The 126,685-nt window shown below is 39.8% G+C and overlaps 2 protein-coding genes across 5 annotated transcripts; both read right to left on the reverse strand.

The window, feature by feature from the left end:
• Positions 1 to 624: 624 nt before the first annotated feature.
• Positions 625 to 95,389, reverse strand: MID2 (midline 2). 4 transcript variants are annotated; one of them, XM_010346371.3, is made up of 10 exons: positions 95,311 to 95,389; positions 80,001 to 80,716; positions 68,077 to 68,172; positions 27,898 to 28,005; positions 26,338 to 26,486; positions 15,446 to 15,573; positions 14,483 to 14,626; positions 7,387 to 7,548; positions 5,940 to 6,147; positions 625 to 5,578 (listed from the first exon to the last, which is right to left on the reverse strand). In XM_010346371.3, exons 2-10 carry the CDS (start codon positions 80,658 to 80,660, stop codon positions 5,176 to 5,178), a joined length of 2,058 nt encoding a protein of 685 aa, XP_010344673.1. In that variant the 5' UTR covers positions 80,661 to 80,716; positions 95,311 to 95,389; the 3' UTR covers positions 625 to 5,175. The 4 variants fall into 4 exon arrangements, with proteins under 4 accessions (XP_010344673.1, XP_074248233.1, XP_003935920.1 ...); XM_074392132.1 differs by having other exon boundaries at positions 14,393 to 14,626; XM_003935871.3 differs by lacking the exon at positions 95,311 to 95,389 and adding an exon at positions 94,672 to 95,249.
• Positions 95,390 to 124,327: 28,938 nt separating this feature from the next.
• Positions 124,328 to 124,838, reverse strand: NCBP2L (nuclear cap binding protein subunit 2 like). Its single transcript, XM_039464183.2, has one exon. The coding sequence runs from the start codon at positions 124,836 to 124,838 to the stop codon at positions 124,374 to 124,376; it is 465 nt and encodes a 154-aa protein (XP_039320117.1). The 3' UTR covers positions 124,328 to 124,373.
• Positions 124,839 to 126,685: the final 1,847 nt, after the last annotated feature.

The raw sequence follows: 126,685 nt of genomic DNA on the forward strand, positions 1-126,685 counted from the left end.
AAACACACAATATTCCAAATTCTTTTCTCCTTTATATTTTACTCCTCTTGCCTTTGGGCTGTAGTTCTTATAGGCCCCTGGTCTGATGACCTGTTTCAAGTCACTTCTCTAGCTGCTGCCCTTGACTGCCCTGCTTTATTCACTTCACATCGCATGATCCCTTTAGTCTTAGTGCCACTACAAATATGATTAAAATATGCCCAATTCCAGCCCTGAGGGACCTCCTAACCATCCCAGTCTCCTCCTGCAGGCCACATGTTTTAACAGTAAATCAGCTCATTTGCTTCCAGTCCTATCCTGATCTTAATCAATGGGTTCCAGCCTTGGATTTTATTTGGTCTTTATTTTTCACCTTCTTCCCCAATCTCTAAAACTGAATCTGTCATGTTTCTTTGAATCTTATTCCTTCATTTCTTTGGTCTTCTTGACTATACCATGCTCCAGAAATCAAAGTCTTTTTGACTGGAGTTTGAGCTCCAGACTTCCTGGGTCCTTTCTCTCCAAATCACTACCTATTATATGATCCTTGGTTTCCCCTAGTCACTTACCCAATTGCAGGAGAATTTATGGCCATCTTCCTTTTAGTCATACCCCAATTAAACTCCAGCAAGAGACAACCAAGAATTCATGAATACATATATATTTATTTAATTCATAATATAGCATTTCGGATGGGCTGGGATATTGTAGAGAGGGATGAGGCTGTGTAATCCACAGATGCTCATATTTCTGTCACTAGGAGAGACACTATTGGTCCAGAGCTCCCAATACAAACAGGCGTGGGGTAAAGCATTTGATAAAAAATAGTCCAACAATAGTCTAATAAATAGTCTAGCCAATAACAACAACACAGCATATTTCTGAAGCTGGCAGACTACACCATAAAAGGCAGTTTTGCCTGACCTGATGGCAGTCAGTCTGGCCAACCCGTAATATATAGTCAAATACAGCCAATGGCTCCAAGGCTGCAGTTGGCTTCAGGAGCTAGAAATAAATGTAGGAGTGGTTCTTACCTACCTGCCTGACATTCTTCATTCCTTGAAGGAAGTGGTATCAAATATTTGATTTTATTCAAAAGTCCATCCATGGATTGCTCCATCTTGGTAGTCATATATTAATATGTAAACCATGGAAGTTTAGAAAATTCACCTAGTGTGTTTTAGCTGAAAAGAATGTATAAGTGATTTTGCTGCAATCTGAATTTCACTGCATCCAAAGATTCACATAGAATTGTATAATAAAAACACATCCAGATGCAGTTACCCTTACTTACAAGTAGCCACAACCTCAATGTGGCATTAAAATTTCTTTCATATTCTCAAAACAGGCTTAACTTTAGTTTGATTTTTTGTGCTTTCTTCAATAAGACAATATAAAAAGTGGAAATAAGCATAAATTCCAGACATAAAATAATCTTCTGGCAGGAAAGGTTGTGGAGAACAGATTAAGTAGAGGAACAACAACAAAAGTTTATGGAGTCGTCTTCTTTGAAATGGTTAAATACAGGTCCTATTCTCTTTGTCAAACTGGGTTTAGCTAGAGGTAGCCAATTACTTCTCTTAAGGTCCATGGCATTGCCAGGATTCTATAAAAGCCAAGTTATCTAAAATATCTGGGCTCCATCACACCCCCACTGAATACTTTGTCACTGTGTTGTATCTTAGAAGCTATTTTTCACTGTTTGGCTCAGAAGTTGGGACTTCAGCGTCAAACTTCATTGCTTACTCCAAACCCAGTTTAATTCTCTACTTTACTCAATAGACTTAGCTCTGAGTGGTTTTTGGCTATAATCAAAATTTAAATCCACCTTCAAAGAACAAAGTTTGACAAGACTGAAATGTTACTGAAAAGAATGGTGCTATGTGCTCCAAAGACAATTCCCCAAGATAACTGCCAAAGAGTTTTTGAGGAGGACAATGCTCATTTATTATGTAGGAGCCTTAATACCTTTGCAAAATAGTATCAATACAACTCAAATGGAGTAGTAACCAAGCTTTTCTGCCCAGGAAGTAACAAACATCACTATGGGGATCAGAGTACAAGAGGGAAGCTTTCATAATTCATTTTTTCATTCATACATTCATTCAATAAACATTAGCCAAGCTAATGTTTCAGACACTGTGCCAGGTATTAAAAATATAGCAATAATAAAAGATACAGTCCTTCCCCTCAAAGTGTTCAGTCTAGTGGGGAAGAAGACTATACATTAAAATTTTATGTGCATCAGAATCATGAGGAGCTTGCCAAAAATGTAAATTCCTGCCTATGTTCTCAGGCATTAGGTCAGGAGTGGGGTTCAAAAATCAATTGTTTTAATAAACATGAAAAGTGATTCTAACATAGGTGGTGTGAGGACCATGTTGAAAAACACACTGCCATATAACGTGATTATTGCTGAGAGAGGGGGATGTTTGGGGTGTCATGGGAGCTCCAAAGAGGGATGCATCATCCAGTCTAGGGAATAAAGAGTTAGTTTGGTTGAGAGAGATAGAGGTGAGGAAAGGTAGTCCAGGATAAAGTCAAAAGTAGGAAGGGGAAATTAGAGCTTTGTCCCCAGGCACTAAAATCTAAAAGACACCAAATTAAATGAACAGTTTTGGAAAGCCAAGGACAAGGTAAAGGAAATTGTACTACTGGGATGGAGGTTGCATTTTCTGTACTTACAGCATTTTCACACTATTCCTTTAATTTAAGAGAAACTTCTGTTGTTTACTCTGGGCATTAAAATTTTTAATCATGTTTCTGCTGGAGGACCAGAGAATAACTTGTGTAGTTAAACTTGGCTAGCTTAATCAATGTGAGGGGGAAAGTGGTAAAAGATGAAGCTGTGTAAGCAAACAGGGACATGAAAAGCCAAACTAAGGGGCTGGGACCTTCTACTGGGTGCTAAGGAGCTAGTGAAAAGTTTTATGAAGGGGAAAAAATCATTATTTTTTGTTAAGAATTTGAGGATAGGCCCTAGGGAAGAGACAAAAGTAACTGAGAAATGAAGGACACACATTTTACAGCACTGCTATGCTGTATTGGAGCTGGAGGTAGCGAAAGAGATTAGTATTTATGGCACACTTAGCAAATGCCAGGCGCTTAGCTACACAGTTTACACATCCTATCTTTTTTAACCTTTGAAACAGCTGTGTGAAGTAGACATTATTTTACAGAGGAGGAAACAGAGACCCCAAGAAGTGAAGTACTTGTCCTAGGTCACGCTGCTAATAAACGGTAGAGAAACTAGGATCATTTCAATCCAAAGGTTATGAGCTTTCCCCTACAGCAAGATACTTGCCAGCACTGATGAATTTTACTGAGGTAGCTCATTTCTTGATTAACAGTAAGTACATATGGTCTTTAAAACAAAAAAAGATAATGTTGCCACTAGATATGTATTTTTGAGCCTTCCTTCTGTGCATCAGTCTTGCCTTCCACATTTAGTGGACAAACAATACATAATTGTTATTGGGGAGGATTATATACTTTGTTTCTTCCACAGAATAGTAAGCCATTTGGCAGCAGGTAGGGTATTTTATCAATATGTACCCTCCCATGGCAGTAGTTTCGTACCTGGCATCCAGCATTTTATTGAATGAATTAGTAAATGAGCATCTACCAAGCTAGGGGAAAGGAAGAGGGGAAAAGTTTTGACATTTCAAACCTCCAATCTGGGGAAGTTGTTACAGCTACCACTTTGTAATCGTACAACAGTAATATTTTCACAAATCCCAGGAGAAGACTTTTTGAAGCCAACTTAACTCCTGTAAAGGAGAAAGCTCTGGTTCTCTGACATCCCCAATCCCTTCAATGGAAATTTAAAAAAATCATAGACCATAAGGCTCCATTCCCTTCAACTGTACTGGTTAGGACTGGGATGAGGTTTATGCCTGCATTTGTGTGGAGGGATTGGCTGAGCAAATGAGTACTCCAAACAAGATTGCAAAAGGAATGGTTATTTATCCTATTTAACAAAACAAACTGTTTTCAGGAAGAGCTTAAGTACTTCAGAAGTGTTTGATCTGAAAATGTAAGTATATTTACGTGCGAATAGTTGGTGCATCAATAACACTCCGTTTTTACTGATTAAGTAAAGCAGGTTCCTAAAGAGCCTTCACTGTGCAACTTTTAAAAGCTGAATTATCAGAACTGTATGTATTTGGGAATAGTGAAACTTTTCATTTAAAACAGTCTATGACAGAATTTTTTTTTTCTATGACAGAATTTTTAACAATTCAGATGGCCATCTTCTCGTAGGTAGCATCACTTCTACCTGGATCAATTTTCTATCCAGCAACAGCATCTTTTGTGCAATCTTATATCCAAATCTCTCCTAATCCAGTAGAGCTCTTCCCATTATCTGTGTCATGGTTGCATGTCTACGTGTGCGTGACAAGAGGGAGGAGGGCAATGATGGATAGAGGGAGGAAAGAAATGTTGATTGATTTTGATGTTTCCTTTAGGGGATAAAAATGGATCGTGTAGCTTATTTTCCCTTCCAGTATATTTCTCACTCAAATAAGCAAATTAAAAAGTTTTTTGTTCTAGTTCAAGTTAGTGTTTGGAAAACAATTTTTTTTGTGTGTGTATACATTATATATAAAGTGAATATACATATACATATATACACAAGTGAATATATATAAGATGTATATATATATATTCACGTTGTATATTACATATACATATTCAGGGTTTCCTAATAAACCCTTGAAGATAGGTTTTCATGAAAAGTAAAATACAATATGTGATAATTTGACACTGTTCAAAATTCTACATGGCCAAACTGTCCAGTACTAGAAAGGCTGACCACCCCCACTTCTAGCTGGCTAGCCCCTTATTCAGGACATCTCCTCACATTATTTAACTAGAATTACCCTAATTGCTTCCAATATAATTTATATCCCTAAATCATTGGGAATTTTTAATTCTCCAATGACAACAGAGGCATTTTCTAAAATTTTCTCCAATGGCTTGAACCCAGACTACTCAGATAATTTGTTCTGAGAAACTCAATATATTAATTCAAATACAAGCTTTAATGCACAAAAATTAAATCTACAATATCTAGTTATTTTGGATGCTTCAAACAAACTTTATTTGTATCTCATATATTGAGCGCTAACTTAGGTGTTGGAGGGGAAGGACTGCTGAACTAGAGAGCCAGTGAATTACATGCTCTCCAGAAACTTAATGACAGGTTTTCATCCCAGAAACATAAGGGGATTCTTGGGGCCTGCAGTTGCATTCCTGCCGCTCAGGGTAATCAATAAAATCTGGGGCAGGTAAGCCAGACAGGATCATTAGGGATTTGTTCCAGATTGTAAATGTTGGACAAACTGGAAGAATGAAGGTCACATCAAAAGTATGAAGATGAAGAGAGTTAGCTGGGTCATAGAAAGACAGCATGTTGTTGTCATAATCCAGGAGGACACCCAGACGCTTCAACTGTGGGGGCACATCCACCAGCATTTCCTTGTTGTTATGTCTCACCACGAAGTTACTATTGCAGCGAGAGAAGACCCATGAGGAGGCATTCTTGCCAATCCATTCATTCTTTGGAGCTGATTTGTAGGCAATGCCAATTGCATACCTATGAGACAGTGGGAAGGAGAGAGAAATAAACATTTATGAATGATCTGAGTTGTCTAAGACACCATATATGATAATAAATAGAATATATGTTTATTCCTTAAATAGTTTACATTTAGATTAATAATGCTGATATCACCAGAGCTTTAAAAAGTTAGCAATTAGAATGATGTGACAATTTCCATCTCCTAGCCCAGTATATTTTTTCCATGATTAAAAGCTGGCAAATTTTTCTAGGAGTGGTTTTCATCACACACCTTTTAACCTTGACTTACTGGTATTATGGCTGTGCTATAGAACTGAATATCCTAGGAACCTAATGATGGAGGACAGAAGACAAACAGAAAATGGGATCCACTTACCATGTTGAGGAACCCATGACCACCTCCCAGTAATGGCAGCCACTGTCAATGAATATATTTCCTGCTGCCCCATAGCACCCTGTGCCACTAAACCTCTCCGGGGTATGGCTCTTTTTTAGAGAGCTTTCATCCTTTTCCATCTGCAGTCCATCATTGGAGATCTTCAACTTCTTATGAGTCATTTTGGGATCTAATTTAAAGGGTTGGCCTGAAAAAAAAAAAAGTAGAAAAAAAGAAAAAGCACAATAAAGTATCTTAAAATTTTACCTTTTCCCCCAGCATCATCACTGCCAGGGTATCCTCGATATGATGATCATTCTTGGTTCAGTGCAAGTTGGCTGCTGTTTAAATTTTATTAAGAAAACAGGCCAGAAGCCACAGTTTTCAATAAAATAAGAATAAAGGTCAATCTCCCATAAAATGACCTAATTAGGCAATTTTGTCAGAGTGACTGTTCCATCATCAATGATCAGATAAAACACTTACTGTGTGAGATCATTGACAACAGATAATTATTTATAACCGTATGACAAAAGCATTGTTACTCAGGGACCAGTTGTTAGTTGCTAGGTATGGCAAGAGATTTCTCATACAGAATGCTTCTGTGACAGACACTGTTGGCTAACACATTACCCATTCCCAACTTTTTCTCTCTTACTCACTTACGCTATAGGGGCTGGAAAAGCTAAATACTCAATTTCCCAGCCTCCCTTGCTGCTAGGGGTGGCTAATAACATGGAAGCAGATGGAAGTAGAAGTCAGACAGAGCAGGGGAAACTTCCAGAAAAGTTTCTGTTTTCCAGAAAAAAAATGGACAACCATTATGTGTACTGACTCTTTCCTCCTGAGAGGAAATATGACATCTGGAAGTTGCAGTGGGCATCTTGCAGCCATGTGGCAAGAAGCCAATGCACAAAGGGAAAAGGAGCCTGCATCTTTTATGACATCTCAGAGTGGCTGCACTAGCCCTGAACTGCCTACCTTCAAACTTCTTCCTATGTGTGTGTGTGAGAGAGAGAAAATATATATTACTCATGTAAACAACTAACAAATGCTATTTGTTAAGCTAAATTAGTTGCACCTTTTGTTATTTGCTGTCAAAAGCATTCCTAATGGATATGGCTTCTCGGCAGTAGGATTTTAGTAGATTATCACAAATAACGCTCTTTTATGAAATTGTCCCCTAAACATAAGGAGTGGAGTTCAGAGAAAACTCTTCACTAACATCCTCCCAAGCTACCAATCATTTTGTGCATATCTCTGTATCCACAGATATTCCATGGGCACCAACAAACTCCTTGCCCAAAGTACAAACTACAGCAGTATAGCTGCTCTACCGAGTGCCACTGCTTTTCATGCCCTGCTGTGGGTGCCTTCTCAGCCTAAGTGTATTCTTCTGGCATGGAGAAGAAAATCAATCTTTCCTTCTGAAATCACCACAACGTACTGTTGGTTTTTAGTCGAGTAGGTTCACTGTTCCGACTGCCTGCTTGGTTTATGGCTTTAACGATGAAGATGTAGCGAGTCCCGCTCTGGAGTCCATGCACTGTGTAATGGTTCTGTTTAATGTTGGGTACAATCATCCAGCTATCTACTGAATTATACAGGCCTGTAAAATGGGGAAACACAAGGACATTAACCGGCAGGTAAGAGAGACAGAATGAAAAACACACTGAAAATGCCTCATAAGCCACTCCCTCAAATGTGAATTTATTTTGTTTCCTTTGGAGTCTTAGAAGACAAAATGAGATGAACCAGGGCTTATGATTCACATTATTTCATTACTCCCACAGAACTAGGCTTAGGCCAGTCTCCTTGCTTCTGGAAATTGAATGCAACTGCTAGCATAAGTTAGGTTATTTCAATTTTTTTGCCAGATAACACAGGAATGGCCACTCTACAGATTCACAGAATCATCACTCTTATGGAGTCTCTGGATATTTACTCCAAACGTCCACTCCTCTGAGAGCTGAGTCTGGTCTTACATGGATGGAGCAATTCTGTGCAGAACACGGAAACATGGAAACTCAGCCAAAGGGACACCTAGATATTATATTTCCCTTATTTTACAAATGTGAAACTAGGACTGAGAGAAGAAAAGTAACTTGTCCAAGGCCACAGATAGTCAGTGATGGTGCTGAGAGTAGAACCCTGGTATTTTTTTAAATGCTAGCCCAGAGTTCTCTCTACTACGTCACAGTTCATGGGGCAAACAAAAATGTTCCTTTGTCTTGGCAAGGTAGTGAGGCTCTCAGGGCTTATGATTCCACTCTCCTACTCCAACCTCAACCTTACTTCCAAAATTAGCTGGGCTCCACAGTGCCATAGGGAAGCCAAAGAGACGACATGATAACCAAAACATGCTATCATCTCCCCACTTTTATACAACACACTCTGTTGCATGATTCCCATTTTCATTTTAGGATGGGTGGTCCAGGAACACTTTGGGTTTTTTGTTTGTTTGTTTTTGAGATCTCATCTTGCTCTGTTGCCCAGGCTGGAGTGCAGTGTTGCAATCTCAGCTCACTGCAATCTCCACCTCCCGGGTTCAAGTGATTCGCCTGCCTCAGCCTCCCGAGTAGCAGGGACCACAGGCATGCACGACCACATCTAACTAATTTTTGTATTTTTAGTAGAGACGGGGTTTCACCATGTTGGCCAGGATGGTCTCGATCTCTTGACCTCGTGATCTGCCCATCTTGGCCTCTCAAAGTGCTCGGATTACAGGCGTGAGCCACTGCACCCAGCCAAAAACATATCGTTATCTGGAATCTTCCTCCCTTCCAAGTAGAGGAAGGGATAAAAGAACTAGGCTTCTGCTTTTGATAGTTTTTAGACTGCAAACATGTTCTTAAATGGGAGAAATGTACATAATTAAAACATATATTTGGCAAGCTTTCAGTAAAAGGAAAACCAACATTCTAGTTTGTGGATTATCTAGACTTTTCTCTACTGTTATCTTCTTTTCAGTTAGTTTACCACTTTTTAGTCACGGTTCTACCACAGGGTAGAAAGGGAAGGGCAAGGAAAATAAACAGTGAATTCAGTCATTTCTATGCAACTCTAGTACAAGATTTAGTGAGGTTGAAAACTGAAAGTAGTAAGTCATGAGTGTTTTGCAAGAGGGCTGATCAAAAGGGGGTTTATAATTAATCTGAGGGGAAATTGAAGAGCCTAAATTAAAACTAGAAAAAGAAACATAATGGAGGGCAAACAGATATGCTGGAGAAAGAAGAAGAAGAATTGGTGGAGGCACCCAGTGATGATAATGAAAAGACAGTATGGATTAAAAGGCTAGGAGCAATGGTTGAGGCCTTGCCTATGTTACCAATACACAGTATGAATCATAAGCTGCACACAAGACCTTAATGCAAAGAGGAAAATATATGATCTTCCACATACACACCCAACAATACAAAGACAAACTTCACAATGAAGTACTATGCAGTTGTGAAAAAAGAATGAGGGAAAGATCTCTATGAACTGACAGAGTGATTTCAAGGAAATATTGTCAATTAAAAAAAATTCCAATTCCAAAAGTATATATGTATATGTAGTATATATGCAGTACACCATTTTTTTGAGAGAAAGAAAAATAAGAAAACATGCATATATTTGTTTGGATTTACAAAGCAACAACAATAAAAACAGGAAAGATAAATCAAAAATTCATGAAGTTGGTTACCTACAAGGGGTAGGGGTGGAGGAACAGGATTAAAAGGATATGGGAGGAAATGACATTTCTCTGAATGTACCTTTTTGTATAGCATTCTCTTTGGGAAACACATTGTTTTATAAATTCAAAAAATTAACGTTAAATCAATACAGATGGGAAAGTTGGGGACTGAAACTGAAGGCAAACTGAAACAAACCCAACTACATTTCAGATGAACAGCACAACTACACCAACGTGGTGGGGGTGGGAGGAGAAACTCAAACAAATCCGGAAGTATTGTTAACCAGTTTGTTTTTGCAGTGGCATGACAAAGCAATTCAGAAACTATTTTTGATCTATTACGGGATTGAGCAAATGAGCACATGTGTTGATGTTGGGAGCCAGGGTTCATACTGTGGAAGAAGGAGCATACAAATACAGAATGGAGAAAGGCAGGAGAGGACCTGTGGGGATGGGCTGGAATTGAAGGTATTGATGTAAACTCATGATTCCCAAAATATACATATATGAAGGCTATATGCAGGTATATTACATGTGTGTGCATATGCTTACATATATGGATGGCTGTGTGTATATCTAGCATATCTAGCACTCAGGTCTTGGTCTCTAATATTGTCCCACTAAGAGAAACCAGGGTACCTTGGCAAAAAACGGCTGATTTCAAGGCTGGGACAGAATAAGGTCAAAATGAGCCTAGAATATTTTGTTAGGCCAAAAAGGAGGTGCTCAAGAATATGATGTGGTAATATTATAAGGACCCAGGAATCACCTTGAAAGGTTCCCAGTGGCTAAATCTGGACAATTTGAACACCAACTCAAGTAAGGGCAGTAAAGAATTATAAACAATTGAAAAACGAGAATTCGTCAGTCCATACTGATAAATAAACAAGTGAGAGGAAATGGAGAGTGGGGCTCTTGCTTATAGTGGAACGCCAAGTGCTAACTTGAAAATGTGGGAGGGAGTACTCAACTCGAAAATCATCATTTTGCAATCATCATATTAATGATCGACTCAGGCAATAATCATCAACTGATATTAAACAAGGGTGGGGCTAGATGAGATGGTTTGATGAAGAAGCAGGATATTTTTATGGTTTTAAAGTATACCACACAGATTGATTATTAGTGGCAAAAGAAAAAGTAGTTACGACAGTGAATAAATCAGACAACATCTTGACTAAGTGATCAAAATTAGCATCACCAATGAAGGCAAGTGGACATCTAAGAAAGAGCTGCACTCCTGAATATAATCATGAGAAAACTTCAGAAAAATAATCAAAATAAGGAAGAATAAAATGAAGTATAATAAAGACTTAAAGGAACACTTTTTGTAAAATGTCAATGTTATTAAAGACAAAGAAAAGCTGAGGAAATGTTCCAGATTAAAAGAGGCTAAAGAGATATGACAATTAAATGTAATACCTGACCCTAAACTATAAAGGACAATTGGGTTCTTTATATGTCATAAAGAATATTATTTTGTCAAATGTCAAAAACTGGAATATGAATGGTAGTTTAGATAAAGTATTGCATCAATGTTAAATTTCTTAAAGTTGGTAATTGTACTGTGATTATGTAAGAGAATTTTCTTATTCTTAGAAAATATACACTGAAGAATTCTGAGGTGAAAGATCATGATACATGCAATTTGCTCTAAAATGCTTCCAAAAAACAGGGCATGTCAGCAAATGCTAAAGGAAATAGGATAAATATTAACAGTAGGTGAATTTGGGTAAAGAGTAAATGGGTGTTCTTTGTGCTAGACTTGCAAATTTTCTGTAATTTTGGAATCATTTCTAAATTTAAAAAGATAAATATATGATCCTGTAGGTATTAATGAGATTTAGTAAGATGGGACTTACGATTGAATTATGGCAGTGGAAGTATACTTCTTGTTCAAAACAGAAAAATTACAATATGGAAGTCCCTGATCCTGAGTGTAAATGTGTGGTGGAGAGTATTTGCATGAGAGTGAAAAGGTGGGGAAAGAGAATTTATGTCTTTCTGGTAGTATGTTATAGACTGCCTGGCTAGACAGAGTTTATGGCTAATGGTTTTGTAATGCAAAACACAAAATTCAAACAGAGGAGAGATAATACAGTAATCAGAAGACAAACACACTCAAATATCTGTTGGAATTCTCATTCACCTAACAGCATAATCTGAAACTTTATTGGTTGTGATCATTTCAAATCTTAGAAGAGGTGGAAAGAAAGTTAAAAATCAAGAAAGTTGAAAGAAAAGGTGAGGAGGCAATAATCCTCACCAACATGAATGAAATTTCTGGATAAAGAAAATGTGAAAAAAAAACGTCAAAGGAAAGTAGCTCCCCAAACTGAGGCTCAGTCAACTGTGGCAGGCCAGACTGGCAGGTAAGATTGGGATACTGAATCTTCAAAAACACTTATTCCTAGTAAAATAGTTTCTCATTGCCATCCAAAATTTTGCTTCAGGTCTCTGCCCTTGTCCTTGTTTTAACAAACTTTTCTATCAATAACTAGAGGAAGAAATAGAAGGCCAGCTGTGAGGGAAAGCAAGAATATTTGAAGTTAGAATCTGGATCCCAAAGGATTTTAGCACGCTGAAATGAAGCGTCAGAACTAACCAGATAAAATGTACGAGACAGAGATAAATTCAAGGCTTTGTGTTTCTGTATTAGACATTCAATTGTATGAGAATAGGATTTGGAATACATAGAAAATTCAGTTGACCATATGCTCAGTAAATAGTCAGTCGTTAAAGTGGCTGCTGAAAAAAAAGGTACAGGGCAAGGGAGCATCAGTTAATACACAAGAAAAATAATCCAGCTATCCTCTGTGGTGGTCAGACCACTTTTGGAGTACTGCATTCACTTCATTGACAGAACATTTTATAAAGCACAGTGATAAACAAGAGTGTGTCTACAAAAATGATACCAGGATGACAAAAGATCTGAAACCATGCCATATGAGGAGCAACTGAAAGAAAGGAGGATGCCTAGCCTGGAAAAGATAAAATTTAGAAGGACATAGGAACTAACTAAAATTATCTGAAGAAATGTTATGTGAAAGATGGATTAGGTTTGTTAATGAGGCACAAAAGGTCAGAACTTGGACTAACTTGTTGCTGTGGTTTACCTCAAGGAGCATTAAACTTTGAAGTTTGACAGGCTCAAGCTGCAACCTTGACTCCATCATTTTGTAGTTCTGTGACCTTGGGCAACTCACTCAACTTGAGCCCCAGTTTCTTTATCCATAAAATAGAGTTAATATCACCTATTTCATAAAGCTAAGTAAGCACCCATAAGGACCAAATGAGATAATGTATGGGAGCATTTGTAAATGGCAAAGCATAATACACATGCAAATTATTATTGTCGTTATTATTTACTCAAAGCAAGAGTTACGCCTCTTATAAGGAAGCACTGGCCATTATTTATAAGTGTACAACAATCAAATGGGCTGTTTTGTTAGAATTGAGCTGTACATCACTGGAAATGTTCAAGCAGAGACAGGATGATTATCTACTGGATGTCTGGCAGGAGGAAAGAAGACTAGATGACTCCTAAGGTCCATTCCAATTGTAAGATGCTATGATCCTATCACTGTTAAGAATTATCCTTTAAGCTTTTCTTTACAAAGGACTGCATAACCTTGACAACAGAGGTGACAACCTTTAGATCTTTGTCACTTCTTAGACTTCTTAATTCCTGGGAGATGACTGCTTTCCCCATATCAGAAAAAAGCAGCACAGCTGTTGGCGCTAAGACTTTCCAGAGTAGGAAAGACAAGTAAATTGGTGAAGCATTAGAATTTGTGTCTTTACAACCTGAAGAAATAACCAGGAACATAGCTACATGGGTCAAGTGGCTTAGGTTGGAGCTGCACGAGGCAAGTGTTTTTTAGAGTTTGATCCCCAAATGTCCTCTCATCTCCCCACCCCAACTTGTTACAAAACAGAATTCTGCCCCAGATTTGTCACAAAACAGGAAGAGGAAGCCTACTGGAAGGGTTTACTTGAAAAAACTACTCTCATGTCGGCCTGTAAAGTCAGACACAAAAGCAGGAACAAAAAGATAAAAGAAAATACTAATTTGCAGCTATGGCAATGGTATTTTAGGTTGGAAATCTGTTCCAGTCTTGAATCCAGCTTTAATTTTGCTTTTGTTTCCATTTCCACCCACCCACAAGCCAGGGCATTGAGGGGAACTTTCAGCTCATCCCCTCTTGACTGCATTGAGTGAAGTTCCTGCTCTGCTTTGTCTTGCTCCACTTCACCAGAAGATGAAACTATAACATGTGAGCTAAACGACAGCTTTGTTAACTTCTTTTATTTTGCGGCCCACTGACATGTTTTCATATTTAGCATAATTCTTGGTGGAAAAGAAGAAGTAAAGGGAAGAGTGACAGAGGCAGGAGGCTTGTCACCATATTCACTGATATAGGTACGTTTGGTAAAGGAGAAGTCTTTGAAAGTAATGTATTTTACCATGATAATGAAGTGGTAGAAGAGCCAAGGAGAGAGATGTACACACACACAGAACCAGCAATGAAGGTGGCTTAGCTACCCTGGAACAAGTACCACGTGGTACTCTCCTTGGGAAAGTAGAATGACATGGATTAATTGAGGAAAGGCTAAGGGCTACATAAATGAATGGGAATGGCCCCAGTAACTGCCCAGCAAGGAAATATACAACTTGCTCGTTACCGATCAGTAAGGTCTTTGTAATGCCCTGGGAAGCTTACACTGTCTATGAAACACTATACTAAACAACCTAACATGTCTTACAAACACTTGCCTCGTGGCGCCCCGGCCAATCTTGAGCAGCTTACTGCTTCCTTACATTTCCTTATCTCTGGCCACAGGCCCCAACTACACCATGACTTACTGATGAAGTTAGCCTGGCCAGTGAATATGGTGTACTGAAGCTCATAGGAGCTGATGCTGAACTCATCATCTGAGATCCAGTGGACTGTAATGGTGTCATGGGAGGCAGTACAGAGTTCTTCTCGGATAGATGGTGGGTTTGGGGCTGTAAGGAAAGGTAGAAAAGAAAGTAAGGAAAGCACAGTCTCTTCTGGAATTTTACAATTGTTACTCTTCCTGTCTAACCCAACATCTCTTGAAGAGGTGGTTTTCTTAATAGAGAAGCTTTGGATTGCATGAACCATGCAACATGAAGCAAAATGCTGAGACCTCAAGCTCTCTAAAACCACTTTTGCTACAACAACGAAAATATTTTAGGCAAAGCTATAACCCTAAACCTAAATTTTTGTGATGATTGCCCCAGCTGTCTAATCACCTGTATAAACACTTACGTAGACATTCAAGTGATTATATGATTTTCTTAACATATGGTCTTCAACTTACTGTTATTTTTAATTTCAGAATGAGTTTTATTATATATATATTAGACATAAATCTATATATATATAGATTTAGATTATATATATATATATATATATATATACACACACACACATATTTCTTACATTTTTCTTCCTGATCTGCTAATTCCCAACCTTCCCTAAAACCATTTGGGTTTACTCTCATAACAACAAACAATACATTTCTTTTAGATTCATAAGGACAAATCTATCAGCAATTTCTTGTGTTTTACTCTTAAGTATAGATGGTATACCCATTCTGACCCTAGAAATAGTTAACAAATCATAAATCATCTTTCTTTTCTGTTACATGAACTGAAATATGTTTTGTCTGAAAATTTACATGCATCATTTAAAAAATTATAAAACATTTTCATTATATTGTCCTTTTCAAATTATTTTTAAGTAAAAGCATACCACAAGAAAAAAAAATAAATGGGAAGGAAAGCACAGTATTTTCACACCTGTTAAATAATCTAGCCCCTCTAGCAGTTTCTTTTCTCTGGAAAAATCTAAAGCAAAGTTTTCAAAGGCATCATTAAAATTGATGTCTGGAATCAGAACTTGAGAAGATGCAGTTGCCATAGCGACCCTGAAAAAGAGAAAAGCACATCAATATACATCAAAATAGGTTGCGACCTTCACCCAGCGTTTGACTTCTGGTTTAACAAGGTGAAAATAAATGACTTGTAAGGCTTGATTTATTAAGTGAAAATATCATATCTGTGCCTTTCCAATGGAAACCATTTAAATTTTAATCATCAGGAACCAATGAAGAGTTATACCATATTTATTCACATATGTTCACCCCTCCAACACACTCCCCAATCCGGTCTTAATTTTGAGAAGTAAATACAGGATTTTTTTCTCCTCTGCATCATTTTCCGTCTAGCAGGCAGCATCAAAACTTGACCTTTAAAGGCTTGGTTGGTAAGAACAGTTTGAAAGATATTTTTCTTTTTTGTTTTTGCTAGTCAGCAAGCCAGCATGCTAGGTTAACAACTTCCCTAAACATATCTTTTATGTGATTTTTTTTTTTTTTGAGACAGAGTCTTGCTCTGTCACCCAGGCTGGAGTGCAGTGGTGCCATCTCAGCTCACTGCAGTCTCCACCTCCCCGACTCCCTTCCAGGTTCAAGCGATTCTCATATCTCAGCCTCCCTAGCTGGGATTACAGGTGCCTGCCAGCAAGCCCAGTAAATTTTTGTATTTTCAGTAGAGGCGGGATTTCGCCATGCTGGTCAGGCTGGTCTCAAACTCCTGACCTCACATGATCCATCCACCTCAGCCTCCCAAAGTGCTGGGATTAAAGGCATGAGCCACTGTGCCCAGCCTATGTGATCTTTTATAATATTTACATTTCACTTTATTATCCTCCAGTTGTATAGTGCTATGATAGTTTTATCTTCCCAACTAATTCTAAGAGTCTCAAGAGCAGGGTTCATATGCTGTACCCCTTAATATCTTCCATAGCCCCAACACAGTGTTTAACACATACTGAAAGAATAATTGATGAATGAACAATTGAATGACTAACAACAAAATAACTGCTAACATTGGTTGAGTGCTTAGTATATACAATGCACTGTGCATTCACTTTACATACATTATCTAATTTATTCTTTACCATAATCCTATGTAGTAGACGTTATTTTCATTTTGCAAATGAGAAAGTTGACACATTGAAATGCTAAGTAACTTGTGCAAGATCACACAACTAGTAAGAGTCAGAAATATAATTGAGCCCATGTCCATTTAGACTGTTCTTTTCTTCAGAAAACTGAGGTATATTTTACATTTTTCAGTAATTCTTAGCCATCGTTACACATCAGAATTATCTGGAGGAATTTTGCAGAACTCTACATGTTTTAGTTCTGTGCCAGATCTTCTAAATTAGAACCAATGAAGATCCTTGAACATGTAAACGATGGTGTGGAAAGAAAAAATTACTTGGCAACAATATGTAGGTTAGAGGAGAGAGAAAAGGCGTTGGATGTAGGAAGACCAGAGAGGAAACTTTTATAGTGAACTAGTTGTAAAGGGAATGAGGAACTGAAAAATACATATCCTCATGTACATATACCCTGCTACACATCTACCAACTACATCTCTTGTTTCTGAAAATAGAGATGTTTCAGGGATAAACTACAGGCCAAATGAAAGACTAGCTCAATACAATCATTAGGTCTCACACTGAATAGCCAGTCTTCCAGGATTTGGTGAGTAAGGAGACAATAACCTGTAACAGTTAATCTAGAAAATTAGCTCATGGAATTTCTTTCTGGCCTTTCCAGTCTTCTTTATTTCCTCCGTCCATCTATTCAATATTTGCTAAGCAAAACTAATGTGCCAGACACTGTACTGGGCACTGGAGATACACAAGGTGAACAAGTTCGTTGTGATTCTTGCCCTCAAGAGCTCAGACACCATGGAGGAGAAAGATATTACATGGGCAATAGAACTGCTGCTACAAAGGGAGTAGAGTGTACACAGGAGTTATCTGCAGAGACTTGGGATCTAAGGGAAATCTCCCCCAAGGAAGTCGATTTTAACCAATGACTACATAATGATTAAGAATTAACTAAGCAAAGACTATGTGGATGTGTGTGTGCTCTCTCTTGCTTGAAGCCTGCGGAATGAGATAGTCAGGCAGGACCTTGTAGGCCATGTTACAAACACTGGATTTTATCCTAAGAATGATGGGAGTCACGAAGCATTTTAGGTGGGGAAGTAATATGCTGAAATTCATGTTTCAAGACGAGTACTATGGTTTCAGTGGAGGGATTGGAAAGGGGCCAAATTGGAGGCAAAGAGACCAGATTTTAAAGCTTCTTGGAATGAGCATGAATATAGGCAAATAAAACAAAAAAGGTTAATTCTCAAAGCATGAAAACAAATGGCCAAGAAATATATTAAAAAGTCTAACTATATGAGAAATCAAAGAAATATAAATTAAAATGAGATAGCATTTAAATTACAAACAAATGACAGCATAGGAGCTTTTATACTTATATTCAATAATGCCTACATATTTGTATTAGGATTGAAATTGATACATATTTAGAAGGCCAATTTAGCATTAAATTTCAAAATAGTTTAAAATACAAATCTTTGACACCACAGTTCTATTTCATAAAATTTTTTTATTATGGAAATAATTGAGATGTATACTAAGATACAACTACAAGGGCACTCAACACACCATATGTAGCCTAACTGTCTAACACTGGAGACTGAGTTAAGTAATATACTACATATCAAAAGACAAAATAACATGAATCCATTGGAAATCAGGTTTTATAATAATATCCAATGCTATAGAGAAAAGTTTGTGGTATATTGTCTCAAATGTAGAGTATGATACAGTTTATGTAGCATGATATCATGTTTGTGAAATACATCTAAATAGAAATGTTGGAATACTATATTCCTAAATGTTAACGGTGGCTGAAAGGTTAAGAATGGGTTACAAGTGACATGGTGGGATGTGTGTATGTGTGTATCTGATTGTCTGTGTTTTTTCATTTAAGCAAAAGACACCATTAGCTATCTTGTGGCAGTCTCTCAAGGCCCTGGTCTTTATTACAAATATTATAAGGTGTCATTTGTAAGGAGAAAGGCATACCTTTCCCAGCTAAAATTTCATTTTAACTGAAGTCATGGTGCCTTAACACAATACAATGCATAATGGTGGAGGAGAATTTCAGACCCTGTGGGAGACCAGTACTGAAGTTGGGTAGATGATTCTCAAGTCATACTACAGAGATAGCCATCTATTCCACTTACACCTCAGGTTATACTTGAGCCTGTGAAAAGAAGATTCAGATAGAGAGTTGGGAATCATAACCATCTAGATGGTAATTGAAGCCCTAGGAACTAATATGTTTGCAATAAGGAGACTCTATAATGAGAGAAGAGAATAACCTAAGACAGAACCACAAAGAACAACAACATTAAAAGAATAGGTCAAGGAAAAATTGCTCACAAAGGCAAAACAAAACAAAAACAACCAGATAGAAAGAAAACCAGGAGTGTTCATGGAAGCTAAAGGCAGAGAAATTTCAAGTAAAAATGATCAGGAGGACAAATGCTATTAAGAGACCACATGCTGCCGGGCGCGGTGGCTCAAGCCTGTAATCCCAGCACTTTGGGAGGCTGAGGCGGGTGGATCACGAGGTCAAGAGATCGAGACCATCCTGGTCAACATGGTGAAACCCCGTCTCTACTAAAAATACAAAAAATTAGCTGGACATGGTGGTGCGTGCCTGTAATCCCAGCTACTCAGGAGGCTGAGACAGGAGAATTGCTTGAATCCAGGAGGCGGAGGTTGCGGTGAGCCGAGATTGTGCCATTGCACTCCAGCCTGGGTAACAAGAGCGAAACTCCGTCGCAAAAAAAAAAGACCACGTAAGAGGAAACAAAGGGGTGTCTATCATATTTAGTGACCTTAAAAAGAACACCGTCAACGGTGTGGTAGTGGAAGAAAACATTTCAGAGGGTTGAAGAGTAGAGATTATTAAATATAGTGGTTTGAATATGTGTTTTATTTTTGCTTTCATGAAATCTCACTGAAATAACAGTCAAAGAATGAAATGTCATAAACCCACAAAGACAAAGAGAATGGAAAAGAGATGCCAACAAGTAAAGACTGTCAACAAATGTTTGGAAGCTAGAAAGGGATGAATGTGTGGTAATCAACAACAGACCAGAGAAAGCTAGATCAGGAAGCCAACAACATCAAGTTGATTTAGTAACACAGAAAGTTGAAAGTTTGCATGAGGAACAACTAGATCCCCAGATCCATGCACACTAAACCAGAGACCACCCTTCCCTCATTCTGGCAGGATATGTGAGGTTTACTTTCTGCTGAGCTTTGATATTATACTAAAGGCAGTCTTAAAACTCTCAGCTCCTTTCCCTCCTTGGCTCCCAGAATGCTGGCAGCCAGGCTTATACCCTCCACACCGCCACCCCACCAACCAAAAGCAGGAGATTGGAGGTTTCCATCCAAGGGAAACTGACCCGAGAGAAAAGACCTACAAAACTGACACTTGATAGTCCGTCCCTCAATAAAAAGTTGGCATTCGCCTTATAATCCTACAGCAAAGTTCACTAAGCAATAAATTATTCCCATCCATTAAGAGTTTCCAGTCATCTTTTAGTGCTTAAATTCAAATACACAGCCAGAAGTTTACCATATATTTAGGAAAAGACAGCAATTTAAACTAACGTAGTAAAGGCACTGGGAAACCCAGACAATGCAGGGTTCGGAAGCAAACTTTTTAAAATGATAATTCTCTCAGGAAAAAAAAAAAACAAATAGTTTGTATCCACAAAGCAAAAACAGAATTCTAAAAAAGAAACAAGGATCAAGGATGAGCTCTTGTGAATAAAAATAGGAATGCTGAAATTAAAATTTCAATAAAAGGATTTAATGAAAAATTGAGGAAATAATCTTAGTAAAACCAGAAGACAAAGTCACAGAAAATGGAAAAGATAAAATTAGACAAAAATGTCTAGGATGCCCAACAATTCACTAATTAGAGTCCATAAACAAAGAAAAGAAAGAATAAAGGGGAAGAAATTATTAGCAAATAATACAAGAACACTTCTCAGAACTAGAGGTCACCAGTCTTTAGATTAGAAAGACTCACAGAGTGCCCAGCAAAAATGAATGATAAAAAGTCCACAACCTGCCAGGCACGGTGGCTCACACCTGTAATCCCAGCACTTTGGGAGGCCAAGGTGAGCAGATCACTTGAGTTTAGGAGTTTGAGACCAGCCTGGCCAACATGGTGAAACCTCACCTCTACTAAAAATACCAAAATTAGCTGGGCGTAGTGGCACGCACCTGTAGTCCCAGCTACTTGGGAGGCTGAGGCAGGAGAATCACTTGAATCTGGGAGGCAGAGGTTGCACTGAGCTGACATTGTGCTGTTGCACTCTGGCCTGGGTGACAGAGCAAGACTCCATAAAAGAAAGAAAGAGAGGAGGAGTGGGAGAGGGAGCGGGAGGTCCATAACCAAGGCAAATCTCGGTGAAATTTCAGAAAAACTGGGTTAAAGATAAGATCTTTAACGCTTCTAGATTGTAATGGCTATTACTAAGAAGAGGAAGGCCGGGCGCGGTGGCTCAAGCCTGTAATCCCAGCACTTTGGGAGGCCGAGGCGGGTGGATCACGAGGTCAAGAGATCGAGACCATCCTGGTCAACATGGTGAAACCTGTCTCTACTAAAAATACAAAAAAATTAGCTGGGCATGGTGGTGCGTGCCTGTAATCCCAGCTACTCAGGAGGCTGAGGCAGGAGAATTGCCTGAACCCAGGAGGCGGAGGTTGCGGTGAGACGAGATCATGCCATTGCACTCCAGCCTGGGTAACAAGAGCGAAAACTCCGTCTCAAAAAAAAAAAAAAAAAAAAAAAGAAGAGGAAAGACAAGTGTTGGTGAGGATGTACAGAAAAGGGAACCCTTATACACTGTTAGTGGGAATGTAAATTCGTCAGCCATTATGACAAACGGTATGGAGCTTCCTCAAAAAACTAAAAATACAACTACTGTAGGATCCAGCAATCCCACTATTGAGTATATATCCAAAGAAGTTCAAATCAATATCTCAAAGAAATACTCGCATTCCCATGTTCACTGAAGCATTATTCAGAATAGCCAAGATACAGAATCTACCTAAGTTTCTATCAATGGATGAATGGATAAAGAAAACATGGTATAGATACATAGTGAAATACTATTCAGTCACTAAAAAGAGAAGAAATACTGTTATCTGCAACAGCATAAATGAACCTGGAGGACATATTCTAAGTAAAATAAACCAGGCACAGAAAGACAAATATCATACAATCTCACACATAGGTGGAATCTGAGAAAGTCAAACTCACAAAAGTAGAGAGTAGAATGGTGTTGCCAGAGGCTGATAGGAGCAGGAGGGAATGCGGAGTTGTTGGTCAAATAGTATAAAGTTTCAGTTAGGAGGAATACGCTTCTGAGATCTATTGTACAGCAGTGTGACTATAACCAATAATAATATATTGTATGTTTCAAAATAGCTAAAAGAGTAAATCTCAATGGCTGATCACAAAAAAATGGTAAGTGAGGTAATGGATATGTTAATTGGCTTCAATTAGTCATTCCACATTGTATGCATATATCAAAACATCATATTGCACCCCATTAATGTATACAACTATTATTTGTCAATTAGAAGTAATATTAACTTTTTTCAAGTTTCTGGATTTTAAAATTTGTTTCCAACCTATCAAGTGTGAAAATGAACTTAAAGTATTTTTAGGCAAAAAGTTCTTGAAAATTTACTTCCCATGTACTCTTTCTTAAGAAACTATAAGAGAGGTTGTTTGAAAAACTTAAGGGAATAAAGTGGTACAGGAAGGGAAAATCCAAGCAGAGCCCCATGAATTCCCTAAAATTAAGGAAACAGAGCTGAGGATCCAAGTGGATGAATTTGGCTGGCGTTCACAGGACATAGTATCAGAGAGGAAAAAGCTGCAGAGAGAATTCTAGAGACTTTCAGAGACTTTCCCTCTAGTATTCAACAGAATACTGGTCAACAAATGCATGCGAGGAACCTACACAATGCTAGGGAAAGAGCCACCCAGGAAGATAAGAGGGAAAAATCCCTGGTGCTCACATAGGGCTAGCAATAGTGTCTGTTCCTACCGGCTAAACTGGAAAATCTCATGACTCACAGGACGTTGGATAGAGTTCTCAGAAGGGTTTTGCCTCAGTAGTGGGGAAAAAATTGTCTGTAGACTAAACATTGCTCTGCTCTCACCTAACAAATCTGAAAATCAAGACTTGAAAGGATCAAGCTGTTTTCAAGTAACTTAACTGTGTCTCAAAACAAAGTTTGAGAATATTCATAGGAATAAAAAAAATACAGCATTCCGAAAGAGAAAATTAACAAAGTCTGACATCCAGTAAAAAATTACCTGATAGGCAAAAAAATTAAGAAAATAGAATCCATAATAAGAAGAAAAGGCAACCAATCGAAATTGACGCAGATATGACACAGGTATTAGAATTAGAAAGCGAGGACATAAAATCAGTTATTATAGCTGTATTCCATATGTTCAGAAAGCTAGAGGAAAGGCTAAATATCTTTTTTTGTTTTTAGAGTCCAGGGCTTGTCCTGTTGTCCAGGCTGGAGTGCAGTGGCACCGTCATGGCTCACTGTACCCTTGAACTCTTGGGCTCAGAAGATCATCTTGCCTCAGCCTCCCCAGTAGCTAGGACTACAGGTATATGTCACCACATACAGCTATTTTTTCGTTTTTAGTGGAGATGGAATCTCACTATGTTGTCCAGGCTAGTCTCAAGCAATCCTCCCACCTCAGCCTCCCAGAGTGCTGGGATTAAAGGTGTGAGCCACCACATCCAACCTGAGTATCTTGAGATATGGAATACATTTTTTTAAAGACCCAAATCAAACTTCTAGAGATGAAAGCTTTAATATACAAGATGAAAAATACACTGGAGGTGTTAACAGCCAATTACGTATCACAGAAGAAAAGGCTAGTGAACTTGAAGATATATCAATAGAAGCTATCCAAAATGAAACACACTTTCATGTGTTTTCACAACGGCAAAAAAAAAAAAAAGACTGAAAAACAAAAATAGAGCATCCGTGAACTATAGTACAATTTCAGGCAGCCAAATATACATGTAGTGGAATCCCCAATAGAGAGGAAATAAGTGGCATAAAAAATATTTGTAGAAGTAATGGCAGAAAAAAAAAACCTCCAAATTTGCAGAAGTTAATTGATAATGTCTAAAGTTGAAAAAAAATTAATACTACTAATGTAAAGATGTTATTTAGAAATGTAAGGTCATGCTGATAAAAACACCTGATAGAGTTGAAATTGCTTGGCTTTGCTGTAAAAATATAGACTGTGGCACTAGACTCCCTAAATTTGAATCTTGCCTCCGCCCTTTACTACTTGGACAATTGTAAGCAAGTCGTTTAACCTCTCTGAACATTATTCTCTTATTTATAAAATGGGGATAAAAGTAGTATCTACCTCATAAAGTTGTAAGGATTAAGTGAGTTAATACTTATAAAGGCTTAAAATAATGCCCAGTACAAAGTAAGCACTCTATTGATAACAGTGTTATCAGACAGCAGACATTGAGAATGAGGAGGAGATTGCTATTTCTTGCAATATGACTTATAGCAATATTTTACTTTCCTACTTTGTGCAAGGTATTACTTTGATATAAATATATTTTAAATATTTCAGAAGAGTAAATTAGTGGCGAGGAAATGTAAAGTCTTTTAAGAAGTTTGCCGTGCAGGAAGGAGAGGGACAGGGTAATGACTGGAGGGGATATGAAGTAGAGGAAAATCATGGGGTTTTTTTTGTTGTTTGTTTGTTTGGTTGGTTGGTTGGTTTTAGGCAGGAGAGACATGAGTGGGTTGAAAATGGATGTGAATTCAACTGTAGAGAGGGATAAATTGAAGTTATGGAAAAAAGAGGGCATTTGGCCAAAGCACAAATGAAGAGATTTCTCTTCCATTTTATCCAGAAGGAAGGCAGAAGTAATGGATGTGGACCCAAATGTGTTCAGCAGTTTGATGTGAGAAGTTGAATTCATTATTTCCCACTTACTATTCTTTGTAAAATAAGAAGGCACTTACTGAGCACAAGCAGAAAATTGGCAGAGTTGGAATTTTGAGATAAGTACAAAAGATTTGAAATAGCCATTATGATGACAAGTTAAAAAGAAAGCTAACCAAAGCAGTGCAGAAGGATTTCAGGTCAGCACTGAAGGCACAGGTGAGGTTTAGAAGCCATAAATTTGTGATGCAGTAGTACCGACCTCTTTGGTTATGTGATTTTCTCCAGTAGGATGCTGCAATTCAAATATAGGAATGGAAAAGGTGGGACTGATTCAGGGTTGGGATTTTAACAGGTTAGTATGTTAAAAGGACAATGGGGCAAGGGGATTGAGAATACTGAAAAGAGAGTACCTGAAGTGAGAAATCACAGATCCTAAATAGGCTAAAGAAAGAAGTGAAGGCAGAAAATAGCTGGTAGGTAGGAAGAAACTATAGGAGTCAGGGCTTAGCCAACTCAATGAAGTTGAAGTATATGTGTATTTGAAGAAAAAAGAGTTGTTGGCTGGGGGCGTTGGCTCACGCCTATAATCCCAACACTTCAGGAGGCTGAGGCAGGCATATTACTTGAGACCAGGAGTTCGAGACCAGCCTGGCCAACATGGTGAAACCCTATCCCTACTAAAAATACAAAAATTAGCCAGGCATGGTGGCGCTTGCCTATAATCCGAGCTACTTGGGAGGCTGAGTCAGGAGAATTGCTTGAATCGGAGAGGGAGTTTGCAGTGAGCCAAGATTGCACCACTGCACTGTAGCCTGGGCAACAGAATGAGGCTGTCTCAAACAAAACAAAAATAAGAAACAAACAGTTGTTAAGTAGAGGTTATAGTTAGGAAATGAGGTGTTTTAAGTTATGATTTCAGTGCAATTCTGAGTAATGGTGAGGATCAGCATGTGGTCCATGAAAATGGGTAGATGAGATGGAGCTCTGAGGTGAGAGTCACTGTTGGAGGGGGTGTTAAGGAGGCTAGATGGCTAAAGCATTAGATGAGTCAGCCATGTGGTTGTTGCTGAAGTCACCTGAAATGATGGCAGAGGCAATGGGAGGAAGACTGTGAGCCTGGAGCCCAGGTCTTCAGTGAATGAGAAGGAGATATATGGAGGTCAAATCTGGCCTAATGAGCCTCTGTAGCCCCTTGAAGCCTCGGTGACTATAGTGAATAATGTTTCACTTTCGACCATGGATTTCTGCCAGTGGTCTATGGATCTGTGGGTCCTCTGAAATTGTATAGAAAATTCTGTATATATATATTAAATGCATTGCTTTTCCTCTGGAAGAAGGTTCATGACACTCAACTAATTTAGAAAGAGGTGAGTGATTAAATAAAAGCCTAAAAATTACTGCCATAAAGGATTTATGTACAGAATAATTAAATGAAAGCAATAGAAACTGCATGAAGACTAAGAAGAGCACATACCTATCAATATAGCTAAAAGTTTCTCTGCCCTTATACCAACACCATCATAGAAAGCACATGTGCTGAGTGAGTACTAGGGATAGTACTTAACTGTGCCTTAAAAGATCTGATAGGCTACAAAGACAGAGACAAGGGTCCAGAAATCCACAGGGTAATTTACCACTGAGGCTCAATAACTACTTAACTGGTAAAATCTTCAGGTGGCAGCTGTTACATACACCTGAACTTTAAATGACTTTAAACTGGCCTTTTTTCACAAGAGCAGGCATTTCAAAAGAAGATAAGGAACTGACCTCTCAGCAATATTTTTTGCAGACTGTAGAAACCGTGCCTGGTCATTTTCTTTCAGGATATGCTCAGCTTGGTTGATGAGAACTGTTGACCGTTCAAGACACTGGCGGCAATTAGCAACCTGCTGTGCCAACTTTCTCAGTTTCATAACCTTTAAGGAATTAGTAAAAGAAAAAAAGTAAGATAAAACATTCATTGCTTAATTAAAAACAATAAAAAAAAAATATGAAGGAGATATGCTGCAGTGATTCTAAAAATAAGGCTTATTAATATTCCATGGTCCCTGTACTAACCACTCACCTTCTCACCCTACCCACTGTGTCTCTTGTGCCAGCCCCTCCTTCTCTTGTCTACAGCTTGCATACTTAGGCTGTAACACAGTCATACATTCTCGGTTATCTACCTCCTCTTTGTATTAATAACATTAATTTTTCTGGTTATAAAAACAAGGCATGCCCATTATGGGAAATTCAGAAAATAAAAAGAATAAAATAAACACTACCACCTAGAGATTATCTTTGTTTACATTTTTGTTTGTTTACATTTTGTTGTCAATATACTTTCACATACATGTTTACTAAAAAGTACCATCTTTTTCTTTATGAGTATCTACATTTCTACGTATATATTTCTCTAAGCATCTTTATGCATACCTGTGTGTTCACCAATCTGTATTCGTGAAAACTTTAGTTCCGGGATAAGCGGGAACCACCCAGCATGGCATAAAGTATTAGTGATCACTCTAGGCTCTCAAAACATCTCACATTATACACACAGCATGAACTTATAACCACTAACACCGACCAGCAGGCCAACAAGCCTAAAACCATATAGCTGTATGGAGGCTCACACCTGACCCTTATGACCATGATTCTTCAGTTCCCAGGCTAGAAAGCTGAATATCTTACAAGTCTTCACTCTCTCCCCTTCATCTTCTATATTTAAAAGTTCAATAATTCCTATCATTTCCTTTCTAGCAACGCCTGTTGTCGTCTTTCCTCCCATTTGTGATGCCACTACTCTGGTTTAGGTCTTTATCAACTCTTACAAAGCATCATTCCTTAAGTCTCATAACTTGCTAACCTAACTTTGTTATCATCCCATTCTGACCTACCCCACATACCTCTGCTATATCAATAAGCCTTTCTCCCTTCGTAAGAAACTAGAATGGCTGCCCAACACTTTTCAGATTAAGCCCAAAGTCTTCATCCTGTCATTTGCGGTCCATAATGCTGGCTGACATTTCTACTATTACTTTTTTCTTTTGCACTGAGTTATAACATGCAACAGTAAAGCACCCAAATCCTAAGTGTACAACTCAGTGAACTTTTGCATACACATACACCCACGTAAACCAGGCCAAGATATAGAAAATTTCTAACACCCCACCATGGCCATCATTTTCACTGGATTCAGAGCAGTAGGCCAAACATCACTTCTTTGCCTCTCCCTCGATAATCTCATTTCTTCTTGCTTTCATGATCAAACTGGAATCATCTGGATCAAACTTTGATATTTGTAAAGTCACTCTTCCTTGGCTTCACTGAAGTGCTGTGCTTTACCTTTGTCTCTTTGATTTTGACAGCAATCATTTGCTTCCTCTGCTGGATGATCTCTACCAACTCATCACATTCTTCCATAAGTTTTGCCTCATGCATAGCAGTATTTACCTGCCAAGAAAGTTCAGAGTATTACACAGTGATTGTTGCCTTTGTCTCCTGCTGGCTCTAAAAGGTTCGGACTGACAGCTAAGCATGCACAACTTCTTCCATACCTCCCTCATAAGATCCACTCCTAGAAGAAGGGTAGAGATGATGATATTAATGATGCAAGGGCATTGAAGCACCACAGATAGGAAGCTCTCCAGGCCTCTGGTAGATCATGATGGTTAATGGAAGGCTGGGCAGAAGGACAGATGAGATGGGGGCATGTTATTCCCGCTGAACAATTCCCTTTACTCCAGTACCCTGTCCTCCTGCTGTTCTTTTGGAAAGAGGGTAAGGAGATTTATGTATGTCAAGAAAAGAGTATCCTCCTCACAAGCACAATATTAAGATAACATTACAACAATATATTGTGCTAACAGAAATGTTTTCAGTTTTCCTTGTTCCCTTCTAATTTTCACATTAAATATATTATTAAATATATTCATATGTATATACTTTTCACGTAGTTGTCATGTTTTAGTGGATATTTCTTACCTTGGGCTGTCCAGTATCTGAATACCTTTCCTATTTTGGGATACTGGCTACATCAAAACATCTTTACTGCAAAGTCAGGGTTGGAAAAAAAAAAAAAGCCATTCTTCATTGTCTTTTTATGGATTGGTTTCTCCTTCTCCTCATCTTTATTATTATTGACCCTAGATGGCTAAAATGAGAGCAGGGGATTTGAGGGCTGCCCAAGTATAATGGGGAAATAGGGAGAAAGGAACTAACATCTTTTTAGTACTTAACTTACCAAGCACTTAATAGGTAAATTATTTCATGTAATTACCATAACAATTTTACAATATAGGAACCATTTTTATTCCCATTTCGCAGACGGGGAAACTGAGATTTAGAATTTTAGTGACTTGCTCAAAAATCACACAACTAGTAAGTGGTAAAACCAGAATTCAAACCGAGTTCTGTCAAGTGAAACCCCTGGGCTGGCTGGGTGGGCGGGCGCGGTTCAGTTCCATTTCAGCAGCACACAGAGCAGTCACACAGGGAAGCACAAGCATTCCAAGAGAATATTCAAGGATCACTCGAGCAGAGCTCTAGAAGGCTGAGGAATAGACAATGGGTTACTTGAGAGCATCAAAACTCAAGGGGCTAGATGTGCTTCATTAGCAAGGTAGGGCTGCATTTCCCATTGCTATCCCTCTTCAGATGGTTCCTCCATATTCTACAACCTGAGCAAAATACCTGTCACTGGACCAAATTGCCTTCTCCCTCATCCTGGAAGCTCCCTGATGGCTAATTTTCTGTTTCCTACCTAGCTGAAATAAAATGTTTGTTGATGAGTGACAATCTTATGTTGCTTTTTTCTATTTTCTAAGGCAGTGCCACAGTGGGAGCTTCTACTTATTCTGAATGGCACTTTGGCCATTCTACTTTTTCTTTCCTCAGACTCTTTACCCTTTCCCTAAATTGGATCTATCTTTCCAAGGAACGTTCCTACCAGCTCACAGAACTCCTTTATTTGAGCCTAAGAGATTCATTTAATTTTCCCTGTGTCCTTGCTTACAGCATCTAGAAATTTAGACACTTGTCATTTATAATTTCTTTTTTAGGTGGCTACCGGTGCAGGACACAATGATGTAGTACCTTGTTTCTTATAATGTAATCCTCGGACTAGTCTTTACATAACACTTACTAGATGCTGGGCATTGCTCTAATTATTTTAAATACATTGGCTCTCTCAATCCTCAAAATAGTCCTGAACTAGGTACCTTCGTTTTGCATTTGACAGATGAGGAAAACTAAGCACAGAGAGATTAAGTGACTTACTTAAGGTTACACAGTAAGTAGCAGAGATGAGATTTGGGCTCAGAGAGTTCAACACTAGAAATGACACCTTTAACCTTACACATATGCTGCTCTCCAGTTGAGTGTAACAACACCCTTTTCTTCAGTTTCTGAGAATCATAATCTCTTTCAAATCATCCATCTTTATTCTGTGATCCCTTTCTCATTAGTCATTTCAGACCCCTTGTTGTTCCCCGAGAATGCCATGCACTTTCATGTCCTGTGCCTTTGCCTGAGACTATCATTTTACTTGGAAAGTCATTTCCCTGTCTGTTTATCGAACACATTTCTTCTTATCTTTTAAGGCCCTTCTCAAAGATCATCACTTCCGTAATTTTTCTCACTTGCTTGGACACATGCAATTGATCCCCTATTTATATCTCAAAGTACTCTATATATAGTTCAATTATACCATTTCCTATATTTTATCATATTAGTCTGTCTTCCTCACTCTATCATGAGTTCTGGAGGGCAGGAATTGTGTCTTATGTGATTATACGTATCTCCAGTATCATGACTGGCACATAGTGGATGTTTTGTAATTATTTGTTGGATTGAATTAAATGTGAAAAAAAGGTATATTTTACTGTTTATTAGACATGTCGACTTTGTTACTCAAGTTACCCTAAACTCAGTACATCTAAAAACAAACTTATCACCTTCTCTCCAGATCTGGCGTCCACCTCTGATTTCCTATTTTTGGGTCAATGCGACTATCATTATGGCAGTTACTCAGGTTCAGGAAACTCTGACTGCTACTTCTCCTTTGTCCCCCACATAAATTCAAAGCAGTCCCAAAGTCCTTCTCTCCTTTCCTTCTTAATCTTGCTAAATTTCCTCGGTGGCTGGTCCAAATGCAGTAGTGTTTACAACTAATTGATCACAGTTACAGGTTTCTTTGTTCCTTCTCCACTCACACTGCTTCACTTGATTACCCTTAAACAAAGTTCTTTGGTAATATAGTGAAAATCTGAACCAACGAACCAATAGGTTGAAGCCCTTAGCACCTATTGTGATAGAACTCTTGCTGCAAAAACCTCCTTAACTAATCTCCCTACCTCCAACATGTTTCCTTTGCCACCCATCCTCATGATCCTTCCTCTACTCTGAACCCAGGAAAAATCATCTGTCTTCATTACCAAACATATACCAAGCATCTTTTCTGTGCAAGGTATTATCTTAAGGCCCTGCCCTAAAAAAATTTGCAGTCCAGATGGGGAAGAAATATACATATGAAAGAAACCACTCAAGGTAGCGTAAGTTAAATACTGAATGGGTGGTGTAAACTATAATCTATAGAAAGTAAAAGGAAAGATTACTTTTGGTGGGTAGTTGTAGGAAAGATGCATGGATGAAATCGAACTTGAATTAAACCTTAAAGATGGAATAACACTCAGATTTAAAAGGTGTGAAGGAGAGAAATTTCCAGCCAAGCAAATCAGATTGAACTTTATTTTTAGGCAATATGGTATCTTTAAGAGTATTTTTGAGGGGAGGAAAGGTAAGGCGGGGTGAGAAGTGGCACAGTGAACTTATTTAAGAAGATGAACAGGGATTGATTTAATGGAGGGTAATAGCAAACCTGAGGATGATTTAGGAGACTATTGTGATGTGGACAGGGCCTAGCCAAGGAGAATACCAAAAATAGAAAGGAAATATCAAATATGAGAAGCACTCCTTTGCTTACATATCTTCAATTAGACAGCAAGTTCCTTGAGGAAGATTTTAAATTACTTTGTCTCTCCCATTATAACTGGTACAAAGCCTTACAACAAACATTTACTGACTGATTTAGTACAGTAATAAAATCAAAATAAGAATGCCAAACATTAGAAAATATGTTCCAGTAAGTGTATTTTGTAGCGAAAATGTAATGTGAAGTGAGGGAGCTAGGGTGGGAATGTTTTTTGGACAGTCTCATCAGGAGAGGTAAAACCAGGCACAATTAGTGGAGTGAAAAGTTGGCTGAAGAGGGAAAATCCCAAATTAAAAGTAAAGCAAATGACATTCAGATCTACTCATGTCAAGAAGCAGCCTAGAAGAGCAGAGTCCTTAAGTGTTTTCTGAAAGAAAATACTTCAGGGAAAACTGGTCTTCCTGATGTGACTAAAACAACTCAAATTGCTTGGAAGGCATTTGAAAGCCCCTGGTATTTGCTTTGTTTGAAAATATAATACATTGAGGTATTTCACTTGCTTATTAACGCTTAATTGAAAATAACTGAGTTAATTTGATAAGCATACTTGTCTGGTTGATTGGTTTGTGGAAGACCCTAGCTCTTTATTTGACATTTACTCTTTGTGTTAGGTTAGTGGGTTTGTCTAAATGGCTTTGTGTTTGTGAAAAAAAAAAAAATCTATCCTCCTTGAAAATCCCATTAGGTCAATCTTGGCAACCTACTTGTGTAAATCCAACCACCCCAAAAAGACTTTTGGGAGGCAGTTTGTGATGTTTATGACTAAGAATCTCAGCCTCAATCTTCCAAGTCTTAAGCACTAGGCAACACAGGCCCCCTGGTAAGTTTCCAGGTCCTCCTCTCTGCTCTTTGCTCTCTTTACTTTCTTCCCAAAGGCAGCAAAAATTTGACTTGCATATTTCTTTCCAACTGTCCATCCTGCCCTATTACCTCCCAGCCCAAAGACTGACTGTAGAATACGTCCCAGCCTTCCCCAATTTCCACCTATCCTTAACACACACACGCAAGGCCCCTTTTGGAAGGATTTGACCACTGTTCGATACGAGAAAATAAATAGGTGAGAGTTCGCAAAAGCTGTAAGTTGCAAAGATTTAAGAAACTGCAAGAAGTTATTTTGGCAGTTGTTTCTCTTCTGTATTGAAATGTAAATGTGCTAGACCTTTTTACCCTATCTTCTTTCAGAGAGCTTATTTGATAGTTAGGAATTTTTTTTTTGAGGAATTTTTTTGAGGAATTCCTTGCCATATAATAATAATAATATATTAATAATAATAAATATAATAATATAATATAATAATAATAATTATTATTATTATTATATGGCAAGGAATTCCTCACTAGCTTCTCTATCTCAGTGCTCTCCACTCTACACAGTAAATGCCCACCTAGTTTATTCCCTGAAATCTTCTTCCCAAATAGATTTCCCTTCTGCCAGAATGTTGTGAAATTCTGGCATTAAAGATCGTTTGGAGAACTTTTTATTTCAACAAACATTTACTGAGTGTCTCCCACATACCACATTATATCCCACATTTACCCAACATAGTGCTGGGTTCCCTGAGTGGGATATAAAGATGAAAAAGACTGGCTTCTGCCCTCAAGGCATTTACAGTCTAGTAGAGACTATGAGTGTGAATGCAACTAATTACAATTTAAGGACCAGCAAAACAAGTAATATGATAGAATGCAATTAAAGGTGATGAGATCATTGGAAAAGAGAAAATATGGAAAAGGACAATCAGAGGATTAGATAAAATTTCACGTAGCTGAGCTGGTCTTCAAGGATGAGCAAGACTTGGGGAGGTAGAGATGGATCTTAAGCGGAGACAAGGTTAGGCAGAGAGAATGACATGAATAGCATGAACAAAAGCATAGGCAGGAAAATAGAAAATGTGTTTGGTTTAAAGCAGATCAGCCTGACAGATGCAATGGAGGGAAATAAGGCTAGAAACAGGGGTTGGAGATATATTATGGAGAGCTGTGCTGTCCTTTTGAGTCTCTGAATGTGCTTGGATAAAATGTCAGGATCTTAGCACTATAGTAACACCTTAAGAATTGTTAATTGACATCTTAGTTGAGAACGAGGTGAAGAGGGAAGGCAGACACAGTACATGAAGAACTGGAAGAGGGGCACAACAAACTTCCCACTTCCCATTATTGCCCAGGACCACTCAGGTGATCATTATCCCACCTTCTCAGACTCGATAACAGAAAAAAGAGGCTGACATGGGCTTTATTTAATAAGCAGTCACTTTCTGTGCAAAGGAGATGAGAAGGAAAAGTGAGAGGTAAATGGTACATCTGATGAATTCTCAAGAAATTATTATGAACAGCCTTGTCACCTTACTGAGCTGCAAAGAATTCATTACTTTCTTAAAATAATACATTCAAGAAAACACAATGTTCATGAAACAGACGTAGCATTTGCTGTGTCAGCATCAAAGCTAAGATATTAACCCAGTTCACACTTTAAGGATCTATCTCTCTCTCTCTCTCTCTCTCTCTCTCTCTCTCTCTCTCTCTCTCTCCCCCCCCCATACACACACACACACATACACGCTCAAACACCGCTACCACCAGCACTAGCATCATCTTCACCACCAGCACTACAGCCCTGTTGTATCAGGAAGTTTCAAATGTATATAAAGTGAGGAGGAGGAAGAAGAGACAATCTTCTTTTTTGTTTTCTAAAGGTAAACACTGCAACATTTCAAAGATGGTCCTTCCAGGTTTATATAAATATGACTAAATGAAGCAGGGATTTTAAAAAATGGGTTATATCTGTTTCTTTACATTGGAGGGATGGTGGTCATTTAAAGGAGCGAGGAATATATGAAGCTATTAATAGAATTTTTAGTCCCCTTACTGGAGTAACTACAGTTTAGGAGGCAAAAAATTACTGAGACATAGTTAAGCAATCTACAGATTCAATGTGTAATTTTTTTGGCCGGGGAGGGGGTGAGGGATTAGGAGGGTAGAGGTAGGTGGGAGATTGACTGTTAAAGTCAGAAAAGTAGTGTGGATGGGGAGGTGGCAGCCAAGCCATTTCTAGAAGTGTAAGTATCCTAGGGAACTGGGCTCAGTGACTCATGCTGTGGGAGGCCTCCAGATAGACAATGACTGAGAGAAAAGTTTTCTATCAGCTCATGGGAAAAATACTTAAGAGTTAATACTTTTATAGTGCTTACCACATGTTAGGCACTATTCTGATTGCCTCATGTATTTTCACTTTTTTATTTTTCCCATTAACCCCATGAGGTAGGCACTATTATTACCATTCCCATTCTACAGAAGAAACCAAGAAAACGGAGGTTATGTAACTTGTCCAAGGTCATACAGTTAATAAATGTCAGAGCCAGAGCCAGGATTCGCGCCCAGGTGGTTTGGCGTTTGGCTTGTATCTATGATTTTAACCACTGCGCGTGCGCATTTGTGTGTGTGTGTGTGTGTGTGTGTGTGTGAGAGAGAGAGAGAGAGAGAGAGAGGTTGTGCTTACAAACATATACTTCTTTTTCCTTTAGAGTTGCCTGTCACGACAATCACAATCTCTAGAGTTAACCATTGCAAATATTTTGTGTATTTCCTTACTGACTTTTGAAAAAAAAATAGTACCTGTATAGACATACATGATATAACATATTTTTAAAACATAGACCATACACACACACACACACACACACACACACACACACATATTCTGTGTTTACTTTATCCTAAGTCTAACTAATAAAAATAATGGATACAGAGGGTGAGGACGATCTGCTCCATATACATGTCTTAGGAATGGCATTATGTGGCAATTCTGTGTTGATTTTGGAGTCCTTTCTCCTCAGGGATCAGACAACCAAACCTTTATAACCCGAGACTTAGCTACTGTCTTCCCCATATTCTCTTTTATGCAAGGTAACTGTTTATTTATTTATTTATTTATTTTTGTGATGGAGTGATCCAGGCTAGAGTGCAGTGGCACGATCTCAGCTCACTGCAACCTCCACCTCCCAGGTTCAAGCAATTCTCCTGCCTCAGCGGCCCCCACCCCAACCCAGTAGCTGAGACTGTAAACACGCACCTCCACTCCCGGCTAATTTTTGTATTTTTAACAGGTTTGGCCAGGCTGGTCTCAAACACCTGACCTCAGGTGGTCCACCCGCCTACAGGCATGAGCCACCACACCCAACCAAGGTAACTGTTTAGAACATGGAAGAAAAAGGTATTCTAACTGTTTAGAACATGGAAGAAACAGGTTTTGCATGTGGTATTTTATGTACATAGCTATAAATTTTGTGTGAAATGAGGCAGAAACCGCCTTTCTATCTCATTGGAACCATGTAATTAGATCTGAAAAAGACTGAAGAAATACATCCTACTCCATCACTTAAGAGACTTAACACGGGGCCTAGAGAGAGGAGAGACTCATCCAACATCATATTGCTACTAACTGACAAGGCTAGGCTTGAGCCAGATTTTCTGAGTCCTCTCCAGTGTTTTTTGCGATCTACTGCTTGTTTTGTGAAGCATGGTACTTGCTTATAAATCCTTCTGAAGAAATAAAACTCTCGAGCTCTCATCCTTGTATATGTACCCTAGAAATACGAACATTTATGTCCACAAAAAAACCTTACATGAATGGTCATAATAGTTTTGTTTCTATTAGCAAAAAAACTGAAAAGAACTGAAATGCTAACCACTGTGGGCACATATAAACAAACTGCAAAACATCCACATAGTAGAATACTATTTAGCAGTAAAAAATCAAAAACTATTGATATACACAACAAATTGAATGGCTCTCAGGGGCATTATGATGAGTGACATAAGCAAATCACAGTATTTTACATACTATATGATTCCATTTACATGGCATTCTAGAAAAGAGAAAATTATAGTACTGATGAACGTATCAGTGGTTGCTGGGGGACAGATGTGCCTATAAAGAAGTAGCACAAATGAGTTTGGGGGGATGATAAAACAATACTGTCCTAATTTCAGTGGTGATTACAACAATCTATTAATGTAATAAGATTAACAGAACTATCCACCCCCCAAAAAACAAATTTGAGTGCCTGCAAAACCTGGCGAAAATCAAATAAGTTTGCTGGATAGAATTATTGTACCAATGACAGTTTCCTAGTTCTGATAATTACGTGGTTATGTAAGATGTTAACATTAGGGAAGGTTAGTTAAATAATATGTGGGAACTCTCTGTCTTACTTTAGCATCTTTTATGTAAGATTAAACTTATTTTAAAAAAGAAAGAAAACTCTAAAAGTCCCATAATGTTTTAGGCAGGCCTGGTCAACCAACATTTCTGTTGTTTTCTGAAGTTCTAATACATCTTCGGGCCTTTGCTCAAATGGCATCCTCTCTCTCTCTCTCTCTCTCTGTCTCTCTGTCTCTCTCTCTCTCTCTCTCTCTCTCTCTCTCTCTCACACACACACACACACTCACCCCCCTGTGTAACCTAGTTTATTTTTATCCGTAACACTTAAGTCCCTAATAAAAATATGTTTGTTTATTGTGTGTCTCCTCCCGTTAGAATGTAAGCTCCTTACATTTCAGCACTTTGTTTTGTTCACTACTATATCCCTAACACCTAGAATGGTGCTTGTCACATAGTAGATGCTCAGTAAATATTTGTTGAATGAATAAATGTGTGTAGGCTCTGAAATAAAGGTATTATAAAGAATTGTATAGTATACTATGTTACATTGCTTTATTACATGAGACAAAGTTCTCTTTCATTTTCTTTTTGTACACTCAAAATAGTTTTATTTGTTGTGTCATTTAAATATTGTTTTCTGAATTATGAAATATTTGGAGAGATGTTTGAATAACAACATCTCTAGGAGACCTAGGATATCCTAGGAGACCACATATTCTGAAATATTTCCTTTCCCTGCGTTAAAAGAAAGAAAAAATTGCCTTTCCCAGGTGCTCTATTCACATGGGCTTTACTGATCCTTCTGATGCATAAAAGAGTGTACTTACAACATCTGGCCACCAGAGGGCACTGTTTATCTAAATATCCTTTCTCAGTGCCTATTAGCGTACCAAGCCATGTGCTGGGTATAAAAAGAGGAAAAGGCACCGTACTGGACCCGAGAGCTTAGTCTGGTGGGGAGATAAATAGGTATATAGAAGTGCTATGATGAAAGTATGCACACGTTACTCTGAGGACACACAGGAGGAACACTTGAACCAGATGAGGGAGTCAGGGAGAAAGGCTTAAAGCATGGGTGATGGCTTCCTGAAGAAGGTGAAGCCTGAGCCGAGCAGTACTCCTACAATGGAAAATAGAAGGAGTGTAAGTTCTGTGAGGGCAGGTGCCATCTCCATCATAACGTTCCCAGTTTCTGGCCCAAGGCAAAAATACACTTAAATATTTGTGGAATGAACAGCATATAAAGTACAGATAGCAAAAGGGCATCACTAGATGTGCTAGTCTTTTAAATATATTATTTTCAACTTTCAGAACAACTCTTCAAAGTACATACTATCATCCTATTTTTTTAGATGAATAAAATGAGGTTCAGTAATAAAACAGAGCCAGACAGACTCAAGTCTACCACTTCTCTTTCTACTTGCTGTCTCCAAGTGAGCATATTACTACCGGTAAGTCAACTCATATTCTGCTTAAAGGGATTTGGAACAGTGCTTCACAATATTGACATTCCTCCAAAAACAAGATAAAATATATCTACTCAATTGTTCTTTTTAAAAAGTTTTAAATTGATTTATTTTCACATTAAAAATAAAATCAACTAAAAAGTTAAAATATTGGTATATTCTCAAATTAAATACCCAATTTCTTTAAATAATAATGAGACATATATATGCCTTTTCAAGACATGTTAAAGGATCAAATAGCAGATTGTTAACTTGAGACATTAAGGAAACAAAAACATTCTAGCAATATTTCAGCTAATATACAAAATTCATAGCTTCATATTCTAGCAGTAAAAAGAGGCACTGACAAGGATCATGTTTTTTACATGACATGAGAAGATCTGTGTAATACTATATTACAAGATAAAAAGGATATTAACTGTTTTACTGTTCTATAATGTTTACGGGAGATGTTTCAATGATAGCACTACTTTTCAGAAATCCGTAAGAACATCAAAGATTATAGACAGACCAAAGATTGTAGATTACCATGAAAGATTCGTCCAATTCTTGACGCAGTCAACACTCATTTATATGGATACCATACAGGTTATTGCATACTACCATTGAAAAAATTTTACCGTTATTATGTGTTAGGCATTCTCGTAAGCACTTAGCAATACACAAGATAGATAAGGCCTCTGTCATAATCTTGTGAATCTTATAATGAGCAGGGAAGCAAATACTGAGCAGTTACTTGTTTGAAGAGTGCTACAAAAGAAGTTTATCACATAAGAATAATCTCTGGGTGCTTATAAGATGGGGACTTTAGATGGTCAAGGAAAACTTCTTAAGGATGTGATACTTTTAAGAAATGAGTCAGCTAGAGAAAGGGGAGATTCACAGCAGAGAAGACCAATACAGCAAAAAGGGCTGGGAGACCATGCTAGAGAGATAGGTAGGGTCCAGATCATAATGGGTCTTAAAGGCAATGGGGAACCATTAAAGGGTTTGCGGTAGGGAATGACATGACAGATTTTGCATTTCACAAAGTTCATTCCTACAGCAATGTGGAAAATGGACAGGAGGGGAACAGGATGGTGCAGAGAGACCAGTTAGAACCTGCAGTTTCCAAAATGATTGTGGCATGGCCATGGCTGCTACCTTCAGGAAGCCTCTAATCCAACCAAGGAAACAACCTGTAACCAAGACATTCTTTCATGGAAGAGCAGGCAATCTAATAGAGGTCTGCACAGGCTGCTCTGCTCAAGTTCATGTGACTAGTGGGTGATGGAGCCAGCACCAGAAACCAGGTTTCCTGATTCCTAGTCCAGGGCTTTTTCCAAAGTTGAGCTTTTCACTGTCTTCACCCATGGAATGATGGAAGGGGAGGAGAACGAGACAAGCCAGTGAAAGTTTCTGCCTTCTTAGGCCTCAGATTAGATTGTGGGGAGCATTTAGCCATTCTCTGTACTCAAGTCTGACATAAGCACTCCTCCCAAGACATTTCTTTCTGAGAGATGGATTCACCATCCTGATACTCCCTGTACATATACAGAGCAAGGAATCTCTACTGGGAGGTCCAGGGAAATTTAAACTCTTATAGCTAAGGTCAAAAAGGGCATTTTTCAGAAAAAGAAGTAATTCTTTTTGAGACAGGGAGCTTTGGATGACCAAAGGGAAAAAGTCTGATTCCAGGCAGACAGAAAACAATCTGATTCCAGGCCACTAGAAGAGGCAAGGGCCCAAGAGGAAGAGTGAAAACAGATGAAGAAGAGCCTATATTGCTTCCAAGCTAAGGGAATAGGGAAGAAAGACGGAGAAGTACCAGGAAACAACCTCAAGGACAAGAACCAGAGAAATTTTGTATGCAAGCATCAGAGGGAAGGGAATCCTCAGAATAATACCCAACGCTGAAATCCGTGACTGGGCAACAAAGAGGTTTTGAGAACATATTTCCAGGGGTCTTAACTACCTCATGAGTCAAGAAATAAATGAAGGGATTTCTATGTGGAAAAACCCAAGGGGGTCGGAGGTCCTGAATAGGATGGGTCGGGCGCAGTGGCTCATGCCTGTAATCCCAGCACTTTAGGAGGCCAAGGTGGACAGATCACTTGAGGTCAGGAGTTTTAGACCAGCCTGGCCAATGTTGTGAAACCCCATCTCTACCAAAAATACAAAAATTAGCCAGGCGTGGTGGCTCATGCCTGTAATCTCAGATACTCAGGTGTCTGAAGTAGGAGAATCGCTTGAACGTGAGAGGCAGAGGTTGCAGCGAGCCAAGATCGTGCCACTGCATTTCAGCCTGGGTGACAAAGTGAGACAAGAAAGAAAAGAGAGAGAGAGAGAGAGAGAGAGAGAGAGAGGAAGGAAGGAAGGAAGGAAGGAATGAAGGAAGGAAGGAAGGGAGGGAGGGAAAGAAAGAGAGAAAGGAATGAATAATTATAAAACAAACAGGAAGGAATCTCAACCTGCTGGGAAATTCCAAAAATCTGACCATCTTAATACATTGTTAGTGCTAATAAGATAAATAATTAATTACATTGTATAGTTATTATACCTGTATATTTGTTACAGCTTGGCCTATAAAGTGCTTTCAGATATATTTGATCTCTATATTTGATCTTCACAACAATCTTATTAGATAAGGTAGACACTACTGTCTGCATTTTATGGATGAGGAAACTGAATTCTGGAGAGGTAAAGTAAATTATCAAAGTCATATAAGCCAACAAGTGACAGGGCCATGTTCCATTCTCATCTACCCTGTTTTTTTGTTCTCTTCGTAGCTAAAACTTTTTTATTTTTGAGGAAAACCACCTTCCCCTTTTTTTGAGGATTTTCCTGTGCTAAGTTCCCATTTCTACTCAGGCAACAGAGTAGAGTGGGAAAAACTCTGGATTTTAAGCCAAGCTGGCCTGAATCGGAATTCCTGCTTTGACACTTACAAGCCAAATGACTTCAGAGAAGTCACTTAACATCTCTGAGTTATCTTTCTGACTGGTAAAATAGAAACAGTGTTACCTACCTCACCAGCAGTTGTGAGAATCAAATGAGATACCAGAGACAAAGGTCTTAGCGCTCTACCTGGAACATGGTAGGAATTAAATAAATACTGATTTCCATTCCCACTCCTCTCCAACTTCAAGCTGCTACCCTGGTCTGGCACTTCTTTCCCAAAAAGCCGAAATTCAGGTTTTGATTTATGTCTCTACTTATTCATCTTACTATAAGATGGCTGGCATTTCAATTCTTGAGAGTTTATCATTTACAACTGTTACTTGCTCGATATTGTCTTGGTTATTTGTGGTAGATTTCGAATTTATCGCTTGTGTATATGTATGTACATAAAAATGCTTCTAAATAATTTAAAGACTTAAGTTTTACCAGAAGTGACTTCATTCTGCAAAATCTGGATAGATCATTCTTCTTAATATCATCTAGAACCTAAAAGGCTAGGTTGTCCTTATTTGGATAGTGAGCTAACTTATTCAGTTACTTTATTCTGAATATATTGTAGCAATTCAGGTCTATGAGCTCTTACTGAGTTCAGATCTCACATCCTCAGCACCAGATTCCAAATGTATTTTCTAATAAAGAATGCCTCTCCTTAGCAGCCACTTTCCCATAGGCTGTCTTTAGACAGTAATATGGTTGAGCTCTTACACCTGGATCTTTCTCTGTTGTCACATTCTCCTCACTGAGGAGCTTCAAACAATGTAACGAAAAGGAAGATAAATTGGGCATGGAAGAAAACTAGGCTAGTCCTAAGAATGGGGATATAGGACTTTGATAAAAATGGATTTGGTATAAAAATAAGCTATGCCGTAGATTGACTGAAAAGAGAACAGGGAAAAGTTTAAAAGTATTGCTTTATGCATTTTGGCTTTTTAAAAAACTGGATGCAGTGAAAATATGTTACTATTGCAATTTTAGACATTTTTGTTATGAAATTGAGCATATTTAAAACTAGAGAATATGATGAAACCCCGTGTGTCCATCCCCCTTCAAAAGCCATCAACATTTTTCTATATTTATCTGGTCTACTCCCTCCTTTTTCTGCTGAGGCATTTTAAAGCAAATCTAAGACATTATGTTATTTCACTCCTAATACCTTGGTTTGCATATCAAAAACAAAACAATATCTTACTGCAGAATCACAATGAATTAAATAATTCCTTAATATCATTCATCTAATGCTTGTTCTATATTTAAATTGTCCTGAGTATATAAAAAGGTATATTTTTACAGTTAATTTGTTTGAATCAGGTACTTTATGAAGATGAACTTAATGCTGATTTTTCAAACACCATGTATATTTCTTTTTTTTTACTCTTAGATTTATGTTTCACTTTTTTTAAAATTATACTTTGAGTTCTGGGGTACATGTGCAGATCTCGTAGGATTGTTGCGTAGGTACGTGCCATGGTGGTTTGCTGCCTCCATCCCCCGTCACCTACATCAGGCATTTCTCCCAATGTTATCCGTCCCCACCCCCTGCTGTCCCTCCCCTAGCCCCCTACCCCACAACAGACCCCAGTGTGTGATGTTCCACTCCCTGTGTCCATGTGTTCTCATTGTTCAACACCCGCCTATGGGTGAGAACATGCGGTGTTTGAAGACCATGTTTTCAAACCATATTTCTAATGAATAAGTAATGAGTGCTGTTTCCTATCCAAGAAATAGAAGACCCCATTGGTACTATACACCCCATCCATGCTTAAAATTCTACTTTCAGGAATGTATGCCCTTTATGAAAAGAAAGATACCTGTACAGTGGTTTCTGTTCATTCATACAGCATTGTGAATTTCAGTATCTCAGAAAACAAGTTTGAAAGGAGATACCAGAGAGAAAAGGTCACCACTGGGCAGAACAAAGAGAGTGAGAAATCTAGAGGATGGAGGGATAGCAGAAATTGTGGAGAGAATTACTTAAATCGAACATGGGGACATTTAACTGCTAAATCAAAACTGCTTATGATTTCTGTAACCTCTTTCTGTATTGAAGTAACCCAAATTCCAAAAGTTCAACAGTCTTATTTGTAACAGGGTACTATGCCCACTGGATGATATCCATCAATTTTGTCAGCCCTAACACTAACCCAGTGGGAGCTCCTGCTCTCAAGTACTGCCCAGCATCCAACAATCTTTTTCCAAGAGATGACCAAAAAGGCTAAGTGTAGGTGACTGAATTCAGTAGCACTCTAACAGCATGGTAAAGAAAATCTGTCCCCTTGTACATTTCTGGTTGGGAGTATAAATTGCCTTGGCAAATAGAGACTGTTGACAATATGTGTCAATACATTGAAAAATGTGGCTTTAAACTGTCAATTTTACTTCTAGGAAACAAATATCCTTAAAAATAGAAAGGGAAAAGATAGAAAAAAGACACAATTTTGAAATCGCCTTTGCAAAACTTGCAACAGTGAGAAAACGATGGGAGTGATGGAGATCTGATCTGGCCAACCCCCATCTTGCCTCTGGCCTTCAAGCTGCCCTTAACTATTCCTGGGCTTAGGCCAGGCTAACTTTAGGAGACATTTAGTTTATAGTTTAAATGATAATAGTCCTTCTCCAAAACTCTACCTTTGTAAAGCTAATGAGAGACCACCATGCTTGGAGGATAGAGGAGCCTGAATTCTGCTAAGGTGTAGACATAAATGATTACCTGCCATTATTCCAGAGTTCACAAGATATGCAATTTCCCAAATTACTCCTGCAGATAACATCACTATTGTAGAACCTAAAATTGGCCTTTTGAGATATTTCTTCAGGTTTTTTGCAGATCTGACCATGGATAGTTCCACCTGTACCTGCCAACCACTCATATGCTTCCACCCAGAAGTAACTCAGCATGCAAGAAGACCACTTCCCAATGGCAATGACTAGCCATTCCCACTCCTTCCTTCAAACTACCTTTGGAAAACCCTAAGCTGGCCACAGTGGCTCACTCTAGTAATCTCAGCACTTTGGGAGGTTGAGGTGAGTAGATCACTTGAGTCTAGGAATTTGAGACCAGCCTTGGCAATATGGTGAAATCCTATTTCTACAAAAAAATTAAAAATTAGCCAGACATGGCAACATGTGTTTATAGTCCCAGGCTGACCTGAGCTGGGGAGGTCAAGGTTGCAGTGAAGTGGGTCATGTCACTGCACTCCAACCTGGGCGAAACAGCCAGAACTTGTCTCAAAATAAATAAATAAATAAATAAAAACCCAGCCTACAAATTCTGAGAGGCATGGCCCGCCTCGTGTCAATTAAATTCCCTCTGTTGCTAATTCCTCTGCCTTGATAAGTCATATCTATCTGGGCAGCAGACAAGAGGAAACCACTGGATGGTTACAGTTTTAGTGTGAAACTAACAAAACAAGTGTAAAACAAAAATAAGCAAGGCTATAGAAAAAAAAAACTATCAATATATGAATATAATAGTTACATGTAAACATTGCATCCTACAGAATAATACATTCTTCCCTTGTATTCATGGAACATTTAAAATTGATCATAAACAAAAAGTTTATAGTTTACCATCTCTGATCATTATCTTGTAAAATAAGAATAAAATAACATAAAGATGAACTCCCAAATCCTTAACCAGTTGAAAATTAAGAAACATATTGCTAGTGACAGGAGGCAGGGAAATTTTGGGCAGAAGAGAGTGGAGTCCCAGCAAGCATCGCACCCTGAAGCCTGGAACTGGAACCCAAAGTGGGAACATCCATTCCTATTTTCCTGCTTGAATGCTGCCTTTTCCAAAACCATCCATGGCCCACCCCGCCCCCGATCCTGTGCACATAAAAAATCCAGGCTCCTCTAGCAGAGAGAAGAGAAAAGGAGCAGCAGCTGGACATCTGAGACTATGGTTGGATGTTGGAGAGAACCAGCTTGACTTCAGAAGGACGGCTTCATAGCATAGCTTCAGAGAGGAGTCTGGCCAGGGATGGCTGGGGGAAGACGATCTTCCTGCTCTGTCTTCTTTTAAGCTCCCCTTCTTGCTTAGAGCAACTTTCATTGGCAATAAAATCCCCCACATTTACCATCACCAATTTGTACATGTGACCTCATTTCTCCTGGACGCTAGACAAGAATTCGGGTGCAGGTACAAAGGGCTGTCACACTGACCCTCCACTGACCTGTTAACACTTAAGCAATCTGTGGATGGCAAAGCTAAAAGAGCGCTGACTGTCACACTCTTTATGGGGCTTCAGGATCATGGCACCTCCATAGGCACTGCTGCAGAGCCTCACGAAGTTTTGCTCCTGCCAGTGCCCGAAAGCATTAACTCCAACTCCTGCACCTGCTCACCTGCACTCCTCTTCCTGTGATAGGTGGAAAGCAGTGGGACCAAGCAAGTGGACTCCATCCCTGCTAGCACTGAAACAGCTGGCTAGTTCTAGTAGCCTTGTACTCGAGTTCTTGCCTGCAAAGGGGTCAGGGAAATTTCCTGCTTCATTTTAGGGTCTTGTCTGGGATATGCCAGGATGAGTAGATGCAAAAATGCAGATCTGTCTCTTGTCCTCAGACTTTTCTCCAAGCTATGCCACTTGCAGGGAATAAGATGCAACCCTGCCATCTCTCTCTTTTGGATAAAAGGCTCTGTTTCCCTTCACGGAGGCCTAGCCATGGTGTGGGACCAGAATAAAGTTCTGGGGCACTGAAGGTATCTGGCCAATGCCACTCCACAGTGTTGCTGGAAGACCCCTGAATTGGACCCTGTCCCTGGTCCGCCAACATGCCCAGGTTTTTCTGTGGTATCTTTCCTTTCTTCTTTCGTGGTTTGAAATGGCTCCTATTGCTTCTTTTATAATGTTAAGAGTTTTGCTGCAAACTGCAGAAATGTTATTAAGTAGAAGGAACATTTGGCCCATGCGATTCAGAACAATGTGATTTCCATTTGTTCTTAGAGGTGCCATCCCCACTCCCACCCCAACAGCTGCAGACACGGGTGGCACACAGCAGGTTCTCTCCCCACCCACTCCCCTCCTGGCTTGGGCACTTGGGCATGTCCAAAGCACGTGCCACATCCAACAGCCACGGGAGGCAGGAGAAAACCACAGCTGCCGCCAGGGCCCCAGGGCAGTCTTGGGAACTAGGGACCCCACACGGCCAGCTGGCCAGCATTTCCCACTCACCATCCCCTCCACAGAGCCTTTCCTCCTCTGGCTGAGGAACTCAGTTCAGTCCAAAGTGGGGAAGGAATACAGTGATTAAAGGAACCCATTTGCATAGAGCAAGGGGTTCTTCTACCTCTCTTCAGCTGTTTTTCTCTTTCTTTTTCTACGTAAGAGGGTTCTTTTACTACCTCAGCACTCTACTTATGATAGAGTAGAAACAGAGGAGCAGCCCCACTGGCTGATAACTGCAAGTTTGGCAGGGCCCATCATGGACTTAACCTAAATGAATCCATGTACCCCCTAATACACCTTCTTGCCCCAAACTCAATTTTAAACTTTGAGTTAAAGCCCTAGAAAGGAAAACCAGATCTGAGGAATCCTAAGTGAGGCAACAGGCACAGTATAAATGGGTAGGACCAATTCCTGCTGATTAAGCTTCTGTTTCATGGAAGGAGGCCATGCTCCGTGGCATAGATAAGGCCCTGGAAACTCAAAGGTTGCTGACAGTAGGGGTGATGGAGGCATAGGTGAGTTTAGACAATTCCTATTCTCTAGGCCCTCTTTGTTTCTTGAGTGCAGGCTGCAGTGGCACCTGTGGGTGGCGTCCATCTAAGGTTGCCAGGTCTTGGGGATAAAAAGACAGAAGAGAAAAAGAGGCTTGCTTTCTCTCTCCCTCATACCTCAAGCTCCTGATGTTAGGAGGAAACTGCAGAAACAGGCCCTGGGAACAGATATTACTTTAGGAAATCTCCCAAAAGTGGCCACCTTGGTCTTTTGTAATAGAGATGGGAAGGCCCAGGAGAGAGTGAAAAATCCAGGACAGGGGCAGAGGCTTTAATGGCCACCATGCAAGCCCACAAACCCCAGAATTCCTGAGGTTCACCTGTTAACTGCCATAGATCTAGTATACCAGGGCATTTTAGAAAGGATTGCCAAGGGCTGGGCATGGTGGCTCATACCTGTAATCCTAGCACTTTGGGAGGCCAAGGCAGGTGGATCTCGAGGTCAAGAAATTGAGACCATCCTGGCCAACATGGTGAAACCCTGTCTCTACTAAAAAAAAAAAAAAAGTACAAAAATTAGCTGGACATGGTGGCACGTACCTGTAGTCCAAACTACTTGGGAGCCTGAGGCAGGAGAATTGCTTGAACCCATGAGGCGGAGGTTGCAGTGAGCCAAGATCACACCACTGCACTCTAGCCTGGTGACAGAGTGAGACTCTGTCTCAAAAAAAAAAAAAAAAAAAAAAAAAAAGGATTGCTAAGGCAGCATGAAAAAGCCACCTCAACCTTGTCCAATCTGCAGTGGGGACCACTGGAAGGCAGACTGTCCCCAGGGAAGCTGGTCACCAGGTCCAGAGCTAATCTCCCAAATGGTCCAGCAGAACTGATGGGTTCCTGGGCTCTTCTCCCCAGCTCCAGACCACCATTGCCATCCAGGAGCCCCAGGTTATTCTGGAAATGAAAGGGAGGAGAGTGGACTTCATTTTGGACACTGGGTTTGGTCTCTCGCTACTCCTCTCCAATCCAGGCCCCCTCTCCTCTCTTAGCACGAATGTGAGGGGTGTCTCAGAAAAGCCCTTATTCCAGTGTTTTTTCCAACCCCTTAGTGGTAATTGAGGAGACCTCTTGTTCACCTGTGCCTCTCTAATTTTGAAAGCCCAACTCCTCTGTTAGACAGGTATATTCTGGATGCTACCGGGACCACCATCCTGATGACCCCCAGACAAACTCTTTGTCTCCCCCTAGTGAAGACTGATATTAACCCAGAAGTTTGGCCAGTTTGAGGGAAAACTGGCCAAGCCACAACCATCATACTGGTCCAGGTCCACCTGAAGGATCCCACCTCCTTTCCTAACCAGAAACAAAATCCCCTGAAACCAGAAGTTAGGAAAGGACTAGAAGCCATCATTGATAACTTTACATTGCAGGGCCTCCTTAAACCCTACAACAGCCCTTGTAATACCCCAATATTGGGAGTACAGAAATCCAACGGGGAATGGAGAGTAGTTCAGGACCCTCACCTCGTTAATGAAGCTGTGGTTCCATTACATCCAGTGGTTTCCAATCTGTATACCCTGCTGCCTTAAATACCTGAGGGAACTAAATGGTTCATAGTCCTGGACCTAAAGGATGCCTTCTTCGCATACTGTTACACCTGACTCCCAGTGTTTGTTTGCATTTGAGGATCCCTCTAACCAAACTGCCCAGTTAACCTGGACAGTGTTAGCTCAGGGATTCTGGGACAGCCCCCACTTGTTTGGGCAGGCATTGTCGTTACAGGATTCTGCAGACTACGGATAACTGGGTATGGTGAAATAGTTTGTCCCTTATATCACCCCAAAAAGGAGACTCATGCAGCTAAAACTCTCTCATTTGGGAAATAGAGACTAGAAAATCCTCTGACCAAATAAAACAAAGCCCTTAGTCTCCACATAGGGAAGACATTTAATCTTTGTGTGTCAGAAACAAAAGAGAATGGCCCTAGGAGTTCTAACACAAGCTCAGACCAGCCCAGCAGCCTGTAGGCTACCTAAGTAAGGAGCTTGATTTGATAGCCAAAGGATGGCCAGCCTGCCTCCAGGCAAATGCAGCATAGCCTTGCTGGTATCAGAGGCTACTAAGTTAACCACGAATAACTTAACTGTTTGTACTCTACCTAATGTGGCAAGACTGCTGTCTTCTAAGCGGAATCTCTGACTAACAGACAACTGCCTCCTCGTGTATCAAGCTCTGCTATTAAAGGGATCTGAAGTCCAATTAAGGACCCTAACCCTCCCTAAATCCAGCCACCTTTGGGAGCTTGAACATGATCATGAACAGATAGTAGTACACAACAATGTGACCAGAGAGGATCTCAAGGAAGCCCCCTTAGAGAACTCAAATTGGATCCCCTTTACAGACAGAAGTTCTTTTGTAGAACAAGGAATCCACAAAGCAGGGTATGCAGTAGTTACTCTGAATGATATTGTTAGGAGCCAGTCTCTCTCCTCAGGGACAAGTGCTCAATTAGCCAAACTAATTGCCCCCACAAGGGCATTCAAATTAAGTAAAGGAAAAACAGTCAACATTTGCACTGATATCTGGAAAGAGATAAACTTCCTTACAGATAATGGGTGTCCCATTAAATACCATCAGGAAATTAACAGACTATTATCCTCGGTTTTTCTCCCATGTGAAGTGGCAGTAATACATTGTAAAGGCCACCAAAAAGGGATGGAAGAAGTAGCCAAGCAAAATCGAAATAGGTTGGCAGACCAAGCAGCTAAATCATCAGCAAGCGGGCCCCAGATTTCTGATCTACTGGAAGCCCCACCGATCTGAGAGGACCCCATAAGAGAAATAAAATCTCCATATTCTCCTGTGGAAATAGAATGGGCAACCTCTCAGGGATACATCTTTCAGTCCTAAGGATGGCTTCAACTGGGGGACAGCAAGCTCCATCTATAGGCTGCTGACGAATGGAAAGATCTTAAAATCCTTCACCAAGATTTCCACCTAGCTAAGGACAAAACTTATCAATTGGCCCAGAAATTGTTCTCAGGTAAAAACCTGATATAGTTGAACAGGTCATTAATGCTTACAAGACCTGCCTTAAAAATAATCCCCTCGATCAACGGCTTCTTTCCCCCAGGAACCCAAAGGGCAGGAGGCTACCCAGGGGAAGACTAGCAAGTGGATTTCACCCATATGTCAAAGGCAAGAGGCAGCCAGTATCTCCTAGTATGGATAGATACTTTCGTTAAGTAGAAGCAATTCCATGTCAGACAGAAAAAGCGTGTGAGGTGATAAAAGTACTAATTAATGAGATAATTTCTTGCTTTGGACTCCCTAAGTCCCTACAGAGTGATAATGGCCCCTCGTTCAAGGAAGCTATCACCCAGAGGGTCTCAAAGGTAGTAGGCATACAGTACCATCTTCATTGTGCTTGGAGACCACAGTCCTCAGGAAAGGTAGAAAAGACTAATAATATTATCAAAAGGCACCTCAGGAAACTGTCTCAGAAGACTCGTTGCCCCTGGACTACCCTTCTCCCCATAGCCCTACTATGTGTTAGAAACACCCCTTCAAAGCTAGGTTTGAGTCTCTTTGAAATGATGTATGGACGGCCTTTTCTCACCAATGATTTCTTGCTAGACCAAAAACCTCTGACTTAATTAAACATATAATTTCTTTGGCCCATTTTCAAAAGGAACTGAAACAATTTGAAGGCCAATCCCATGAATAAGGGCCACCTCTATTCAACCCAGGGGACCTAGTACTCTTAATGGTACTTCCTTCCCTTTCTCTCTCTACAAACACAGATTGATAGGAATTGTACTTCTTCCTATTCCTGTCGCACTGAAAGTCACTGGAATAAAACCTTGGATTCACTATACCTGAGTAAAGGCCTGCAAAGCTGACAGAGTTACCTGCATCAACCCAGAAGAGCACCCAAAGTACCAATGTGAAGAGATTGGGGACCTCAAGCTAAAAATCCCAAAAGACAAGTGTCAATAATGAATCTTCTATGGATCGCCTCTTTATAGTCTTGCCTATGCTTGTTGTTTTTACCTTTATTCTGTTCTATACCATGGGGTATAATGTTGTTTTCAGAATGATTAGTATATTTCACTTACTTCTGTAATCTTTGGTATTAGATTCTCTCCTTTTAACTCCTCTTTGTAAAATACATATATTTGATCCATGCATACTTAACCTTGTAAAACAAAATTGTTTCTTCTCGCCTAGAGGCCATCAAACTCCAATCAGGCAACCAGAGCCTCGGACAATGGCTCTCTTTTGCCAGGAACCCTTAGGTAGACCTCAGGGTGGAATCTGACTGTTGTTCTCCCTATACCCACACTCTCTGTCAGCAGTAAGTAGCTAAAACCAGTCATCTTCCATATTCTAACAGCAGTTAGATGTGTCTCTTCAGAGGAGGGAAATGACAGGGACAGGAGGCAGGGAAATTTGGGCAGAAGAGGGCAGGTCGCTGGCGAAGGTCTCACCCTCAAGCCTAGAACCACAGCCCAAAGTGAGAATATGCATTACTGTTTTCCCGCTTGAATGCTGCCTTTTCCAAAACCACCCATGGCCTGCCCTGTTCCTCATCCTGTGCCCATAAAAACCCCAGCCTTCACCGGCAGAGAGAAGAGGAGAAGCAGTTGGACATTGGAGACTATGGTTGGAAGTTGGAGAGAAGCAGCTTGACTTCAGAGGGACGGCTTGATGGTGTTGCTTCAAAGAGGAGTCTGGGCAGAGACAGCCAGACTCCAGGGGAAGACAGTCTTCCCACTGTGTTCCCTTTTCAGCTCCCCCTCCCGCTGAGAGCCATTTTCATTGGCAATAAAATTCCCCACATTTACCATCTCCAATTTGTTCATGTGACCTCATTCCTCCTGGATGTTGAACAAGAACTCGAGTGTGAGTTCAAAAGGCAGTCACCCTGACCCTCCACTGAGCTGTTAACATTTAAGCCATCCATGGACAGCAAAGGTAAAAGAGCACAGACTGTAACACTCTTTCTGGGACTTCAGGGGACATGGGCACCCCCCTAGATTCTGCTGTGGGGAAGCATGGGCTTTTGTTTCTGTCAGCACCCAAAAGCACTTGCCCCAGCTCCTTCACCTGCTCACCTGTGCTCCCCACCTCCTGCAAGGGGTGGAACACAGTGGGACCCAGCAAGTAGAGTCTGCCCCTGCCGGCACTGGAGCAGCTAATTCTAACACCCATGCACTCCATTTCCTGCCAGCAAAGGGGTCAGGGAAATTTTCTGCTTCAATACACCTAAATAACCTTGTAATCAAAGAGGAAAATGAAACTGAAGTTGTTAATTTTATAGAAAATAATGGAAGATCACACACTAAATACCAAAATATATGGGGTACAGTCAAAGCTCTACTCAGGAAAATATATAAAAATGGAAAATACATGAATTCACTCAATTTGAGAAACTAGAAAAAGACAATAAAATAAAAGTAAATAAAAGGAGGAAATTCACTTTTAAAATCAAAATGAAATTACCTTACAAGGGATAATTAATTAAAATCAAAAGCTGCTTCTTTGAAATTACATATTAAGGAAAAAGGGAGAAAATAAATCAAAAATACAATAGTAACATGGAAAAGCAGATACACTTATAGACAATAGTATGCTGGTAATCATTTAACAATTGGCTCTCAACAGTCACAATTTGTTGTGCTTGCTGATTTCCATGGTGGATTTTAAGCTACTAATATATAGCCACTAAACCAAAATATGGGGGGGAAATGCACACAGTTGGCGAGCCAGCACCAGCACACCTTTGGATGGATATTAATTATAAGGGAATATCATATGCAATGCATAACACATGATTTTAAAATCTATTAAATGCTTTTACCCAAGAAGAAGTAATGAAACCTCAAGAGTCTAATAACTTTAGACCAGAATAGAAGGGTGATTAACGAGCTGTAATTTTTTTTAAGGGTCCAAGTCCAGATGGTTTTAGAGCTGAGTTAAGTAAACTTAAACTATTGAAGACCACAGAGAAAGACAGAAAGATCTCAAATGCATTTATTAAATCTAGTATAATTCCACAATATCAGAAATCTAAAAATGATATCAGAAATAAGGCCATAGATTGATTTCGGTTCTGAATATATAGAGAAAAATTCTTAATAAAAGCAGCAGGGCAACAAAGAATAAAATATCATAACCAACCACTGTTTATTCCAAAAATAAAACAATAATTCAAGATTAGAGATAACACCAACATACATGGTTATATTAATATATTCTAAAAAGGTTTTTAAACAAAATCAGCAGCTAGTCCAAGTGAAAATTCTAAATAAAAGATACCACTCAAATATAATAAAAACAAATAGCAAACTTCATACTAAATGGTGAAATGCGAAGGCCCTTTCCAGTAACATTATGAATAAGGCAAGCATGTCTGATATCATCACAGTGTTTTAAATGTTTTAGCTGAGGCAAGAGAAAGAACATGATATAATTGGTATAAATATTGGTAAGGGAAATAAAGGTACCTTAGATAAACCTGATACTCTAGTTTTTTTAAATATAAGATTGCCAATATGGTAAGATTATTATATACAAGAAAATGCATAAAATCAAAAGCTTTTCTCCATATGTTTTTAAAAATGGAAACTGAAAAGTAGCCCATTCACAACACGGACAAGACTACAAAGTACTTAGAAATCAACTTAACAACAACAACAACAAAAAGTACTGTATCTATTTGAAGAAAACGATTAAATATTAAAGGGATGGTCCCAAAAATAAAACCTGAAAAAATGCAGAGATATACCATCGTTCTGGATGGGAAGACATACCATAGAAATGTCTTTCTTCCAAAAATCAGTACACAACTGTAATTTAGTGATACCCACATATTTTGTAACTACACAAAATTATTTTACAGCTCATATGGAGACACAAATATGTAAGCATATGGAGAAACAAATATCTAAGAATACTTAAGAAATATCAGATATTAACAAAAAGTCAGTATAATTGAAATAGTAAGGTATTGGCATGAGAATGGAAAATTAAATCAATGGAACAGAATAGTGTCTAGAATAGATGCAAGTACATATGGAAATCCAATATATGGCAATGGTAGCATATCCACTCAACAGGGAAAGGACTGTTCTTTTAATAAATGGGCTTAGCATAATGTTATCTATCTGGAAGGAAATACAACTACATGCCCTAAAATACATTTCACAATCTCATAATCTAAAATAAATTCCAGGTACATTAAAGACTTAAACTATAAAAAATAAAACCACTGAAAATATGAATTTTCTTATTAATTCTGTGCTTCTCCTAATAGCTCTCTCTACATCTCTGTAGTAAACATCTCTACCTTCCTCAAAGCTTCAACCCTACCACCTCTTTTCTCACTCATAGTAAAATCATAGCAAATGATTTTACTTCTTTTTTCACAGAGAAAATAAAACTTATCCTAGGGAATTCTTTTAAATTCTCACAAAAACAATAAAAAAAAATCATCTTTCCTTTCTCCTATTATGAAGAGGTGATATCTCTCTCTAGAAAGTTCATCAGTCCTCTGCATTCCATCCTTTTCTGCTTTCTTGGGGCCCTCATTTGATCAGTCTTCTTCCCTATCCTTCACTCAACCTCTCTTCTGGTTCCACTCCTTCCCGTTGACATTTAAAGATATTTAAGTCTTTCATATCATTATTTAAAAGATCATCTCTTCACTTCTTCTGAAAAAACGTTCTTCTTTCGACTTCCATGACACAAATTTTCCTAGTTTTCCTTCTGATTATTCCAACTCCTTTGGCTGTCCCTTACATGTCAGTATTCTGAGAGTTCTAGCACACTGACTTAGGTGACCTCATCCATTTCTAAGGCTTCAATTACTATCTATGTGCCAGTACCTTGCTCAACTTTTTAAATTTTAAGCACTTTATTGATATATAATCTCCATGCCAAAAAATTCACCCATTTAAGTGGACAATTCAATAATTTTGGTACATTTACAGAATTTTGTAACCATTACCACAATCCAGTTTTAGAACAATTCTGTCACCTCAAAAAGATCCCCAATTGCCTTAGTTATATTTATCTCTATCCTAAGTCTCTCTCCTGAAATTTAGAACTATATATCTAACTGCTTACTGGACATTTAATTTGCATTAACTACAGGCACTACGAACTCAGTGTTAACAAAACTGATCTCATCTCTTTCCCACATCCTGTTCCATTGAATCTGATTCTTCTCTTTTGTTCCCTAAATGAATGAAGGGTATCGCTGGCTCCTCAGAAACCCAGGGCTTTATTCTTAACTTCTCTTTCTTATTCCCCACATCCAATTAATCATCACATCCCATATATATTTATACTGATAAATATAATTCAAATCTATCCCTTTTTACCATCTTCTCTTATAATTCACTAGATCTGTCCACCAAAATATCTTCCCTGAATTAATATATCCATCCAACAAACATACATTGAGTGCCTACTATGTGCCAAGCACGGTGCTACTACCGTCCCTTAATTGGTCTCTCTGTCTCCAATCATTTATTTTCCCAGTGTGTTCTTAACCCAGCAGAGGGGCAGTATAATCTTTTAAAAAACGCACTACACCCATACTTAAAATGGCTTCATACTAAATTTCAATTGGCTTCATACTAAATTTCAACTGGCTTCCTTTTGACCTTAGGATAAATTGCAAACTTCTTAGCATGGCTTCTAAGGTTTTTTGCAATCAGGTCCCTCCATGCCTCTCTAGTCTCATCTATACATTCCCCTTGGATACATTACTTAGCTATCTGAGTTTCCTCATCTGAAAAAGAGGCATGATAATAGTGCCTGTCTCAGAGGTAGCTGAGAGAATTAAGTGAGATAATACATGTAAAGAACCTGCCATGATACCTGGAGCATATTAAGTGTTAATAAACAGTAGATATTAATGATGGTAATGATGTTAGCCTTCTTCAATCTCCCTCTCTCCTGAACTACTACAGCACTTACAGTTATTGTCACACAGTTTAGTGCTAAATTATTTTATATTGCTTGGCACTGCTTCATACTGTTATTTCTGCTTTCCCAACTAGACTATAAAGTCCTTGAAGACAAGGATAGTGACTTCCACACCTGCTACTATATTCCTCTGTATCACATAACACTATGTTAAACCCACAGTGAAGCTTAATACATTTTTATAAAGGTCCACAGAGGAAAAAGTGACAGAGGTTTTATAAGAGTGCTTTTTTTAAAAGACAATAAACAAAAAACACCAAACCCTTAGGAACACAATTTGCTTTCAACTTCTGAGCTAATGATGTGTCACTGGGTTAGCATGGGGTTTGGCAGTACTCAGTGTAGGTCAGTGTTGCATATTCTTTTTCAGATGGTTTGCTGCCAATATCCTGTTTTTGACAGAAATGGAGTGCGAAAGCATGAAGGTGTTTAATTTTACTCTCTGGCATGCAGACTACATGCAATTTGCCTATTCATCTGTGATATCAGATTTTTTACTTCTTAAATATGTGTCCTCTCTGAGCTACCAATATAATATAAATTCCATTTCATTCTAAAGCCAATGGAATCCTCCTGAAATGGTTTTAATTTCTTGGCTGTTGAGTGGGTGGCAATTGGAATCCCAGAATAGCCCCAGGGTGCTAGAAGATTCAAAGCTCTTCAGATGCTAGAACACACCACAAATTTGGCAGGAATTTCATTGTGTGTTCACTACAGAGTAAACTGGCATTTGTGATTGTTTCTCCTTCCTTCTCACATATCATTGTTATCCTTCCCTGCCTAGGTTGCTCATCCTCTTCTCGAATCCTCCTCACGTACTGGGCTTGCCCCTGCACCTGAGATTTTTCTAATAAGGCATCTTTGGATATTCATAAACCTGCTGTTCTATGCCAGCGCAAAACTACTCACATATAGATTGGGGTGGGGGAGCTCAGCGTAGAACTGTGTAGTTCCGTGCGACTAGTGTTGGTACAATACATTTTTAGCTAGAGTTTTATTGGTTTAGAAATTATTCCAAAGCCAATAATGGTTTTGTGCCTTTGATGTTACTAAGCAGAAGCTGGAACAGGTTTGGGATATGGAGGAGAGGAGGAGGAAAACCTTCTCTCAACAGAAGAGTCGATGTTTCTAATCAGAGAAAACAAAAGGCAGCATCCTCCAGTTGTGTCCCAGTTTCTCCCCTCATATGGGGAAAACATCAAAGGACTGAAAAGAACCTTTTGGGGGCGGGGTGGGGGCGGGAAACAGAGGTCAAAGCAATCCTCATGACCCAGTTTAAACACTAATTCTGTCACTGGGCATATACCCTTTTTTCCACATATATCCTCTTTACACATACAACTCCCTCCCCCCACACACATAAGAGATGAACAGCCAGGCACAGCCATCTATGAAATAGACAGACAGATGCATAGCACATGCAAGAGGCATTATGATGCATGCTCTGGGGGGATTATCATCACAAAGAAAGGCTTGCCCAAATACTGCTCTCGCATCACACCACATCATTCCCACATGGACACACGCTCACATAATACTTGTTATCTGTCCTTATCCAGACCATAAGCACAATAATCAGCGACCTGCAAAACATTGCATATAGAGCCATGGGTTGTTAGTCTTGCCCATCATTTTTAATACAACATAGTCATTATAGAACTGAGTAAAACTGGATGCAAACTCTTAACTTGCCACCTGTGACTTTATACAAATAAGTTACCCCTCTGGGCCTCAGTTTCCCCATCTGTAAAATGAGAATGAGAATCATATGTACTTCATTGGATTCTTTTGTGAATTAAATGAGCTAATGTACTTAAAGCTCTCAGGAGTAATTAAGAGTTCTTAGAACTGGCTGAGATAGGGTAAACTTGGATTCAAGATTTGATTTAGGTGAGAGGAGAGGTAGTGGGAATAGACAGAAGTGCTAGATTCTCTTTCTGTTTTGAGGTAGTAAATAGCTGATTTCCTGGCTGTATATTTACTTCTGAGTAATAATTCCGTCAAAAGACAGCAATGCCTTCACTCTTTTTTGAGGAAATCTATATATTTGCAGTCATTGTGGTATTATGTTTGTTATTTACAGCCTGGTTTAAATGTGGGAACATTAAGTATACTTTTGAGAATACATCTTTACTGTCAAACTCTTTGTAACTGTTAAGAAAACCTGTGTCTCATGGAAACTACTTTTAACCTGAAACATGGTCATTCACAGCCCTAGAATGAGGACCTATCCCAGAAGTCTCAGCAAGGAAATATGAGACTCAGCATAAACGCTATGGCTGAGGACATATGTTGATACCTGAAGCTGCCTGCCTTATTTTCACCCCTCTGTGGCACAAAAATCATCTGAGCAAGTAAATGCCTAATTGTGGGCACTACTGATTCCTTCTGCCAACTCTAGGCAACTCTCTCTCCTCTGTGCCCCACGAAGAGCTGTCAGAATATAGAGAGCTGCTCTGGGTTATCAAAGGTAGGCCAATGGCAGGAGTACATAAGAGGCTTACCACGGATTCAGAAACGCCAGGTCCCAAAATAGACTGTACGTTTTTCTAGAGCCAGAGCTATTTAATGGGAAAAAAAACAAAGGGTTTTCTGGAGCTGTCTCCTACCTGTTGGAGCACAAAAGAATCAGTGGCAAGTAAACCAACAACTTCTCCACTAGACTGCACAGTGCAATGGAAAGAACATGGACTCTGGAGTCAGAGAAATGTAGAACTGCATCCCAGCTGATTGATGTGTGTGACCTTGAGTAAGGCATCTAGTATCTCTGGCCCTCAAGTCCTCAGTTGCAAAATGGGAATATATTAACCGGCTGTATCGCATGGTTGTCATAAACACAAAGTGAGATTAGAAATGATGTCTCTAGCACAGCGCCAAGAAAAAATTATTCAAATAAGATTCTTTTCCTCCCAATCCTTGCTTACCATACCACACAGCTGGACTCCTCTAGACAGGCAGAAACAGTAAGGACATCTCAATGGCTGTGTGTCTATCTGTTGTGGTGATGGTTGTTTGGTTTCAAGTTCGGGTTTTTAAAAAATTTGTTTGGTTTTGGTTGGGTTGATGGAAGGAGAGATTAGAGGTCGAAGTGGAATTGGAAACATTTAGAGGTATAGGATAAGCTTGATAGGGCTTTAGCTTTATTATTAGGATTCCATTAACTTTCCAAGAGCACATTGGAAATGGGGGATTTGGGGGGATTGTGAAAATAGTGGAACAAACAAGAGGGGCCAAAATTAATCAAGTGTTCCGGTCATTTAGTGAGTAACCAGGAATTTGAACACAGAAATGTGTTCAGAGGAGGAAAACAGCAGGTGGGAAATGGGACTGTGAGTTTCACTGTGCTAAAGGGAAAGTGCAGAAGTGGGATGAAAGTGCATTCCTATGTGAACTGCTTCGGTTAGGAAGACATGACCAAACCTGAAAGCTTACCTGCGCTATAGATGTGAGGGAGGAGGCAGAGGAAAACAATATTAATCCTAACTAATTTTATCATTAAACCCTGTCATGTGTTCATACCCTCCAGATAGTTCAACTGTAACATTTAATGACCTCAAAAATGTTACTTTACTGACATATAAGAAAAATGATCATAAAGTATTTTTGAGAAAGGATTGAATGCATTAGGTGTCTGAAAAATTATAAAGCACTTTCTTTTCTAGTATAAACGTAGGCTATGTCCACACATAGGACTGCACAGTTAACTTAGGTTTCTTATCTATATTAAATGTCAATCGTTATATACTTAATATTATTGAATGTATAAATGGCATAAATGAATAGACTGACTGGATCACTGCACTTATTTTCCATTTTTCATGGAAACAATTTTCTCCACCTATAATTCCACAGTGATTTCAAACTACATATTTTATTCTCACAAGACACCAGTAATCCAAATCTTTCTCAGGAGCTCTTAAGTCTGCTCTCCTTACTCTTCCATCCATCACAAAATTATTCACAGAACATTTTTGCTAATAAAAATCTTAAATCACAAATACAAAAATCTTATAGAACTCTCTTTTTAAAGCTACTAGAGATGAAAGCATGTGCCCCTCCTTAAAACTTTTCTTTTGCCTTTGCTTAAAGGCAGTAATCCAGAAGAATTTGGGCAGGAATATGGGCAAATTTACTTTAGTATCAACACAAAGAATCTTTTGGATATTCTTGCAGAAGGGCAGTGAATATTTCCTTACTAAATAAAATTTGTTTAAGTTAGTAACTACAAACTAGCAGCTTAGTAAGCACAATAACGCTTTTTAGTCTATCACTTTTGCAGAGTTACTGGTGGGCTACATAGAATCACATGGCTGAGACACTGAACGTTTTTGCTGCTGCAATTTCATTACCTCTCTCTTTGCAAAAAAAGTTCTAGTTAATATATGTAAAATTTGAAATTGGTTATGAGTATTTGGGAATGATTGTTCTCCCTACTCTCAGAGATAGTGATAAAAAGCTTTGGAAGTCCTGAGGTCAGAGCTAGGAATCTCTGGCAAAATGTGTAGTGTCCAAAATTACTACTATTAGTAGTAAATCACTATTAGTAATTACTAGCAGTAATTTACTACCAACCACTGTTCCTGCTATTACTCCTCATCTTCCTCTTTCTCGTTCTCTCCCTCCTCCTCCTCCTCCTCCTCCTCCTCGTCCTGCTACTATGACTAATACTACCACCACCACCCTTTATTGAGCTTTGACTATATATGCCAGGCACAGTAGCAGGTAGTTTACATGTATTGCCTTTCCCTTCAAGGTATTATTAGTTCAAGTTTTAAAGGTGGTGAAACTGAGGCTCAGAAAAATTATGTGTTCAAGGCTGCACAGCTAACATGACTCCTGTCTGTTCAACTCCAAAGCTGTCATTGCCTCCCAGGACCTACATACCATTTTTGGGAGAGGCAAGTTGTAGAAACTGAGGCTACAATGTCCTGGGTTGGAGATCAAGCTGGACACCAAGTCAGGAAGGGAAGTGAAGCATATGTGGATGAAGGTAGTGAATCTACTGATTCCTATTGTTAACTCACCAGTAGCAGAATACACAACCAGAGCATTTATGAGTCTGACTTTTCTGCCCTTTGAAAGGATAATAACTACCACCCTATTTCTTGCTTCACCTTCGTGATCAAACTTCTTGCAATCTGCATTTCCCTCTCTCTCTCTCTCTCTCTCTCTCTCTCTCTCTCTCTCTCTGTGTGTGTGTGTGTGTGTGTGTGTGTGTGTGTGTGTGTGTGAGAGAGACGGAGTTTTACTCTTATCACCCAAGCTGGAGTGCAATGGCACGATCTTCGCTCACCGCAACCTCCATCTTCTGACTTAGCTGCCCAAGTAGCTGGGATTACAGGTGTCTGCCACCACGCCTGGCTAATTTTTGTATTTTTGGTAGAAAAGGAGTTTCACCATGTTGGCCAGGCTGGTCGAGAAATCCTGACCCAAGGTGATCCACCCGCCTTGGCCTCCCAAAGTGCTGGAATTACAGGCATGAGCCACCACACCCAGACTTGCATTTCCTTATAATTTACTTTCTCCCTGGCCTCTTTCAGTTTATGTTCCATCTTCATACTTGCATAGAACCTTCTCCTTCAAAGATCACTAATGAAATCTTCTTCTATGTCTCTGCTCCAATGGACTCATCAAATCTTCCATATTTTGAAGGCCTTTCCTTCCTCCGATATTTTGATCCTCTGTTTTTGTTGGTTTTCCTTATTTCTTGACTGCTCTTTCTGTTTCTCCTTTGCTCTCCGGTCAGAATTCACATCCCTGTCTCACACTCCCGCTTCCTTACTACAAGTCATCTTCACAATGGGTCCAGGAGCCACCAGTGATGAACAAGAGCCATCCAAGTGGTGTGTATCTTGGTCTTTCAAAATGAAGTGTTATGGAGCGGTCAGGGGCACAGGCTCTGAAGCTAAAGTGCCTGTATTCAAATGCCCACTCTCTTATCTACCAGTGGCATGACCTTGGCAAAACACTTAAATATTTCTTTATCTCTGTTTATCTGTAAAGTAGGAGTATTAACAGTGTCTATCTCACAGAGCTGTTGTGAGGATCAAATGAGTTAACACATATTAGGCACTCAGCTGGAACAGAGGAAATCCTCAGTAAGGGTTACTTATTATTATAGTCTTTAAGATAATAATGTGTAAACCTTAGATTTTTTTCCACAAATGAATAATTTACTTTTGATATTTAATTTTCAAAATACACAGCATTCTTCAGTAATCTCATCAAAAGCACCACAGTCTTTCTATTTATTTTTGGAAAGTCAGTTGGTTATTGTATTGTGAGTGACAAACAATTGGGCTGGAGATCTGTCCCAGGCCCTCTTTTAAATCTATACATTCTCCATGGCTTTAAGTGCTACGAGGCTGCTAATGACTTCCAAGTATATCCCTTTCCCAGACCTCTCTCTTGACCTCTAAATCCAGCTATCCAGCTTTCTGCTGGACATTTCCCACCTGCCTTTCTGACTCAGAGCACAATAAACCTTGCAGGTCTAAAAAGAACTCCTTTTATATTTCCTAACCTAGTTAAAGGCCATAGACCCATTTGGTCACCTAAACCAGAACCCTGTGGATCATCAGTTATTTCTTCTCCCTCACTCCTTCACCCATTAACTGATCAATTAATACTGACCTACCTCCTAGAAATGTTTTGAAATTATCCCGTCTTCCCTAATCCTACCACCACTGTCTCAAGCTGGGCCTTCATCTCTCCTTGGATCAGTAAAAGTCTCTTTGCCCTCACTTTTTTCCCCGGACCCTTGACATTTGGAGTGTGGACTCCAGCCATAGCAATCCTTCTCAAATGTAGATTTTATTCAGTTATTCACCGGCTTAAAATCCTTTCATGGCTCCCCAGACTTCTCAGGTTAAAGTGGAAACACCTATACATGGTCTACAAGGCTCTTCATCAGGCATCCCCAAACTGCGGCCCCCTGAGGCCATTTATCCGGCCTCCGGCTGCACTTCAGGAAAGGGGCACCTCTTTCATTGGTGGTCAGTGAGAGGAGCACAGTATGTGGCGGCCCTCCAATGGTCTGAGGGACAGTGAACTGGCCCCCTGTGTAAAAAGTCTGGGGACGCCTGCTCTTCATTATCCGGGCCCAAGCTACTTACTTCTCCATACTTACCTCTCGCAATCTCATGTCTTACATTCTGGCCAAACCAAACTTCTGATGGTTCCCTGAATGTCTCCATGTGGATCACCCTTCTGTGTTCTCGCATGTGGTCCCCTTCACTCCCTTATCTCATTTTTATTGGCAAAATTCTACTCTTATTTCAAGATAACTCAATTTTTATTTCCATTCTGCAGCCTTTCCTAAGTTTCTCAGGCAGGACTGAGTGTTTCTTCCTCCATGCTAACTCATCATCATGCATTTACATTCATTAAAGTAATTATCACTTCACATTCTATTTGCCGTTTTACCAGTCAGGTTCACAGCCAGTCTGTGTGTTCCTTGAGGGCAGGTGCCATATCATACCCTACTTATCTCTATACATCCAGTCCTTATGGCACCATTTTCTCCATAAAATGTGCTGATTTACACCTCCACTAATACCTCTGCTTTCTGTCTCTCCAGAGGGAGTAGCTTTTTTTTCTCCTTCAACATCTGGCTAAAATGAATTTCCTCCATTAAATTTTCCAACTATACTAATTTCACTGACTGCTCCTTAAAGAGGGCTCCACTGACAAATATATTTGTGCTTTAATGATTTAGATTCCATTCTTTCTATTAGCTCAACCACTTTAAAATATTTAAAGATCTACTGAAATCACCCATAGCAGTGTTTTTTAAATAATTTATTTTAAAATATTTATATATTTTATGCTTGGAGAAGCAGCCAGATATCTATTACATAGACTCCAAGATTCTTGCTCTTCCCAAACCAAACATCCTTCCAATAAGCAATAGGAGCAGAAAGAAGAGAATACTAACCCATCTAAAGTTTGAACTCCAAAGAGAAAGACTTTAAGAAGTGAATGAAGCTAAGACTTAGTACCAAGACAGAAAGCTGAAGTTCCCCAAACTAAGGGAAACCTCTCCCTTCACTTCCAACTCATCTCCTTTCTTTCTTCTTTCTCCTAATGCTAAAGAACAGTGTCATCCAGCTCTTTAAAAGGATTGAGAAGAGCCAGAAGGAAATCAACCTGCCCATGAAGCTTCTAGGATGGATTAACCCATTGTATCACAGCAGTTTTGGAAAGAAAAAAAAAAAAAAAGGCGGCACATAAAATATCCAGGAAAGTGTTTTAATTTGGTCAGTGGCCTAAAAGCTAAGAATAAGACAAAATAAGTAAAATTGAAAGGGCTATACTACATTCATTTGTACTTTCTCTACAGCATTCTGCTTTATAAATATTCTTTCTCACTACATACTGTGTTTTCCCCAACTACACCAAAAGTTCCTGGAGGTCATCAAACACATATATTTCTTTCCTAGCACCCAAATTGCCCAGCACACTGAGTACACATTGTATGCTCAATAAATGCTGTTGACCAACTGATTACTAAGTATTTAACTATATTTGCCCCTCATTATGTTTTAGAATGCCTATTATTCACAGAACCATGGAGTATTGGAAGCGAAAAGGAAGTATTCATCTGTTGGTATACATTTTCCCTTGGCTATGCATTATACAGAGGTTTCCTTTGGAAATGTAAACAAAGGATGCCTGATGAGCTAGGACAAAGAACTATATATAGAGATCAAGTGGCTATAGTAGCAAGGTCAAAGCATACCCTTCCTTAATTAGATTAAAGGGAGTCTTAGAGCTGCCTCTACCTCCTTCCCATGCTGTCCAGCCCCAACATAAAACATTTTCCAACTACCCATCTACTGAATTCTGAAGCCTTCAGCAGCAACTATAACAAGCTGCATTATGATAGAAGTCAGCTAACAAATCTGTGGTGGTTCTTAATCTCTGTTTCTGTTATAATAGGAAGACTGCAGTTTTGTTTACTTTCTGAGGATAATAGAGAACAGGGAGAAAGAACCACAATAAGGAAGAGTATTTATGGCCCCTTTATGAAAAGTCAATCTGTGACAAAAACATTTGCAGACGATAAAGAAGGGGAACAGGTTTGACAGGAAAATACCCTATTCCAGTTTTCTCAGAAGTGCCTTAGCTGGTATCCTCTGCCCCCGCCCAATGTGAAATGCCTGGTATACACTGAGAATATAGTCATTCCCTATATATGAATCCGGATTACATAAAATGAAAAAATTCCAAATCACTCATCAGTATCTGGCTCTCATGACAGAGAGTATTCTACCATACATTTCATTTTATACAGTATTTATAAGCATTTATGAAGTCTCAAGTCCCTTTATTAACTCGATTTCTAATCCTGAGGCTTATCCTGAAGGCTTCTGGAGACACAGGCTCTGTATTGAATGAGGATAATGAGGAACCTGGATTCACCCTGTTATTAAGAGTAAGCTGGCCTGGCGCTATGGCTCACACCTATAATCCTAGCACTCTGGGAGGCCAAGGCAGGTGGACTGCCTGAGCTCAGGAGTTCAAGACTAGCCTGGGAAACACGGTGAAAATCCATCTCTACTAAAATACAAAAAATTAGCCAGGCATGGTGGCATGCGCCCATAATCCCAGCTACTTGGGAGGCTGAGACAAAAGAATCTGTTGAACCTGGGAGGCGGAGGTTGCAGTGAGCCAAGATCGTGCCACTGCACTCCAGCCTGGGTAACAGTGCGAGACTCCATCTCAAAAAAAAAGAGGACGTTAAGGGCACATCCCTAACCTTTCAGAATGGATGACATCACAGAAGACAGAAATGGTCTTCCATACGTCATCCTGTAGGGTCCCTGTCATCAGAGAATTCTAAACTCAATAAACTATGAAGTTAAATCCCAAAACACATTCTCACTCTCAACAGTATCTCACTATTCTTTCCCGGTTCTCAATTAATGTTTTTATTCAATTGTCTGTATTTCTTGCACAGGTGTATCCATATTAGGGTAGATTTTTGTAACATGTAAGCCCTTAGAGGGTAGATACTGTGCCTATGTGTTCTCTTTGTACCTGGTACAATGTCAGGCATAAAAAAGGATTAGTAAAAGTTGACCTTTTATGTAGCCAGAGCCAACAGTGGCCTACATGACGGGGTTTAACAAGCATCCATAAAAGAACGCTTCTTGAATATCTACTTTATGGGGTACTCTTTCCTCTTACTGCATGTACATGTGGCAGCACTAGTGTCACCTCGTTAAGACTCAGGAAAGAATAACAACTTCAGGAAGGCACTGTTAAAACACAGCCTGTTACCTAAAAAGCCAAAGTGAGGCCTTCCCTATTAACACAATGATGGATTGTTTTATGAGACTTGCCACTTTAAAAAAAGAGCAGGGCCCTGAACATAAAGGTTTGATTGGCAGGATGGGCTGGGAAAGGTTAGAATAGGCTATGTTTGGGTGAGGCTGGCCAGGGTGATAAGCTCTTCAGAGTGGGAAGATGAGTCCTTAGAGAGGTCCTAAAGTGAACGAGCAATGAAAATAAACTGCTTACTTTGCTATTTTCACTACAACTTGTTCTGTAGTTAATAGTCTTTTTCATGAGAACAAGGAAGGTGATTATAATTTCTAACCACATTTTATTCACTATTAGCTGTTACTCTACCTTCAATCATGCAAATTCTAAATCAAGGGATCTCTTATCTTGTCTCCTGCTTACAATGCTCCCTTGTCCCTTTGCCAGTGTGGATTTCTTATACTGTAATCTAAAAGCATAATGAGAAACTTTGACAGAGTGGAACATAGAGGATTCCAATTAGCTGAAAGCCACTTTGAAATACTTTATAATTTCTTCCTCCCTTCTTGGAAAGAATGAGCCAGGAGAGAAAAAGAACACACTAAAAAGTAGCCATTCACAGCATCATGACCTGTGATATCTAGAAGGGAGTCAAAGGTCATGTCATCAGTTCAACTCCTCATTTTATAGGTAAGAACACTGAAATTGAGAAGCTAAATGACTTACATTCATAACACCAGTTCGTGGAAGAGCCAAGTCTAGAACACAGTTTTCCAAATCACACTCTAGTGTTCTTTCTATTCATTCCTTATGCTTCTTCCCTAATCCCCCACTTCATTTTATAGTCTCACATCTGAGTTTAACCAATACTCTATGGACCTTACAGACAGCACCAGTCTCTTCTACAAATGGAGTGCCCAAAAGGGATTAAATGTCTATGTTATGATCATCATACAAGTACACTCTAGTTGAAGAAACTCAGTATTTTATGAATCCAAATGATTGGGGATCAGAAGGTTACTCATACAATAAGAGGATTCTTTGCCTTACAAGAAGATTCTCCACAGTCTCTTAAATAGGAATCCATAGATTGGATTAAGAGATGCGATCTTAATAAAATTGAAATAAAATAAACTTGAACTGTTACATTTATCTGTCAGGCAAGTAAGATTAGAACCAGCCTATCAGGCTCTAAATAGAATTAGAAACACTTTTATCCAACCACTGCCCATGAGGAATCCTGTAATATTTTACCCAACCCTGTTTACACTTGAAGCCCTACCATCAGCTCTTCAACAAAATCAACACAAACCAAAATGGTATAAGTTTCATGCTCTTGAGAAAGAGAAATAAGAGAAATAACATCTTAATTATATTATGTCCACTTAAGAAGAGGTCAACTCCTCTTCTAAGCTCTGCTCTAAGATTTGATGTAGATGACAATTGATTTAAACCTCACAATTCGACAGCACTTTATAATTTACAACTTTAAGATAGATATGATTTCTTGATGACAAGAATAAGTGGAAAGGTAATGAGTGAGGACCAGGTGGGGTGCATGGTATAGATAGGACCATGGGGAGGGGATGCCGATGGGAGAGGCTAGAAAGAGGAGAAGCGGTCCTGATAATATTGTTACAGAAACAGTATCGTGCTGAATGAACCTCACCCTATCCCCAAGGACCCAGGATTCCCAACTTCCCTATGACACCCCAGTAATCTCTTTAAGGAGTGATAATGTCCAGTTTGATGATGGATGAAGCACACTTCATGTCTGATTCTCATACTGCCTGCTGTTTGGAAAGGAGAATAGGTTGACCCTTGAACTATTATCCCTCCAATCCATCACCACCATCTGTCTATTCTTTTTAAGCCATACGTTTCTGACACTTTTTTTGGAACAAGCATCCTAAAGGAATGAGACTTTCTAGAACTGCCATTCAATCCTTCATCCCAAATGACTGGACTACACTCTGACAAAACTGAAGTCCCCCCAAAGGGTCACCCAGTCCAGGTCCTTTGAAAAATCACAAATATTTCTGTTACATACCTCAACTTGCTGGCAGATCTGTATTAGTTTGGCCATTTGATTTTCTAGTTCACTGTTGCGCTTAACCAGGTTGGTGAGGTTCATCTCCAGAGTTTGCTGTCATCGCAGAGAGTATGAATCCAGACGGAAACAGAGAAGAGGGGAAAAAAAGACAGTGAGCTTAAGAACCAATGTCATGTGAAAATCAGTTAGTCAGTAGACAAATATTTCAGAGATTCATTTGGCATCTGCCACGGGCCAGCCACTAATCTAGGTACAAATTAAAATGCTGCACATTTGCTAATTATTGGGGAAAATATGACATTCATGACTTTGTGGATGTAGGAATTTATTGACATTAAAGAAACCTAATGTCTTAGATAGTATCTTTAACTTTTCAAAGTATTTTATAGGCAATATTTCATTTTGCCCTCATAGTAATCCCACGGCATATGAAGAATAGATATTATGATTTATTTTATAGATGAGTAGACTAAGAAAACTATTACACTTGTTCCTCAACTTATGATGCAGTTACGTCCCAGAGAGGGCATTTTTAATGAAGAAATTTTCAACTTATGATGGGCTTATCCAGATGTAACGCCAACATAAGTCGAGAAGCATACTGAACACATATCACTTTCACACCACTGTAAAGTTGAAAAATCTAAGTTGAACTATGGTAAGTTAGGGACCATCTGTAATTATTGAATTATTGCCAGACACTATGCCAGACAATTTCATATATACTATTTAAAAACCGTAACAATCCCACAAAGTAGATGTCAGTATTTTACAAATGGGAGTACCAAGCTTCAAAGTGGAGTTAAAGTATTTTGCACAGTCATATTACTAGCATATGCAAAGCTAGGCCTGGTACCCAGGTATCCAGCCCTCAGTCACAGCTTTGCCCCAGTATTCCATGATTTTTTTGTTTGTTTCTGCTTATAGTATTTTATATTTATCAGTAGGATCCTTCAGGAAAAAATAGTATTTTGAGTGTGGAATTCATCAAAATCTAGCATTGTATCTCACAGCTTTCCTTCTTTGCTACCGAGGCTTCACCCACAAGAGGGGCAAGGTTTTGAAATGCAAAGCCTAACTCTACGAAGAGGACATCAGTCAGGCACAGTAGTTCATGCCTGTAATCCCAGCACTTTGGGAGGCTGAAGCAGGCAGATTGCTTGAATCCCGGAGACAGATGTTGCAGTGAGCCAAGATCGTGAGATTGCACTCCAGCCTAAGCAAAAAGAGTGAAACTCCTTCTCAAAAAAAAAAGTAGAAAGAAATAAAATATATGGCATGTTCAGGGAACAGTAGTTTTGTTAAGCTAGAACAGAGGGTGGAAAGACAGTAGTAGGGGACGCAGTTGGAAATGGAGACCAAAGTCCTGTTATAAAGGTCTTAAGTGCCTAAATGAGAGAAGTTTGTACTTTTTTTTTATTATTATTATTATTATTTTTTTTGAGCACTGAGAGCTTACCAAAGGCTGTTTAACAAGGTGATGGCATAATCAGGGCTGCATTTAGGAGATTAACCTAGCAGCAATACATGGGGCAGATTAAAATAGGAAAGCCCAGGGGGCCGGGACACTGGTTAAAAGAAGGCTGCAATATTCAAGCCCATAGGGCCAAACTGAGGATAACTGAAAGAAACATATTTCAAGAAAGGATTTGTCACTGTCAAATATGCGGAGAATGTAAGAAATATGAGGATTGATAAAAGGCATGTGGATTTGGTAATTAGAGGTCACAGATGACCTTTTGAAAAGGTGTTTCCACAGGGTTTTGGAAGCATATGTGAAATCATGAGGTAGAGCATGGTGTAGTGACAAGGTGGAGGCTGTAAGTCTAAACTCCTCTTCAAAAGTTTGGCCATAAGGAGAATATAATAGCACTGTAGTGTGATGAAAGGGTCTAACTTGAGTTAGACAGTGGGAATTGGTAGTGAACCCAGCTGATGATTTCCTGTAGCAGTGACCCAAATTCCTATCAATGGAAATTCCATGTATCATAAATGAACATATTGATATATTAGGCAAATATAATGTAGATTGATGAACACTGAGCAAATACAATATCAGAAATTTGCATTTCCAACTGTAATGCATTTCCATTCAAACATGGGATTCCATGGGGACAACGTTTTTAACAAATACCTGCAACCGCTGCAACACTGGTCACGAAACTGCTATCTCAGTACAGAGCAGGACTAAAATCCTTGCTATGTGTTTCTCTTTTGTGGCCCTGAACTGAGACTCGCGGCTTCTATAAAGCCACTGAAAACAAAAATTAGGACTGAACACATAATTTGGGGTCTGGTTAGACTATGGGCCTTGTGTTACTATCACAAAATTATGGCAAATGGTTAGTTTGCTCTGGCCCCCTAGCAATTTGCAGAATGCCAGCACATTTTAACAACACAGAGCTAGAACTGACAAGATGACTCTAATTTCAACCTTACTTCATTAATATGAAAATGCTTTGAAAAATAAATCTTTGGCTAATGAAAACACCATCTGTTGATGGCTTTTTGCCACTGTTTTCTTACATTATGAGACATAATTTGAGGAAAACACCGAACATTTACTTACTCATTTCCTATTCATTTACAAGGAATTAAAGCCTCCTCTCAAATTGAAATTGATTCTCAATAATGAACATATGCAAAGGGAAGCAGAGAATTGAAATGATTATGCAATCTAAGGAAGTCACTCTGTATCATGCCCAGCACTGACGAATCATTTAGAACAAAAAAATTCTGGGCCACTCTAGGTTTGAATTATTTGATTGATTTGGCCAAGTAATTATCTTGTCTGTACTCTGGCTGAGTAAACAAAGAGGGTGTGTGTGTCTGTGTGTGTGTGTGTGCATGTGTGTAAAATCTCTTGATATTAAAGTAAACATGTCTCTTCGTTGTTGTTCAGTTTTGAAAAATTGGTTTGTTTTGTTCTTCTCTTGTCCAATGTAGTTAATGACTGGGCCAGGTTCCCTATACTCAAGCCAGTTAGTGCAACTTTCTCAGGACAGTTGAACCGTGACAGCTAGAGAGCCAAAGTGGCAGGGGAGATTGGAATGGAGATATCTGCTGGTAGGAAACAGGACAGGAGGTTGGCAGCCAGGGGGCAGGATGAAGCTCCCATTTCCTGCTGCAGGAGGTTACCTCTGGGTCCTTGTGTGCTTCCCTTTTGTGGATGTCACAGAAGCCATTTTAGCTTATGAAACTGTGAGACCTTCTTCACCTCCAGATGACTACGTCATGCTAGGTCACACAAAATTGTACATGTGTCTGAACAGCACAAAGTTAAGGGAAAAATTTGGCTGATTTGCATAACAGATTATAAAAGGCCTCAGTTAGCTAAATTGGCAGTCTGCCCTGATTCCATTTTTACCCAAGTTTTACTTCATTTGTGTTGTATAGATTAGGCCTCTTTGTGCTCTCGTATTCCCTTCCCAAAGAGGAAAATGTTTTGCCATCTGAGAAAGCTGGGCACAGGCTATTCTTCTTCCAGACAGCATCCCATTAACAGAAACGGCTTCCTCAACCCTCTCAAATAATTGCTGGTTTTTTTTTTTTTCACTTCTCTAGACACAGATTATTTCAGGTAACTTTCTCATTGGCTCCCTCAAGAAACCTAGCCATATATCAAAACACCACCACTTTATGAAAGAGAGGCAGATTATCCCGTTATGGCACAAACTGGACCATGATCTCCATTTGTCATACTCTATGAAGGCACATGTATTCACACATATATGAGCACACTTACACACACCAACCTGACACAGTAAGTACTGAAGCCTACAAGGTGGTATAACCTACATTAGTTCTATTGAAGCATATAATTTCCATTGAAGCATGGCACTGTCATAGAATGTCTGTATTCTCTCTTGCTTTCAAAAAGGTACCAGGGGAACATTATCTAAACCTAGACAACGTCCTGACTGCTTTTATGTGGGAATTGAACCTTGGGGTGAGCATAGGAAGGGGAAAGGCCAATTCACCCCAAACCTAAGTCTTCCTGATTGACAGAAGACAACTTCATCTTTAAAAATAATCTGAGCCAATGACCCCATTACTATTCTTTGACATGCTTTTTTGACATCCTGTCTGTACACCAACATTTCCAGCTCTTCCAAAAGCCAGAAGCCAGAATCTTCACATGCTTTTAGGGTCACAGTCTGCTTTCTTTTTTTAACTGCTTGTCTTAAAATACTTACTTTGCTTTTGCTCAGTCTGTCACTTTATGTATCAATTACATATGTCCTCTCAACAACAGAACACGCCATCTGGTTCACAAACTGAAGCCCACACCCTTATGCCAGAATTTATTCTTTCCCTAAACATTTATTTGCTGTTGTATAGACACAGGCTACGTCTCCGAATGAGATGAAGGTGATATACTGGATGTATATCACATAGGTCTACTCTACTTGAGGTTTGTTACAGAATAACCCAATCCTCAAGCCAGGTGAAAGAGTTGCCATCGTTTCAAAAGGTTCTGCAATCTTCCAGCCAAGACCCACCGTATCTCCCCCACTCCCCTTATCAGAAATGCTAACTAAACCCTCCCATATTCTTTTCTTCCCCCCCAACCCCCCAACCTGCTTCAGGTGCATAGCATGATTACATCTTTAGCTCAAATGCATACATTATTATTTGGATATTCTAAAAGTAAACCTGTACTAACAACTTAAATCTAGTGTTTATTTTGATAATACTCAGACTAGTGAGCCAAAGCCAACTCTACTTTCCTGGAGGACTCAGGGTTGTATTCCACTTGCACTATTCCTCTTCCCTTCCTGCCTCTCATACACATCCCCCTTTCTTTTTCAACTGCTATTCCTTCATGCCTAATTTCTAGACCGCGAGTGTTCTAGAAGACTCAATCCTTGGCCCTTGCTCAGCTCACTACTGCCTGGCTCTACCAGCATGCTGAGGACGCCCAAATCTATTTCTCCAGCCTCAATCATTCTGCCACTGGAAAAGCCTGAATTTTAATCCCTTCTAGGACACTTTCCCTTTCAGGTATCCGCTCTGTCTTCCAGATGTTTCAACAAACTCTTTTCTCCTGACTAGAGCATTCTCCTTCCCTGCCCCAACTCCTGTCCCCTAACGGAGTTTGATAACCCACCCAAATTCTATCTTGCTACCCCTCCTATGCTCTGTAACAACCCCTGTTCTTCCACTGACATGGCACTTATCACACTACCTTGTAACTGTGTCCTTAATTATCTGCCTCCCCACACTAACCTGAGAGCTCCATCAGGACTGAGACTGTACTGTCTTAATCATTGTACCCCTAACACCTATCTCCTGGTGCCTGTCACCTAATAGATTCTCAAGAAATGTTTGATGAATGAATGATTGTTGAATGAGCCAAATTCACATCAAACGCAAATCTAAAGTCAAAGCATCCCAAAAAAACTGCCACCCCTTCCTAATTTCCATTTTGTCCTCCTCAATGCCACCATCCTTCAGGACATCTCCACCTCAACAGTCCTTTTTGATTCATTCTCTTGTCTGTAACCACAACAGTCATTCACCAAGTTTTGTCCGTTCTTTCTGCACACACTCTGTCCAGTTTGGTCCTTTTTCTCCAACAAAATCACTCATGATTCCCTGTTTTTGAGTTCAATTATATCCTTTCCCTGATCCCTCCTCTGTGCTTCAGAGCATCCTGTGCAAACCTCTGTCATAGCACTTACCATACTGAATTGGAATTTTTCATTTACTTGTCTATTTCCCCTGCTAAGCCCAAAGTCCCTTTAGGACTGGGACTGTGCCTTATTTCCTGTGTCCCAGCTCCTACCACAGTGGTCAAAGTGAATGTTCATTATTTGTCTGTTAAATAAATGAATGAATTCCCTAGCCTAGATCCCTGATGCTATAGTTTAAGTCATTGTCAGTTCTAGCTTCATATGAGACAAAGAACAAGGCATTACCTCATTATATCAACCTTTCATGAACTTGAAGACCATTATCATGTATTTCCCTTTAAACCTCACTTCTTTGGACTCAGTAATTCTTGTTTCCTTGATCTTTCCTCAGCTATATTATATTTCTGTAATATGTTTCTTTACCCAACAATAACAGACAGGATTTCCATCCACCCAAGAACAATCTCTGAGTCTACATTTTGTACATTGTTCTCAAACAAATGACTGTTAGCTTCTTTCAAATGCTGGTGAAGAGAAAACTTGAGTCAAAAGAAATAACAGAAAAACAGAAAGATAAGAGTACAGATAATAGGAGTTTCTACTTGCTAAACTTGCTCTCAAACCAAAGAAACAATGGAAAACATCTTCCAACACAGGGGCCTGTTAATAATAAATGAGTTCAGAGACAGAAATCAATATAAATCTTGCAGAGAAAAGAATAGGGGTTCAAATGAGTCTTAAAGCACAGTTTGAGTAGAGATGAAATAAAATTAATTTTATCCACATACACACATGAAACATATACAGATTTATACATATTGTATGTGATGGAAGCAAGTCTGGAACACTTAAGAGACCACAGAGAAGGCAGATCTACAAGCAAGAATAATTTTATGAGCATGAGTTGAAGGCTGGTTTAGCTGAGAAACCTGTCAGATACTGTCCCCAACCCCATACTCACATGTTCACTGCCATCAGCATCAGACCTTAGAGAGCATTAATCTGGTGTCAAAAGTTTTGTTCTTGTTATATTTAGCTACTGTGATTTAGTACCTGACTGAGAGTGAGAAACAACATTTTTCTTTTCTCTCACCTATAGTAACCCACCCTGGCCTCCACTGAAGATTTTTCTTATCATGAGTTTGATCTGGCTCATTTATTAGACTGATCCCTCGCCTCAGGATGGGTTCTGCTGAGGCTCTAACTCTCCCTAGGGTGGCAACAGAAAGCTTGCCTTACACTCACGGCCCCCTCCTACCCAACTTATCAGAAGATTTACACACTCTCTGATCTTCACATACAATGACACACGTTTTATAGACATACTTTCATACACGGGCACAGAGTCATTCTCAGCCACATATTCATGCAGGAATATACACACTCATGTATAGTGATGCATAGCATGTGTATGCAAATATACACTGAACCTAGTCTCTTATATTTTGGTTTCTTTCTCTCATATTTATACTTATGCTGGTCAAGAAACAGTCATATGCCCATTAGTACACTGGTCGAGAGGGTATTCGTCTTGGCAGACAGTAGTGGGTGTCAAGTGGGTAAGTAGATAAATGAGAGAAGGCGGTGACTGAGTGAGAATGGGTGGGTGGATGACAGAGTGCCTGAGTAGGAAGAAGGACAAGTAATCAACTGTGGGAAGATTCTAGAATATTATATTTTCCAACCTTTTAACTCTCACTGTGGCTTTCCTTTGAACATCCTTCCAGTCTCATATGTCCCTTCTCTTTGTCTGGCAACCTTGATCTTTCTCTTTTCCAGTCTTGCTTCGTGTGTGTGTGTGTGTGTGTGTGTGTGTGTGTGTGTGTGTGTGTGTGGTTTTACTTTCCCATGATAAAAGGCTTACTCCAGTGCTGGGTAATATTTCATAACAAGATCCCTGATATGTAAATGTAACTGTATTTCAGAATTATTTGTAGATGAATTTGTGGAAATGTAATGACAAAAAGAAAATGTGCTTATTTATTCCTTTCAGGAAATCCCTCTACTCCCCCTGGTTTTTATCAGCTACATTTTTGGCAGGCTGTGGGCATGGAAATGTGAAGACATCACTCTCAAAGAGAATTATAATAATCACATGTGATTTATACAGATGTCACCATAGGGTTAGGCAGTTGGAAAATCCAGTGATCAAAATGAATAGGCACTTAAAATTAAGGACATGCCTTACTTTTACTAGCACTCTGGTTTTGAATATTGTCAGTAGTTCACAGGAGATCTTTTTTCAGACTTTCAGGGTATACATTATGGCAAGACAGATTTATATCTTCTAAGATGAGATTTAAAGCAAGCTATGGATACTGGTATATTTCCTGCAAATCCATTATGAAAACTGAATTCATTTAGATTTCTTGAGCAAATACTATGTGTACAAGATACTACGGAGAATATCAAAGAAATAAAAGACATTATTTCTGACCTGAAGGAGATTATGATGTAGCTGTGATGTTTTGGAGTGGTCTTATGGGGTTTGAATTATGCATTAAAAAATAGGTAGGATTTGTGCCAGGCACGGTGGCTCACGCCTATAATCCCAGTACTTTGGGAGGTCAAGACAGGTGGATCACCTGAGGTCAGGAGTTCGAGACCAGCAGCCTGACCAACATAGAGAAACCCCATCTCAACTAAAAACACAAAATTAGCTGGGCGTGGTGGCACATGCCTGTAATCCCAGCTACTCAGGAGGCTGAGGCAGGAGAATCGCTTGAACCAGGAGGCTGAGGTTGGAGTGAGCCAAGATTGCGCCACTGCACTCCAGCCAGGGCCACAACAGCGAAACTCCATCTCAAAACAAAACAACAACAACAACAAAAAAGATAGGTAGGATTTGTAAACATGCCAAGAGAAGAACACTAGCGAAAGTTAAGAATCAAAAAAGAGAATGGTATGTTTTGCAGGCGATTAAGAGGCTCACCTGGGTAGATGAAGGTAACAAGTTTGAGGAGTAGAGGGGAAAATACATGGGCAGCACAAGAAAGAAGTTGTACAGAACTTAGAATATTGAAGTATATCAGCAATAGACAGTCACCGAAATTTGACCTCTTTTTATGAAGGCAAAATTTATTAAAACAATAACAACAATCTTTTATAAGGATAGAAACTCATGTGATAATGAAAATTCTAAAATGTGAAGCCGTTTTATAGAAAGGTCCCATATATCATAAACTAAGATATATATTGGGACTAGTGTCTGAAAAGTGAGAGGCGATGGAGAAAATAATTACTCAGATAGGCCTTACTACTCCAATAACTGTAATGAATAAAAATATTCTTTAAAATTGAATAATTAATTGAACTACTGATAGCCTGCTGAAAGACAAGTGTCCTTGCATCTCAGTCCTATTGGTAGATTAGACAACTAAATGAGATCATGAAACTATACTAAGTACCCCAAGCCCTGTAATCCATTTTGAGTACATGTTAAAAACACAGGCTAGTTTCTGTTTATTCTGACCTTTCATCTACAACATAATGGTTTGTTTATTTTTTATTGAACAAATAAATATTAGAAGTCACTAATCCTAATCAGGGAGGTTCATATATAAAAAGTTACAAATGTCAACAGTGAAGTTCGAGAACCAAAAAGTAAAAATAAACACTGGATCAGCTACTGGCTAGAAAGCCAACCTCCTAGATAAAAGGAAATAATGATAGTATGGGTGCTATCTCCTACAAGACTCCTGTGCTTCTCTCAGGGCAAGGGCTAGGGGAATATACTCAGGCAGTCTCTCGCATAGCTCCTGCTGGCCAACTTTCTCCCTTGGGGAAGAATCAAGCAGATTAAGGGGGTAATCCTAAATGGTTTTCCAACTTAAAATTAACCCAAAGAAGTGAGTATATGTGACACTAAAAGTCAGACTTCCTCTCTGCTTAACATGGAGAAATAATATCCTTTCATTCTTGGCACCAAACCAAAGTGACCCCTCCACCCCCACAACACACACGCACAAGCAGTACCTCTCTCACCCTCCCAAAACCCCAAGATGTTCCAGACAACATAACGAACCACAAGGTTGGGAATGATTCATATGCTTCCACTCTCCATCCAAAAATGAGCAAAAATAGTTTCCACTTAATTTATAATCAGAATTTTCTGCACATTTCCTAAAATATTAAAGGGGAACTATTCAAAATCTGGCTGGCTTTCTCCAAAAATTACTGATTAGTCACAGACTAAAGTATGTTTTGGTAAAATATGTCCATGTTCCATCCATCCCTGGAGATGAGGGCTGTAGCTTCATGATGCCAAATATCTAATCAATCATCCAATGTTTTCATGTTTTCGGATGTTTTCAAATAGCTAGTTTTCTGTAGATACAAGCTTACATTAGCCAGTCTTTTTGTTATCTCAACAGTGCATATGGACACAGATTTTTCTGTTTGGAATATTTCTCAAGGCCAATGACTTATTATAGTCCCAACACCTGCAAATATTTGGCAGATTGTTCTGTCCTCGTCACATCTCCCACTCTTCCTATAGCCCCACTCCTATCTTTTGCCATTATATGGCTGTAAGTTTAAACAATCTGTCCCTTCTTTGATGTCATTAATCATTTATCTATGGCCATGAAGTGTACGGTTGCAGAAGCATAAAGTTAAGTTTCAAATCACATTTCATGGGGAAAACTTAGATCCAAAACAAAGTGGCAGCTGGCTACAGTACAAAGTTCCAGTTCTAGCTTTCCCATTACTAATCATTTCTTTGATTTTGACCAAATCACTTAATCTATCAAGGTCTGGGTTTTTTTTTTTATTGTATTTTAGGTTTTGGGGTACATGTGAAGAACATGCAAGATTGTTGCATAGGTACACACATGGCAGTGTGGTTTGCTGCCTTCCGTCCCCTCACCTGTATCTGTCATTTCTCCCCATGCTATCTCTTCCCACCTTCCCAAGGTCTGTTTATACAACTTTAAAGTATAGTGCTTTGACTAGACCAAATCAAAGGCCTAACATTTTATGATTCTAAAAATTGAAGTCAACAGGATTATTGTCCTCTGCAGCCTTGATATGAATAAGAGTATCACCTTGAGTGAAATTGAAAAATTGAATTTTGTACACATTTATACAGATCTGATATAAATAATAACCAAAAGAGGCACAAACCATTGTATTTTCTAGAATAGCTGCTAAGTAGCTGGCTTCTTAAGAGAAATTTTACCACAAATTACCCAATCTGGGCCTTTCTTCTAGCTTGGTTTATGTACTCAGGTTCTATTTGGAGTGGCAATTTTACTATCCATTTAAACATTTTATTTTTCTAGAATAGCTGTTAAACAGCTCACTTCTTAGAAGAAATTATACCACATAATAGGCAAGCAATGGGAATAAAACAATTTGCTGGATCATCAGTGTAAGGCAGGAGAACTTTTTTAAATGGGCACTTAGACTTCTACATAAATATTATGTGACACAATGACTTCAGAAAACTCTGTCCACAGAACACACATAAAAAACTAGGAACTTGTAAGGTAGGAACTAGAAACAAATGCTTCAGTCTGTAGCCCATAATAGCAAGCACTGTCACAAAATTTGATAGTGGATTAAATATTTATTGCCTTCAGTTTAAATTTTTAGTTCAGATATTGAATTATCCCTCCCGATTTCATGGTATACCGAAGTTTCTTCAGTTCTTTGTTTTGTTTTGTTTTTAAAGGCAGGCTTAGAATTAGCCCTGTGTTAAATGCTTAATGGCAATTTGTAATGGCCAATGTGAAACTTTTGTTTCTTTAGTGCATTGAGTACATAAGCACAAACATACACTACTGTCCTTCACAAAAATCTCTCAGCTACCTGGATACACTCAGACACCTCCACCCAGACCTACACAGAGACACACCCTGCCTTCCCATTGCAATATACCTACATATGCAAATCGAGACATATGCTAATTGTAGAACACCTACACAAGTACTCACATACTTAAAAGAAGAGGTGGAAAGATCATAGCAAAGATATATAATAAGCAATATGTCACTGACAGAGGAGAGAGGGTGCTGTTTCCCTGGATGAACTACTGGTGGCGCAGGCCATGAGCTGACTCCCCAAAAGTTAGCCAGAACTGTATGAATGCAAGCATGTTTATGCAACAGATGAGATAGGTTCCAGGGAGAACTTGCAGGTGAGCAGGTTAATCCTCATGAGAACAACTTAAAGTTAACTCACTTGTCATATAGGAAAAGTCACCCATTTTATTAGAGAACTTACTACCTGCATAACTCTATTATGAGACAAAGTTGTGTAAGGGCTGTTCCCCAGATCCCTTACCTTGAGTTTCTCAAATCGATCATTCAGGGATGCGACCTGATGGTCTCGGTGACGACCCACCAGTTTGCATAAGGCACAGATCAATTGGTCATCAGATACACAGTACATGTTCACTTTCTCATTCTCATGGTCCAAGCAGGTGATCCCTCGGAGATGTGTGTCTGGCACTGGTTCCACCAGGCGGTGGCTGGTGAAAGGTTTCTTGTTGGGGTGCGTGGCCCGCAGGCAACGGTCACAGTAGGAGACCTCACAGGTGATGCATGTTTTTACTGCATCCCTTGGCGGGTCCTGCTCACAGAATTGGCAAGCAATTCGCTCACTAGACATGGCGGTGCTGGGCCTGTAAGTCCTTTCCCGGCGGCTCTCACTAGGGGAATTGGGCCCACTGACTGAAGCCTTCTGGAAGCGATCAATAATGTTCTGCAGGGTCACATTCCTCTTGAGGCCATCCAGGCCCCGGTGGTTCAGCGAGATAACATACCTGCAGGTAGGACACTGGAAAGCAGTAATGGGTTCAATGGATTCACCAGAGCTGCAGCTTGAGACCAAGATGCGATGGGCACAGCTGAAGCAGAGGCTATGAGCACAAGGGAGCAGAAGGGGGTCTTCAAACAACTCTAGGCAGATTGGACAGGTCAATTCAGACTCCAGTGTTTCCATCTTTAGTGAAAATAATCCTCCTGAGGCATTAAGAACCACAGAGGCTGGGCTTTCACCTGCAAGGAATACAAAGCAAGAGTCATTACGCATTTCCAAAGGAAAATGGATAATAACATAATTATGCACTAACCAATGGGAGCGTTTACATGCTGGATTCCCCAGGGATGCTTAAGCAATAGGAAAGCAATTTGGGAATTAATCAGGAAGACTTTTTCCCCCTTCAAACCTTGTTTTAGACAAATGCCTGTGTTTATTTTCATGCACTAATTGATAAAATCAAATGGTCACCTCTGAATCCTGGTAGACTGATTAGCATTACCATTTCAGCTCACAATATTGGCATGGATCATTCTCTCACATATTCTCCACTGACATCTCTTTCCCAGACTAAAATGAGGCTGAGGCCCTGCAAAATTCCCAATCTCTGTTCTCCAATATTGTTCTCTATTTCACTTCAAGGTAAACTGTAGGGGCTGCTTCTATGTCACATCCGGTGTAAGGAAAACAATGCCATATTTTAAAGTAACTCTCTACTTTCTGAAATTATTCCATTCTGAGAGCCTGCATTAAAAAGAGAGAGCTTTAGGAAAATGAAAATTCTGGTACTGGTAAGTTTTTCCTCAGAGTGTGAACTTCAATTACTTCTTCTTATCACACATGGAAATTTCTGTTCCATTCCATTCCTAGTAAACTGAGTTACTCGAGTCAAAAGATGATACTTTTCACTGTCATCTTCTTCCCTCACCTTCGGAAACCCCTTCATTTCATCAAGCTGAACAAGGAATGATTTCAAACTTTTCAACTTACTCAGCAATCGTTGCTGATCAATGATAAAGTCATATTGCCTTGTGTCTTCACTTTGGTTTTATTACTAAACACCTGCTGAACTAGCACAAGCCTGCTATGAAGCTCATCGCCCATGTGTGCTTTCATACTTTCTAAAACATAGCAGTATGCAAATCAAGATCTAGATAGAAATTAGCAAAGTGCCAGAAATTTTCAGATCTCATAACCTTCAATTTAGTGTGCATCAGTGAGTAAAAGAAGTCACTCAACTAACAAGAAACCAACCTGTTGGTAAATTTATCTATTCTCCCACAGGCATTTCTGTTCTGAACACACAGGTACTTAATTCTTAATTGCCTTGGGTCTTCCATTAATTAAAATACACACAGATAAATATTCTAAGTTGGCCTTAACTAAGGAAATATATAAAACATATCTTACTGACTGAAAATGTTAATCCTATGTATAGGAAAGAAAAATGGTATCTTTCTTGCTTTTTCTTTTTTTTTTTTTTTTTTTTTTTGGGGACAAGGTGTCCCTCTGTTGCTCAGGGTGGAGTGCAGCGGTACAATCTTGGCTAACTGCAACGTTCACCTGCTGGGCTCAAGCAATCCTCTTGCAACACCAGGAACATGCCACCAAGTCCAGCTAATTTTTATTTATTTATTTATTTATTTTGTAGAGATGTGGTTTTGCCATGTAGCCCAAGCCGATCTTGAACTCCCGGGTTCAAGTGATCCGCCCACCTCAGCCTCACAAAGTGCTGGGATTACAGGAGTGAGCCATGCCACAGAGCCCAAGAAAAGTAATTTTTGCTTTTGAGTATCTTTTGTTCATCATCTTGTCATCATTGGAGACTCTCATCAGGGCTTCAAAATTTCACTCTGCCATTGATATTTGTTCAGATACTGTAATTTGTTAGTGATATCTGTATACTTCACAGGATACATAAACACTGAGTACAATTATATTTTATGCCTAAGTACAATATATGTATACCTAAAAGCTGTTTCTAAATCAAACCTTTTAAATGCACTCAACTACCTATTTAATGAAAATCTATGTGAAATGGGGCTAGAAAAGTGAAGAATCTTTTTGTAAATCACTCTCTCAGTTGGTTTAGCAGGTTCAGATGTTTATACAGTCACTTTTTAAAAAAGTGATACATAGTATTTTTCTTCTAGAATTAACAGGTGCTTGAAAGCTCTTGGCCAGTATTTTGTAGCTTATAACATCTATCAACGTTCACCTATACAGAGGAAAAAGTCAACAACTAAAATGTACACACATCATTGAATCTTAGTATTGAAAGAGACTTGAGAGATGAAGATTCCAACTTCCACTGACAGCACGAATATTGCCTTAGATAGCTCCATTTGATATATTCCTCAGATACTCAAATTTAACATGACTATAAATGAACTTGCTGTGCTCCCCCCACCTCCAGAAAACAAAACAAACAAAAGACTCCTGCTCCTCTTCTGATTTTTCCTAACTGGTGAATATTATCATCCAAGCCTAGACATCTAAGAGGTCTCTCATCTACACGTTTTTATCACCTCAACCACTGGTGGCTTCCGGAACATTCTGTTTTATTTCACTTACATAGCTGTATCTCCAGCTAACTCTTCCTTCTCCTTAAGGGTATCAACTATTTTATATTTTCATTCACAGCACAAGTTTGTGCTTCACACAAACTATATTCAATAATAGTTAATGAAGCATCACTGAAACAGGAGTAAGAAGGGCTCTAGCATTCATTGAGCACCTCCTGTATTCTGAGTACTATGTTCAACACTGTACACATTATTTCACTAATTCTTTCAGGAAACTTATGAGGAAGTTACTATTACTGTATCCACCTTACAGTTAGGAAACTGGGGCTTAGAGTCATTAAATAAATCAACCAAGAACATATAGACCCAGAGCACAGGTCAGTATAACACCAATGCCTGTGCTCTTGTTCCTACACCTTTATTTCAATCATCTCACCTCCTTCACTGAGGTTTGACTATTTACAAGAGGATTTCTAAACAGCATGTTTCCACTTCTATTTTTATCTCCCTCAGTCTCTCTGACTTTCTCTGAGTCCGCCTATTTCATTCTGAGTTCCTTCCAGAATCATATCTCTGTCTTCTAGGCCTATCTCCACCTCACACTGCACTTCTATTACTATCTCTTCTAGAACTGTATGCCTGCATTCCTCAATGTCTGTGTTGGAAGCTACCTGGCTTGGTCAGAAGTACTGCTGAAAGCCATGCCTATGTGTGTTGAAACCTATATAGAACAATTAGAGTACCAAAGCGTTCCTAAGGTTTAAGAGGGTGCCATATAAATTGTCCTGTACAGAGGAAAAGCTCTTAAATTTTGCCTGGAACTCTAAAATTTGTTTCCAAGTCAGTGTGACACTTGAACCTCACTCTGAAATTAAGCCTGGGAAAGCATGCTATGGGTCAGGATTGCCTTGGGTAAGATCAAAATAGGATTTATTAACTAGGGACTTCTGAACTTCTTAGAACTGTTTGCAGAATGTGGTTTTTATGTCATATATGCATGTTTTTTTTTCCCCTGGGGAAAAGGTTGCCATAGCTTTCAAAAGATTCTCAAGAATCTTTAACAGAAAAAAAAGCCAATCATTAGTACTCTAAAATAACCTACCTTAGTTGATTTCACCTCTATAAAGAATATTATAAGGTAGTTACTCTCTGCTGCTTATTAGAACTTTTCTATACTGTTTCTAATCTGTTTGATTTTTAATTATCATATAGTAATTGTTCTGGCTAATTTTTGGGAACTGAATACTTTTACGAATTTCTCCAAACGTGTTCAGTCATCTCTAATTTATGAGGCTTTCTTTTTCTGGGTACTCCTAGTATTTTAGAATCCTTTCAATTATCCCCAATTTTTCCTACCTTTCTTATTATCTAAGCACCTTTACAATAGCCTTTATGCACACTGTCTCATTTACTTTTTACAACAACTCTCTAAAGGGTAGGTACTAACATTGTTAAAAAAAAAAAAAAAAAAAAAAGTAGGCCGGGCGTGGTGGCTCACACCTGTAATCACACCACTTTGGGAGGCTGAGGTGGGTGGATCATGAAGTAAAGAGATCAAGAACATCCTGGCCAACATGGTGAAACCTCATCTCTATTAAAATACAAAAAATTAGCCAGATGTGGTGGCATGCACCTGCAGTCTCAGCTATTGGGAAGGTTGAGGCAGGGGAATCGCTTTAACCCAGGAGGCGGAGGTTGCAGTGAGCCAAGATCGCACCACCGCACTCCAGCCTGGCAACAGAGTCAGACTCCATCACAAAAAAAAAAAAAAAAAAAAAAAAAAAAAAGTAATTTTTCCAAGGTCACACTTGTTTCTAAGTAGCAAAACTAAGAGCCAAACTTAGGATAAAACTTCAGAAATAAATCTATATGTATCTCTATGGTAAACTGATTTTCAACAAAGGTTCGAAGACCATTTGATGGAAAAAGAATACTCTTTTCAACAAATGTTGCTTGGACAACTGGATATCCACATGCAAAAGGATGAAGCTGGAGTCCTTCCTCATATCATATACAAAAATTAAGTCATCATAGATCAATGACCTAAATGTAAGAGCTGAAACTATAAAACTCTTGGAAGGAAAGATAGGCATAAATCTTTGTGAACTTAGGTTAGGCAGGCAATAGTTTCTCAGATGACACCAAAAGCATAACAACCAAAGAAAATATACATAAATGGTACTTTATTAAAATTTAAAACTTGAATGCTTCAAACAGCACCATCAATGAAGTAAAAAGACAACCCGCAGACTAGGAGAAAATATCTGCAAATAATATTAATATATCTGATTTGGGTCTAGTCTCTAGAAATGTAATCCTACAACTCAACAATAAAAAAGGTAAGTAACTCCATTTAAAAGTGGGCAAAGGATTTCAGTAGATATTTTTCCTAAGATGGTATACAAATGGCCAATAATCACAAGAAAAGGTGCTCAACATAATTAGCCAGTAGGAAAATGCAGATCAAAACTACATTGAGATACTACTTCACACTAAGATGGCTATAATACAATAAAACAAAACCAAAAACTGGAAAACAGCACACGTCAGCCGCGATTTGGAGAAGTTAGAACCCTCATACATTGCAGGTGGAAATAAAAAATGGTGCAGCTGCTTTTGGGAAATAGTTCAACAGTTCCTCAAAAGGCTAGATGTAGAGTTACCATACAATTCCACTCCTAGGTATATACCCAAAAGAGCTGAAAATGTGTACACTCAAAAACTTGTAGACAAATGTTCATAGCAGCTGTCTTCATAGTAGCCAAAAGGGAACAGCCCAAATGTCAATCAACTGATGAAAGGATAAACAAAATGTGATATATACCAAAACCACTGAAGATACCAAAAAACACTAAATTATATATTTTAAAATAGTGAATATTATGGTATGTGAATTACATCTCAATTTTTTAAAGAAGAGATTCAATCCCAGGTCTGTCTGACTCAATGATGTAAACAGTTAATCATTATACTATACTACCAACTGTGTGATTATGTAGTATTTATAAACTCTATTGGATTGCGTGTTCCTTTCAATTGTTTTTCTAGGTCAGTGATTCCCTGTTTAGGTTTTGCAATACCCTGGGATAGCTCTAGTGATCAATGAGTGTCACAAAGTTCTCAGCTCCCAGTTTTTATTCACTTTAAAAAGTATATAAGTGACTCTTGAAAAGTATTTGACTCCCATTATCGTGAAATACTTTTAGCAGGAGGAAGTGGCATGACAAAAATTAAACAATGGCAAACTGTTGCAATTTCAAAAAGTTTGTGAATCACTAATCTATGCAGAGTTAGAGACTATGCTAAAGATGAAGACACGATGTGAATCTGATAAGGTGTGACTCAATGACAGGTAATCGTGAAAGTTTTCATGATTTGTCATAAAAATGCATTGATGAAATGCATGGTAGGGCAGAACCAATTGCCATATTAAGAAACAAATGCCCATATCCACACACCCTGATTAGTTGCCTTCCAAATCATTTAGTTACTGCCATATATAGTCAAATATGTATGTTTAATTGTTTCAGTGTGGCTTTTCTTCACCTTGCACTCCACTATAGGGAAAAACCTCTGAAAAAACAAGTCGAGCAGCATAAACTAGAAGAAGTATCATTAGGATGTGTAACTGGGTAGAAACACAAAAGGAGTTTCAATGAAGGTGATCACAATAAAAAGTAATGGGTCTGGTGTGATGGCTCACACCTGTAGTCCCAGCACTTTGGGAAGCAGAGGCAGGCAGATTGCTTGAGCCTAGGAATTCAAGACCAGGCTGGGCAACATGGCAAGACCCCATCTCTACAAAATATACAAAAATTAGCAGGGTGTGGTGACGTGCACCTGCAGTCCCAGCTACTTGTGAGGCTGAGGTGAGAGGATTGCATGAGCCCAGCAGGTCGAGGTTGCAGTGGGTGTGATTGTGCCACTGTATTCCATCTTGGGTGACAGAGTGAGACTTTGTCTCAAAAAAAAAAATTAAAATTAAAATTAATTTTAAAAATTAATTTTAAAAAAACATAAAAATAATGCATCCTACACTTATGAAATAAAAGACTGATTTCCGCATTGTCCTCCAAATCTAGCCTTTAGCTGACTCTGATTAAGAGAGAAGTCATAACTTGTACTTTGCATAACTCTATTATTTCGAATGTTACTTGGGCATAATTAACAACTACTATTCTATCTAGTTCTTTTTTCTTCCAGGTCTGCAGAGCATGGTTCTGGGCTCTCACTACCTTCCTGAGGAGTTACAGTATCCCCTTCACAGAAGATCCATGAGCGTGAAACCAAGCCTGATCTCTGGGCCATAGATTAAGAATTGAGCTGAGCTGTAGGTTTTAAAAAACCCAACAAATTAATATAAAATAAACGTTCTTCAGCATATTAAAATTAATGTCGCATGAGTTCTTCCTTAAAGTACTATAAACTGTCTCCCTGCCTTGGGGGAACAAGCAAATGAGTACTGGGCTAGTCTGATGTTTCCTCAACTGTAAAATGTTCAAGCTAAACTAGAATCACCAGATGATCTCCTTAAGATGCTCTCCAGCTCTGACATCCTATTTTTATAGAGCTCTTGCTATTTGATACCACAAAAAAGACACCTGGGATCATTATAAACTAGCACCTAAAAAGACAACTCTTATTTATTAGTGTGACTAGGAAGGCTAACAAGTGATGGACATCATGGCCACAGGAGCTGGAAATAAACAAAATGCATTACTTTACCTTGGCTGAGCCAAGGTGCTCAAGTACAGTGGTTTTGCCTGTTGTAACTCAAAAAAGATATAATGGATGTTCCAGAGGACAGCTAAAGGGGAGGGGAGTCCCATAGGAATACAAACTAATGAAAACATATTTGGGGACTGAAAAAGAAATCCAAATCCAAATCCAAGAACACCATGATTAGAAAAGAACTACTTGAAGCTCAAAACAGATCATTTTGGAACACAGAAGGCAGCCAATGCATTGAATTCACACTCTATAGGATAAGAACTGAAAATAGAAACGTAGACAAAAGAGGCTAGGTGGTCAGTAATCATAATTAATAATAGTCATCTTACATTTGTATATTACTTTATACTCTTCAAATTATTTCAAAGCCATTATCTCATTTGACCCTCATAACAGAGCCTGTTGTCCTGGATCTAAACCAAATTAACTGGGCAATCCTAGGTACATTTAAACTCTTTGAGCCACAGCTTTTTCATCTATCAAATGAAAAATACCTGTCCTGCCCACCTCACAGGGTCTTGTGAGGATCAGATAAGAATAAAATAAAAGTATCAATTTACTTTTAAAATACAGGTATTCTCATCATACATTCACAGATTATATATAAAAAGCAAGTTATTAAGAGAAGCCAAAAATGTTTGGAAATTCATCCCAAACATATGGTTGACATAATGGCAGACAATCACACTCCTCCACAAGACTTCTGGCAGATCATGGGATTGATTGTGGTACTTCTTATGTTCATGTCTTCCCTTTTAGACTAGGATCCCCACCCCTCTCCAAGTGAAGGGCTGTCTCTCTTCTTTTCTCTTAAGCTTTCCTCCCGCACAGGGAGAGCTCAGTACTGGAGGCTGATTACCTACTGGCAGAGAGCACCAGAGCCAGCTCCTGTCTAATAGGTTATTAAAGCCTACCTAATACTTTATAGTACATGAAATTAATGCTTGTTCTTTTCAATAATTAGCTCTTAAATCCAAACATTGGGTATTTTATACAATACAGTCATCATATAAACATTAAAATGAGTATCAAAATAGCAGAACTGAAAGTCCTAAATCTGCTACAAACACAAAAGATTAATCCAAGTAACCAACAAACAAATTTGCCAAAGTAACACATGATAATTGACAGGAATCCTAAATATAATTCCTAACACCTTTATCTTGATTACACTGGCAGTTGCAAGGTTGAGAAACAAATGGAGAACAAACTTAATTTACCTACAGCTACTGGTACAGCTTTCCATCTCCTCTAGGATTGCTTTTCCTAACCTCTGTTACCCAACGAAATATTTGTAAGTTGTTTTTTTTTTTTATGTTCAGTGGTTCACCTGGATAGGCAGTCATCTACACAATAAAATTGGCAATATATGTATATAGGACATGTTAAATGTTAAGCTGAGCGGATCCCAAGTTCAGGTTAGAAACAAGGGACAGAGAACAGAGGCCCATTTGAAATCAAGCTTCTACTTCCCTGGGAGCCACATGGATCCTAGCAACACCGAACAAAGGGCTATAGACAAAGCGATCGAGGATTCTGGATTGTAAACCATTTTTCTGTCTCTGTGCTGTATATATTAAGACACTTCACTGTCATGAATTAGCATTGTCTGCCATGTCCATACATTATGCTCCTATCCAGGCAAATTGGAAATACCGGGATTTCATGTTTCAGGACAATTTCAGATTGTATAATGGGTTTGTTATCAGATTGTCTGGTCTCTGTAAGAGAATGATCCAGAGACTAGGGATGCTGTTCATCAACCAGAGGAGTCTGACCTATCGGAAAGAAGCTTAGACAAAGCCCAGCCAGAGCTCTGCAGGGAGATCAGAACCCAAGTAAGATAACGCTTACAAATGTTACTTTGCCAACCCACTTAGGCTGAGCCAGCATCCTAGAGTGTATTCAGGTGAACCTTACATGGAAAAGAGGATGATGGGATGTTGACACATTACTCAAAATCCCTCCACCACCCATACTTTAAACATCTTATGCTATTTAGTAGTCTTAGTAATTTATAGGATTTCTAAAAGAAAACGCGGAAGCTGGGAGATTCATCATCAAAAGTATTATACCTGCCTATGGCCATCAAGAAGGGGAAGACAGAAAGAGAAACAGAATAGCCACAGACGACCTGAGCCCACAGAAAACTCTTAGCAGAGTTTTAATATATGAAAGTGGAGAAGCCGGGCGCGGTGGCTCAAGCCTGTAATCCCAGCACTTTGGGAGGCCGAGGCGGGTGGATCACCAGGTCAAGAGATCGAGACCATCCTGGTCAACATGGTGAAACCCCGTCTCTACTAAAAACACAAAAAATTAGCTGGGCATGGTGGCGCGTGCCTGTAATCCCAGCTACTCAGGAGGCTGAGGCAGGAGAATTGCCTGAACCCAGGAGGCGGAGGTTGTGGTGAGCCGAGATCGAGCCATTGCACTCCAGCCTGGGTAACAAGAGCGAAACTCCATCTCAAAAAAAAAAAAAAAAAAGAAAGAAAGAAAGTGGAGAAAGGAACATATTTATTATTTTATTTAATTTTTCATATTTTTTTTCCAATTATGTCCCCTTCTAAGAAAGGAACACATTTAATATATTGATCCTTGGATGAGAAGGGAAATAAAAAGTAGATTAACTATCTTCACAAGAAGATAATTACAGCTGGAATTTCTTGTCTCAACACCACTCATCTGGTCTTCTCACTTGCTAGCATGACCCAACACATTGGTTGAGAAACGCTTTTCTAGTCTCTTCTGCTTAGTGATTAATACAATATGTTTTGAGACCTGAAACACAGATGTTAGTGCAGTATTCCACCTTGGTACCAAAATCTCATTCATCAAAATGTGAACAATTTTGAATTATCCTAAGCTGTTGTATATCCAGTATCAACATGTTACATCTCATATTTTGAAGATGCAATGTTCTAAGTCAAGACACCCTGCTTACTAAGTAAGGAGTGCTTCATGATCACAGATCCTCATTCTTACCTTTGTGCCTAAGAGAGAACATAAGCTTAATGCTAAATGGAAATGAAGCACCCCCTGGCCTCCACTAGGAGCCGAGCTCCATGGCCCAACAGCAAGGATATTATCAATACTCATAAAGATCTAATGACAGACACACAACGCCAAGCAGGTACTTCCAAGAGCAGCTATTTGAGACGTATTCTGTGCCCACAGCCCTGTCTTCACCCTTTTAAGGGCTCTATGTCCCTGCTGGAAAAGACAAAACGTGAGTTCTACAGGATATAATGAGAAGACAACATTCTGTTCTCTTCACCAGGCCAACGAGGTTTGCTGAGTGATAAAGACAGATGTACTCCTTGTGTAGATACCATGTCAATTATTGTGTTGTCAGCAGATTTAATGGGAGGAGGGATGAAGGACTGGACAGGCTCACTACCTAGAGCAATATTTGAATGCGATTTTGAGACCCCAGTGGCACTACTTTAGGATCTACAAGTTGGAGCAAGTTGCCCTGCTCTTAAGGAAGGGATTAACTAAATCAATTTTATCTAAATCAGTTTGCGCTGTTCAGATGATATGTTCATAAAGCAACGAAGTCACTCTGATTTATAGGAGTACTTCCCAGAAGTTGTCTTGCAAGGTACAACACGCCAGATGAGAATTCTAGTAGTCATGAAAACAAATAAGAGGGACACAACCACCCTTTCATGTCCCTAGCCTCCACCTCTGTCCTGCAGAGCCCCTCCCTAACCTAATCCTGGAACTGCAAGTATGGAGTTTGGCCTGCAAGAAGCAGGAGGCCATAATACTGGGCTAAACTGGGGCCTCAGCTCAATCAGCAGAGGTTCTCTGCACCATTATAGGTGCTAAATAAATATTGTTGGCTCTGCTACTAGGTGCTAATCATGCTTATACAGCCATGCCCCAAGTTATTTATGCCACTTTTCATTAGAAACTAATAAACTGCCCCCATATAGGCTAAATATGGGTGAGGTTATGTCTTCAAGTAAGTCTGACTCAGATTGTTAGGTTAGAGTGCATTAGATATGATTCAAGCCTCAACTTAAATGATCACCATTACTCTGTATTTTTTCATTCAGTTGTACATGTATTGGAGAAAAAACAGATTTAGGACCTAATTATAATGATAAGATTTTGGCTCCGGGCGGTGGGGGGCTAATAATGCTAAAGTAAGGTTTTCAGGAAGCTAAGATTCCTACTTTAGAAGGTAAAAGGGTAAAAAAAAAAAAAAAAAAAAAAAAGCAGTTCCTTTACTTTCTGGTGGCTCACACCTGTAATCGCAACACTTGGCCTTGGCAGGTGAATCCCTTAAGCTCAGGAGTTTAAGACCAGACTGGGCAACATGGTGAATCCTGTTTCTACAAAAAATTTTAAAATTAGCCAGGTGTGGTAGTGTGTGCCTGTAGTCCCAGCTACTAGGGAAGCTGACATGGGAGGATTGCTTGAGCCAGAGAGGTCAAGACTGCAGCAAGCCATGATCAAGCCACTGCATTCCAGCCTGGGCGACAACGTGAGACTTTGTCTTAAAGGAAAAAAAAAAGTATAATGCTGAGGGTTTACAGAACCCTTTCATCTTCAAAGGACCAAGTCAAGAGTAACAATACCCAGTATACAATATTACAGCTTTTACACAAGTGCACCAACTATGAAAGAAAAGTCATAGGAATGTCCTAAAGCCATAAGCCAATGTATCATCAGATTTGGGATGAACTCCGATCTTCTTGACTCTTGGACCTGTGTTTTAGCCACTGCATTAGCTATTCTTGCACTGCCTTCAAGAAATACCTGAGACTGGGTAATTTATAAGTAAAAGAGGTAGGCCGGGCACTGTGGCTCTCGCCTGTAATCCCAGTACTTGGCAAGGCTCTCAGATTGCTTGACCTCAGGAGTTCGAGATCAACCTGGGCAACATGGCAAAACCCCATCTCTACAAAAAAATACAAAAATTAGCTGGGTGTGGTGGCATGCACTTGTGATCCCAACCACTGGAGATGCTAAGGTAAAAGAATCACTTATGCCCAAGAGGTAGAGGATGCAGTGAGCTGTGAACATGTCACTGCAGTCCAGAGCCTGGGTAACAAAACAAGACCCTGTCTCCAAAAAAAAAAAAAAAAAGAAAGAAAAGATGTTTCATGGGCTGTACAGGAAGTGTGATGCCAGCATCTGCTTCTGGGAAGGACTCAGGAAGCTTATAATCACGGAGGGAGGTGAATGGGGAGCAGGAGGTTCTCACATGGTGTGAGCAGAAGCAAGGGAGAAAGAGAGCTGGGGGAAAGTGCCACATGCTTTTAAACGACCAGATCTCAGGAGAGATTACTCACTATCACGAGGATTCACAGTCAACCAAGGTGATGATGTTAAACCATTCATGAGAAATCTGCTCCCATGATTCAATCACCTCCCACCAGGCCCCACCTCCACACTGGGAATTAGTTTCGGACATAAGATTTGAGCAGAGATAAATATCCAAACCATATCAACCACATAAATCAAGTTGTGAGGAACAATCAGGAGAAATCTAATTCACATTATATATCCATGTTACGTTCATTGATTGGACAGGAATATATAAAAATAGTAAAGACAGTTTCTCCATCAGTACAGTCATGAGAGGAGGTAGACAGGGGGATGTGAGGGTTGGGGGTGGAGTAGGGCAAGCTAACCATCTGGGGTAGAATGAAAGCACTCCCCAAACAGAAGCAAAGTAGGAGAGGAGAACTCCCTATTCAGCAATTCCCTTCTTTTAGAATATTGCCAGAGTACTGATTATACTGGGAGGGAGCAGAATGGGGTTAAAGGCAGCCCTTCTGGCCCAACCTGAGAATCAGAGGGATCAACCCCCACACAGTACTTCTCTATTTAGTTTCCAATATATTCCTTTTTAAGGGCTCCTCTTCAGAGACACACAGCCATCACCATCTACCTGCCCCACACTCAGAAATCACAAAAAGGCAAAGTGGTTGAGAAGTGAGAGATTGCATGGCTGGGAGGCTGGGAGTGCACAGGTTGAAGGTGAAAGGCTGGGATCCAAGGGCCCCTGGTGGGGAATTTGGGTAGGCAAGTAAGTGCTGTGACATAGGAAGGTAAGTGATCATGAAACGGGTAGGGGGCTGTGGAAGAGAGAGAGAAAGTAAAGAATGCAACGACACTAGGATTTCAATTTCCTGCTCTAAGAAGAAACACCTCCGAAAAATAATATGCAACACACGAAGTGCTAAGTAACCTAAACCTTATCATCACCTGTAATGTTCCTGTAAATGTACTCCGCCGTTATTTACTGAATTCTTACAAGGCAGGAATGGAAAATCCCCACCTCCCCCTGGTTGCGTAGCAGTCTGTCCTGTGGACATATGTAAGTTTTCCCTGTCCCCCACAAAGCTGGTTTCACAGCTAGGCCAGAAATAAGGAACCATCCAGACGGAGACTCGAGGATCGCTACCCTGGCAGAAAAGGGATTAAGTTTCACCGGGCCTCCCCGCCGGCAGGGCGTCCGCAGCCACGCCGGCTGCTACGACAGCACCGCCCGGCAGACGGCCGGCCAAGGGGCGACGCCTGGGCCGAGGAGGCTGCTGGCTGCGGGAGCGTGGGAAGGCGGCAGTGCCCTTTCCCAGACTCGCGCCCAGGCGCCCGGGGAGTCGCTCGACTGCCCGCGCCCGGGCCGGCTGCGCAGGAGGCCTCGGCCGCCCCCGCCCAGCACCCCAGAGTGCAAACTCCGTCCCAGGAGGGCTGTGGCAGGAGCCCGGGCCCCAAAAGCATGACTGTAAGCCGGACCTGGGCTGGGGGTCCCGTCGCGGTCTCGAGCCTCGCGGGCCCCATCACCCTGCCCCGCCGAGCCCGAGAGCCCTCGGCCAACGCCGGGCCCCGGCGGCACCTGAAGAACGGCCAGAGCCGGGGCCGAGCCCTGCGAGGGCGACGACGCTTGACCCCCAGGGCCGCGGCGAGAGGGCGCGTTTTACCCATAGCGTTTCCAGGTGCCAGCCATCTCCTCCGCGCGCCGGAGGGCGCTGGGCGCTCGTCTGCCTCCGCAGCGGGCTGGCTCGGGCTCCGGCGAGAGCTCCCGGGCCCCGGTCGCCGCCGCCGCCGCCGCCACCACCACTCTAGGCCGCCGCCCGCCTTCGCCGCCGCTGCCGATACCGTCGCCTACGCCGCGTAGCAGTCGGGATCCGCCAGCCCGCGCGCCCCGCAGGGGACAGCACGGCGGCCGCAATGCTACCGCGGCTGGCTCTCCCGAGCTAAACTTAAAGAGTTTTCGCCCCTCAGTCCAGGGGCAGCACCATGACACCACGGCAGCACCACAGTGTCATTTCCGCCGCCGCAGAGGAAAAAAAAAAAGGCAAACCCTTCCAAAAAGGAGGTGGAGTGGGGGCAAACGGGGCTGGGGCTGTCACCCCAAGGGAGCACTGGGAAGGGCCCTAGCTGAAGCGGCGCTCCGCCACCTTCCCAGGCTCACCTTCCGCCGCCCCTGCCACTCCCAGCTCCCCCAGCCTCTCCTCTGGAGGCACGTTTACATGTCTTCTCCCCGGCAGGAGTGACCGGAGAAACCTGAGCAAGCAAAGGCAGCCGGTGGGTGGGGCTCGGGTTACTACTGTACCTACCAGCTGATTCCAGCAGCCTTTTCTCCAGCGCCCTGTCATCTTGAAGGAAGACACACCGAGAGGGACCCGGGCGGGTGTGTGTGTGTGTGTGTGCGCGTGTGTGTTGTGTGTATATAAATGCGCGCGAGCGTGTCTCTGTGTGTGTGTGTGTGTCTGTGTGTGTGTGTGTGTGTGACAGAGACAGCGACAGACAGAGCAGAATGTGTGTGAAACGCAGAAGGAAGACTATGGTTAAACTCTTCTCCCACCCGCCACTCCCCGAGTCCCCCGACCCCACAAACCCCCAGGTTAGAACAAGGAATAGGCCTTTGCAACCGGGAGTAAGAAGAGAGTGCCCGGGTCCACCGCAGAGATCCTCCCAGTGAAGCTGCTCTATGCAAAGTTAACTACAGAGTGAAACACAAATAGTAGAGGAGACAGAAAAGAGCAGACAATTGAAGGAAACCCAACCCCTCTTTCTTTTTACAAAGGGAGAATGGCTGTGTTTTATTGGCCTCAGGCAGAAGTTGTGTAGGTGGATTAAAGCCATCAAAAGAAAAAAAAGTAGGATTCTTCTTGTACCTTCAAATTGTTGACCAGTAAAACAAGAGGGTCATTACCACAAGGACAATGAGGCAGATGCTAGCTATCTAGGTATTCCAGGTCCCTATTAAGCTAATTGGTCCATTGTGAATCCAGGATTCTCCCATTGTTCTGGAGTCAGCCTGTTTGCTGACCTGTCATTGGCGCAGAGACCATGGCCCTACTCAAAAGGTAGATGGGAGAGGGAAAGAGCAGGAAGCCCCAGTAGAGACTTTGTTTCTAACTTGGAGCAAAAAGGGAGAAGAGGAAAGAAATGAGAAAATGGGGGCTGGGCACGGTGGCTCACACCTGTAATCCCAAAACTTTGGGAGGCTGAGGCAGGTGGATCATGAGGTCAAGAGATCGAAACCATCCTGGTCAACATGGTGAAACCCCGTCTCTACTAAAAATACAAAAAATTAGCTGGGCATGGTGGCGGGTGCCTGTAATCCCAGCTACTCAGGAGGCTGAGGCAGGAGAATCCCCTGAACCCAGGAGGCGGAGGTTGTGGTGAGCTTAGATCGCGCCATTGCACTCCAGCCTGGGTAACAAGAGTGAAACTCTGTCTCAAAACAAAACAAAAAAAAAAAGAAAAAGAAAAAGAAATGAGAAAATGGGAGGACCCACCCCAATACACACACACACACACACACACACACACACCCCTACTTCCCATTATTGTGCATAGTAACAAGTCCAGAAAAATTGAGGTAGCTCTTGGTGTAACCCTTCAGGGAACCAATAGTAATCAGTCAAAACTCCTGTTAATGTGCTAGAGAGCACTGAGGTGGAAACCAAAGCAAAAATCACAACCTGGCTACCCTGATGAAAGTCTGGCCCCTAAGAGAAGTAAAAGTTAATGAGTCACACCTAAAGCACAGGCAACAAAAGCAAAAAATAGGTAAATGGGACCATAAAACTTTCAAACATCTGCACGGGAAAAGACACAATCAACAGAGTGAAAAAGCAACCTACAAAACGGAAGAAAATATTTGCTAACCATATATTGCATACGGTGCTAATATCCAGAATGTATAAAGAACTTCTATAGCTCAATTTAAGAAAAGAAAAAAAAACCTCTTAAAAATAGACAAAATACTTGAATAGATATTTCTCCAAATAAAATATGCAAGTGGCCAACAAGCATATGCAAAGATGATCAACATCACTAATCGTCAGGGAAGTGCAAATCAAACCACAATGAGATATCACCTCACATTCACTAGAATGGTTACGATCAAAAAAAAAAAAAAAAAAAGAAAGAAAAAGAAAAAGAAAAGAAAAGAAAGAAAGAAAGCAGAAAATATGGCAAAGTCTGGCTCACATTTATAATCCCAGCTACTCAGGAGGGGATGCTGAGGCAAAACAGTCACTTGAGGCCAGGAGTTAGAGATCAGCCCGGGTAACATGAAGCGAACATGTGTCTACAAAAAATAAAATTAGAACAGAAAACAGTAAGGTGTTAAAAGGTTGTGGAGAAATTGGAACCCTTGCACACCATTGTAAAATGGTACAGCCACTACACAGAGGAATGTAAACTGGTGTAGCTGCTATGGAAAATAGTATAGAGGTTCATCAACAATTAAATAGAACTACTATATGATTAAACAGTCTCACTTCTAGATATATATCCAACCAAATAGAAAATAGGATCTCAAAAAGATACTGGCAAACCTATGCTTATAACAGTATCATTCAAGAGGTAGAAGCAACTGTAATGTCAAGGGATGAATGGATTAAGAAAATATGGTATATATACACAAGGGAATATTACTCAGCTTCAAAAAAGAAGGAAATCCTGTCACGTGTTACAAAGTTGATGAAACTTGAGGACATTATGCTAAGTGAAATAATCCAGTCACAAAAAGACAAATACTCCATGATTCTACTTATATGACTGTCTAAAATAGTCAACTCATAGAAACAGAAAGTAGAATGCTGGTTGTCAGGGACTGCGAGGAGGGAAAACGAAAGAGTTGTTCAGTGGGTGTGGAATTTCAGTCATGCAGGATGAGGGGGATGTTCTGGGGATCTGTTGCACAACAATGTGCATGTGGTTGACAACATTGTACTGTACACTTGAAAATTGTTGGAAGGATGGAGTTTATGTTATGTGGTTTTTGGCACACAAAAAAAATTTTTTAAGTTAATGAGTCAGACTTCTGCTGATCCCAGACTAATAGAAAAGGGAATAAATAAAAAGGTAGTCATTAAAATAATTATATATATGCTTATATACGATATTCATATATATATATATAACAAGCTCAGATATTGTGACATGATAAAAGCAAAGTGCAGAACTGTGTATGATTTCCCACTAGTCACATAGAAAAACAGGGAGGCACATGTCTATGAATGCTTGTATGATCATAGACACTTCTGAAAGATACCTAAGAAACTGATTACACTGGTTGTTTGGAGGTCAACCATAGGAAGAAGTATTTAACATTGCATATGCTCTTTTGTATTGCTTGAGTTTTTTGTAATATTCATGTATCGCCTTTTCAAAAACAATTACGAGCAAGGAGCATAAACACAGAGAGTAAAAGGGAGATTACCAGGACCTGAGGGGAGAGGAAATGAGGGATTATTACTTAAAGAATACAGAATTTCTGTTTGGGATGATGAAAACACTCTAAAAATAGTGTTATACAACATTGTGAATGTACTTAATGCCACTGAATTTTACACTCAAAAATGGTTAAAATGGTAAATACTGGCCAGGCATGGTGGCTCACTCCTGTAATCCCAGCCCTTTGGGAAGCTGAGGCGGGCAGATCATGAGGTCAGGAGATCGAGATCGTCCTGGCCAACATGGTGAAACCCCGTCTCTACTAAAAATACAAAAATTAGCTGGGTATGGTGGCGCATTCCTGTAATCCCAGCTACTCAGGAGGCTGAGGCAGGAAAATCGCTTGAACCAGGGAGTTGGACGTTGCAGTGAGCTGAGATCGTGCCACTGCACTCCAGCCTAGTGGCAGAGCTAGACCCTGTCTCACGAAAAAATAAGACGTAAATCTTATTCTATGTATATTTACCACTATAGAACAAATTTAAAAACAAAAATTAAAAGGAGGAGGTCTATAGCTTATTCTATTTGTGTAAGAAACAGATACAGGATATAGGCTGGACACAGTGGCCCATGCCTCTAATCCTAGCACTTTCACAGGCCAAGGTGGAAGTATCACTTGAGCAGAGAAGTTTGAGACTAGCTTGGGCAGCATAGTCAGAGCACATCTTCTTTTATTTTTACATAAAAATTTTTTTAAAAGACATATGTATATGCTGGCAAATACAGAGAAAGTAACCTGTAAGGGACCAGGCACAGTGGCTCACTCCTATAATCCCAGCACTTTGGGAGGCTGAGACAGGCGGATCATTTGAGGCCAGGAGTTCCAGACCAGCCTGGCCAACACAGAGAAACCTTGTCCCCACTATACATACAAAAACTAGCTGGGCATGGTGGTGGGTGCCTGTAATCCCAGCTATTTGGGGAGGCTGAGGCCCAAGAATCATTTGAACCCAGGAGACAGAGGCTACAGTGAGCCAAGATCGCACCATTGCACCACTGCACTCCAGCTTGGGCAGCAGAGCAGGATTTGGCCTCAAAAAAAGAAAAGAATCTGTAAGGAGCATCCGGTAAATAGTGTGGGCCTGGAATTGGGGTGGGCCTTTGAAAGGATGTTTCTATTTTGATTCTATTTATTTAGTAACTTTGAATATTCTGCAATGGCACTTTCCTTTGTAGTTTGAAAAAAAAAAAAAAAATTTCAAGGTATGGCTCCAAAAAGAAGTTGAACCCAAAGTTGAGTCAGAAGTCAATTGATCTCTAAGAATTCTTCCATCTTACTTTGTGTGATCCCCACAGAGAGCTGGAAATTTTTCTAAAAATGTGAAGAAGTGATCTCTTTCATCATGGACATACCTGAACAAAGCTAGCTGACTCTTAGCAAAACAGGCAGTAAAGGAGATTTGCTTTTAATGACCTTTACCGTCCATTAGAAATCATCTTAGCCTTCACTTGTTCTCAGTCTCCCTTTCACCTGAGCTGCCAATGCTTTCAAACTAGTTTCTGGCTTTCCAGCGCTCTCTACTGAGCTCCCAAACCCCATCTTCTGGACCTTTCCTTTCCCTTGTCAAAATTTAACTGCTTCTGGATCCTTTTCACAAAAGACCTTACTAAATGATTAAGGAATTTAATCAACCTATTTTAGCTAACTGTTAATAGCTTCATTTGTCTCCCTATTAGCAGATAATATTTTAATTTTAACACAGGCCTTCAACGTATTAATTCAAAGGAATGACTAATAGCGTGTGTGGGTGGGGCTGACAGAGTGAGGAGGGGAGATTTTGCTAATCATATCACATAAGCAGCTGCTTTGAAAATATCCCCCACTTTCACTGGTTTTATGCAAATTACTCACTGTAAATTTATGAAAAGTAGATGTTTTGTATCTGGCAAGAGATGCAAAATTGCCTGGGAGTATGTCATGAAACTACTTGTTTATAATTATTTAATGATTACCTTTGTATATAACATATGTTGATCCTATTAACAAAATAAATCTGGCCCATAGGAAAAAAAGACATTTGACAGATACAGCTTGAGGTGTTTTAATTGAATTAATCTGAAGCAGGCTCACCGCACCAGACCCACAGTATGAAAGTGACAGCTCATGGGCTGCTTTTTCCTCCTAACAATGTTTGCGGGAGGGTGTCAGAAGAACGGCTCCAGCTACTTTCTACGGAGAGCAACACAGAGCCCAATCTGTTCCAGAAGGAAAACTACAGAAGGATGATTTTGTTGTGCAAGAGGATCCGCAGAAGGGGACCTTCATACTGCTTTCAAAAGAAGAAGCTAGTTGTCTGAAATCCAGAGGTTGACCAAAGGCTTTTCTAACCAGGGCTTTTAACAAGATGGTGAGAAGAAAAGCACTTTTGCCATGGACTCATCAATAGGACATTGTTCTAAAACTACTTGTGAACAAGCCCTACAGGCTGCTTAAGAGAGAGTGGTTTAAAATAAATATGTCCCCTGTATGAAGAAATGGCATGCCCAATGTATTGGGCTATTTTGGCACTGCTACAAAGAAATACCCAAGACTGGATAATTTATAAAGAAAAGAGGTTAATGGGCTACAGTTCCACAGTCTGTAAGGAAGCATGATGCTGGCAATCTGCTTGGCCTCAGAAAACTTGCAATCATGGCAAAAGGCAAAAGGGAAGTGAAGCATCTCACATGGTTGGATGCAGGAGGAAGACAGAGTGAAGAGGGAGGTGCCACACACTTTTAAAGGACCAGATCTCATGAGAACTCATTATCTCGAGGGCAGTACAATTGGAGCGATGGCGATGAAGTATTTATGAAGGATCCACTCTCATAATCCAATCACCTTTCACCAAGCCCCACTGCCAATATTGGGGATTACAATTTGAAACAAGATTTGGGTGGGGCCCAGATCCAAACCATACTATTCTGCACCTGACCCCACCCAAATCTCATATCCTTCTCACATTACAAAATACAATCAATCATGCCTTCCCATCAGTCCCCCAAAGTTTTAACTCTTTCCAGCATTCACTCAAAAGTCCAAAGTCTCATCTGGGATAAGGCTAGTCCCTTCCGCCTATGAGCCTGTAAAATCAAAAACAAGTTAGTTACTTCCAAGATACAGCTGGGAGAGGTATCAGTATCAGATCCCCAGACTACAAATGAGCACCTTTCAAAAGGGGAAAGGTGAATTCTACAAACTAAAGACCAGTGCAGTGGGCTTAATGTTGATTTGAGACAAGATTCATACCACTCGTCCTCTTACCCATTTCAGGGCTTCTTTCTCTTCCTTGATCCCTCTGTGCTCATCCTTGCTTAAGGCTTTTGCATTTGCTGTTCTCTTTGCATAGTGCAGGAATCAGCAAACTTTTTCTGTAATAAGCCAATAGTAAATATTTTAGGTTTTGTGGGCCATATGATCTCTGTCCCAACTGCTTAGCTCTGTTGTTCAGTGCAAAAGCAGCCATAGACAATACATAAACAATGAAACTTTATTTTCAAAAACAGGCTGTGGACCAGATTTGGCTCAAGGGCCATAGCTGTTCCATCTGGAGTGTGCTTTGCCAGGACCCTACATGAATAATCTTTTTTGTTCAGAATTCAGCTCAAACATCATTTTCTCAGATTGTATCACCCAATCTAAAGCAATTACACATTTAGTTCCTTTCGAATATTCCAATTATGATTATCACCAGTGCACATATCACTAACTGATTATTTTCTTATTTATTGACCTGTTTCCTCCCCACACACAAACCAGAATAAGAACTAACATTTATTAATCTCTTAATATGTGCCTGACATTGTTCTAAGCACTTTATATATTAACTCTTTTCATTTTAGTAATAACCTCCTGACAATAATCCTTAATCTCCCCACTTTATAGGTGAGGAAACAAAGGCTGAGAGATTAACTAATTTATTCACAGCCACATAGGTTAGCCAGTGATGACTGCAGGATTTTGGCCCAGGCTCATAAGCATTGTGCTATACTACATCTCTATTATAAGCTCCACAAGAGCAGAAATTTTGTCTCGTTTACTGATGACCCTAGAACACAGCCTAGAAGAATGTTTGGCATATAATAAGTGCTCAATAAATGTTTGACAATTTAATAAAAATTCCAAGACACTCAGATTACTAAAGGGAGACAATATTGCTAAGAATGGGTCAGACTAACCTAATTTCCTTCTTTGATGGGGTTAACAGATAGGAGGAACAAGGAAATGGGAATAGAATCACATTTCTTTGGATTTTAGCAAAGCATTAAACAAAATTTTTCCTGTAACCTTTTTTTTTCTTTTTCTTCAACTTTTATTTTAAGTTCTGGGGTACATGTGCAGAATGTGCAGGTTTGTTATATAGGTAAATGTGTGTCATGGTGGTTTGCTGCAGAGATCAAACTATCACCTAAGTATTAAGCCCAGCTCCCATTAGCTATTCTTCCTGATGCTCTCCCCTGGCTGCCCCCTGCCCAACAGGCCCCAGTGTGTGTTGTTCCCCGCACCACCATGTGTTCTCATTGTTCAGCTCCCACTTATAAGCGAGAACAGGTGGCGTTTGGTTTTCTGTTCCTGAATTAGTTTGCTGAGGATGACTTCCAGCTCCATCCATGTCCTTGCAAAGGATAGGATCTTGTTCTTTTTTATGGCTGCATAGTATTCCATGGTGTCTATGTATCACATTTTCTTTATCTAGCGTGTTGTTGATGGAAATTTGGGTCGATTCCATGTCTTTGCTATTGTTTTTGCTGCAATGAACATACATGTGCATGTATCTTTATAATAGAATGATTTGTATTCCTCTGGGTATATACCCAGCAATGGGATTTCTGGGTCAAATGGCATTTCTGCACCTAGATCTTTGGCGAATCACCACACTGTACCACAGTGGGCGAACTTATTTACATCCCCACCAACACTGCAAAAGCATTCCTTTATTTTCTGCAGTCTTGTCAGCATCTGTTGTTTCTTGATGTTTTAATAAATGCCATTCTGATTGGCATGAGATGGTATCTCACTGTGGTTTTGATGAGCATTTCTCAAACCCTTTTCTTACTAGAACATTCTTTGTCCTTTAATACTAAGTTTAATGCTTTCTTTATTGATTTCCATGACACCTCACTTTCCTAGTTCCCTGAACATCTTACTGCTCTTACTTTGTCCTTCATGTGATCCCTCTTCTTCATCAGCCCCTAAAATGTGGATAATTTTTATCCTCATCTTGATGACACCTCAGTCTATAGCTCCAGGCCAGAACTTTACTCCAAGCTTAAAAAGTCACACAGGCACTTCGAGTTTAACATGTCCAAAACCAAACTCATGAAATCTTCCTCAAATTTATTCCTTTTCTTATATTCCCAGTCTCAATAACATCACTCAGTCACCCCCACACTAGACTCCTGAAAGTCACGTTTGCCTCCTCACCTCTCTCACTCACCCCGTATCTAAATACTGACCCAAATTTAGTGATTTTTATTTCTCAAATATTTCTCAACTCATCACACACCAACTAGCCATGACCAACTCTTAGCTGGTCTCTCTCCCTCTTGTTTTGATCCTATCCAATTCTCCACACAGCTACCAGAATTTTTTTTTTTTTTTTTTTGAGACAGAGTCTTGTTCTGTTGCCAGGCACCAGGCTGGAGTGCAGTGGCCTGATCTAGGCTCACTGCAACCTCCGCCTCCCGGGTTCAAGCAATTCTCCTGCCTCAGCCTTCCAAGTAGCTGGGTGGGACTACAGGCACGCGCCACCATGCCCAGCTAATTTTTGTATTTTTTTAGTAGAGACAGGATTTCACCATGTTGGCCAGAATTGTCTCGAGCTCTTGATCTCATGATCCACAGGCCTCAGCCTCCCAAAGTGCTGTGATTACAGGCGTGAGCCACCGCGCCCGGCCACTAGCCACCAGAATTTTTAAATGAAAGCATGATCATGTAACACCTCATTGCCTACAAGATGGAGTCCAAGCTACATTAGGACCATATAAATCTTCTCAAACTTGCCAGCTACTGTTGAAACTGCCTTTGCAAAAATTATAATGGTGTGAAAATTATGATAGTGGAAGACATCTGATCTGGCCAATCCCCATCTTGCCTTTGACTTTCAAGTTGTCCTTAATTATTTCTGGACTTGGGTCAAGCTAACTTTGGGAAACATTTAGTTTATAGTTTAAATGGTAATAGCACTTCCCCAAAACTCAGCTAACCACCTTTGTAAAGTTAATGAGAGACCAATAGTTTAGGAGGATAGAGGAGCTTGCATTCTGCTAAGGTGTAGACATAAACGATTGCAAGTCATTATTTCAGGTGTCACTAGATAGGCAACTTTCCTAATTACTCCTGCAGATAACACGACTATTGTAGGTTTTTTGAGATATCTTTTCAGGTGTTTTGCAGCTCTGACCACGGATGGCTCCACCTGAACCCCCAACTGCTCCTGTGACCCCACAGGGAAGTGACTCAAGGTGCAAGAGGACCATTTCCCACACCCATATGATTGCATCCCCAACCAACAGCAAGCATCCATTGCCCAGCCACTCCCACCCCCTTCCCCAAACTACCTTTGAGAACTCCTAACCTCTGAGCTTTCGGTGAGGTTGATTTAGGTAATAACTCTGTCTTCCAGGTGGCATAGCTGGCCTCTCATCAATTATAACTTTCTTCACTGTAATGCCATGGGCTCTGTGAATTGATTTTGTTTGTGCAGTGGGCAGGAAGAATCCGCTGGGTGGTTACACTAGTTCACTCACAACTAATGTTTTCGCAATTCCAAACTGCATGCAACATTGCAGTTCTCCATATAGGTATGTCTGTGCCTTTGTTTATGCCGTAGCTTCTGCATTGAGGCTCATCCCAACCCTTACCATGTACTCCCACTTTGCCTGGCTGGCTTCTTGTCATCCTCTCAAATTGAGCCCAGGCATCATCTCCTCCAAGAATGCTTCCCTTAACATGCCCCGTTTCCTTAACATGACCCCGTCGGTATCACTCCTTTATGCTTTCAAGGCATCTTTTTTGGGGGGTTGGGGGATGGGGTCTCCCTCTGTTACCCAGCCTGGAGTGCAGTGGTACAATCTAGCTCACTGCATCCTCAAACTTCAGGGCTCAGGAGACCCTCCGGTCTCAGCCTCCTGAGTAGGTGGAACTACAGACATGCACCACCATATCCACCTAATTTTTTAAATTATGATTTGTAGAGACAGAGTCTCATTATGTTGCCCAGGCTGGTCTGGAACTCCCCTGCTCAAGCGATTCTAGCACCTCAGACTCCCAAAGTGCTGGGATTACAAGTGTGAGCCACCATGCCCAAATGAGACATTCTAAACTTGACTTGATCACAGCACTTATTTTTCTGTATTTTTCTTGCCTGTTCTCATGTCTCTATCCCTCACTAGACTATGAGTTCCTGAGAGCAGGAACTACACCTTATCCAAAGTGGTACCCACAGTGTTATGCACAATGCCTGGCGCATAGAAAGAATTCACTTAATGCTTAATGAATCAGCTATTTTATGGCCACCGTACATTGTTTCCTCATTTAGTTGACTTATAACAACCTTAATTCTTTTTCACACAAGTAATTATTACATAGTGTGGTAAGTGCAATGATAGAGGTAAAGCAAAACCACAGAAAATGGCCACCTAACTTGGCCTGAGCTGAGGGGAATGGAAGGAAGAGTAGATAGAGAAAACACACTAATTCGAACGTAGGCAGCAGTAATAGAAATAGAGTATACAAATCTAGGGAGGAAATAGTGTGGATCTATTCTGCATGGCCGAACTACACCTGAATAACAGGTAAGTTGAATTATTCAATAAATAGCAATGATTTAGAAAAAACAAAGCTAAACCTCAGAAATGCTTGAAGGGGCTGGGTATAGTGGCTCAGGCCGCTAATCCCAGCACTTTTAGAGGCCAAGGTGGGAAAACTGCTTGAGCCCAGGAGTTTGAGAGCAGCCTGGGCAACACAGTGAGACCCAAACTGCCCTGCAAATAATAAAAAAAAAGTCACTGGACATGCCTATAGTCCCAGCTACTTGGGAGGCTGAGGTGGGAGAATCACTTAAGCCTGGGAGTTCAAGGCTATACTGAGTCATGATCATGCTACTGCACTCAGCTTGGGCGACAGAGTGAGACCCTGTCTCAAAAAAAATAAAAATAAAAATAAAAATAAAAATGGCTAAAGGAACAGGGAAGGTTTGGCCAGGATAAGGGAAGACCGTGAGGTATTTGATGGTTTTTTTTTTCAAATATCTGAAGGGCTGTATTATGAGTGGAAGTGTGTGCCATCTGCAAAATATGCCGATGTTTTAACTCTCAGAACCTCAGAATGTGACTTTATTTGACAATGGGGTCTTTGCAGGTATAATCAGTTAATATGAGGTCATATTGGAATAGGGTGGTCCTTTACGCCAGTATGAAGCATTCAGAGGGAACATAGTCCTGCCGATACCTTGATTTCAGACTTCCAGCCCAGCCTCTAGAACTGTGAGATAATTAATTTCTGTTGTTTTAAGCCATCAAGTTTGTGGTACTTTGCTATGGCAGTCATGAGAAACTAATATAGGCTGTCATGCAGTGGAGGGAGCAAATTTGTTCTGTGTAACACCCAATGGATGGGAGATATAGGGAGACAAAAATATTTTTTTACGTTGAATGAAAACCTGATAGTCATCATAGTCATGCTATCCAAAGATTAAAATGAGCTTCCATGGAAGCTAGCAAGCTCCGTGTCACTAGAGGTCCACGTATAGGCTAGAAGTTTCTTTGGCAAAGATTATAATGATAATATGATCAGTAATAATATTGATAGCATCTTTTCCTGATTCAAAAATCCCCAATTGACATAAGCATTTTTCAATCCAACCTAGAAAAGATGTTTATGACAATTGGGGATTTTGAATGCTGATTGGATATTTGACTATATTAAAGATTTTGTATTAATGTTAGGTGAAAATAATAGTAAAATGCTTATAAGGAGAGAGGAAGGAGAGTAAGAAAAAAGAGGGAGAGGCCTCATCTTTTAAAGATACACACTGAAGATTTCATGGAGGAAATTCTACGTGTTATCTAGTATTTGCTTTAAATTAATTCAGAGGATGCCAGGCACTGTGGTTTACACCTGTAATCTCAGCACTTTGGGATGCCAAGATGGGCAGATTGAGGCAGATGTATTCTTTAAAAGGCATTCAATGTTTGCATTCTTCACATGATACTTTCAGACAAAAATATTTAATTTGTCATCAGAATGATATTTTCCTCCAAAATCTTGCAGAAAAATTCAAATGTGTCAGGAGTATGGGCCACACTGTAACTGTGGCTTTTTGTGTTTGCCAGCATATTGTCACATACTCTGGGGGGCTCACACCCCAGATTGAGGAGCACAGGGACTCCCATCACAATGGGCAGATGGTAGAGGATGAGGGGGGCACCTGGGAGCCACATGTATATTTTGAAGGTGCCTTTTTGGACATAACTGCTCAACCTGCAAATTTTCATGCACATATACTGTTTTATCCCTGGTTCCCTCCAAGAGGTATGTGGCACAAGGGCAAACCAGCGAAGATAGATTAGGGGAGAGATGGGCTTGCAATCACACTTCAATGTTGGACCCTGAGCAGCAATTACAGGTCATCTTCTGACGAGTGTGGCTGCATCCATGCCTCTGTTTCCAGGGGAAGTGATTCATAGGTAGGGTTGAAGCCAGGTATGGTGGCTCATGCCTATTATCTCAGAACTTTGGGAGGTCAAGGCGGGTGGACCACTTAAGCCCAGGAGTTCAAAACCAGCCTGGGAAACGTGGCGAAACCTAGTCTCTAGTAAAAATACAAAAAATTAGCCAGGCGTGGTGGTGAGCGTCTGTAGTCCCAGCTACTTTGGAGTCTGAGGTGGGAGAACTGCTGGATCCCGAGTGGTTGTAGTGAGCTGAGATCATGCCACTACACTCCAGTACCCGGGCGGCAGAGTGACACCTGTCTCAAAAAAAAAAACGTTACCTGCTACCATATACTGAGCACCTGTGATGTTCTAGGAACCATGCTAAGTGCTTTTAAAGCATTATCTCATTTAAAGACCTAACTAAAAAGAGACTCATTCCTGTATTAAAAGACACCGTACAGACATATTCCTGTATTAAAAGACACAATTACCTAAGGTAGATGATGGAGTGATGGATGCAGCAAACCACCGTGGCACGTGTATACCTATGTAACAAACCTGCATGTTCTGCACGTGTACCCCAGAACTTAAGGTATAAAAAGAAAAAAAGAAAAAAAAAGACAATGTTGTAAAGATATTTCTTACAAACTAGTCTGGATAATCAAGATGAAGAGAGAATTCACTTTGTTTGAATTGCTATAATTTTCAGAAGAATATGTGTGTGTCATTTTATATATTTTGACAGCTCGATGAGGCACTATTGTATCAGTTTTAGAAATGGGAAAAGCAACTGGGCATGGTGGCTGCCAGCTGTAATCCCAGCATTTTGGGAGGCTTAGGCAGGAGGATTGCTTGAGCCCAGGAGTTGGAGACTTGCCTGGGCAACTTAGGAAGACCCTGTCTCAACAACAAAAAAATGTTAAAATAACAAAACAAAACAAAGAAATGAGGAAACTGAGGATGAGACAAATGAAGTAAAGGCTGAACATCTATTAATTGGAGGAAGTAGGATTTAAACCCAAGTTTCTCTTACTCCACTGTTGTGTGCTTTTAATGCCTCTACTATTCAAAATGTGACCCAAGGACCACCAGCACCCTATCACGGGAGAGTTTCCCATAAATGCAGAATATCTGGCCCTTTCTCAGACCTACTAAATGAAATTCCACATTAAAGTTTGAGAAGAATTGCATATGCTATACAGTTGTCCCTCAGGTATCGTGGAGGATTCGTTCCAGGGCCTCCTGCAGGTACCAAAATCTGTGGATGTTCAAGTCTTTGATATAAAATGATGTAGTATTTGTATATAACTGACTTACATCCTTCTGTATACTTTGAATCATCCCTAGATTGCTTATAATAACTAATACAATGTCAATGCTATGTAAATCATTGTTACACTGCACTGTTTAGGGAATAATGACAAGGAAATTCTGTACATGTTCAGTACAGACACAATTTTTTTTTCAAATATATTTTTTTAATAGAGATGGGGTCGTCCTATGTTGTCCAGGCTGGTCTTGAACTCCTGGGATGAAGTGATCCTCCTACCTCAGCCTCCCAAAGTGCTGGGATTATCAGCGTAAGCCACTGTATCTGGCCCTCAAATATTTTTGATCTGTGGTTGGTTGAATCCACTGATGTGAAACCTACCGATATAGAAGGCTGACTGTACTGCTATTTAGGGCATGTAAGCCCTGGCAGGATGGCTAGATTGGCTGAGGTTTCTAAAAATCAGGTGTTTGTTTGAACTTACCAGGGGAAATTTAGAAATACTGGTCTCAGGTTACAAAGTATTGTATCTCTGGGGTGGGGCCTGAAAATCTATACATTTACAGGCTCCTTTTGATGAACTATCAGTTTGGGAAACACTAAAAAATTAGAACAATAAGGGTCTTTTTCAGCCCTTAGAGTCTCTAATTTCTGACACATTTTCAAGGGGAAGGTAAAGAATTCAGTTATGTGCGACTATGAACAAATACTTAACTGTTCACTGACCATAGTAATTTAGAAGGGACTTTAAGTTTCTTTCTAAGGAAATAAAAACTTCAAGGAGTGAAAATGGAGTGCAGATTGACAGAATCAGAGGATTAGAAAATAGAGTATACCAAAAATATGACAATGTATCAATCTTTCATTTCAAAGAATTTTTAATGTATGCATATGTAATAAGACAAGATATAAGCTTGTGACTCCAAAGCAATTTGATTGGTTCTCATGGATGCCTTACATAAATCAAACTCATTTTTCTGAAGTTGAATTGTTCAATATATATTGGATCCCTATCCTCAAGGAGCCCACATTCTAGTACAGAAAAGATAAGTAAACAGACAATTGCAATAAAGTGTGATGAAATACTGAGATGTCAATACAAGCTGCTACAGAACATGTAGGATGGTGTCATAATAGGCCATGAAAGTAGCAGGAGGGCAGTCAGGGAAAGATGAGTTCTGGAAGTAGAGTAGCAGTTATCCAAGGGAAGGAGGGCATTTCAGAAAGAAAGCACAGCATGCCCAGCAACACAAAGGCCAAAGAGAATGTAATAACTTCTGATAATATTGTACGAACATAGGCTGAGTATGGAGTGAAATGAAGAGAAAAGGTAGATAAAGTATTCAAAGGATAGATCACAAAGGTTCTATTTCTATATGCCATTCCTAAAACTATGGTCATTATCCAGAAACTATGGACAGAATTATGAAATTTCAAGAAGTATGAACATTATCCAGAATCTTTGAATGGTTTTAAATAGGAAAATGGCATCATGAAATTTGTATTAAAAAAAAATACTCAGCTGTGAGAAGGGTGGATTTGAAAGGAATGAGAATGAAGCAGGAAAGCTGTTGAGAAACGCATTAAGCAAGAGATAAAAAGGAGAACATACATTTGAAAGAAATTTGAAAAGCTGAATAGAATTTTGTGACATAATAAGTGAAGGAAGCCGAGCGCGGTGGCTCACGTCTGTAATCCCAGCATTTTGAGAGGCTAAGGTGGGTGGATCACTTGAGGCCAGGAGTTCAAGACCAGCCTGGCCAACATGGTAAAACCCTGTCTCTACTAAAAATACGAGAATTAACCAGACATGGTGGCACACACGTGTAATCCCAGCTACTTGGGAGGCTGAGGCACAAGAATCACCTGAACCCAAGAGGCAGGAGTTGCAGTGAGCAGAAATCACGCCACTGCACTCCAGCCTGGGAGATAGAGTGAGACTCTGTCTGAAAATGAATAAATGAATAAATGAATAAATGAATAAATAAATAAATAAATAAATAAGTGAGAAGTGAAGAATTAGTTTTCTGATTGGGTACTGGAGGACAGTGCTGCCACGAACTGGGATAGGGAATGCAAACAGAGGAGCAGACCGTCAGAAGAAATGGGGATGGGAAAAAATAAAAATAAGGTAAGTAGAATTTTAAAAAGAAATGGGGGTGGAGAAAGATAGATCAGTTGTGGACACATTGAGTTTGAGTAGTCTATGGAACAGCTAAGTAGAATTGTTGAGAAGACAAATAGATATGTGAATGAGTTGCTCAGAAGAGAGGTAAGAACTAAAGACATAGATGTGGATGTCATGAGCATGCACACTGGAACTAAGAGAACAGATAAATTCACCTAAGAAGAGACTGCAGCCAGGTGCGGTGGCTCACGCCTGTAATCCCAGCATTTAGAAAGGCAGAGGTGGGATGATAGCTTGACCAGGAGTTCAAGACCTGCCAAGGCAACATAACAAGAACCCATAGAAGTGAATATGGTATATTGTGGATATCAGGAGTCAAATTTCTGACTGTTGGTGATGAAAATGAGTGTCTATTCATGTCCTTTGCTCATTTTTAAATGGAGTTATTTGGTTTTTGCTTGTTGAACTTTTTTTTCTTTTTTGAGATGGAGTCTCTCTCTGTCACCCAGGCTGGAGTGCAGCAGCATAATCATGGCTCACTGCATCTTCAGCTTCCCAGGGTCAAGCGATCCTCTCACCTCAGCCTTCTGAGTAGCTGGGTATACAGGTGCATGCCACCACACCTGGCTAATTTTTTATATTTTTTGTAGAGATGGGTTTTCACCATGTTGCCCTGGCTGGTCTCAAACTCCTGAGCTCTTGAATGCCTGTCTCAGCCTCCCAAAGTTCTGGGATTACAGGTGGGAGCCACCGATCTGGGCCTGTTGAATTGTTTAACTGCTGTATGTAATAAAGTCTGGCTGTTAGACCCTTGTTGGATGCCTCGTTTGCAAATATTTTCTCCCATTCTGTCGATTGTCTGTTTACTTAACCATTCTGAATCCATGTTTCATCCTTGCAAATACACACTCAACTCCCTTGCCCACTTCTCCATTTTACTCTACTGGCAAAGCTCCAACCTTACATGAACTTTGTAATTTGTGTTTTTGAATCCTGCACCCAAACTGCCGAATGGTGCAGGAGAATATCATACAACTGAGCTGATTGGTTTCACTTTAAGTTGGATCCATGAGAATGGATCTTAAAGTCTCCCTTAAAACCCCTTAAACACAAAGCTCAAGAGTTCTTCCATTGTGCTCTGAATCCCATCCCTCTTTTTCTCCTCAAGGAAGCTGTTCCTTCAGTTATCTTCTTTCTCTTCTGCAACAGCAATCTCTCCCTCTCCTTTGGATAACTTCCATCAGAGTTCAAGCAAGCTATAGTACTGCTAATCTTAAAAAATAAACACTCTTCCTTGACCAAGATGTATCTACCTCCAACATCTATCCCATCTATTTGTTCCTCTATATTACCAGATTCTCATATATAAATTTGTCAACATATGTTTTCTCCATTTCCTGCTGTCCTATTAAATTTTCAATCCATTTCAGTCAGACCTTCACCCCCTATCATTTCACCAAAACAGTTATTGTCACCAGTGACCTACATGTTGCCAAATTGAATAGGCACTTTTCTGTCCTCACTTTACTCACACTCTCAGCAGCATTCAGCATGGTTGACCACTCCTTTCATTTTGAAATACACTTTCCTTTTGCCTTTCTTGACATCATAACCTTTTGGTTTTCCTCCTAATTTGTTAGCCACTCCTCATTCTCCTTTGCTACCTGTTCGTCCTTTACCTTATGTTTAAATATTAGTAATCTTCAGTGATCTACCTTATTCCCTTTTCTTTTCACTGCATTCTTTCACTGGGTGATCTCATCCATTCTCACAAATGTATTGCATTTATTTATTTATTTTTGTGATAGGGTCTTACTCTGTCTCTCAGGCTGGAGTGCAATGGCACCATCCCAGCTCACTGCAACCTCTGCCCCCCAGGCTCAAGAGATCCTCCCACCCCAGCTTCTCGAGGAGCTAAGGCTACAGACATGTGCCACTACATCCTGCTAGTTTTTGTTTTTGTTTTTGTTTTTTTGTAGATATGGGGTTTCACCATGTTGTTCATGCTGGTCTTGAAATCCTGGGCTCAAGTGATTTGCCCGCCTCAGACTCCCATAGTGCTAGGATTACAAACCTGAGCCACCATGTCCAGCCCGTTCTCATGGATTTAAATGCCATTTTTGCCACTCTAAAAGGAAGCCTCAGCACAGTTGCTCATGCCTGTAATCCCAGGACTTTGGGAAGCCAAGGCAGGTGGATCACTTGAGGTCAAGAATCTGAGACCAACCTGGTCAACATGCTGAAATCCCGTCTCTACTAAAATAAAAATTAGCCTTGCATGGTGGCAGGCACCTGTAGTCCTGGCTACTCAGGAGGCTGAGGCAGATGAATCACTGGAACCTGGGAGGCAGAGGTTGCAGTGAGCCAAGATCGCATCACTGCACACTCCAGCCTGGGCAACAGAGTGAGACTCTGTCTCAAAAAAAGAAGAAAAAAAGGAAGCCTTATATTCATTACTGGTTACTCCCTCCCCGACCCACCCCTGGCTCCTGGCAACTATTAATCTGCTTTCTGTTTACAGCTTTCTGTCTACAGATTTACCTACTCTGGAAGTTTCATGTAAGTGGAATCACAATCTGTGGTTCTTTTTTACTGCTTTCTTTCATTTAAGATAATATTTTAAAAGTTTATCCATTTTGTGGCATGTATCAGTATTTCATTCCTTTTTATGACTGAATAATATTCGATTGTGTTGATATACCACATTTATTTATCCATTAATCAGTAGATGGGTTTTTGGGCTGTTTCCACTTTTGGGCTATTATGAATAATGGTGCTATGAAAATTCATATACAAGTGGCCATGGAATACTATACAGCCATAAAAAGTGAAATCATGTCCTTTGCAGGAACAAGAATGCAGCTGGAGGCCATTACCCTAAGATAACTAATGCAAAGGCAGAAAAACAAACAGCACATGTTCTCGCTTATAAGTGGGAGCTGGACATTTGGTACTCATGGACATGAAAATGCAAAAATAGACACTGGTGACTACTTGATGGGGGGAAGGGTTGAAAAACTATTAGATACTATGCTCAGTACCTTGATGACAGGATCAATTATATCCCAAACCCCAGCATCAGTTAATATACCCAAGTAATAAACCTGTACATGTAACCCCCAATGTAAAATAAAAGTTGATGTTATAAAAATAAAAATGAAATAAAATTTTTTGTGTGGACACATTTTTTCATTTCTCTTGAGTAAATAACCAGGAGTAGAATTGCTGGGTCATGTGGTCCTCCATGTTTAACATTTCGAGAAACTGCCAAGGTGTTTTCAAAGTGGCTGCCTCACTTCACATTCCCATCAGCAGCCTATGAGAGTTCCAATTTCTCTACATTCTCATCAACACTTATTATTATCTGACTTTTTAATTACAGTTATCCTGTGGGTGTGAACTAGTATCCCACTGTGATTTTGCTTTGCATTTCCCTGATGGTTAATGATGTTGAACATCTTTCTATGTGCTTATTGTCCATGTGTGTCTCTTTTTTGAAGAAATATCTATTCAGATCCTTTGTCCATTTTTAAATTGGGTATTTGTCTTTTTATTGTTGAGTTGTAAGAGTTCTTTACATGATCTAGATACAAGTCCCTTATCAGACATTTGATTTGCAAACTTTTTCTCCCATTCTGTGGGTTGTCTTCCCACTTTTTCTGAGATTAAGTCTTGCTCTTTCACCTAGGCTCAAGTGCAGTGCTGCAATCTTGGCTCACTACAACCTCTGCTTCCTGGGTTCAAGCCATTCTCCCACCTCAGCTTGCAAATAGCTGGGACTACAGGCATGCACCACCACGCCTGGCTAATTTTTATATTTTTTTTGTAGGGACAGGGTTTTGCCATGTTGCCCAGGCTGCTCTTGAATTGGTGAGCTCAAGCAGCCCACCCACCTTGGCCTCCCAAAGTGCTGAGATTACAAGTATGAGACACTGCACCTGGCCCAAGGTCTTGAAGATTTATTCCTATGTTTTCTTCCAAGAATTTTATTGTGTTAGCTCTTCCATTTAGCTCATCGATCCATTTTGAGTTAATTTTAGTATATGGTGTGAGGTATAGACCCAAATTTATTATTTTGCCTGTGTATATTCATCATCCAACAGGCATATACCCAGTTGTGCACCATTTGCTTAAAAGGCTCTTCTTTCCCCCATTTAATGGTCTTTAACACTGTTATAAAAAAAATCAATTGATTATAACTGTGAGGGTTACCTCTGGACTGTCAATTCTGTCCCATTGATCTACATGTCTATTCTTTTGCCAGTTCCATGCTGTCTTATGTATTGTAGCTTTGTAGTAAGTTTTGAAGTCAGGAAGTGTGAGTCCTCCAACTTTCTTCTTCTCTTTCAAGATTGCTTTGGCTATGTTGACTATTGCATTTCCATATGAATTTTAGGATACACTTGTCAAAAAAAAATTTTTCCTAGTAGTTTGAGAAAACACTTAAGAGCTTGTCAATTTCTATAGAAAAAAAAATCCAGCTAAAATTTTCAATAGGAATTGCATTAAATCTATACATTAATTTGGGGGTTATTGTCCTCTTAGCAATATTAAGTCTTCCAGTCCATGAATATGGAATATCTTTCCATTTATTTAGGTCTTATTTAATTTATTTTGACACTGTTTTATAGTTTTCAGAGTATACGTTTGGCACTTGTTTTGTTAAACCTGTTTCTAAGTATTTTATTCTTGATGCTACTGTAAATAAAATTACTTTCTTAATTTAATTTTGGATTTATTGCTAGTGTATAGAAGTACAGTTGATTTTTGTATATAAATTATGTATGCTACAACATTGCTGAGCTATTAGTTCTAATAGATATTTTTGTGCATGCCTTAGGATTTTCTAAATACGAGATCATGTCACCTGTAAATAAAGATAATTTTGCTTATTCTTTTTTTCTAATCTAGGGGTCTTTTATTTCATTTTCTTGCCTAATTGTCCTAACTAGAACCTTCAGTAAATGTTGAATAGAAATGTCTTGTTCCTGATCCTAGAAAAGCTTTCAGTCTTTCACCATTGATGATGTGTGGTTTTCATAGATGCCCTTAATCAGGGTGAGGAAGTTTTGTTCTATTCCTAGTTTGTTGAGTGTATTTGTCATGAAAGGGGTATTGAATTTTTTCAAATACTTTTTCTGGGTCTTTTGAGATGACTGTGTGGTTTTTATCCTTTATTCTATTGATGCACTCAGCATGATTTTGAAGAACATATCGTAAGAACTACTGGAGGAGTCTTCTTGCCACACAGTAGGAAAGTCCCTTTACTTAATCAAAAATATGTTTCACAAGACGATGTTAAAAGCTTTTCCTGAGCCTAGGAAAACAATTTCTCTTCGGGAATAATCCAAGTGGATGGCCAGTAGAAGGGGTGGTTGAGAGATACTCCAATATACCCCTCCAAAAACACCCTGTAATGACAAATTTTAGTTGCATGACTTTGTAAATACCTTTTATTTATTTATTTTGGGAAAGTTGCAGAGGAGAGATACTCAAACATTAGTAAACTGCATTGCTACATGCAGAATAAGCTAAATTGACCAGAAATACATGTCGGATGTTCTTCCTTCTCCCATTAGATTGTGGAGTCTGAGTGATTCTGGATGTCAAGGCAGAAAGGAGAGTACAGTTAAGAAGTTTGTTTGAAGGAGAGAAATCTCAGATGTGATATAGTCAGTGGGATATGGGATAATTCCCTGAGGAAAAAGGAAACGCAAAGAGAGATTTGCACCTAATGGCGTGAGTGAAGGAAAAGGAAAGAGACAATATAGTACCCTGATTAAGGGCACCAGCTTTGACACAGACTCCTTTGGTTTGAATCCCAACTCTGCCACTTCCTAGTTATTGACTTTGAGCAAATTACTTTACCTCCTCAATCCTCAGTTTCCTCACCTATATAATTGGCACAGAGTGGTTAAAGCCTCTGGCAAAATGCCTAGCACTTAATAATCATGCCATTAAAATGGACATTCCAGTTCCTCTCTGATTCAGAAAAAAAAAATGTCGGCCGGGCGCGGTGGCTCAAGCCTGTAATCCCAGCACTTTGGGAGGCCGAGGCGGGTGGATCACGAGGTCGAGAGATCGAGACCATCCTGGTCAACATGGTGAAAACCCGTCTCTACTAAAAATACAAAAATTAGCTGGGCATGGTGGCGCATGCCTGTAATCCCAGCTACAGACATTTATTTTTTCCAACTCTCCAGATAAAAGATCACAAACCCTGGAGATACATGCTTGGTTTCATGAGGTTTCCATTTAATTTCTTTATGCAAGGATTAAACTAAACGGAAAGTGTATAAATATTGGTATCAGAGTGTTTTTTTTTTTTAATTAAATTTACGTTCCGGAATACATGTGCAGGATGTGTAGGTTGGTTACATAGATAAACATGTGCCATGGTGGTTTGTTACATAGGTAAATGTGTTCCATGGTGGTTTGCTGCATAGATTAAGCACCACATGCATTAGCTATTTATCCTGATGCACTCTCCCCCTGCCCCAATGACAGACCCCATTGTATGTTGTTCCCCTCCCTGAGTCCATGTGTCCTCATTGTTCAGCTCCCACTTATAAGTGAGAAAAAGTGGTTTTTGGTTTTCCATTCCTCCATTAGAGTACTGAGGATAATGGCTTCCAGCTCTATCCATGTCCCTGCAAAGGACATAATCTTGTTTCTTTTTATGGCTACATAGTATTGTATGGTATATAGGTACCATACTTTCTTTATTTAGTCTATCATTGATGGGCATTTGGGTTGATTTGTCAGAGTGCTTTGACTGTACGTTAACAGAAAATCCTGCCACAACTTGGCTTAAACAATAAAATATAATGTATTATCTTATATATAGGACATCCAGACATAATGCATGCCTCAAGGTTAGTTGGTTCAGCAACTAGATAATCTCACGAACAACACAGGTTCTTTGGTCCCTTTTTCTGCCATCTAAAAAGTCCCATTCATCCTAGTATATTTATTTATTTTTGATGGTTTTAAAGAAGTTGTCTGTAGTAATTACTATATGCATGCTTATTTGTATCCAATGGGAAGGAGAGATACAGCCTCTCCTCCAAGCTAAAACTAAAAATCCTTCATTCAGTCTCACTGGGGTCTCCATTGCTTGCCGTTTACCCCTCAACTTATTAACATAACTTTAGGATTGTCCACCTCTGATTGGCTTAAGCCTAGGTTCCTAAACCAATCACTAGCAAGAGGAAGAAGATTACCATAACTGATTTACACTAGTCAAGCCCATGAAAAATAGGGAATCAATCCAAAATGCCCAGTTTCCAGATAATAGGTGTTACAGAGACAGCAGAGGAAACAGAAGGGAAGAAACTATAAATAAGTGATAAAAGACAATTTCCCAAAATAGGACACAAGATTCCAGATTGGAAGTGTCCCTTGAAAGCTCATCATACTAAATTTAAACAAATAAACAACCAAAAACTTACAACTGTAGAAACGTTGTAAAATTTTAAGACATCATTAAAAACTAGAAGACTAAAAATTATGACAGAATAAACAAAAAAAATCTGACAGGCATTAAAGGACAATGGAACAATGACTTCATAATCCTGAAGAAAATCATTTCAACCTAGAATTCTATGCCAATCCAAACTACCAAGAAAGTGTTAGTGCGAATAAAGGTGACAGAAAATCTATTTACCATATGTCTTGGCTGAGAAAGTTTTTTGGTGATGTGTTCCAATGAATCAAGCGAGTTATATGATTTTGACTTGTGTCCTGCCCAAATCTCATGTCAAATTGGAGAAGGTGCTTAGTGGGAGGTGATTGGATCATGGGGGTGGACTTCCCCCTTGTTATTCTCATGATAGTGAGTTCTCACAAAATCTGATGGTTTAAAAGTGTGTGACACTTCCCCCTTCATTCTCTCTTTCACTCTCCTCCTCTACCATAAGATATGCCTGCTTCCCCTTCACCTTCTGCCATTATTGTAAGTTTCCTGAGACCTTCCAGTCTTGCTTCCTGTTAAGCCTGCAGAGCTGTGAGTCAATTAAATATCTTTTCTTCATAAATTACCCAGTCTCAAGTAGTTCTTTATAGCAGTGCAAAAGTGGACTAATACAGAAAATTGGTATGAGAAGTGGTGTACTGCCATAATGATACCTGAAAATGTGGGAGTGACTTTGGAACTGGGTAACAGGCGAAAGTTGGAGTAGTTTAGAGGGCTTAGAAGAAGACTGGAAGACATGGGAAAGTTTGGAACTTCCTGGATTTGTTGAATGGTTTTGACCAACAAGCTGTTGGTGATATGGGTAATGAAGTCCAAGCTGAGGTGGTTTCAGATGGAGATGAGGAACATACTGGGAGCTGGAGCAAAGGTCACTCTTGCTATGTTTTAGCAAAGAGAATTTTGCCCCTGCCCTAGAGATCTGTGGAGATTTAGGGTATCTAGCAGAAGAAATTTCTAAGCAGCAAAGTATTCAAGGTGTGACCTGGCTGTTTCTAAAAGTGTATGCTCATATGCATGATGAAAGAAATGGTCTGAAATTGGAACTTATATTTAAAAGGGAAGCAGAGTACAAAAGTTTGAAAAATTTGTAGCCTGGCCATGCAATAGAAAAGAAAAATCCATTTTCTGGGGAGAAATTCAAAACTGCTGCAGAAATTTGCATAACTAAAGTGGAGCTGAATGTTAATTGACAAGACAATGGGGAAAATGTTTCCAGGGCGCTTCAGGGACCTTCACAGCAGTCTGTTCCATCACAGGCCCAAAGACCTAGAGGGAAAAATGGTTTCATAGACCAGACTCAGTGCCCTATTGCTCTCTGCAGGCTTGGGACATGGTGCCCTGCATCTCAGCTGCTCCAGCTCCAGCTGTGGCTAAAAGGGGCCAAGGTACAGCTTGGGCCATTGCTTCAGAGGATGCAAGCCCCAAACCTTGGAGGCTTCCAAATGACATTGGGCCTGCAGGTGCACGTAAGGCAAGAGTTGAGCTTTGGAAGTCTCTGCCTAGATTTTAGAGGATGTACAGAAACGTCTGGATGACTAAGCAGGAGTCTGCTGCAGGACCAGAGCCCTTATGGAGAACCTCTGCTAGGGCAATGTGGAGGGAAAATGTTGGGTCAGAGGCTTCACACAGACTCCCCACTGGGGCATTGCCTAGTGGAGCTGTGAGAAGAGGGCCACCATCCTCTAGACCCCAAAATGGTAGACCCACTTACAGCTTGCATCCTGCACCTGGAAAAGCCTTAGGCACTCAACACCAGTCCATGAAAGCAGCCATAGGGGCTATACCCTGCAGAGCCACAGAGGTGGAGCTGCCCAAAGCCTTGGGAGCCCACTTTTTGCATCAGCATGCTCTGGATGTGACATGGAGTCAAAGGAGATTATTTTGGAGCTTTAAGATTTAATGACCATCCTACTGGGTTTCAAACTTGCAAGGGGCTGGTAGCCCCTTTGTTTTAGCCACTTTCTTCCATTTAGAATGGAAGCATTTACCCGATGCCTATACCCACATTGTATCTTAGAAGTAATTACCTTGTTTTTTATTTTACAGGCTCATAGGTAGAAGGGACTTACCTTGACTCAGATGAGATTTTGGACTGTGGATTTTTGAGCTAAGAGTTAAGACCGGGGGACTGTTGAGAAAGGATGATTGTAATTTGCAATGTGAGAAGGACATGAGATTTGGGAGAGGCCAGGGGTGGAATGACATGATTGGGATTTGTGTCCCCACCCAAATCTCATCTCTAATTGGAGGAGGGGACTGGTTGAAGGTGACTGAATCATGGGGTGGATTTCCCTCTTGCTGTTCTTGTGATAGTGCGTTATCATGAGATTTGATGGTTTAAAATGTGTGGCACTTCCCGCTTTGCTCTCTCACTCTCTCTCCTGCCCCACCATGGTAAGACGTGCTTAATTCCCCTTCACCTTCTGCCATGATTGTAAGTTTCCTGAGGCCTCTCAGTGATGCTTCCTGTTAAGCGTATAGAACTGTGAGTTAATAAAATCTTTTCGATTCATACATTACCCAGTCTCAGGTAGTTCTTTATAGCAGTGTGAAAATGGACTAATACAGGAGTAAACCACAAAAGGATAAACACAGGATCCATGAACTAGTCAGTCCAATTCAAGACTATAGTGAAGAAAAATCTCTGGATGGGAACTATTGTCTAGAGTTTGCAGTCAGTTGTGATTTTGCCTCCCCACTGGCCTGCCAGAAACAACTGATAATGTCTGGAGACATTTTTGGTTGTCACAAGTTAGAGGACAGAGAGAGAGAGAGAGAAAGAGAGAGAGAGAGAGAGAGAGAGAGAGAGAGAGAGAGAATTCTATAATGTACAACACAGCCTTCAACAACAAATAATTATCTGGTCCAAAACGTCAGTAGGGCTGAGATTGAAAAATCCTGGTCTAGATAGTGACAAATCCAAATTGGAACAGGAGGACACAGATTATGGAGAGGAAAGTAGGAGAGTATCCGTAGAAGGCTTAATTTTTTACAAAGTTTGGAGGAAATTAAGGGGTACAATAAAGGCAAATATAAGAAATAGAGAATGGTAAACAAAAATTTCAGAAGAAAAGATATAATTGTTGGAATCTCCCTGGCTTTGCAGGGAATTTTATTTATTTATTTGGAGATAGGGTCTCACTCTGTCACCCAGGCTGGAGTGCAGTGGAAAAATCTCAGTTCATTGTGACCTTGCCTCCTAGGCTCAAGTGATCTTACCACCTCAGCCTCCTGAGTAGCTGGGACTGTAGCCACATGCCACCATGCCCAAATAATTTTTGTATTTTTGGTAAAGACAGGGTTTTGTCATGTTGCCCAGGCTGGTCTTGAACTCCTGACCTCAAGTGATCCACCTACCTTGGTCTCCAAAAATGCAGGGATTATAAGCATGAGCCACTGCACCTAGCCAGGGAACAATATTTATATAGTCACAGTAATAAAATGCTCTATACTAATTGTAAACTTTTGGAATTAACTGAAGGACAGAGTGTGGACAAATTTATCAAATTTGACAATGTAAAAATAGAATATAAATGAAAAAAGCTAGAACGTAGAAAGGGGAAGAGGAAAGATGAAGAAAAGGCAAAAGGATGTTAATATCTTCATCGTTCAAAGCGGGGAGTACTATATGGTAGAACAAAAAATGGGGTATATTTGTTTATATTAAAGTTACAGGACAACCTGTAGTAAACTGTATAACTCATCACTAATATTCAGGGCCTCTTCCTACAGATCCTTCTCCACTCTCTCAGAATCAGTTTTGACATGTTTTGAGAATGGAAATGTGAGCGTAAGTGATGAATATCATTTCTGGATGGAAGTTTGAGGAGCCAGGACATGATTTGTCACTCTGTTTTTCTCCCTGTCACCATCATTCCAGACAGTGGTTATAATATTAGCCTGGGCCCCAGAAGGAGGACAATCATGGCATGGAACAGACCCCCACATTGTGTAATCAGCAATGGAAATGTAGTGAAAAGAACAGAGCTTAGTGATTTTAAGCAAGATTTTTTGACTGTTACTACTGCAGCCTAACCTAACTTATGCTATGTAACAATAAAGAAAGTAAATACAGATGCTTATTGACTTATGATGGGGTTCCATCCTGATAAACTCATTTTAAATTGAATATATTGCTAAGTTGAAAATGCATTTAATACATCTAGCCTCTCAAATATAGTATAGCATAACCTACCTTAAATGTGTTCAGAACATTTACATTAGCCTACGCTTGGGCAAAATCATCTAATCCAAAGCCTATTTTATAATAAAGTGTTAAGTATATCATGCAATTTATTGTATACTGAAAGTGAAAAAATAAATAGTTGTATGGGTGCCTGAAGTATGGTTTTCTACTGAATGCATATTACTTTTACAGCACTGTAAAGTCAAAACATTGTAAGCCAAGCCACTGTAACTCAACCGTCTGTAAAGTGTTGTGAGCTATATTGAGCGGATGGAGAGTAGAGAAGTGCAAATGGGAATGTAAGTGAGCTAAATCCTCATCTCTGAAAGCAGGAAGTCAGTAGATAGCGTTTAAAAAGAAAGTAAGCAGTTACGTTATTTGGAGATACGGAGAAAACTATCAAGAAACATACCAAAAACTACTAAAAATAATTAAGTGTTATTGTCCAGGGAACAGGTGTAAGACAGGAAGAGGTGGGGCAGGAGGGTTTTTGCTTTTATTACGAATTCTTCCAGACTTTTTTATGGCTTTATTTTTTTGAGATGGAGTCTTACTCTGTCGCCCAGGCGGGAGTACAGTAGCATGATCTCCGCCTCCCGAGTTTAAGCAATTCTCCTGCCTCAGCCTCCTGAGTAGCTGGGATTACAGGCATGCGCCACCACGCCTGATTAATTTTTGCAGTTTTAGTAGAGACGGGGTTTCACCATGTTGGTCAGGCTGGTCTCAAACTCCTGACCTTGTGATCCGCCCACCTCGACCTTCCAAAGTGCTGGAATTACAGGCATGAGGCACCGTGCCCAGCTCTATGGTTTCAAATAATAGTGCTTGTTTCTTTTGATAATTTTAAAAAATTTTTCCACTTGTTTGACTTCATTTTATGAACTTCAAAAACTATATAATTTCAGCCTTCAGGAACGTGGTCATAGAATCCAACAGAAATCTTAAAAGGGAAGTTGTGCTTTGGTTGACTCTGATCTTACATACCTAATTTGTTCCTGGAGAACACTTCACTTTGGACCAACTAATAGACTGGTAATCTGACAAGCAGCTTCAAAATTCAGACAAAAAAAAACGGACTTTTTTGTTTGTGCCGTTTAATAAACTTTCACAGAAAAAAAAAAAGTATCAACTAGTAGGGTAATTTAAACCTGGAATTGGCAATTTGCAGACTTGAGGTTGCTCTTTAACACACTTTTCAAGGGGTTAGTTTCAATTTTTTCTCTATGGATTGTTCTAGATCTGAGCCTGTCTTCCAAAGCCTCCTCTACCAGGATGAGAATCTTCATGAAACTTACCCGTTACCTGACTCCCAGATACACCGTGACCATACTGTCGACCCTCTCTAAAACCTATATCCCAATCAGTGTGGATAATATGTTCATCTAGGCAGGTCCGATTGAGAAACCGCATGGCATTTTCAGCATCGGCTCTGTTATAGTATTCTACAAAACAGAAACCGCATGCTGTTTTTGTTGTTTTATCCAGGCCCATAAACACATTCCTGACATCACCACATCTACTAAAGAGCTCATATATTTGCTCTTCAGTTGTATAAAAAGAAAGATTCTCCACATACAATGTGGAGCTTTCCCTCAGTAATTTTTCCAGCTGAAATTTACTGCCACTGAACTCGTAGTCCGGGTAGCAGCTCAGCTCCAAAGCAGGGTCTTCACACAGAATTTTCAGGCCTTTGGACATGGTGCTGGGTGAGCAGCGTGCGGATGGTCGTTTTCGGTCCAACTTGGAAGCTGAAAACCTAAGTCGAGTTGGAAAAAAAGAGGGAAGTTGTGCTGTCTTTGGTTGACTTAGATCTTAAATACCTCATCTATTAACAAAGAACACTTTTAATAACAGTATGCTCTTGGAAAATTGTCATAAAACAGTTAAATGGATCACATTTTCACAGAGAATGAGCATTAACAATTCTGATCAAGGACTAAACATCAGATAAATCACATATACAATCAACGTTAAAGCACAAGTACAGTTGGGACATACTCTTAGTTTTCAATTCAAGTCTATAATATGGAATCAATATATTGCATTGTTGAGTTACACAAAGGGTACCTATACACCATCAAATATACAACTAGCTCTATAAAAACGAAAACTCTCTGGTATCATCAATTTGACCTAAATTAAGATGAGATTTTATTAACAATAATTCCGCGCGTTCAAAAGGTAAATAATAACCTTTCTAGACAATTTTAACTAATTCCTTTTACTTCTTTACTAAAATTTCCTACAGCATTTAGAGGCATTAAACATGATTTAGTTGTTTTTAGCTATACTTTTCAATAATAGGCCTTAGGTCTCCCTATTTCTGTTCTATTTCGCAGTGCTTCCCAAATTTTAGCATGAAAGAAATACCTGCAAAATGAAATTAAAATACAGATTCTTGCAGCCAAGTCTTAAGATATTCTGATTCAGCAGGTTTGGAGAGGGATCCAGGAATTAACGTTTTAACTTACACCCCTCAGTGATCCAGATGTGAATCGTCCAAAGACCACACTTTGAGAAACTCTGCTAAGGAAGTACATTTCCTTAACAAGCATTTAAAAAGCACTCTACTTACCAGACACTATGACAGGTGCTATAAATACAACAGTGAAAATACAATTTTCAGAAATCACTGTGTCCCCAGCACCTACATGAACAACGCCTTGTACACCATGGACACAATAAATACTTGTTAATGACTGGATGAATGTATGAGCTCATAATTGAGTGATGAAGCCAGACAAATAAACAAAAAAAATACAATATGGTGTAATCAATACTATTTTAGAGCTATTCATGGAGGAAGGGGAGAAGGGAATTAACATTTATTGGGGATCTCCTTTACGACAGGCACTGTGCTCACTTGCCACTACATCACCCAGGAGGAGAAGCAGTTACCTAAGCCTAGGGACAACAGGGAAGGCTTCTGGAGAAGCGGCTGCATGCACTGATTCTCAAAGGACAAGGAAGGTATGAGTATGTGTGTTGGGGGTGGTGAGAGGGCATAGGAGTTTAGGGAATGAACCAGGCAGAGGAAACACGTGCAAGGGCAGAACACAAAGAAAAAACAAAAGCCCAGAAAACTGAAATGGAAGTTTAAATAAAACCAGATGCAAACAACAGTGCTGTACAATTCAAAGCAATAAAAATGAGAGTCCCTATTTAGATGTCATTTGAAGAGAAGTAGGAAGCCCACTGGCCAAAAATCATCTTCCTGACAGCCTGCCAAGGATGTCTGAAAGTATACCACCGGAAACTCATTACTTTAAGTCATTGACAAATTACCCCGTTAAAAAACAAATATTCCTCCTAGACTTCATTTCCTTTGTTGTTGTTTTTTTTGTTGTTGTTGTTGTTGTTGTTGCTGTTTGGTTTGTTTTGTTTTGTTTTGTTTTGATCTAGTGACTAGACTGGCGTATCAGAGAATGTGATAGCTATAGTGGATTTCATTTCATCCAGGCATTGGACAAAGTTTCCCATAATTTCTTTGTAGATGAGATGGCAAAATATAAGCTGGATGCTTCAGCCATTTGTTGAGATGAGCC

The sequence above is a fragment of the Saimiri boliviensis genome, chromosome X (genome assembly GCF_048565385.1).
Source record: "Saimiri boliviensis isolate mSaiBol1 chromosome X, mSaiBol1.pri, whole genome shotgun sequence".
NCBI classification, from domain to species: Eukaryota; Metazoa; Chordata; class Mammalia; order Primates; family Cebidae; genus Saimiri; species Saimiri boliviensis.

What these genes read in the sequence shown, in the direction of transcription:
- MID2 (XM_074392131.1), bottom strand. An exon ending in AGATCTGCCAGCAAGTTGAG is followed by an intron (nt 28,006 to 68,076) that starts GTATGTAACAGA and finishes CTTTCTTGGCAG; the next exon opens with GTAAATACTGCTATGCATGA. An exon ending in GTCATGGGTTCCTCAACATG is followed by an intron (nt 5,579 to 5,939) that starts GTAAGTGGATCC and finishes ACTGTCTCATAG; the next exon opens with GTATGCAATTGGCATTGCCT.
- NCBP2L (XM_039464183.2), bottom strand. Translation starts at nt 124,838, where the DNA reads ATGTCCAAAGGCCTGAAAATTCTGTGTGAAGACCCTGCTTTGGAGCTG.